The sequence below is a fragment of the Choloepus didactylus genome, chromosome 11 (assembly GCF_015220235.1).
Source record: "Choloepus didactylus isolate mChoDid1 chromosome 11, mChoDid1.pri, whole genome shotgun sequence".
Lineage (NCBI taxonomy): Eukaryota > Metazoa > Chordata > Mammalia > Pilosa > Megalonychidae > Choloepus > Choloepus didactylus.
In genome coordinates, this window is record NC_051317.1 from 63,407,653 (window position 1) to 63,551,831 (window position 144,179).

The window sequence follows — 144,179 nt, forward strand, 5'->3', positions numbered from 1 at the left end:
AATGAATGAGAGAGGCAACATTACTGCGGATCCTGAAGAAATTTTAAAAATTCTAAGAGGATACTATGAACAACTGTATGCCAACAAACTAGATAATTTAGAGGAAATGGACAATTTCCTGGAAACATATGAGCACCTAGACTGATCAGAGAAGAAACAGAAGACCTCAACCAACCAATCACAAGCAAAGACATCCAATCAGTCATCAAAAAACTTCCCACAAATAAATGCCCAGGGCCAGATGGCTTCACAGGGGAATTCTACCAAACTTTCCAAAAAGAACTCACACCAATCTTGCTTAAACTCTTTCAAAACATTGAAGAAAATGGAACACTACCTAATACATTTTCTGAAGCTAACATCACTCTAATACCAAAACCTGGTAAAGATGCTACAAGAAAGGAAAACTACAGGCCAATCTCCCTAATGAATATAGATGCAAAAATTCTCAATAAAATACTCGCAAATTGAATCCAAAGACACATTTAAAAAATTATACACCATGACCAACTGGGGTTCATTCCAGGCATGCAAGGATGGTTCATTATAAGAAAATCAATCAATGTAATACAAATGTAATAAAAATTAAAAGGGAAAAATCAAATGATCATCTCAATAGATGCTGAAGAGGCATTTGACAAAATCCAACATCCTTTTTTGATAAAAACACTTCAAAAGGTAGGAATTGAAGAAAACTTCCTCAATATGATAAAGGGCATATATGAAAAACCCACAACTAGCATAGTACTCAATGGTGAGAGACTAAAAGGCTTCCCTCTAAGATCAGGAATGAGACAAGGATGCCAGCTGTCACCACTGTTATTCAACATTGTGCTACAAGTGCTAGCCAGAGCAATCTAGCAAGACAAAGAAATAAAAGGCATCCAAATTGGAAAGAAAGAAATAAAACTGTCATTGTTTGCAGATGATGTGACCTTATATCTGGAAAACCCTGAGAAATCTATGACACAGCTACCTGAGCTAATAAATTTAGCAAAGTTGCGGGATACAAGATTAATGCACATAAGTCAGTAATGTTCCTATACACTAGACATGACTGAACTGAAGAGACACTCAAGAAAAAGATAACATTTTCAAAAATCAAGTACCTAGGAATAAACTTAACCAAAGATGTAAAAGACCTATACAAAGAATACTACATAACTTTACAAAAAGAAATAGAAGGGGACCTAAAAAGATTGAAAAATATTCTGTGTTCATGGATAGAAAGGCTAAATGTCATTAAGATGTCAATTCTACCCAAACTCATCTACAGATTCAATGCAATCCCTATCAAAATTCCAACAACCTACTTTGCAGACTTGGAAAAGCTAGTTATCAAATTTATCTGGAAGGGGAAGATGCCTTGAATTTCTAAAAACATTCTAAAAAAAGAAAAATGAAGTGGGAGGACTTACACTCCCTGACTTTGAAGCTTATTATAAGGCCACAGTAGTCAAAACAGCATTGTACTGGCACAAAGATAGACATACTGATCAATGGAATCGAATTGAAAATTCACTGATAAACCCTCAGATCTATAGTCGACTGATCTTTGATAAGGCCCCCAAAACCACTGAACTGGACATAACAGTCTTTACAACAAATGGGGCTGGGAGAGCTGGATATCCATATCCAGAAGAATGAAAGAGGACCTCTACCTCATACCCTACACAAAAATTAACTCAAAATGGATTAAAGACCTCAACATAAGAGACAGTACCATAAAACTCCTAGAAGATAATGTAGGGAAACATCTTTAGGACCTTGTATTAGGAGGTAACTTCCTAGACCTTACACCCAAAGCACAAGCAAAGGAAAAATAGATAAATGGAACCTCCTCAAACTTAAAACCTGTACCTCAAAGGAATTTGTCAAAAAGGTGAAGAGGCAGCCAACTCAATGGGAAAATATATTTGGAAACCATGTATCTGACAAAAGATTGATATCTTGCATATATAAAGAAATCCTACAACTCAACAATAGTACAGATAGCCCATTATAAAATGGGCAAAAGATATGAAAAGACAGTTCTCTGAAGAGGAAATACAAATGGCCAAAAAAACACATGAAAAAATGTTTAGCTTCACTAGCTATTAGGGAGATATCATCTCACACCAATTAGATTAGCTGCCATTAAACAAACAGGAAACTACAAATGCTGGAGAGGATGTGGAGAAATTGGAACTCTTATTCATTGTTGGTGGGGCTGTATAATGGTACAGCCACTCTGGAGGATAGTCTGGCGGTTCCTTAGAAAAGTAGATATAGATTTACCCTTCGATCTAGCAATTGTACTTTTTGGTATATACCCAGAAGATGTGAAAGCAGTGAAACAAACAGATATCTGCACGCCAATGTTCATAGCAGCAATATTCACAATTGTCAAGAGAAGGAAATACCCCAAATGTCCTTCAACAGATGAGAGGATAAATAAAATGTGGTATATACACACGACGGAATACTACGCAGCAGTAAGAAGGAATGAGGTAATGATACTTAAGACAACATGGATGAATCTTGAAGACATAATGCTGAGTGAAATAAGACAGGCACAAAAAGAGAAATATTATATTTTACCACCAATGTGAACACTGAAAAATGTAAAATGAATGGTTTATAATGTAGAATATAGGGGATATAGGTATAGACAGCAAATAGGGAAGGGGGAATGATACTCTGATAAGAACAGATAAGTTATCATGGGTAAACTTAATGTTCTGGGAATGCTCAGGAATGACTGTTTTGTTAATTTCTGGGGGAAATGGTAGGAACAAGTTCACAGAAATGTAGTTATTTTAGGTTACTTGTTTTTCTTATTCCTTTGCTGGGTTATAGTCTAAGTATTCTCTTGGGGAAGAGTAGGAACATGTTGGAAGTAATGTAGTCATAGATTATTAGTTTTTTCTTATTTCTTTATTTTGCTTTTGTTTGGAATTTTTTTTTATTGTCTGTTTCTTTAAATTTTCTGATAAATTTAATTGAAAAAAGAAAGTTCATGTTTCTGACTGGCATTTAGTGTTGACAATGCATGCAAGAACACAGGATCCACTCCAATTTAAAAGCAGGTAACAAAATTCATGCAGTGAGCTTCAGTTTACAAAGGGGATGCAGAATAGCTCAAAAAATTTACATAAGGAGAATCTAATAACCCACAGAAGTGTGCTACATTTCCTGTTGAAACAAAAAATTTCTCTAGTCACTCTCCTTTTGGTCAAAGACAACCTGAAAAAGATTATTCTTCATGATATAATAAGTCTGGTTTCGTTAAATTTGGCCTGATTATTTACACAGGTGCAGCAAGAATGGCAATGTACCATATAGACCTTTTTAAGTTTGCCTTGCTGGTAGTTTTCATAAGGAACCTCTCATTGGACTTTTCAAAGCCTTTCTAGGCTAGGAAGCCATGCCAAAAACTTGACACCTGGAGAACCTATAGATTAGGGTGAATTCCTCTTTCTCATGGTCTCCAAAGAATCATATGGTTCCTATACTTGCCAGAATGTAGCTTTTTTATTGATCTGCAAGGCTGGGAACCATGCAGCCTGGTACCAGACAGGTTTTCTAAGAGGCTTTTCTAAACATTGGCTTCATAAAGTCAACATTCATTCCATAAATCTCTGTGGCTACGTCTAATTAAATGAGCATCATCCTCAAATATGACATTCCAGTCAAAGCTTTGGTTATATAACCATTGTCTCCAATTGTGTCTTGTTAACAAGGAGGACACTTTCTGATTGACCTATGCAAATAATTATTTTACCATAAAAATAAGAATATTCAATAAGAGTTTCTAAATTTTGGAAGGTCCAGGCAGGGAGAAAAAGATGAATGATTTATGAATTATAGATAGGTTAATGGAAAAGAGTAAGGGATTTCTTGTATATAGAAAAATAGAATATTAAGACAACAGCAATAATCCAAACAGAACTATAATTCTTAACAGTTCATTCAGTACTAGGTAATTAGTCCTTGACCAATCAATCTTGTGTTAGCAATCTCATGAACTAGAATTCTAGTTCTAGAATTCATAAGAATTCTGGAATCTTGACTCAGTCTAGTGGTATAATCTCCAAGTTATTTAAGTAATGTCATCATAAACCCATGCCTCAAAGCACTTGGCATAGTACTTCCCATGGGTCTCTGAGACAGTCCCTTTTGTTGAACATGATGCAGTGTGGCCTGTAGCTGATTCCAAGTGTTTTCTGTGAATTATCGGGATAAAAATTGTCTGTAGATGGCAAAATAAAAAAAAAAAAAAGCCTAGCACAATTGAAATAACTGTAGAGTCTACCATAATAATGAAATTTTAGAAAAAGACTAATTTGACTACATATGGTATGTTTGTTTAAAAAAGTCTCTTTACAGCCACATTGAATAGAATATTAAAGACAACTTAATTACATAAATAAAGAATAACAAGTTAACATATTTGGCATTTTTTATACTTGCTATTTTGATACATAGGTAATGGCTTATATTTTTTTAATTCAACAACTGCTGGATGCAAGGTGCAATAGATAGAAGCCCAAGAACAGATATATTCTCTTTAAGGAATTCATACATGAATATATAAGCTTACAATATTAGGAAACCCAAATGTTTAATGAAAATACACATTTCCCAGAAGATAACATGATTTAATGAAATGTTATTATGCAGTTATAGTGTTTTTTAAAGAAATGATCTGGAAATTTTGTAAAATATTTATTTTACATCCAAACAATGTTTGACTGAAAAAATAAATATTTTAGTTATCTATTTATCAAATCCAGAAATGTATAATTTTAACTATTATATTCATCAATGTGATGAATTGTCCAAATTAATTATCAAATCCTAATTTAATACTGCTTCATAAATTATGAATTTTGAACTTCTGAAGTCCATGTATTTCTTAAATTCTGGCATTACTCCACAATAATCAAAATGTAAAACCTCAGAATTATTAGACTACATAAAGAGAAAAATTCAAATTACAACAAATAATATTTCTTAAACTTTTCCATAAAAACCCTTTAAGGAATGAACAGGATTTTCTCATTCAGTTAGGATGGTTTAATATTTTCAGTAAGGTGACCAATCTTTTTGTAGATGCTGTCATGTTTATAGTAGTTAGTGCTCATGAGCAGGCAATCGACTGTCTGTGGGTCCACCTAGAAGGATCTGTGATGTAAATTTAAAATATTTTACTATATGATATTATATTTAGATAACATTTAATAATGAACACAACTAAACATGAATATTCATGAATATGCTCATAGGTGAGGAAATGAAAGATACATAATCTATATTTTTATAAGTTACATTTGGAAATGTTGCTAATAATTTTAAACATGACATTTTCAGATAATTAAACCCTCCCTCAATTCATGGGCAACAAAGTCCAAAAAATTGAAATTCTAATTGCTTCCATAAGATGTCAGTATTTATATGCAATACCTTCTGGAGAAGATAATGATGAAGGAAAAAAGTGGGGGTGGGTTCCATATGATTGACCTTTGCTTTGTTTTATTTCCATTGTTGCTAATTTTGCATAAAGATAGTTGCATAACACCCTTTTCCTAAATATGAAGTATAACAGGACACATTAGCATGTGTCATTGGTCAATGAGAGAATTTTGTCATTTAATCCTTATGTCATATTAACATTTTTAATGGATACCAACTCTTATTTTTTAATAGACTATATTTTAGTGTTGACAGCATAAATGTGAAATATAATTTTTATTCATTTAATTATTCATTTAATAATTTTCAAATTTTTCAATTCTCATAAATTGTTTTTAAATAGATTTGTGTAAAGTAGCAAGAAAAATCATGTTCACTTAGTTCTCTGGCTTACTTAGACCAGCAGGTTATAATCCTGGTCTGCATGTTTTGCCTGTTTTTCTTCTTGTTTCTATTGGGCAAAGGAAGAGTCTGCATCAAGTTCTGCACATGTTCTTGGATAGATTCTTAAATTATGTATGATTAAAGCAGCTTTAAGAGATAAAATGATTAAAAGTTTAAAAATGCTTACTAATGTACTGTATTTGAAAGTATATTACTCAGTCCTTCCTCTATAGAACAGAATTCAGGACTAAGTGAACTATTACTGAAAATACTCGGATAACTTTATTAGAGTAGCTACATCTGTATAACAAAGTTGAACTTACTACTTTCTTTAACAATGTTTTTCTCCAAAATTGATGAAGAATATTAGTTTTAAATCTACACTTAGCAGGACAAACACTGAAAACTAAAAATCTCTTTACTGTTGGATCCACTTCATCCTTCAATTCAGGATTCATGAATCCTGACACAGTAAAAGAAGTAGTAGTGTTTGCCTATAGGCAAAGGAGGTCCTTGAAAACAACACTTGTACAATCTGGTTATTCTTCCAAAAAAAGGAATAAATAAGATTTTCAGGGTTTCAAGCCAGATTTGCCTGATGGCCCATTATATGTATTTATAATTTCTCTTACTCTAGCAAATAATAGGAAAAAGAGAACAAGTGAGGAGAAATATGAAAAACTGTAATATATTAAATTGTAAATATAGTCTTGTGCAATTTAATGTGCAAACAATATACAAGTATTACCGTGAGGCTGGCTTTTGATAAAATCCTTATGAAGGCCACTGATAAAAGACGGGAACTTTCAAAACCCACTCCTCAGTTTAAAACAGCGAGGGCTCCAACCACCACCACTTTATTTATTTATTAGTTTTTATTTTTATTTTCTTCACCACCCACTTTAAACAGATCAGTTCCACTTTTTTTCTATTTCATATTGTGCATAAGATTTCTTTTTTAAACTTCCTGACTTACAGAAAATTTATTTACCTGATCCATTTTTAGTGACTTGGATGAAATCATCCTCATCTTCATCCTCATCACAGCTATCACAGTTTAATTGTTGGAGATTTGTTTCTGACTGGCTTTCCGCTTGATTTACATCATTCTGCTTATTGACACTCCGAAGGGCAACGAGACGATGATGTATTGCTGCATACAGATATCCTGTATCCTTGGCACTGGCCTGCATGAGGAAAATTAAGTTATGAATATAATTAGCTTACTAACGTTAGCCACATTTTTCATATTTTTAATCATTCACTAATAATAAGCAAGTAAATTATGTGGCATAAACCTAGAATGTAAATAAGTGTTAAGAACTCTAAAAGCTAAGAGGTAAAATGCCAATTCATCTTGAACCAAATTGCATCTAAAGTGAATAATTTCATAAAAGGTCTCAATTTGTGCATTTTAGATTGATAAATGAAATTTTGTGATTTAAAAGTTTTTATTTGAATTTAGGTTTGTTTCTGTAGATGGTAGTATGACCATTCATAGAGTATAAAAATGCTCTGTCTTAATCCCACAGTCATGGATATGAACACTTATCTTCCCCTTCAATTTCCACCATAAACTATGAAGAATAAAGACCAAAAGAAAAGAGACAAAAAGCCAATGGGCAGGGAAACAAAAACTTAGGAAGAAAAAATTTGCTTAAGTATTTTTAGAATGTAAGCTCTTTGAGGAGTAGAGTTTCGGGGGCATGATAAAGTACTCTTAGTATGCACTGGAGAGAAAATCCATAATTGACTAATGGCATATTATATGGCCTGTAAGAGGAAGTCTCTTCAGTTTTACAACTTGCCATCCACAGGACATAAGATCAAAATCATTAATTAATCTTTGACCAGTACAAAATGCAATGTGGCAAAGAAAGACTGATTTTCACTGTAGAAAACTATAGAATAAGGGGTTAAAAGAATTCCATTTCCTTTGCCTAACTTTACTTAGACATACTCTCCAAGCTACATAGCTCTATGGGGAAGTGTTCTAGTTTTCTAGTTTTGCTAATGCTGCCAGAATGCAAAACACCAGAGATGGATTGGGTTTTATAAAAGGTGGTTTATTTGGTTACACAGTTACAGTCTTAAGGCCATAAAATGTCCAAGGTAACACATCAGCAATAGGGTACCTTCACTGGAGGATGGCCAGTAGTGTCCCTCTGTTAGCTGGGAAGGCAAGTGGCTGGCCTCTGCTCCAAAGTTCTGGTTTCAGAATGGCTTTCTCCCAGGATGTTCCTCTCTAGGCTGCAATTCCTCAAAAATGTCACTCTTAGTTGCACTTGGGATATTTGTCCTCTCTCAGCTTCTCTGGAGCAAGAATCTGCTTTCAACGGCTGTCTTCAAGAATCTGCAGCTCTGTGCTTTCTTCAAAGCATCCCTCTTGGCTGTAGCAGCTTGCTCCTTCTGTCTGAGCTTATATACTGCTTCAGTAATCAAGGCCCCCCCCCAATGGGTGGGGCCACTCCTCCATGGAAATTATCTCATCAGAGTCATCACCCACAGCTGGGTGGAGCGCATCTCCACAGAAACACTCAAAGAATTACAATCTAGTCAACACTGATAATGTCTGCCCACACAAGATTACATCAAAGATAATGGCGTTTGGGGGACACAATACATTCAAAGTGGCACAGGAAGCTAAGTTTATGAGAGAAGTCTATGATATTGCACTTTAAGCACATCAGACGTCCTTGCTTCTAATACTTTTCTATGCTATTTTTATGGTTGCTATTACATAGAAAAGATGGTAACAATAACTAACATTGATTGGTATAACATTTAGTTTTATCATATTCTTTTTTTTTATTTGATTCTTAAAATAAAAACAAGGGTTGATTATTCACTCCATTTACCTTAGCAAAAGCATGTAGCACAGGTATTCAATATATACTGGGTTCCCACCTTCCTTTATAGATGAGGAAATTATGGATTAGAGAAGTAAAATGACTTGCCTGAGTTTGCACAGCTAGTCAGCAAATTGGCTGGGACTTGAATCCCAGATTTTCTGTCATCAAGATCAGTGCTCCTGAGGTGATATACCAGTAGTTTACATTTTTGCATCTTTTCACAATTTCAACGCATATCTGGGAAAATTTTTTTCCTTGCCAACACTTGAGCTATCTTTCTATCAAACATTGCAAAGCCAAGAACTAAGGGTTGAATCAATTACCCGCCAACTAATTTTGGGAGTCGGGCCTTCCATTATATTTTTTCATTTGCATGTTAATGGGTTGCCTCAGTTACCTCTAACTATAAATTAAATAAAATATTTGGGCTTCTCATTTGTATTAGATAGTGCAGAGTACATGTTAGATGTCTGTTGACTTGACTAATAAATTTTTTTACATTATGTGCAACGGTGTAATTTTCATTAATAAGTTGTTTACATTAATAACAGTTATTGGAAGAGTTTTTATAATTGAAATATAAATACTATTATGCTATTTGACTTTCTAGCATTCAATTTTAAATATCCCTTTCACTGGTCAGTATGATTCCTTTTGCCAGACTTATTCAGATGTTTTCTGTCAAGAAATTCAGAACAAGATATTAAAAATAAAATTACCATGATATATTTTTTTGAACAACAAATTGAAGATGCTTAAATTACAATGTCTGGTAAATATCATAATAAAGTGCTGGTGAGAATGAAAGTTGGTCCAGTCTTTTTGGAGAGTAATTTCCCAAGACAAGTCAAAAGTTCTCCCAAGCACCCCTGAGGAACTGGGGAAAAATGCAGAAATGTTGGACCTCCCCACTCGGGTTATTACTGATAATCTCACAAACTTTGAGGACTAACAATTTAGTAGGATGAGCCCTCAATCTTGGGGCTTGCCCTTATGAAGCTTACTACTGCTAAAGGAGAGGTTGAGCCTATTTATAATTGTGCCTACGAGTCTCCCACAAAGAACCTCTTTGTTGCTCAGATGTGGCCTCTCTCTCTCTTTAAGCCCACGGGGCAGGTGAACTCACTGCCCTCCCCACTACATGTGACATGACTCCCAGGGATGGAAATTTCCCTGGCAACATGGGGCATGGCTCCCAGGGATGAGCCTGGACCTGGCATCGTGGGACTGAGAAAATCTTCTTGACCAAAAGGGGGAAGAGAAATGGAGTAAAATACAGTTTCAGTGGCTGAGAGATTTCAAATGGAATTGAGAGGTCACTCCGGAGGCATTCTTATGCGCTACATAGATACCCTCTTTAGTTTCTAGTGTATTGGAATAGCCAGAAGGAAATACCTGAAACTGTCAAACTGCAACTCAGTAGCCTTGTTCTTGAAGACGATTGTATAACTATGTAGCTTACGTGGTGTGACCGTATGATTGTGAAAACCTTGTGGCTCATACTCCCTTTATCCAGTGTATGGATGAATGAGTAGAAAAATGGGGACACAAACTAAAGAATGGGGTGGGATGGGGGGTTGGGATGTTTTAGGTGTTCTTTTTTACTTTTATTTTTATTTCTTTTGGAATAAGGAAAATGTTCAAAAATTGATTCTGGTGGTGAATACACAACTATATGATGGTACTATGAATAATTGATTGTGAATGGTTGTAGGGTGTGTGAATATATCTCAATAAAACTGTATTTAAAAAAAGTTTAACATGGGTATTCATAGAAAATTCCTTGCAGCTTGGTTTATAATAGTGAAACACAGTAAATTACCTAAACATATAACAAAGTGGGATTAACAGAACAAATTATGATACATAATCAAATTCTTTTCAACTTCTAAAATAATTTTTGAAGAATACAATACTATTAAATGTCATTAAAAGACTCATTTCCATTGATAAATGAAATAGAGGCTAACATATGTGTGTTTCACATTCAAATGGTAGCTATTTAATCTTTCCAACAGCCTTATAAGGTATAGTGTTATCATACGCATTTTGCAGATGAATAAAATGATGTAAGATAAGGGTAAGTAATTTGCTGAAGAATATACAGTATATACAGTATGGTACAAATACATGTGTATATATATTTATGCACATACATGTACAAACACATGCACACATACATAATATATATATATATATATATATAATATAGTAGGAGATGAAATGTTAATAGTGACCATCACTGGGGGTGAAATTTCGGGTTATATTTATTGCATTTGGTTTGCTTATCTCTATTTTATAAATATCCTACAATTTAAAAATACATATATTTTAAAAATCAGCATGGGTCAGAACTGAACAGAGTATATCATGGTTAACAGTCTCAGTCTCATTCTCTGGCACGTTGCTTTATTAACTCAAAACCAGTAGGGACCAAACCTGACAGCATATCAAGTAGTCTTCCTAAACGGTAAACAGGGCTTGGACATCATCTTACACTTAACATCTTAATACCCAATATCACTTACACCTAACAGTGCACTTACTGGTAATTAATAAAACATTTGGCTTTTCATCAATGGCCACTTCCCATCTTTACCATTATTATATGGGAACCAATTTACTTATATTGCACTTTCTGCCAGGGTCACTTGGGCACTCAGTCTTGTACCGTCTTAGAGTCCCAGACCTGGGGAAAACCCAATTTTGTTTTGTTTTGTTTTTTTCTTCCTTATTTCTGCCAGCTCTGTCTCTTGTTTTTGGGTCTTGTATTTGAGGTCAAGTATTCTTGCTGCTGAGAACAGCTAAAGCTGTGCTCCCATCTTGTTACCTTGGAGACTGATTCATGCCCAGAATTGGAATTTGCTGTTATCCCCTGGACTCTTTTTTTTAACTTGCCCGGTGTTTTTCCATTCCTTACTGGTTCCTTTCCAATGATCTCAAGCCTTCTCACTCTCAGCCTGTAGCATAACCATCAGGCTGTAGATTCTGCTGACCCTCCTCTTGGGAGCCATTCTTGACAAGTCACTTTGGTAACTTAGTAAAATTGTTGATATCATTTCAATAGTAAAGAAAATGGTAGTGGTTTAAGGTTATATATCATACAAATGTCTTGGGAGAGGTACCAATTGATTACTATAGACTTGGGATTAATCTTTGAATTTCATATAAAATGTAGGCCTTTATATTAGACTGTAAACAACCATAATGTATGGCTGGGTTACTGCAAATGTTACAGGTCCTTGTAATAAAATGGAAGAAAAAAATTAATAATTGCAGAGATCTAGAAATAAAGTAGGGTAATTCCCTATCACTGGGATTTTTTTTACTTACCTGAATTAAAAATACTTTGATGCTATAGCCTTCCAAATCAGTAGCTGTTATTAGTATATTTTTATGGTTTGCTCTTTGTATCTCCATTTGAGCCCAGAGTTTGCTATTGAGAATCAGCCTCAGGCTGCCTTGATTGCGCATAACTAAAATAGGAAGGTGAATTTATTAGAATTCAGAAAAGTTCGTTCTTTAAACTTCCAACAGAGTTTGCCATATTTGAAAGCATAGTAAATCTTATTTATCAGACAGTATTTTCCCTATTAAATTGTATTTTTGACTAGATTATAACTTGGTTTTCAAATTGTATTTGGACTTCATTATGTTGGGGACTTTTTTTTAGCTTAAATTTTTTACTATGACATTTTGAAATGGTTAAAATTTTAGAACTCCTTTTAAGACCTAGAGGTTGAAGAATATTTATGAAAGAATTGTTTACAATAGAGAAAACTGAAACCAAAGCCTTAAGTGAGCAAAAAAAAAAAAAAAGGAATTGGTTAAATGAATTTTGAAGCAGCCGTTCAAGAGAATATGCACCCTGGGAATTGTATATGTGAATTATAGTGTTTGTTCAAGGATGTGTGCAGCTAGTTCTCATATGTTCAGAAGACAGAGCAATAGACGATGGATGATAGATAGGGACGGAAAGAAATAGCTGTGTGACAGCATGTTAAAGTTGGTGGATTGCGGTATCATGGGAGGGGGGTCAGGGTATGCTGGAGTTCTGTGTATGGAGTTTGTATTGTTTTTGCAACTGTTCCTATAACTTTGAATTTATTTCAAAATTAAAAAAAAAAAGAGAATATGTACCCATTAAGAATATTGATATTTATTGATGTATAAAGATGCTCATGGTATAATAGGTTTTAAAAAATCAGATTACAGAGCAACATGAATACCATTAATCATAAATTTTATGATATATGTATATTTTTACATATACAGATGAAGTCCAGAAAAATATATTCTGTTAACAGAGGCTAACTCAGGAAAGTAGGAATATGAGTGATTTTAATTCTTTTTCTTTTTGCTGATCCATATTTTCTGTTTTCTACAATGAATGTGTATTATCTGTACAATAAAAAGAAAAGTTGTGTTTGTATTTTTGTTTTTAGTTTTTGGCAGCCAGGGGAGTGGAGTTAAACCGCAGCAGATAACAAGTAGCACCTGGGAATATTTGTTTGGATTATTTAGAAATCTGTTTGCCAGTTCCAAAACTGAAGACACTGTTCCTATTCTCCTAATTTGAATTCTATCCCTCACCTAGTTCTTGAGCTTGATATCTGAAACTCAGTATGCATATACCTGGATCCAACCTGTACCTTCAAAGCTTTGGGCTCCCAACATTTACTTATATGCCCATACATCCTGCCTAGATCTCTGCCTGTGCTCACTTTGAGTTTGGGTCTCTGAACAAACAAAAGTGTGTCTTTTTGGATGCCAAAAACTCCTGTATCTTTCTGTTTGACTGACTCCCTTTTCTGATCATCACTCTGCCTACAGGTTTCAGCAATTCCATGACTTTTTCCCTTTGAAACTGGTCTTTTATCCCAACCTCCACACAATGTTTAGAATGTTAAAAAATGTTCAGGTGCAAGTATTCTCTTTTACAAAACCTATTTACACTTTACAAAATTATTTGCATCATTTTCCTTTAAATACTGAGATTACAATTTAGGTGTGCATTGGTCTCTGTTATAGGTGTTTACATGCATTCTCTTGTTGAATTCTCACAGCCATTTAGTGAGCCATGGACTACTATTATCTCCATTTTAAGTTTGATGTAACTAGGGAAGAGAGAGATTAAGTTACTTGTCCAAGGTCAGCAGTTTAGTAAGTGGTGAAATCAGAACTGGAACCCATGCAGTCTGAGATCCCAGCCCGCTTTAAACGGGAAGCTTCTCTATTACATTAAAAACAATATTGTTTTCAAATATCTGATTTACTGGTCATTTTATAACACATCTCCAGAAAGTGATGTGTATACATATTGGAAATTTGACCCTGAGAAGTCATGGCTTGTTTTACAAAATAAGCGTAATTCTTACTTAGTCTTGATTGTAATGTCCCACAGTCTCTACTTGCTGTGTCGTTCAGTCTTAAAGTTCCTCTGCCCTTTTCAGTCCAAGATTGGGTTGTTTTGTTGAATATAAAAAGCTTGCAGTTGACCTAGATGACAATTTTTTTGAATATCAAATATATATAAATTTTTTCAAAGTAAATTATTCCCTATGCTATAATTTTATATATGTCTAAACTTTTATCCGAATAACCTTTGTTAATAATTTATAAACTAACCAACTTTTAACATTTGTTTTAAAAAAACATATAATTTTAAAATATTTCAACATTTTAAAGTAAAAAGATGTGGAAAATGAAAAGTCTTCCTTTTGCCCCTGATTCCCATCTGCCAATTTCCAACTCCCCCTAAACATTTAATCAATTATTAATAATTTGATTATCCTTCCAGAAATGTCTGTGTATGTATGTTCCCCTATTTTTTTCCTACAAATGGTAGGATAGCATACATATCTTCCACATCTTGCATTTTTCATTTAACGATATATCTTTATATACCAACTTTTAAATTAAACAATGTTATTTGAAAGTAAAGGACTCGAACTATTTGCATGTTTAAAAAATTTCAAAGAATACGGCATGAAAACTAGGATGTGAGACTGCAGAATACCCCACTATAGATTAACATCTGTGGTTCTCAAATATTATTGTATATAAGAATCACCTAGACAGCTTGTGAAAAATGTAGCGTCTGAGGGCCTCACCTGTATCAATTACTTCAATAAGGGTGGGATAAAGAAACCTGATCCAAGAATTATGCTTTGAGACACAATTATTTAGAATAAAAGTGTCAGCAGTTCTTGGGGGAAGTGAAAAGGAAGGAGAAAGTGTGGTAGAAAAGCACATGGAGAAGGACAAAGGGAAACAAATTCATGCCTTGTGAAAATAATTGTTTTAGAAATTACATTACATATGCCTAGGAATACTACTCAGTATTCAAATCCTGTGTATGATACTGTATACACATCTATGAAATTTTTGATTTATATAAAATTCCAAACTCTAATGAAAAGAACATTCTCTTTATTATCTTGAACTGAAATCAAGTCTTGTCAATATTTTTAAAAATTTCAGCATAAGTTGAATTTTTAAATCATGTGATAACAGCACTGTTTAAAAAAGCAGAAGTGAAAAATATAAAACATAGGTCTAAGTTATTTTAAGACAAGGCCCTTGGCTGTCTTCTTCCTAAGGACTAATTCACATGACTCTAAGCAACAACACATTTTCCTGCAAATTGCACATCCAAATCTAGGACTACAACAAAATGTTTGTTTAATTGGGAAGGTTCCAACATTCATATTTAAGCAACTTGGTCTTCATAAAAATTATACTTCTGTCTTCCTTTTTAGAAGTGTCCCTGCTGATGGTAACTTTAGTTCATGTATGTAAGTGCTACCAGAAAGAGCAATAACATGGTACACAGACCTTTAACACATTATGTTCTGCTTCCTCCCCTGTTATAATATCAATTTTCTCCAGCAAGTATTTTGGTGACAGTTTGGAAGAGAAAGCAGCAGCTGATTCAATTAGGGATGTATTTTTAAGAGAATCTGTTCCTAAAAGAAAATGGGAGAAAAAAACATGAGGACCCATTTTCTCTATTATGAACGTTGTCCATTGCCCCTGTTAACACTTATGTCTCCTTTGCCTTTTATAACAATAAATATTTCCGAAAAAAAATCAAACTGCTTGAGTTTAGGCAAAATCTCCTTATTGATTTCCCATTTCATTAAGTTAAAGTTTTTTCAAAGCTTATATTATGGAACTATCCTTATATGCTTAAATCTCTACCCCAAAATTTAAAACAGCAGGCTATTTTTTTTTTATTTTACAGATTTTAAACAAATGACATGAAAAACAGGAAACAAACAAATTGAATCAAATGTTTTTACTAATGAAATAATTCTTACTTGAATTTGGAGAGTTGTTAGGAAATTTCAGAGTAGATTTGAATGTTTTTTCCTTGGTATATGAATCATTCTCAGGTTGAGGCTGAGTGAAATTTTGAGTACGCTAAGTGGGGGAAAGAGATGCATTATTTAATTTTATACCTATATATTTTCATTAAGCCAAAATACACTTTTGTGCTTCTATTTGGTCACAGCAAACACAGCTGTTCTGTTTTTGTTTTGTGCTCCTTGTGGGCTGAAGAGGGAACTCTATTGTTAGAGGAGCTTTGTTCCAATCCTCAACAAGCAATCTAGTTACCACCAGCCTACTTCAGGTGGGATCCAGTCCCAGGGACAAGGGGAGAAGTTCTAGTGGCCCAAAAGAAGGTAGCTGCTGTTCCCTGCTACTGCTATACTAACCTGATGCCTAGAAGGAGGCATAGCTGTCATCTCTGTTTCAAGGTATTTCAGTATTCCTAGAAATTCACTCTTGCTATCACCTTCATGAAAAAAAAGTTACCTAGAGAACCCACTAGCTATCTTTTATTAGGATAAAAGAATCCTAATTTCCCCTCCAAGACAAATTCATGCCAACAATTACTCTGCATATGTGTTGCAATCAAAGTTTATAAGAAAAAAGAATGAGTAATTGCTGTGCCATTGGTGACGACATGTAGCCTCCTGCAGAACACGGAAAATGGAAAAGTGATATTTAAGCACTTATATCTTTTTCCTTATGAACTCAAAATTCTTCCACATTATTTAACTGGACACCAAGACATTCCATTAAAATTGGTAGAAATAGATATAATTATTTCCATTTTAAGGAAATAGAAACTAAAGCACAGAAAGTTTAATGACTTACCCTAAAGGCACATGGTCAGTGAGTGACCAAGCAAAGAGGGTATCCTGACCCCCAAATCATAAGGTTGGATTACAGGATTAACTAGTGCATGGTGTCTCCTTTAGCTTTTTATAACCACTTAGGTAGTTTTCAAGCCTGTACATATATTAGAATCACCTGAGGCCTAGATCTCAGCACAGAGATTCTGATCTAACTGGTCTGGGACGAGGACCAGGTATTAGAAGTCCTTTAATGGCTCACCAGATGATTTTAATATGCAGCCAAACTTGAGACCAATGTTTTACATACTGTAAGAACTCAATACATGTTTGGTAAATTGAGGTTAATGTTAAAGTTGACCTTGTGAGGGGAGGAAAGCATCTTATGTATATCTAACATCTTACAAAAGCTGTGGCCAATCTAATGCCAAATTAAGAAATAAATGATATGGAATACATATGCCTAAATATATTGTCTGGAATGCCTCCCTGGGGTTGATCCATTCTGATACAAATGCAAGCATGTGAGTCAACAGCTCTATATTGCTGGCATTGCCCTTCATCTTGGGAGTGACCAAAGGATGCTTCAAAACTAAAAAGTGATATGACTCTTGGAATTGGAGTCTAGCCTGAGGCAAGTCTGTAATAAAGTAGGTCTTTAAAATGACTGATTTGTGAAAGGCCTAAAAAATCTCAGAATATCTGGCCACATGAGTTGGGTTTTTTGTTAGCATGATCCCTAAAATAGGGTTTTAAATCTCTGCAGCCTCCTTGGGATTTTTCATATAACAAATAACCCTATAACAAGCTAGCTGCTTTGTACCTGTCTCAGTCATGAACCTGGTCCTGAGGCTCAGTGAAAGATGAAAAGGGTATGAAGAGGTGTTGGACCAGATGAAACCATATGTTTCCACAGCTTTCACGTTGCTGTATAATCCCCACTGTGGATTATAGCAACTGCCTCAGGCAGAAGGATGCTCAATATTAAATAAGGATGATAGTAGGAGAGAGAGGGTTTCCAATCAGCATGTATATCCTCCTGGGCAAGTCAAGCACTAGGATTTCCATCTTAAAACTAGTGCATACACCCAAAACTATAATAATGCTTTCAGTGTAGGAGAGTGGTGGTTAATGAGAATAAATTGGCAAATGATCAAAAGGCATCTTGCTAATGAAAAGTGCTTACTGAAAATTATATTAAAATATTGTTACTATTTGAATTTATGTAACTAATGCAGAGACTTCTGGGATTTCCTTGGGTATCTTTGGTTTAACACAAGTCAAAGTAATATTTAATATTTCACATCAGTAATAATGTTATAGTTATATGGTTCCTTTCCTGGATGGGTTCCTTGTCTCTTATATTCTAATAACTAGAACATGCTTCCTAGGGTAATATTTCCAGTCAAAGAAAGAAAATGTGCTTTTGAACCCAGGAGTTAAAAAGCAGACTGTAATTTATCATCATTTTAATTAATTTGCTTTCAAAATTGGAAATGACAACCCTCTATATAATAATAGAAGCATTTACCAAAATCTTACCAAAACTCTTTCTACCATGTTTTCTCCAAAAACAAAATCAGAACTGTAGCTTTTTAAAGAACATGTTTCTTCATTTGGTTGATATCTAAGGAAAAAAAAGAAGCATTCACTACTTAAAAATACTGATACTATCATTTTACACCCTAGGAGATGAAATAACCACATGATTTAATAGATTTGTATAAAACATAAAAACATCTGCTGCTAACTTTTGTTTATCTGAAATTAATGAAAAACAAAGGAAAAATGGAGAAAGGTGCTTCCAGGGATGATATTGTAGGTATTTAACAACTGTTACAGCATTGGCAGAGAACATTCCAAACAGGACTTGTGCCACTCACTGTACAGGCTGCATGCATGATTAGCCAAGGGTGCTGCTTGGCCTACCATTTTGTTTTTCCAGCAAGCCTCTCCAATTGCTATCTCCACTCTACGTTTTCCTATTGAGCCAATGTTTTTAGTAATCAGAAGACTCCAGGGCAAAAGCAAAGCCAACCTATGTCGTCAGTTATACTTGAATGTGCATTGGTTTAATTTGCATTTTTCTCCTAGAAACTTTTTTTTTTTAATGTTAAAAGTGGTTCACATAATGAGAAACTCAAAAGGCCTACATTGTAGGAAGATATGCTCAGCGTTCCCCATTGCATCCTGAATGTTCACAGTAGGCAAGGGCCACTTTGCCTGGGAAGGCCGTAGTTATGTAAATCAATTTATGTCCACAGCTAGCTTTAATATTCTTTCATGCCAAACATTTCTTTATCACTGGTAATACTAGTAAATATTAACACTTCACTTTGTGCATTTACAACACTTTCCATGTTGTCTCTCCAACCTAAGTCAATAAATAATGAACAATGCCGAAAATAGTTAAGAGGAAGAAAAAAAAAACCACAGAAAAGGAAGGAAAGGCTAATCTAATAAGCAGATGATTATTGCCTACTAAATAAAAGTTTAACCATACCTTTTGAAACATTCTTACTCAAGTCAAGGAAACAAGACACTCCAACATTAATACGATATTTAAATGTCAGAGATATTTTGAGAAGCATCTTAATTTTGTATTCTTTCTACAACCTCCTTTCAAACAGAAATCTTGGCAATTTATCTGTACAATGTCAGAAAATTATTTTCCATGAATGGTTAAAATGACAAAAGAAAACAAGAATGGAAAGACAAATCTTCCTTTTCCCACTATTAACTCACCCTACTGTTGAAGCACCTAAAAAATGCTGACCAGTAGGCAGCTGAACTGAGATTCTGGCACTTGGTAAATTCTCATTTAGCAAACAGGAACTCCCCTCAGAAACCTGGAGGAAAATAAATCCATCAAAAATTCATTTCAATTGCCTTACTATAACAGCATCAGACAAGGAAACAATAGTTACAGTTAAAGTGTCAAAAATTTCATTAATTTGATCAAAATTCTTACATAGCACGTCAAACGTCATCATTGAACAGACAAAATTCAGTGATAGGTATATCCGATTGGACTTTTCACCACTTGGGAAGAAGCATTTATTAACACTCTTAATAAGTTACTCAAGGAGAAATGTTTGCAAACAAGAGACTAAAATTTTCTCTTACTTCATTCTTTTAGGAAAAAAGTGCAAGGTATATATTAACAAATTTGACTTTTAAAATAGGAAAGGGAAGATTTCTAAATATTAGGCCAAGAAATATTAATCTACCTTGTGTCATCAAAATTTTAATCCACATTTTATAGTATATGCTGTCCTAAAATAAAATGTAATATTTTAACATTTTGGAAATTAGTCAGCATTTAAATTTTTTGTTTTAATTTAAAACAAATTAAACAGGCACTATTTTTTAAATGTATAAAAGTAAGAAATTTATCTTTATGTAATATAGTGATGATTACCAGATTATACTTAAATAAAAACCTTTAATAATATACTGATTTGAAATTTAAAACACTTTACTTTAAAAAAGCACTTATACCATGCAGAAATTATGAAATGATTTTTAAAATACAAACTGGGTCCCATGAAATCATATCTTACAAAGAAAAGTTTGGAATTATAAAAGTATTGGCAAATGGTGACAGAACTCATTCCTTCAGTTCACAGATAAAAAGAAAAGGTTGGGTGCTTTGTCCAAGGGTTCCAACATGGTAGCAGAGATAGGATTAGTACCAATCTGATTTTTTTTTTTAATGGAATCAATGAGATGTCTGGTATTTTTTACACTTCCATGAGCTACTATCCTTATGTTTAGTATGTGACCAACCCTCAACAGTTTAGCTGAAAACAAATGGCTGATGGAAAAATGACTCCCAAATTCAAGCCTACCCATACTATGTTCCATTCCTCCCAAGTGCCAGAAGACACAGAACTCTTAAAACTCTAACTACCTAGATACAACTAGGTTAGACACAGCTAGAACTATAACCAAACACATAACTACACGACCTGGCAAAATGAATGTCTCCTTTAAAAGGCCCACAATGAGTGATTCAGCCTCTAAATCACTGGAAGAGAGATTCTTACCTGTCTCCAGAGGTTTCCCACGCCCTGGAAATTACACTGGGTAGCTAGTGCCCTACTCCTTGTTATCCATGAAGATGGTTCTGGAGTGGATCCCTGGGGTGACCTAAGCCAGTGGGTGAAAACCCGGCGAAGCCACACTATGATATAGACAACCAGCTGGGGATGCAGAAAATCCCTGTCGGTTTTTTGCTATGGACTCCCGACACCTCCCCACCTCACTGCTTCGGGTATTCTGTGGGATCAGGGCACTGGAACAAGACACCCAGAGTTCACGACTGCATGGTGCTCAGCTTTACAACTTAGGAGAAACTATGGGATTTATTACAGGAAACAACTCTGCAATTAAAGAGGACATGTTTAATAAGAGGGCGGAGGAGGGGAGGAGGAGGAGGAGAGTTTGCTATCTAGTCCTGATGCTCCTCAAGCCCGCATCAGAACAGAACTGAGCTCCGGCAGACCCCGCAACAACCTAGGAAAAGAAGGATAGGGGATTGAGGTCAGTTCTACCATAGGGAGTTTTCTCACCTTATTTTTTGCATTATCTTTAGTCTTGCAGGATTCTAATACATTGTGTCCAAATGTTTCTTTTACTTTTTCACACCTTTGAGGTGGCTGCAAAATAGCAGGTCTTAAAACATGTTCAGAATGTTTCACAGGACCTTAAAAGAATAAAATAAGTCAATATGTTTTTTAGTGAAATGCTTATTCCACCTCATTTTTTTACTGTTACAATGCTTGTTTTCTAAAGTCATGATTAAAGAGGATCTGATGTAATTAAAGGCAAAATAGCCAATGAATTGCCACTTCCTGCCAAGCTTTTACCCAAGAATTACTCATTTTGACCAAGGGACCTGGCTTTCCAAGTATATTCCATCATGTTTTGTCATTCCGTCCCACCCGGAACACCCTCAACACACACATATGCATGGAGATTAAAGAATAGATGGTAAAATGTAAAATTTCTGAGGTTGCTGTGAAAGAGAAGCCACATACCTCGTTCTGCACTGCTCATATCACCATTCTTTTGCACAAGAGTTGATGTCATAAAAACATTGTTTTTCTTCACTGTAAGAAAAAAATATTAAAAAAAAATTTTTAAGTAGAGTAGAAACTGCGTCAGTTTCTACACCATTTGGGGTTTAACTGGTCTGTACTTAACTCACCAGTAGATGTCGCTATTGGAATTAACAGCTCAGTAGGCAGCGCACATTAGCGCACTGACTGTTTAAAACGCGTGACTGTCAGATGAGATTTGCTACATTTATAGTTGTGTTTTCTTTCAGAAATAGAAGTGAAAATTAGGTCACTAGCGGAAAAGGAAATCTGCTTTAGAATCATGAAATAGTGTACCAAGAGAAATTCTACAGATTATAAAATCTGAATTTATAATTAACCTGTGTGCATTAATGTGTTTTTTTTTTGTAGGCTATAAAATTGTTAGAAAATTCTGTTTTTTTCCACACACTGTAACCAGTATACCTGAAGAGAGATGTAGAGATGATCATTATGCTAGATTATTTTTCTCCGAAGTGTGTTGGTGGAGTATGACTATGGTTGTCACTGCAATTATAGGATTTCTTTATATTTCAAAGAAATTGCCTAGACTGCAAATTGCAGAAATAGTAACCTTTGAACATCCAGTTAATAGAAATGAGAAAAGAATAAGAATTGCTTCTATAAAGTAAATAACATATTTATAAATGTGGGGTTGGAATTGTTTCTCTAATTTGAATTTCAATTAAATGACTTTGTGATCTTTATTATAGAAAACCAACAAGGGGCTGTATCAATTTATACTATTTTTCTATCTTCCAGTAATACCAGCATTCTGCACAACATGGAAAGGTGCTTACTGACACCAATTTCTCCTTATTCTTTCTTTCCTCCTTTTTTTTTTTTCTTTTTTTGGTCCAAATTTTTAAATTAAAATGAATAGAAACAATTATCCAGATAACTTAAATCCATCCCTTTGGTTTATGCATAAATAAAACAGAGGACTCCTATCCCTCTTAATGTCTGTAAAGGCCTGTTGGGTTAGAAAGTGTCTCATCTGTGTCTGAAAGGTGCCTGTCACACTGTTGCTCAGTCTTGCTTAGAATTATGGATAAGAATATTGGTTTATTAATTTGGAAACTCAGTAGTTCCTTGGTAGATGGGGCCAATTAAAAAGGAAGTGAATATTTTGTATTTTTAATTTCTTACCGTCAAACTTAACTTATATCACGTACATTATCATGGAAAAGGTGTTGGTTGTTCAGTAGAAACAAAAACACATAAAAATACAAATCTTAATTTAATTTTAGAGGAAGTTCCAACCATTTCAAATATTTGATTATGATAAAATCATTTTATTTAGTGAAGTATTATGAATTTAAAATAAAAAGAAGTGATGTTTAATTAGTGAAAAGTTCAAATTGACTCATATCTAAACTTCTAAATCTAAAAATTTTAGAAAAAAAAATCTAAAGAATAGTTGTACTGTTTTGAATACTATAGAGATGGAAAATAAGTAAAATAAAGCAAGTTGTTTTACTTTATAGAGCTGCCCTGTACAAAATAATGCTATCATAAATATGAAGTCCCCCAAAATGTCAACAAGTTCAAACTTGCTACCAAGAATAAGCCAGATATACTGTCTGGATTTGTGTAGTTAGAATTAATACGGTGTGATTCCATGCCTACTTTGCTGAGGCTTCTATTTGATTTGTCACTAAAATCTCAGTATTTTATGATAGCTGAGAAAGAAAACTCATTACTAAGTATGGGTTTTGAAAAGTCGAAGTGTCAGGCTGGGATTCTAGAAGCTCTTCATTACCTAGCCCAGAAGGGGGGAAGGCCGGGTAGTCAGTGAAGGATGATGATCTCATTCGCTTCTGGTTCAAGGTTGATGCTGAAAGCAGATTGCAAACTAAAGTCAACAGAGAAGTGGGGTTTTTGTTGTTTGTTTTGATTTGGATTTTGCTGATTTTGAAAAATTTCTATGCCACTAAGAAAAATCTTTGTGTTTTTTTGTCAGAGAAAAAATCAAGTGTGTCTCTGGTGAGGATTATAAATTCATTTCCATTCAACTCAGTATTTCTTGAATGCTCGCCATATGTAAGACACTCTGACAGGCATGAAGATGACCTCAAAAAGCTCACATTGGAGGGGGCAGGTATACACATAAATATCTATGTCACAAGGTAGAGGGCAATATAACTCATTAAAAAAGGAATCACTTGGGTTCTTTGAATGTAGAAGCGAGGCAAACTAAGTCACTGATTTTACTCAGAGTACGGAGTATGACAAAGTATGATATGGAGTCTTTTTAACGGGCAGACATCCACTTATTTAAGTAGATGGTTACTTTCAAAATAGCATTTTCCCCTAATTATAAAGCCACTGCACATTCAATGTAGAAACTTTGGAAACATAGCAAAATACAAAGAAGGGGGAAAATTATTTGTAATCTCATTATCTAAGATAACTACTGTTAACATATTGGTGTATGTCCTTCCAGTCGTTTTTTCAATGCTGATAAATTGAATTTTGAAATAATGACTTAAATAGTGACTCACTGTACAACTCATTTCATAGCCTGCTGTTTTCACATAAAGATATATTATGAACACTATCCAACAGGTAGACGTTTAAACAGTACCCTTTTGAAAAATTTCTTAATAATTTCACACTCAGCGTAAACATTAACAGTGAACAGTCAACAGTCAAGGCTATACCTACCTCCTTGGGACTGAGAATCTGTAGTATGGAAAGTAAAAGATGAAGACCGAACACGCTTTCTTGAAAAACCATTACATTCTGCAAGAAATTCAACGTGAAGGGTAAAATTGCTTGCAATCATACATTATCCTCATCCCATGATATGGGAGGATATACAGAATTTCCTTTTGTCTATAGACATTTGTCTATCATCATTTGATAAAATGATAACTGGTGAAACACAATTTTAGATATGGGGATTGATAGCTTGGTGATTATAAACCAGTAAGCATATCACAATGGTAAGAAAAAAATTAGAAATGAGTGGCTTCAGCAAGAACTTGCCTACTAATCCTGAGGTTCAAAAGAGAATGTTTTTGGTAAGCTGTCTAAAGGACAGGGACTGCAAGATCATGGAATTTTAGAGTTGCTAATCTCAGTGTTCTCAGATATCTGGATGTCATCTTTCAAATCAAGAGCCAATCTACTTGCATGTTTAAAAGCAAGGAAAACTACTAAGTGTTGGTTTTATAGTCTGTGTGCCACACACCAAATGCTTGTGCCTACTTATTTTCTGTGCATAAAGATCGATTTTGAAATACAGAATGTAAATCATTACCATGGTCTGCTACTTCACACACTGAATCTTCTGCAGGTCTCTGAAAGGAAACAAAGCTGCCAATAAGAATGGACTGTTTCCTGTTTTTGTATCAGATTTCCACCCTGATATTTTGTAAGAGAATTTTTAGAAGTAGATCAGTTTACCCAGCCAGAACAAAACAGCTTGCCTTTACTCAATTGGGCAGGTAATTTAAAAAAAGAAAAAAGAGAAGTCTCCTACAGCAGTTTATGTTTCATTATGTTTCAGTGACTGCAAAATCACTTGGGGGTGCTTGTTTAAAATGCAGATTTTGAGGGATGACTCCCAGGGTTTTGAAGCAGTAGTCCCAGGATGGGGCCCAGGAATCTGCTTTTTTAACAAATGCTCAGAGGTGATTCAAATCCTACGTTTCTTAAGAATGATGAATTTTGGTTTTTCTTCAGTGTGTTTTGTGGGTAATAGGGTGAATTACCTGTACAGTAAGAATGAATATCAAGAACATAACCATTAAGCTAAAATGAGAATGCTACTAATCTTATTGAATGTCTTTCAAAGCAGATGATTTTGATATGATGCTGAGAAAGCAGATAGGGTTCTTAAGATCACTTTAAAAAAACAAAATATCTAAATTTGGAACTTTTACTAGTTTTATGCTAGGTCAGTGGTGGGGACCTCAAGGAGCTTTGGGTCTCCTGATTTCTTTCATCCCCTCCCCTTTACTTGTCATCCCAAATAAGCCCATAATTTCGTATAAACAGCATGTTATCCATAGCTCCAAGATAAGGCCTCTGCCTTCCTATCTTTGCCAGATTGCTGTCTCTAAATCTCTACTATATAAATATTCTGGAAGCACCACTCTGCTAAGTGAAGAACAAGACGAAAACACAAGCAGCCACGATAGCTTTTAGTATAGTCAGCTTCTTGAAATACAATTTTGTCAATGTGAAAACAAAGAAAAGTAGTATAATCTTACCTTAAAAGTTTGTCCTCTCTTTTCAAAAACAAATATTGGCTGAGCAATGACAGATTTTTCTATAAAAGAAAAAGAACAGAAAAGAGTGTATGTTTTGATACATTGACATTTCCAATATTTGAAGAAATTTTTGGTTTGTTTTTTTCCCCGCTTTTGGGTAAAATCCAAACTATTTTAGATGGATTCTATAAATTGCATGTTTACAAATAATTTTAACAGTTAATTATAGAAATACTTAGGGAAAGTGATAGTATGTTTCCATAAGTATTGAGATCATCCTTTTCAGTGCTTAAGAAAAACCAACTATAATTATCTACCTTTAGAATCTAGTCAAGACATTCTGATCCGTATCTTTACTTTTAGAATAAAAAGTTTCAAGGAAAGAAAAGTCTCATCTGAGATAGTGCCTCTACTCAGATTGGATCTCAAGATATAAATGGTACTGCATTTCATCTTTAGAATGATCCAGAGATAATTCCTATTTCATTGACTATAGCAGTAATATACCAAGCTATACTTTCAATATTTTTATTAAAAATCAGTCTTAAACAGTTTGTAAAGTTTGTCTTCAACCTGCCAGCCTTCTTAGTATTTTATATTTTTCTCTGAGGTAAGACAATAGAATGAAACTCTTTCATCATAACATGTAAATGAATGATTCGAGCTTTAAATATCCATGCTACAGAATTCTTAAGAACTATTATATTAGGAGCTTGTGCTCTGGAGTTAAATAGACATGTGTTCAAATACAAGTTCCACCACTAATTGGCCATCTAATTTAGACACACATGGTTTATGTGAAGATTTGAGATTCTGGGTATAATTACTTAGATTTTAAAAATTATTTTATTTATACACCCTCCATAGCTATGAAACATACATTTCCTTTTACCCTCTCTCTTGTCCGCTGGTAACCTCCAATCTACTATCTATCTCTCTGGACTTGCTGTTTCTAGAGGTCTCTTATAAGTGACATCATATAATATTTGTCTTTGTGCCTTACTTATTGCTTATTTTCTCAGATTTTAATGTCTTAGAACTAAATAAGACAAAAAAGCCTTAAAGACAGAGTATTAAATATGTGGCATACCATTAAGCCCTATTCCAAAACTCATAGCTGATATGGCTAACTGATGATAACACTATCTTGATGAACCCAAATATTACCTCATCACTATTCTCACTGTAGATTTCCAGCAGCTACTGCCAATATATTGCTATCATGCAAGCCTAGATAATTGGCTATCCCAGAGCTGAATAAATAAACCTCTAACTGAAGAATTTCAAGGAACTACCAGACAATTACATCTTTTAAATGCCAGTAAGTGTTTCCCCAATTATCTGCAATCTTATCCCATACAAGGGTGTCATAAACTCTGCCAGGCCAACCTTTGCCAAGCTCCAGGGGACATGCGAAGTTGTGTACCTTCCTCCAGTTCAGTGAGATAATGGAAATGTTCACCTTTTAATTCAAGTTTTTATTGCACTGTCTGCCCTTGGAACCAAGTGAGCTGAAGCAGAAAATGCTCAATAACATATTGATATTTCTTTCCATATTAAACTATACCTCAATTCTTTGTTCTTTCTCAGAACAAGCTCCTTTCCCAACAGTTAAATTAGGTCTAAGAAATGAGATCCTTATTGACTTTGAAAGGAAATGGTCTTTGTGAATGTGCAGTGGGATACTTATGAATTAGAATAATAAATGGGGCTCTTCTGAGCTGGGCTTGGGACAGTCATCCCTAAAAAAGCATGATTTGGCCTAAGCCTAGAGAGATTACACATTGTCCTCCACTCTGTCAAAATATGAGGCTAAAAATGGCAACATTAAGGAGGAAATCACAAAGAATACTTGCAGCTTGGAGGGCATGTAGTCAAGTAGGAAGGCCACTTTGATTGATTAATTCAGCAAATATTTATTGAGCATCTGTTTTGTGGCAGCCACTGTGCTAAGAGGTGGGTATACACTGTGTGATTGAATATATATTAGTGTCAGTACAGCTGTCATCTCTCCCTGACATTGCCCAGCACATTAGTGAGCAAGAGGATGCTCTCCTGCCTATCTCCTATTCAGCGTAGGTTCTCTTCCACTCCCCAAGCAATTCTCTCAGCTCCAAAGCCAAAAGCCAAAAGTATGCACTTATCAAACGATTGCATCCATAGCATGACTTTTACCTGACTCAGTAGGAGAATCTGAAAATAAAAACAAGATCCTTAAAATTATATTTAAAAAATTTAGCCCTTCCTTTTTCTGACATAGTCATTAATTAATCCATTCATTCAACAAAAATGTTTTGATGGGTGACTACATAAAAGCCATTTTGCAAGATATTATGAATAAAGCAGTAAATGAGACGGTAAATGAGGTGGTCCCTGGTCTCATTGAGCTTGTACTGAGGAAGGGAAACAGAACTAACCAATTAACTACACGATTGTTTAAATTCAGTTGGTATAAGAGTTACATAAGATAAGTGCCAAGTTCTATGCAAGTGATCAAAAGGGGAATTTGGTTTAAGGGGTCATGGTAGGGTTGAGTAGGAATTAGACAAACAAGGAGAGAGGGTATTCCAAGACAATGGAAAAGCAAGACAATGTCTCTGAGGAAGGATGGAGCATGGCAAATTCTAATAACAAAAGGAACCAATGTGGCTGATAGCCTAAGAGGAAGAGGACAAATGGTGCCAGATGAGGCTGAAGATGATGCTACAGCTTTGCAAGGCCTTGTTAAGACCTCGTAGACTGTGCCAAGGAGTTTAGATTTTATTCCAAAAGTGAGAAGCCAGGGATTTTAAACAGGGGAGTGATTTTCTCTAATATGCATTTTGTTTTTAAAGATCACTCTGCCTGCTGCGTGGAAAATAGATTAAGGAGAGAACTGGCTAAAGTAGAGGAAATAAGGATCATAATTAAGAAGCCAGTCTAAATTCTAGAAGAAATAGGACTAGGATGTCCTTAAAATACAGTCTTTATTAGGAAAAGAATGAAGATGAGGGGATGGGTAAGAAAACTTTAAAAGTTAAAGATGAATTTTGATGTTATTCCTATTTTAAGATTCAGATAGTATTTCATGAATTCCTATATTCATTGTTGTTTTCTGAAATATTTCATTAAGAGAAGACATTCGTTCATCTGACAAATATTTTGAGTGCCTACTATTTACAAGAAAGGGAATGAGGTACTATCTGTATAACTCAATCTCAGTTTACCTCTAAATTTGTAATTCTGCTCCACAATGGATGTACACTGTGGACCAAGTGCTATTATCCATCATCTTGTCTAATTTAATCATTTAAATTGTGTGGAGGGGGGAGTGGTTGAGGCACCACAAAATCAAGGAAAACTGAAGACCAATAATAATAATAAAATTTTGGGAGCTGGAAAGGAGAAAGATGAGTGGTGACTGACTTAGAAAATCAGAAAAACGGATCTGTAAGCCAGCAGTGGGGATGCTAAAAACAACCTGTTTTATCCACCCTCCCTCCCCCACAACAGAATCATTGAGAGTCTAGGAATTAGTGCCATTAAGTAATTCTGGAATCAGGGGTTAAGTTTAGCTGAAAATTGGAAGACGTCTTTGTCTATTCTGCAGCCAGGCAACTGCCCCTCTCCTACCCTAGCAAAATTCTGGAGGATTATTCTCTGGAAAAGATAAAGCAGTGAGCACAGTTTAAAGTAGAGATTCTATAATGAAAAGAGGAAGATGGGTGAAAGTATATATACTATATTAATTTCCTATTGCTGCTCTAACAAAATAACACAAACTTAATTACTTAAAAACAACACACATTTATTATCTTACAGTTCCAGGGACTAGGAGGTTAAAATGGGTAGCAGGGCTATGCTCCTTCTGGAGGCTCTAGGGAAGAATCTGTTTCCTTGCCTTTTCCAGCTTCTAGGGTTAGCTCTCATTCTTGGCTTATGGCCCTGCTTCACTCTGACCTTTTTGCCATCATCATATATCCTCTTCTGATTCCTATGCTCCTGCTTTAGAGGACCCTTACGATTATATTGGGCCCATTAGGATGGCCCAGGATAATCTCCTCATGTCAAAATCTTTAATTACATTTTAAAAGTCTGTTTTACAATATAAGGTAACATATTCATAAGTTCTGGGGATTAGACATGCACGTCTTTTGGGAGCCATTATTCTGCTCCACACATACAAAGTGTTGAGACTCCAAGCCCTCTCATCCCACCCAGCACACAGAAGGCTAGCAGCTAGTCTTATCAGGACATTGGAAGATTTTTCTCTGGACCAAACCCAAATGAAAAGACCTAAGGATATTGACAAAGGGATTCCCCCAAGAATGGTCAAGCTAGATGATGAGTAAAGTCCCCAATTCAGGTTCACTTAGCTGCCAACCAACTTTTCAGTGCCCCTCTTAAATATGCACAGGCAGTCAAGGATCAGCAGACATAAAAGACAGCAAATAAACAGGTATACAGAAGAGAAGTAACTTGGACGAAAAAGATGATGCAGAGAGATAAAAATATATATCATTACTATCTTCATAAGGATGAAAAGTTATTCCATCCATGTAACAGAAACAGAAATTTTTTAAAAAAGAAAATCAGATAACGAGAATAAACTATTAGGGACTCGGGCAAGATGGCGGCATAGAGAGGAGTGGAAGCTAAGTAGTCCCCCTGGAACAACTACAAAAAACCAGAAACAACTAGTAAATAATCCAGAATAACTGCGGGGGGACAAACGAGACCATCCACTCATCATACACCAACCTGAATTGGGAGGAATGCCCGAGAACACAGCATAAAATCTGTAAGTAAAACCTGTGGAACCAAGTCATGAGACCCCCCTCCCCCATAGCCCGAGCTGCAAAGCCTCATGGTGCCAGAGAGAAGCTCTCTCCCAGCAAGTGAATACAGCTCAGCTGAGCTCCAACTGGGGTTTTAAGCAGCGAGTGTAAACTGCTCACTACAGGTACGCATCCCCCAAAAACAGACAGAGGCTTTGGGTGACGACTGACCTGGGAGAGCCGGAGGGTCACCTTGGACTGGGTCTGAAGGGGACTATCTGTTTGTTTTTTGGCTCAGTGGAGAAAGCCCCAGTCATTTTCAGTTTCCAGGGCTGTGACTCAGGGAAGGGTGGAGACAGCACAAGCAGAGAGTGAGACCATTGAAATGCTAATGACCTCCACCTGAGGGGTCTGTCTTCTCTAGGAGGAAAGGGGTGGGGCCCTTTCCATTCAGAACCAGACCCCAGAGCCTGGGGGAACAGGGCCATACCTCCTCACACCAGTCAAGAATTATAGGCTAACAGGAATCACCTGCTGGGCAGAAAAGCACAGTGACCCCAGGCATCAAAGGGTGGAGCAATTTTCTAAGACACACCCTCAGGGAAACCAGATACTGAATATTTCTTCCCTCTGGGACCTGAGCCTGTTCTGGTCTGGGAAAACCTGATTTGGATAACCAAGGAAACCATGCCTAGACAACAGAAAATTACGACTTACACTAAGAAAAACAAAGTTATGGCCCAGTCAAAGGAACAAACATACACTTCAACTGAGATACAGGAATTTAAACAACTAATGCTAAATCAATTCAAAAAGTTTAGAGAAGATATTGCAAAAGAGATAGAGGCTGTAAAGGAAGCACTTGGCATGTATACAGCAGAAATCAAAAGTTCAAAAAAACAACTAGAAGAATCTACGGAAATGAAAGCACAACACAAGAGATGAAAGACACAATGGAAACATACAACAGCAGATCTAAAGAGGCAGAAGAAAACACTCAGGAACTGGAGAACAAAACACCTGAAAGCCTACACGCAAAGGAGCAGATGGAGAAAAGAATGAAAAAATATGAGCAACATCTTTGGGAACTCAAGGATGAAACAAAGTACAAAAATGTACGTATCATTGGTGTCCCAGAAGGAGAAGAGAAGGGAAAGGGGCAGAAGCAATAATAGAGGAAATAATTCATGAAAATTTCCCATCTCTTATGAAAGACATAAAATTACAGATCCAAGAAGCGCAGCATACTCCAAACAGAAGAGATATGAATAGGCCTACGCCAAGACACTTAATAATCAGATTATCAAATGTCAAAGACAAAGAGAGAATCCTGAAAGCAGCAAGAGAAAAGCAATCCATTACATACAAAGGAAGCTTAATAAGACTATGTGCAGATCTCTCAGCAGAAACCATGGAGGCAAGAAGGAAGTGGTGTGATATATTTAAGATACTGAAAGAGAAAAAACGCCAACCAAGAATCCTGTATCCAGCAAAGCTGTCCTTCAAATATGAGGGAGAGCTCAAAATATTTTCTGACAAACAGACAATGAGAGACTTTGTGAACAAGACACCTGCCCTACAGGAAATACTAAAGGGAGCACTACAGGGTGATAGAAGACAGGAGTGTGTGGTTTGGAACACAATTTTGGGAGATGGTAGCACAACAATGTAAGTAACTGAACAAAGATAACTATGAATACGATTGAGAGAGGAAGGTGGGGAGCATGTGAGACACCACAAGAAAGGAGGAAAGATAAAGACTAGGACTGTGTAACTTGGTGAAATCTAGAGTATTCAACAATTGTGATAAAATGTACAAATATGTTCTTTTATGAGGGAGAACAAGCAAATGTCAACCTTGCAAGGTGTTAAAAATGGGGAGGCATTGGGGGAGGGATGCAATCAGCATAAACTAGAGACTGTAACTAATAGAATCATTGTATTATGCTTCCTTTAATGTAACAAAGGTGATATACCAAGGTGAATGCAGATAAGAGGGGGGGATAGGGGAGGCATGTTAGACACTTGACATCGGTGGTATTGTCTGATTCTTTATTCTACTTTGATTTAAGGTTATTTTTCCTTTTGCTGCTTCCTAGCTGTCATCTTTTTTTTCCTCTTTCTTTTGCCTCTCTACCTTCTTTGACTCTCCCTCCTGCCTTGTGGAAGAAATGTAGATGCTCTTATATAGATAGTGGTGAAGGTGGTGAACACATAAATGTATGACCATGCAGAAAACCATCGATTATTTACTTGGGATGGAATGTATGGTGAGTGAACAAAACCATATTAAAAAAAAAAATGGGTTGATGACAAAACCTCGAGGGCAATATACTGAGTGAAATAAGCCAGACATATTAGCACTATTATTGCACGGTCTCACTGATAGGAACTAATTATAATATGTAAACTCATAGACATGAAATATAAGGTACCAAGATATAGGATGAGGCTTAAGAATGGGGAGTGGTTGCTTAGTATGAGCAGAATGTTCAATTAGGATGAACTTAAATGTTTGAAAATGAACAGGGGTGTTGGTAGCAAGATGTGAGAATAACTAACAGTGCCAAATGGTGTGTGAATGAGGTGGAAAGGGGAAGCTCAGAGTCATATATGTCACCAGAAGGAAAGTTGGAGGTCAAAAGATGGGAATGTATAAAACTGAATCCTGTGGTGGGCAATATCCATGATCAACTGTACAAATACTAGAAATCACTTCCATGAACCAGAACAAATGTATGACAATACAATTAGAAGTTAATAATAGAGGGGCATATAGGGAAGAACTATATACCTATTACAAACTATATACTACAGTTAGTAGTATTTCAACATTTTTTCATAAACAGTAACAAATATACTATATCAATACTACGAATCAACAATTGAGGGGGGTTGGTTAGGGATAGGGGAGGATTATAGTTTCCTTTTCTTTTTTTCTTTTTTCATCTTTCACTTTATTTCTTGTCTGGAGTAATGAAAAGTTTTCTAAAAATTGAACAAAAATTAAGTGTGATGGATGCACAGATGTATGAGGGTACCCAGGGGCAAGTGATTGTACACTTTGGATCTTTGGATAATTGTATGGTATCTGAACAATCTCAATAAAAATGAAAAAAAAAAAAGAATAAACCATTAGAAATTAGATTTTCAAATATGATAATAGTAAAGAAATCTCAAAAGAAGGTTTGGAAAATCAAGTTGAGTAAATATCCCTCAAAGCAGAGCATAAGAACAAAGAGATGGAAAATAGGAGAAAAATACAAGAAACTCCAATGATCATCTCAAGAGGTTAAACACCTGACTAATAGGAACTCTAGAAAGAGAGCATAGCAAAAACAGAGGGGATGAAATGAGCAACCAAAAAGATCATTAAAATCTCCCCCAAATTGAAGGGCGTGAGTTTGCAGATTGAAAGAGCTCATCCAATCAGTGCTCAGGACAAAACACAAAAATAGATCCACACAAGGCACATTATGAAATCTTAGAATACTGTGGACAAAGAAAAGTCCTAAAATAGCTTCCAGAAGAGAATAAAAAAGGCCACACACAAAGGATCAGGAATCAGAATGACTTTAGAGTTGTCAGCAACAGCACTGGAAATTAGAAATCAAAGGAGCAATGACTTCAAGACTCTAAGGGAAAATGATTTCCAGCTATACTGGTTTGTATATATTATGTCCCCCAGAAAAAGCCATGTTCTTTGATGCAATCTTATGGGGGCAGACATATTAGTGGGGATTAGTTGGAACGTTTGGATTCGGTTGTTTCCATGGAAATGTGCCCCACCCAACTGTGGGTGATAATGCTGACTAATAGGAACTCTAGAATGGAGGTGTGGCCCCACCCATTCAGCATGGGCCTTGAGTTTACTGGAGCACTATATAAGCTCAGACAGAAGGAGAAATCTTATGACAGCCAAGATGGACACTTTGAAGAAGGCACAGGAGCTGAGAGAGGAGCTGTGGTTTATAGACACATTTTGGAGATGGCCTTTGAAAGCAGACTTTTGCTCCAGAGAAGCTAAGAGAGGACAAATGTCCCAAGAACAACTGAGAGTGACATTTTGGAGAGAAGCTGAAGCCTAGAGAGGAACACCCTGGGAGAAAGCCACTTTGAAACCAGAACTCTGGAGCAGACGCCAGCCACGTGCCTTCCCAGCTAACAGAGGTTTTCCGGACACCATTGGCCATCCTCCAGTGAAGGTACCCAATTGTTGAAGACTTACCTTGGACACTTTATGGCCTTAAGACTGTAAATTTGTAACCAAATAAACCCTCTTTATAAAAGCCAATCCATTTCTGGTGTTTTGCATCCCAGCAGCATTAGCAAACTAGAACACCAGCCTAGAATTCTATATCAATATAAACCATCCATGAAGTATGAACATATGGTAAAACATTTCCAGACTGCAAGGTAAGGTCTCGTAAAATGTATCCCACATGCATTCATTCTCAGGAAGCTTCTGGAGAATGTGTTCCACCAAAAAGTGGGCATATTAGAGAGCCAAGAAATATGGGAACCAACTCAAGAGATACCGCAGGCCGTCCCCTGGATCATGGTGAAGGGAGATCCCAGGATGGCAGCGGCACAATGTAGAGATCAACAAGACCAGACTGGCGGAGGTTCCTGAGGAGGCTCCAAGAGAGAAGTATTTAAGAAGTTGGAACTGAAATTAGTTTAATATCTGAAGTGGTTGAATATTTTGAAAGGAAATTTAGACAATTGGAGGAGCATTTGGGGATCAACTAGTGATAAGTACATAAAAAACCAAGAAAGAAAAAAAATGATGCAATTATTAGTTCAAGAGAAAACAAAAAGTTGGACAAGACAGGAAAAGTAGTCATAGTATACTGTATGGCTCAGTTATCAATAGCATTTACATTGTCACAATGATGTCAATACTGAATATCAATCTAATCAAACTTATGATATAACCATATTGGGAAGATGGGGGAATAGAACGTATGCATGTGTGTGGTGGTAGTGCTTTCAGGTCCAGAGAAATCTGTGAAAGATAGGTAAATTTTCGTCTTCCATTGTGGCAAATCCATAGAGCCTGAACATGGACAAATGGCACTATATGCATAATATTTGGAGATACAAAGGTTAATTTAAAAAAAAAAAAGAAACTGTTATGAGAGTTGGATGCTATTGTCTCTGGGGAGCGGGAAATGAGAAAGCGGAGGAGATTGCTGTTTTTCCAGAAAAGTCTTGTAGAATCATTTAATTCTTTAAACCACATGCACATTTATAATTTAAAAAAAAAATAAATTTAAAAAGAATTCATTTTCTATCATAGAGCCACACACCCACAATTAAAGGATAAATCTCATATTCCGTGTTGTATTGAGTTGCAGTGCCTAGCAATTATCCAGTATCTTATTTTGGGGACTTAACTGTTCTTTGCATAAAAAAATATGTAAATAAAGGTGTGAGCAAGATGGATCTGCTGGGTCAAAAAGTAACTGAAATTTCCCCAGAAGTACTGAAGATCTGTTCTTGATAATGCCATCTAGACTCTTTCTAAAGCCATTTTATATTCTTTTCCTTTTCTTTTACTCAAAACACTCATTCTAGTCTTCAGGCAAGAACTCAGCTTAAACATTATGTGTACTGCATATATAATCACTTTGTTCTTCATGATCCCAAAGTACTATACTTGTGAGTGTTAACAATTAAGATAAACTTACTTTTCCCTATTTTAATATGTAGCGTAATCCCCCCCGCCCCTCCCCAAATATTGGGTAGGTTGTATGGTCTTGTCCCTACCCTTTTATTTCCATATATTAAATAGAATCTCGGTCTCTGACAAGCAAACTTATTTCATTTAGGAAAGAACCTGAATGTCTCTGGGATAGTAATCATCTCAGAGGAGGAGGTTTGAAAGGATCTACTAAGCTGAAAGCAGATCCGGAAAAGGGAAGAAGAGATAAAAGTGGAATGCCTTTGGCTCAGTGTCCCAGGCAACTTTTAGAGGCCTCCAAGTTTCCGTTAAACATTTCTGCTGCCCAGACCTCTGGACCTGGCAGCCCTCTTCTTGCAGTTTGGTAATTAGGGAAGGTGAAAACTGAGTTCTCCACACTGGATAGAATCAGGCTGCTCTTCCAAGGACAAAAAAGTTGTGGCAATAGTCCTGGCAAGAAAGAGGATGGCAACAACCCCCGCAGAGAACAGGCACTGCCCAATGGGTTGCCTCTAATTGCCAAGGGACTGGAATTGTCTGCTTGGACCATAGCCCTGGCAGTCTGTACCTTTTCCTCTCTCTTTCTTCCTGGACCTTTTCACGTGTCTCTGCCACATCCTCTTCTCTAATTTCTTTTCCTTGTGCATACTCCCACCCCAGTCCTGTCCCCTGTCCTTCTCACACTCTTTCATCTATGTCTGGCCCTCTGGCTGGTCAAAGCATGTACTTTGGAACTTTGAAGTCAGATAGTCCTGGGGCTGTGCTATTTTTTTAAAAAAGTACTCCAAGACTTAGCTTTTTCATCTCTCATTCTATACTTTAAAAGCATGGTTATGAGGACTAAAGCAATGTATTGCATGTGAGAGCACCTAGTTCAGCTCCCTCTTTAAACTTTTTTGGAACAAAGCAAAATATATATTCTTCCATCTCTCTATCTATACATATCTATGTATCTATATCTGTCTATCTAGATATGTATATATACATACACATACATATATAAATATATCAGACTATAGATTGCATTGAATACCCTCAATGAAAGTTGAATTCCTTTCCCTCCTTCTCTCCAGTCCAGTGTTATTTACAGTCAACTAGCTACCCCACTTTAGCCCTGAAGGAAATGCCTCATTGTCCCTCACAGGTCTTTCTCTTTCTTGTCACTCACTACCCAATTCTTACCTACAGTCTTTTTCTCACTTCTCCCTGTTGCTTTCCCAACTTTCTTATTATTCTAGTAATAAATGAAGGAACTCTGTAAATGCTCAAAAGGAATGAAATAAACAACAAATTACCCATCAAAATATAAACAGAGTGTATCTTCACAGAAGGAAGTGATAAGACCACAGAGTGACACTTTTAACTGACAGACACTCTTGGTTCTGTTTTATGACATGCTTTGTTGAAGGTAAAGAAACCAGGATCCTAGAGGAAAACAGAGATATTATGGGGACAGTTTGTGCAGTTTCCAGGCTGACTCACAAAGCACTAGTTCAACTTGAGACAAGATGAAAACCCTGCTGGAATGATTGCAACCTGGTCATACCTACTGAAGTTGTAACCAATTTTGTGTACTATACATGCAAGCTGGTCTCCCAGCTAGAAGACTGGTCATAAGAAATACAGACTATGAAGTAAAATGGGGAAACACCTCATCCCTGTCAATCTAATTCTGAATTTCTTGAACTATTTTGAATTGTATTGGAAATAAAGTTATAAACTGCCAACTCAAAGAAATCTAGCATTTCTTAGTTTGGATTCATTTATGAGAAGCAAACAGTAGAGAAAAAAGAAAGAGAAACAACACTACAACAAAATGAGGAAAGTTATTCCTCTTCTCAATAATGAAAGCACCCATTTCCAAAATGGGAATCATTTCAGAATAGGAAATTGGGGATGATGAGAAAACTCTCAATCTCATTGAATATAACCATCACCACCCAGAGCTTTGACTAATCCATCCCATTTTCTGAACTCATCTGCTTCTCATGCTGATAACCTTCAAGACTTCCATTCACTGTAAATTCCAGGGACTCTAGGCTCTTTTCTCTACCATTTTGTATGTTGATCTAGATCTAGACACAGTCCAATTTTGAGAAACCAAGGTGTAAAGAAAAAGAAAGCAGCTGATGTGAGCAAGAAGCAAGAAGAATCAGAGGTTGTGTCTAAAAAGGGACAAGACCTTGCTACCCTTCTGGAAGTAGAACCAAAATGCTAGACTTCATTCCTAGACCAACCCCCCAAAAAGGTCTATATCTGAGCCCAAGTTTCTTCATATGTGAAATAGGGATAATGAGACCTACCTCACAGAGTTGATGTAAGGATTAAGCAAGGCAATGTATATAAAAGGCTTGGCACAGTGCCTGGCACATAAGAAATTGCTCAATCAATAAGCTGCAACTTTTATTTCATGATAAGATCCACAAGAGATAAATTATTAAACCTTATTTACTCATGTAAGAACTAAGGCTCTAAAATTGCAGGACGTGCTCATGGTCCTGTAATTCTTGGAGGTCTGGGACTAACAACCATGACATCTGACTCCAAATCTCATGCTTTTATCCTCTAAGGAATGCTGCCTCCTGGCTTCCATTATGCATCCGATGACTGTTTTACAGCCTCTTTTCTGAAGGGTGATATGCAGTCTATCCTTGACTACAATGGCCTCTCTGGCTTCCACGGTTCTGTACAAACTTGGTTGAGATGTGATCCGTATTGTGTGAGTCTCCCTGCACTTTTGTTTCACCATCTGTAAACCCTACACGATGCTTTCCTTGTTCTTGCCATTCTCTATTCATATTCTGACCCTAAAGAGGTCTGTTCAAGATTGTCTACCAGCAAAATAGCATGGAGATTCTAGCCATTTAAAATCTCCATGTCCATGTTTATTTTTGGTTACTGACAAAAATAACTCAGAAGAATATGTTACTTCTGCCAGAATATACCAATTTCTCCATCATTTGAAGGTGTTATGTTGGCTATAAATAAAACCACTGTGTGTTTTTGTTATAAGTTTCTTGCAATCTTTGATTATTTGAATATGATAATCAGCAGCAAATGTGGGACATCTGAATCAATAATGCCAGAAAGCGCTGCTTGTGCTCTCTTAGGACTGTTCCCTTGTTTATACCTGTGGGGTAATAAAATGCAGAATGTGTCATAAGATGTGCTTGGTCAACCCAGTAGCATTTGGAAATACGTGTTTCATTTGACGGCATTTGTAAATCACATATTTTTCCCTCAGAATAACTTGCAGTGTGAAATTGCTTCCGTATGTTAGAAACGGTTCACTCTGTTTTGCTGAAGGAGGGGAGAATAGAAATATAGTAGGTTTCAAGGAACACTGAAGATAAATGTTGAGCAGGCTCATGTATAGGTCTAAAATGGTATCTTCCTAGAGTTCACTTTAATTAACTCTCCAGTCTTAGAGCATTTTCTTTGCTGCAAAAATTAAAGAGGTGATTTTGCCACAAAATGTCATATTAGAAAGAATTAATCATTATTCTCAAAGACTATTAATAAGTCAATACTGCTGAAATATGGTTGAAATGTATTGAATTCAGATGAATTTAAACTCTTCCTCTTCAGTAAAGACGCCCACTATTTTTAAATTCCTTCATGGATTCCAAGGACACAAGGCTGGTTGGAGAAGCTCAGTTGTAACTTCTTCCTATTCCAAAACCCTTTGCCTTTAAATTTATTCCTCTTCGTCCTGAGCTTTTGAGTGAGCAGAAGAAAAATTCCTTGTTCTCCCATTCCACAGGAATAAAATGGATGTTATTCCACGGAGAACAAGTCCTTTGAGTCCCAAGTGGGAAGAAAGGAGCGGAGCTACCAACCAAGCGCTCATAAGCCAAGAGGCCTTGGACTCATTTGCCTGTTGGAAAACAGCAGAAGTCCCAAGAGGCCAGAATTCATCTTTACCTTGTGTTTGATGACTGAACTGCCCTGGAGTACTCAGGGCACAGAATCGGAGCAGGAATAAATGTGATGCCAGCACAGATGGTTCTACAAAGATATTTTATTACATTGCATTGTGTCTTAGTTTGCTAATGCTGCAGAATGCAAAACACCAGAGATGGATAGGCTTTTATAAAACGGGGGTTTATTTCGCTACACAGTTACAGTCTTAAGGCCACAAAGCATCCAAGGTAACACCTCAGCAATCGGGTACCTTCACCAGAGGATGGCCAGTGGCGTCTGGAAAACCTCTGTTAGCTGGGAAGGCAGCTGGTGTCTGCTCCAAAGCTCCGGCCTCAAAACACCTTTCTCCCAGGACGTTCCTCTCTAGCAAGCTTGCTCCCCTTCAAAACATCACTCACAGCTGCACTCCGTTTCCTCTCTTTGAGTCAGCCCATTTATATAGCTCCACTGATCAAGGCCCACCCTGAATGGGCGGGGCCACACCTCCATGGGAACATCCCATCAGAATCATCACCCACAGCTGGGTGGGGCACATTCCAAGCAAATCTAACCAGCACCAAACGTCTGCCCCGACAAGACTACAAAGATAATGACATTTGGGGGACACAATACATTCAAACTGGCACACATTGCAACTAGTGTGGGAGAAGTAAAGGCCAGGGAGAAATTTGCAAAACTTACCAGAACATTTTACTCATCATGCTAAAGAAAATCGCATGAGAAAAACTTTCACTTTTAAAATTTATGTGACGTGAAAAAGTCTCAGAAAAAGTAAAAACAATTCTCCAAATTTATCCATTTTCCTTCTTTCAAACATTCATGATCACTGAAATATTATGACAAACAAGATTAAAGGATTAGAGAACATATAGTGATTATGTGATGTAGCTTTTTAAATCAACCTTCCTCTGTTTTCCTCCTCTTCCTTTCCTTACTTCTATTTAGCTTCTTATTTCTCTCTAGCACCCACCTCCCTTGCCACCCCACACATATTTCCCTCCCTCCACTCTCTCCATTTCTCTATCTTAGATACTCATCTGTTTCTCTCTATGCTTGATATTAGAATTATTACACACCAAGTAAACACTCTTTTTATGAATATTTTAAAAATAAGATTAACCCAAGTTAAAAATTTGTTTGTCTACTCTTCTTCCTTCTCCTTTGTTTTCAATTGCCTTATTGCGTTACCTAGAAACTCCACTACAGTGTTAAATAGAAGTGGCAAGAAGAGACATTCTTTCTTTGTTCTTGATTTTAGGAGTAGAAATTCAGTCTTTCTCCATTAAGTATGATGTTAGTTGTAAGCTGTTATTTCTTTTAAAACAATGTGATAATAAATATACGTATATAATATAAAATTTGCCATTTTGACTATTTTTAAGTATGCAATTCAGTGATATTAGTTTTACAATGTTGTGCTACCATTGCCATCATCCATTACTGAAATTTTTCATCACTCCAGATAGAAACTCTTTACCCATTAAGCCCTAACTCCTCATTGCCCCTCTCCCAGCACCTGTAACCTCTAATCTACTTTCTATCTCTATGAATTTGCTTATTCTAGATATTACATATAAGAAAAATCATACACCTCTCATTTTGTGTCTGATATTGCATTTAGCATGTTTTCAAGGTTAATACACATTGTGGCATGTATCAGAACTTTATTCCCCTGTATGGCTGAATAGTATTCCTGTGTATATATATATATATATACCATATTTTGTTTATCCATTCATTTGTCAATGGACATTTGGGTTGTCCCAATCTTTTGGCTATTGTGAATAATGCTGCTATGAACATTGGTGTACAAGTGTCTGATTCCTGCTTTCAATTCTTTTGAGTATATACCTAAAAGTGGAATTGCCAGGTTGTCTGGTAATTCTATGTTTAATTTCTTGAGGACCCACCAGAATGTTTTCCACAGTGACTGCACCATTTTATTTTCCCACCAGCAATTCATGAGAATTCCAATTTCTCCACATCTTCATCAACATTTGTTACTTTCTATTTTTTAAATAATAGCCATCCCAATGATTGAAAGGTAGTATCTCACTGTGGTTTTGATTTGCATTTCCCTAATAACTCACAATGTTGAACATCTTTTTGTGTGCTTATTGACCATCTGTATATCTTCTTTGGATAAATGTCTATTCAAATCATTTGCCCATTTTTAAATTAAGCTTTTTGTCTTTTTATTGTTGAGTTATAGGATTTCTTATATATTCTGTCTATTAAATTCTCATCAGATATATGATTTCCAAATATTTTCTCCCTTTCTATAGGTTGTCTTTCACTTTATTGATAATGTCATTTGGTGCACAGAAGTTTTCAGTTTTGATGAAGTCAAATTTATTTATTTTTTCCTCATGTTACTTGCACTTGGTGTAAAATCTAAGAATCCATCACCTTATATAAGGTCCTGAAGATATTTCCCCATTTTCTTGTAAGTATTTTATAGTATTAGCCCTTATATTTAGATCATTGATCTATTTTGAGTTAATTTTTGTATATGGTGTGAAGTAGGGGTCTTGTGAATCTATATTTATTTTTTTAATGGTTAAAATGTCACAACCAAAGCCCTAAACGCTGTAATTCTTGAGCTCATATCATCCCAATAATTAACAAATATACAAATATTCTAAGGACCATTCATGAATAATAGGAAGAAAAAATAACAACATACAACACAACATCTTTTGTGGATAGTGATATAATAGCATTTCTGGGGAAAGATTCTTTATAATAGACACCTTTGGCCCATTCACCCTTGTCTCTTACTTCTACCTTCCAATAATCCCTGCCAGATACAAATCCCTGAGAACTCAGGACAGCTGGAAAAAAGCAAAGTTCTTGAGGTTGTAAGGGAAGTTTGGTTTCATCTTTTTTAGCATCTTTATTCTGTCTTCCGAGATAATAAAATTGAGGTGTGCAGTTTTAATATTTTGTGTCAAATTTACCTTAAATATGATCATTTTCTGTAGGCTAAAATACTGTTGGTGAGGACTGATATGTTTTTTTTTTCTTTAATTCGTATGCTGGAGTGTTTAGATTTCCATATCTGTTGTAGATACTTTCAATACCTGTCAGTAACTCCACTTCTGACACTTTTCTGGTTTTCCAGGTGCTAGGAAGAGAGAGGCTGAAGGTGCCTTGGTCTTCATTCTCCTTCCCAAAACTCAACACCTAGGCAACTACAACACACAAGTGAGCCTCTGCCTCCTTCCCTTCAGTCCCAGAACACATTTCTGAGCAGTGCCACAGTGTACAGCAAACCAGAGATTTCCCTGGCACCTTCTCTTGTTTCTGGCCAGACACACTGAAATAAAGCCAAGTCACCACTTCTTTCCTGCAGATACTCTGCTGGGGTCATCCATTCCAAATGAATTTGATTATTGTCTTTTCCATTTCTGCAAAAAAGACTGCAGGAACTGTGTTTGGCAAATCGCTTTGGGTAGTTTTGACATTTTAATAGTGTTGTCTTCCGATCCATGACCACGGGATATCTTTCAATTTATTCAGGTCTTCTTTAATTTCTTCCAGCAGTATTTTGTAACTTTTAGTGTACAAGTCTTTCACCTCCTTGGTTAAATTAAGTCCTAGATATTTTATTGTAAATGGAATTTTCTTTTTGGGATTGTTCATTGCTGGTGTATAGAAACACAATGAGTTTTGTGTGCTGATCTAATACCCCACTCAAGTTTAAATTTGATAAACTCAAATTTATCTCATAATTTTTCTGCTCCTTTTAGGTATTTTTCTATTAGGATGGCCCTTATATCATAAAATTCTTAGGTAAATAATGATGCATATGGATATGTAATCCCAGTTTGTTGCACTAACCACTAACATTGAGCAGGTATTTCCTCTTTTCTGTTTTCAGTTTTCTAATATGTAAAATCAGTTGGACTAAGGATTTTTGAAGCCCTATCTTTCTAGGATTTATGAATATGGTCACTTGAATAAAACATTCAGAAAAAAAAAACTGATTCATTTAATAAACATTAATTTCCTCCTATGAGCAAGGTAATAGACAATAATCATTGTGGGTTTAAGGCTTAAAATGTGAGAAGTGTTCACAAAGAAAGAAAGAAGTTTAGCTTACTTATTATGGGTTTTTAAAGATTTTTTTTCCTTATGTTTATGTTTTTTCTCATCTTTAAATTTATATAGTTAAGGTTGGTTTCTACAAGTTCCTCCAAACCTATTTTGCTTCATTCCACCATAAAACCAATCACTCCCACAACTTAATTTTAGTTTATTCAATTTTCAAGAAGAAAAATGGTGAGAAATACCAAAATTTTAATGAAGTTCCTCATAACAAAGTTGCTCTTGTAAAACAAATAGAACCTCATTTTCTGTAGCACTGGTATGTGTCTAGCACTGGTATGTGTCTTGCCCATGCTCAGCTATATAAAAATAAACACACACACACACACACACACACACACATACACAGAGAAAACCCCTTTATTTCCAACTTCATTTCTCTGCAGACAACTAAAGGGTAAGACAGTCAACCCTAGTCCAAAATGGTCCACATTCAACAATCTCAGACTTTTCCTTACTTTACTCTTTTCTATCAAAATGTCAACAACTCCCTTTCTTATGAATCACCATATTTTATCAGAACAAGAAAGGAGATTTTGTACCAATTACTTAATTTGGCCATTATGCAGATCTGATGTATGTTTTTTCCATATAGATGGATCCCTACTCTAGAGGAACAATCAAATTACTGAGCCATAGTTGCTGGAAATCTGAGAAGGCAAAAAAATTGGTGTCTCACTAACATTGGGTTTTATCAGGACCTGTAGCCCATCCTGCCATGACACAGACCACACTTGAATCTCTTCCTTATTGCTCCTCTTTAAGAATACAGTCCCTTCTCAGTTTCAATTTGACCCCTCTTCTCCTACGGCTCAACTTACAGAGGCATATTTTATGCTCTCTTTTTTTAATGCAATTTTATTGAGTTATATTCACATACCAGATAATCATCCAAAGTGTACAATCAGTGGTTCACAGTATCATCATATAGTTGTGCATTCATCACCACAATCAAGTTTTGAACATTTTCATCACTCCAAATGATAGTAATAATAAAAATTAAAATAATAAAAACACCCCCAACATTCCATATCCCTTATCCCCCCTGTTGTTATTTATTTTTTGTCTTTATTTTCTTACTCATTTGTCCATACAATGGATAAAGGGAGTTTCAGTCATAAGTTTATGCTCTTTTGATGTGACTTTAATTAGTATCAAAAGATATCTTCAGACTATCATCCCTTGTTAAAAGTCTAGATCTTATCACTATGACCTCTTGCTCAATTTAATGCCATTCATGGGGGTGAGGAATCTGATCACTGGACAGAAGGAAAATGCAGCTTTTTACTGAATAGAGGTATTTACTGTATTTTACATTCTGGTATTCTGCTAGATTTGCTAACAGACTTCATGAAAAATCAACTCAGGTGTGAAACTTGCTTTGCCTAAATGTTGATGAAAATTTTAAGGAAATTAATGATTTAATGTAATTGAACCAACACTTTAAATGGAGTTCCTAGTTTAAATAAAGTGAAATATAACAATGCCCATTATTTAGTCCCTTTTTATTATGGAGTTTTGGATAATGCTTTTTTACTTTGTCAAAAACCCAAACCTCTCTCCAAGGCTATATCGGCTCAGTTCCAAAAATGATATGTTGCTATCTTTCATACTTCATGCAGTGTAAGAGATAATAAGAGCTTTGCAGTTATTTTATAAAGTTAGAGACAAGCTTTTAACCCACTGAGCTGGACACTTACTCTGGGCTAATGGGTTTGCATTGATAAATCTGCATTTTCTCACTTGTTTCTTTTAGACAAATACATGCTTTTGGGAGAAAGCTGGATGCAGTTAGTAGTTCATATGGAAATTAATCAAGAGACTTCATTAACACCACATTTAAAACAATTGTTCTATAAATGTCTTGTTGGTTGATAATGTCATTCAAGTCTTACATATCTTTACAGATTTTTTTCTTTTATTTGTTCTATCAATTACTTAAGAGGGATATTAAAATCCTCAATGTGTTTATAGATCTGCCTATTTCTCCATTAGTTCAGTCCATTTTTGCTTCATATATTTTGAAGTTATTAGATGCATACATATTTAGAATTTTTATATTTCTTGGCAAATTGACTTATCTATCAAATTATCCTCTATAGCTCTAAAAAATCTCCTTGCTTTGAAATATACTTTGTCTGATATTAACATAGCCATTCCAACCTTTTTATACTCACTGTTTGCATGATATATCTTTTTCCATCATTTCACTGTTGGCCTGACTTAATAACAGGAATGTGTCTTTATCAGGTAAGTTTCTTGCACAGAGTACAATGTCGGAACTTTCTTTTTTATGTGAAAATCTCTGCTTTTTAATTGGAGTGTTTAATTCATTTACATATAATTAATTCATGATATAGTTTGCTTTAAAGAAACTCTCCTGCTTTTTTGATTTCTATTTCTCCTCACTTTTTTGTTTCTTTGTTCCTCCTTCCCTTACTTCTTTTAGATAAATTGAGTAATTTAAAATTTTTTCCTCCCATATCCTCTATTGACTTTTTGCTATACCTCTTTATACTTTTTAAAAAGTGGTTTCTCCAACTCTGAATAAAAAAAAAAACCCCAAATCAGTATGAAGAAGAGATGCGGGGATGTATTTGAAAATACAGTCGTTTATATATATACTTTACACAATATTTGAGAAAAAACTGGCTTTTCTTTGATAACTCTCTAGAGATAAGCATCCCGTTTCAATTCTAAACATTAAAAGAGTAGGACTAATTTTCTTTGAGATAACAACTGAATGCATAACACTGTACTAGTTCGTGGGGGAAAGCCATAATATGGTTACATGATTCACTATAACACAGTTCACTATCTTAAGTAAAGTTCAAAATCCTTAGAGTAAGCATAGAAAAAAAAAGTGGTTTCTTTAGAGGTTACAATACATATTTTAAAAATATATATTTATTTTATTGTGGTAAATTATACATAACATAAAAATCATTTTAACCATTTTAAGTATACAATTCTGTGACATTAAGTATGTTGATGATGTGTGACTTTCACCACCATCTATTTCCAGAACATTTCATCATCCCAAACAGAAAGTGATACCCATTAAGTAATAACTCCCCAGTCACCTCTACCTCTAGCCCCTGCACTATTCTGCTTTCTGTCTCTATGAATTCACTTATTCAAAGTATTTCATATTTGAGAAATCATATACATTATCTATCCTTTTGTATCTGGCTTATTTTACTCAACATGCTGTCTTCAAATTTCATCCATGTGGTAGCATACATCAGAACGTCATACCATTTTATGGTGGAATAGTATTCCATTGTATGGATAAACTACCTTTTGTTTATTCATTCATTTGCCAATGGAAACTTGTGTTGTTCAAGCAATTATGAATAATGCTGTTATGAACATTAGTGTACCAATATCTGTTTGAGTCCCTGTTTTCAATTCTTTGGGGTATATACCTGGAAGTTGAATTGCTGGATCATATGGTAACTCTATGTTTAACTTTCTGAGGAACCGCCAAACTTTTCCACAGTGGCTGCAGCATTTTACATTCTTATTAACAATGCACGAGGGTTCCTTTTTTTTCCACAACCTTGCCAAATCTTTATTTTCTGTGTGTGTTTTTTTCAATAATAGCCATCTTAGTGAGTGTGAAGTGGTACCTCATTGTGGTTTTGATTTGCATTTCCCTAATGACTGATGATGCTAAGCATCATTTTATGTGCTTATTGGCCATTTGTATATCTTTGAAAAATGTCTATTCAAATCCTCTGCCCATTTTTAAATTTGGTTCTTTGCCTTTTTGTTGTTGAGTTGTCAGAGCTCTTTATATATTCTAGATAGTAAACTTATATTATACATATGATTTCCAAATATTTTCTCCCATCTTGTAGGTTGTCTTTCACTTTCTTGTTAATTTCCTTGATGCACAAAAATTTTTAATTTTTTTGCTTGTACTTTTGGTATCAAATCTAAGAATCCATTGGTTAGTACAAAGCCCTGAAAATATTTTCCTACATTTTCTTGTAAGAGTTTTGTAGTATTAGCTCTTATATTTACGTTGTTGATGGCATTTTAGTTTATTTTTGTATATGATGGGAAAATAGGGGTCCAAGTTCATTACTTTGCATATGGCTATCCCATTTTCCCAGCACCACTAGTTAAAGAGACTATTCTTTCTTTATTGAATGGCCTTGGCACCCTTGTTAAAGAATCAAATGGCCACAGACGTGTAGGTTTATTTCTGAGCTCTCCATTCTACTCCATTGGCCTATATATCTGTGTTTATGCCAGTAGCACACTGCTTTAATTACTGTAACTTTGCAGTAAGTTTTGAAATCAGGAAGTGTCACTCCTACAAAGCTGTTTTACTTTTTCAAGGTTGTTTTGAATATTCTTAGCCCCTTGTCATTCCTTATGAATTTGATGATTGGCTTTTCTATTTCTGCAAAGAAAAACAAAGAAAACAAAAGAAAAAGGATCCTTGAATTTTGATAGGGATTGTGCTGAATTTGTAGATCACTTTAGGTAGTATTAATATCTTAACAATATTGTCTTCCAATCCATGGATTTGGGGTGTCTTTTTATTTATTTAGGTCTTTTTAAATTTCTTTCAGCAATTTTTTGTAGCTTACAGTGTACAAGTCATTCACCTCCTTGGTTAAATTGATTCTTAGGTATTTTATTCTTTTAGATGCTATTGCAAATGGAAATGTTTCCTTAATTTCCCTTTCAGATTGCTCATTACTAGTATGTTTTAGTTATACTTATGCTGCTCAAGCAAATACCATGAAATGGGTAGGCTTAAATGATGGGAATTTATTCACTTGTGCTTTGAGGCTGGGAAAAAGTCCAAATCAAGGCATGAAAAAGGCAATACTTTCTTTCCGAAGACTGTGGGGTTCTGGGGCTGGCTATTGGCAATCCTTGGCACCTCCGTCATGTTACAAGGCAGACGGCAGTGTCTCCTGGTCTCTCCCTTCTCTTCCAGGTTCCACCCATATACCCAGGCTCTTGCTTCCTGTGGCTTTGTCTCTTTTATTTGAATTTCATTCTCTTATAAAAGACTCTAGTAATAGGATTAAGGCCCATCGAGACTGAGGTGGGACATATTTTAACCAAAGTAGTCTCATCAAAATATCCTACTTACAATGGGTTCACACCCACAGGAATGGATTAATTTTAAGAACAGCTTTTTGGGGGGCACGTATAATTTCAAACTACAGCGTGGTATATAGAAATACAACTGATTTTTGTGTGTTTTTCTTGTACCCTGTAACTTCACTGAATTTATTTACTAATTCTAGTAGCTTTCTATTTATTCTTTCAGATTTTCTTTATATATGATCATGTTACCAGTGAATAGGAATAGTTGTCTTTCTTCCTTTCAAATTTGGATGGCTTTTATTTCTTTTTCTTGCCTGATTTCTCTGGCTAGAACTCCCATTACAATATTGAATAACTGGTGACAGCAGGCATCCTTGTCTTGTTCCTGTTCTTAGGGGGAAGCTTTCAGTCTTTTACCATTGAGTATTTTTACTCTGGGTTCTTTTCTTGTTGAGGAAGTTTCCTTCTACTCCCTGTTTTCATGTTATCATGAAAAGATGTTGGATTTTGTCAAATGCCTTTTCTCATCAATTGTGCTTACTGTGTGGTTTTAGCCTTCACTCAATTAATGTGATGCACTATATTAATTGATTTTCTTATGTTTCACCACCCTTGCATTCCTGGAATAAATCCCGCTTGGTCATGGTGTATAACCCATTTAATATACTATTGGGTTCAGTTTTCCAGTATTTTTTGAGAATTTTTACATCTATATTCATAAGAGATATTGGTCTATAATTTTCTTTTCCTGTGCTAACTTTTTTCTGGCTTTGGTATAAGGGTAATGCTGAGTGCATGAGTTAGGAAGTGTTTCCTCCTCTTATTTTTTGGAAGAGTTTGAGAAGGATTAGTGTTAATTCTTCATTAAATGGTTGGAAGAATTCAGCAGTGAAGCCATCTGGTCCTGGACTTTTCTTCATTGGGAGGTTTTCGATTACTGACTCAATCTCTTGATTTGTTACATGTCTGTTAAGATCTTCTATTTCTTCTTGAAGTAGTTTAGTTAATTTGTATGTTTCTAGGAATTTGTACATTTCATCTAGTTTATCTAATTGTTGATATAAAGTTATTCATAGTATTCTCTTATAAGTCTTTTATTTTTGTAACGTCTGTAGTAATGTCCCCATTTCCATTCCTGATTTTAGTTGTTGGTGTTCTCTCTCTCCCTCTTTTATTTTGTCAGTCTGGCTAGGAGGTTTTATTTCATTTATCTTTTCAAAGAACCAACTTTTGGTTTCATTGATTCTCTCTATTGTTTCTCTATTTTCTATTTCATTTATCTTCACTCTAATATATTTCCTTCTTTCTGCTAAATTTGAGTTTAGTTTACTCTTTTTTTTCCTAGTTCCTCTATGTATGAAGTTAGGTTATTAACATGTGATATTTCTTCTTTTATAATGTAGGCATTTACAGTTATAAATTTCCTTCTGAGCACTGCCTTTGCTGCATTCTATAACTTTTGGTGTGCTTGGTTTCATTTTCATTTGCTTCTAAGTATTTTCTAATTTTCCCTGTGTTTTCTTTTTAACTTATTGGTTGTTTAAGTGTGTGTGGTTTAGTTCCACATGTTTGTAAATTTTTCAATTTTCCTTCTGCTATTGATTTCTAGCTTCATTCCTTTGTGGTCAGAAAAGATACTTTGTATGAATTCAATCTTCTAAAATTTATTAACACTTGATTTATGACCTAAGATATGAGCTATTCAGGGAAATATACATGTGCACTTGAGAATATGTATTCTGTAATTGTTGGGTAGAGTGTTCTACATATGTCTGTTAGGTGTAATTGGTTTATAGTATTGCTCAAGTCCTCTATGTATTTATTGATCCATTTTTGAACATGGTATACTGAAGTCTCCAACTATTATTGTAGAATGAATTATTTCTCCCTTTAATCCTGTGAATTTTTGCATTAAATGTTTTGAGGGCTCTGTTGTTAGGTGTGCATATAAGGTGTGTTTATAATTGTTATATCTTCTTGCTGTATTAAACCTTTTATAAATAAACAATGCCATTCTTTGTCCCTTGTAACCTTTCTAACAAAGTATATTTGTGTGACAATAATATAGCCGTGAAATAGACACCTTTGTGGTTACAATTTTCATGGAATATCTTTTCCTATCCTTTAACTTTCAATCTTTCTGTGTTTTTGATCTAAAGTGAATCTCCTGTAGACTGTATATAGATGGATCATGTTTTTCATCTAATTTTCCAATGTGATTTTTAACAGGAGAATTTAATCCATTTACATTAAGGTAATAATTGATAAGGGAAGATTTACTTCTGCCATTTAACTATTTATTTTTGGTAGGTCTTCTATGTTTTTGGTTCTTCAATTACTCTATTACTTCATTTTTTTTTTTTAATTTAGTTGATTTTTTTAGAGTATACCATTTTGATTCCCTTCTTCTTTCCTTTTGTCTATATATTTTTAGTTATTTTCCTAGTGGTTACTTTTGTGATTACAATGTGATAACAACCTTGTTTGAATAAGACCAACTTAATTTCAATAGTATGCAAACACTCTATTCCCTCCCCCTTTAAAATGTTATTGTCTCAGATTGCATCTTTATAGATTTTAATTCCTGTTTTATACATTTGCCTTTTAAGTCATATAGTAGGGGAAGGAGGAGGCTTTCTGCTTGAGTTCTGGTTGTCCTGCACTGTGTGAACAGGGATAGTTTCTTGTGGAAAAAGTCAGATAGATGTGGGGCTAACCTAGCTTGGTTCTCTTCTTTTAAGAGTTTAGTCTCTTATAGTTTCTGTTTGCTGTTGTTCACTCTCTCATGCCCTCAGAGTTATTTTTAGAATATTTTCTCTGGAGTTTGTAATTATTATATGAGGAAGGGTTAGTATGATGCAAGCTACTCCACTTTATTCACTATTATCCAATCTTAATGATTTTTATAAAATTCATTATTCTAGAAACTTCTATGCTCTCAATATGAGGTACCTGTGGTAGAATCCAGGAGTGAGGCAATCATTCTCTTCTAGATTTGGTTTTAGGAATATGAAAAATGATGTTTAAACCATTACATTTATTTTTCAAATCCTCAAAGGTGTGCCATCTTTTAGAGAGACTTATTATGAAAATGATTCCTATACTGGTTGGGAACTTGGATATGATAAAGTCTAATATTTTACAAATATGTGATTTCTCCCCTCTCTAATTATTTTTAAATGGTCTATACTTGTCTCTTTCAACTGGTGGCTTTAAAATGCCAGTAATGGCCTTGCAAATAGAAAAACACTCATTTGAGCCTCTTTTAATCCTAGTCCATTTTAACTATATAATACATAAAATATCATGTTTATATGCAGTATCACTACTTTAGAATCCTACGAAAAAGAAAGCTGACTCAAATCTATTTTAAGAATCATAACATATATAGATTTTCATGTTATCTTTTCATATATAGGCATTATTTAATTATATAACACTACTTAATTCCCTTTCTTGTGGATATATTTTCATTCCCCAGCACTTAAATTTTTAGGTGTTTTATATTAAATACATTCATGAACATCCACAGAAAATATTTAAGGGAAATAGTGTATTCACAAAAATCTAAATGTTATTTGTGTTATATGGTTTAGATTCAGAGCAAACTTGAAGGCATAGTAAATGGGTAATGTTTAGCCTTTACAAAGTTCTTAGCTGATTCAGTGCCTTCTAAAACCCTCAAGATACAAAGAGTGATGAATAATAAACAAAAATCACAGCATAAATATATCATGTACTGTAACAGCATTTTCTTCCACCCAAAGAGTTGAGAAAAGTATCATCAGCTTAGTTTCTATTACTGAATTCCTCAGAAAATAAAGGTTAGGGAAAAAACCTTCGGAGAAAACCATCTTTGTTTCCCCAGTGTGTCATATAGCATCCAGTACATGGTAGGTCTTCAGTAAAAATGCAAAGAAAAATGAACGGTTGAAGACATCAATCCCTGTTTCTTGACTTTCAGGAAACTGCCCTGACATTAAGAACAAAGCACATCCAGAAAATCACTGCTGAGGAAAATCAGGAGGAATCTCAAGCACCTTGGGTATTTGTGGAGAAGATTCTCTGATATGGATCAGTGGAAAAAAATAAACATCGTAAAACTAGGACTCATGGATTTTATGAGAGCTACATATAGCAGAAAGTGCATTGAAAGTAGCCTTCAATATCTATGTGAACTGGGAAAAACTACTTGACTTGAGGATTCCCAGTTTCTACATCTTTAAAAATTCTTACAACTTGGTCATTGTAAGAATTAAATGAGATAACTGTATGTGAAACTGCTGTGTAAATTTCTAAGTGCTAAAAAACATAAGAATGGTTAAATCTGCCTACTACATGTAATGTGTAATGGACTTTACTGAGCTTTATAGATATATAATGTTTACAAACATTCACAGGATCAATGTCAGACACAAATGGATTAAAAATATCCCAGGAGAAGCTGCAAGATGGCAAAAAGTAGGGAGAACGCTTTAGACTTCTTTTTTGGACTTCTATAGCATGTTTCCATAGAGTGTAAACTCCATGTGGGCAGGAAACCATGTTGGCTTACTTCAACTTATATACCCAGCTTCTGCCACAATACTTTGTTGCCCAAGATATTTGCTGAAGAATAAATGACTTTTATTTATGTGATAACCCAAAAAGTACATACATGTTAGTGCCTAGGTGCAAATAGCCAAATACCTCAGAGGTAACACAAAGCAATTTAGTATACAGCCTGAAGGGTTAGAAGAAATGTACGTGTTGAATCTGGTCATGCCCTAACAGAAGTTAAATGTCAATCAGTCATACTTTGTATGTTAAATAAGGTAGCTTGAACCTTAAGCTGGCTGGGGATGGGCCAAAGGCATGACCTCAGACTGTCCTGATGAATGAATCCACAATGAGGCCTCACTTCGTGAAACTAATGGGTTTGCTTCCTTGGACCTTTGCTGAACTTTGTATAATAACAAGATGCAAATATAGCTTGGAGGAAAAATCAGGCCCACTGTACTGACAGGATACTTTCAAATTCCAGGACAGTAACTTGAAAGGTATTTAACAACATAGCAAACACTTTACTCAGTGTCACGAGACAAGTCAAATATTTAGATGGCATTTCTTGCAGCAGTCAATGGCCAGTCTGCACTGCATTTTAGTGTGCTTCAAAACTTTATGGATAGTGGTTATTGTGGGCAGATATTTTGAGACTTGGCTGTGGAAGAAGATGGTTGCTTTTGAAAAATTCTAGGCAAAAGCTCAGTCTAAGAAAAGAGACTAGACTTCTAGTCTTGTTGGTATTTTGGGAAGTATGTCATCATAATGATATTTTCAGGCTGCTCTGGCCATGGCCAGGAAGGGAGAGACCCTCAAGACAGCCTATCTTGAATTAAAACAACAGTAGGATATTATTTTCTACATATACAGTTTCCAGTATTATTGAGACTATCCCTACCCTGCTTATTAGAGTGCTGATTGGAGGGCCATGTGGTAAAAAATGTCTTAAAAACACATATCCTTTACCTCAAAATTCTACCTCAGGATTTATTCTAAGAAAATAATCCTGCATGTGTGCAAAGTTTTATCCATTAGTTTTTGTTCAACGCCGTGTTGTATATAATAGTGAAAAATTAGAAATAAACCAAATATCTAACAATAGGAATTTGGCTAGAGGAATTTTGCTGTATCTGTATAAAGGAATAGTATGTAACTGTTAAAAATAAGGTTGGAGAACAATACACGATGGCATGGAAAATTGTTCATAATCTACTATTAAATTTAAAAGAAGCTTACAAAACACTAGATACAGAATAAGTCTATTTTTGTTTAAACATCAAATAAGAGAATAATCCATATAAGTACATAGAAAAAAAGGCTAGAAGATTATACATTAGAATGTTAATGGAAACTATCTTTGGGTGGTAGGATTACAGATGATTTTTGCCTTCTCCATTATGCTCCCCCAACCAAATTTTCTATAGTAAATATCAAATCAGCAGTAGGAAAAAAAAGTAACCTTAAACATTTCAAACAAAATGCATAGCAAACGTAAAACCCTAAGTGAATTAAAATTGTCTTCCTCTCAGCACTAAAACCTGGAACATTTCAGGAGTCTAGAGTTTAAGTCAATTGGTTCAAAATAATTTATTTAAGCCCTGGTGGTACAGAATGATCGTAAATGTTTACACTATGCTAAACCTTGTGGAGCATGAAATCACTTTGTACTGCTCCAGGAACTGATGCAGGGAGGTGGCCTGACAGTCATACAAATATCAACATGCAGGTGCCACCTTGGAAATGGACGGTTTCAGTCCTTTAGCCACTGAAATCTAAAACTGTGTCTATAGAAAAATAAAGAGCTCATAGATCCATATGTAGCCAGCTCCATCACAGGTTATTAAGGACAAGTTAGAAATGTCTGGGGTAAATCCTTAACCTCTGAGGAGGGGTGTGATAATATCAGCTAGGACAACACCCAGTCTTTTCCACAAGTGATCTCTGCTGTCCCTGACAGAATGGATTGGAGGGATCATCTTGTCTATTCATGTCAACCATCTGCGACTAATTGATGCAGCTGGCTGGGGAGTGGGTTTGAAATTTTAAAAAAACTGATGGTGAAAATGGCTGTAAGATAGATAACTTATGAGTGCCCATCATGTGAAATGTGATACTCTTTCCCTGTCTCCAGCTGTTCCTGGAATGTAAAAGGGAAAGAGCCTAGAATATATTTATTTTTCCCACAAATGAATGAGCCAGAGATCCAGACAAAATTAAGCTCAATTTTAAGTCCCAAAACGTACCACTAGTGGTAGGACACGGGAAACAGTTCCAAGCTAACTTTACGCTGTTCTCATCTGAATTCCCCTGTAGCCAATTCAGCCTTGCCCTGATGAGTATTTTGAATTACACAAAATCTAGAATACTCTGGAAAACTGGTGGTGGCTGTAAACTTCAGCATATGTTTCACAATGACAACTCCTAGGAATATGCATTCTTGATATAATCCTCTATAAATCCTTTATAAATCAATAGTAAACCCAAGTTAACCCATCATTAGGCATCACTATCGTGTCTATTCTCAAGGTTTAAAATGGGAAGATTGCAAAGTACTTCACAACCAGAGCTTCCCCAGGTACTTCAAAAGCCCATCATTCTTCCGAGAATGCAGATGGACAGAAGGTCACGAACACACGACTCATTAGCCCGACTGACTCACCTTGCTGTTGCTGGTCCTCCTGCAGCTTCAGTTTACTCGAGCGCCGACTGCAGAGCAGGTGGCTGCTGCCTTTCTTTTGCATAACAGACATGGTACCAGAAGTATGGCTTGTGGCTTGAGTATCACTGGGGTATTTCCTTCCCTTGCCAGCGAACTACAATGGTTTTCACAAGATACCCAGAACCTCACAGGGCCATGCAGATCCAGTTCCTGCATGTAAAATAATTACTTCTCTAAAAAACTTCCTGGTTGCTCTTTGTCATGATCCCTGAAATAAATATTTACCAAACATTATTCCTCTTATATATAAAGATGCCAATTCCTTTTGCTAAAACACCACTTAGAATTGGCTAAAACACTACTTAATTATTCTTTCATTCTAAAGCAAATTGAAACTTTTTTTCCCCTTGTAGAATAGCCTTGTAGGATAGTATAAAATCCTACAAGGTAACTGTTGGGCAATTTTTTGATACCTTTGGCTGACATGAAATCCAATGCCTCAAGCATTTAGAGAGGACTGCTAGAGTAATAAATACGTAAAGAAAAAAAGTGCTGCTGAGTTAAATCAAGTGATTTCTAAGCCCGGTATGAATCCCCCTCCGTGACAGCTGAAATTGTGTAGTCCTTATGGGAGGCTGCAAGGAGGAGGAGCGAAGCGGGCTCGGTTGATTAGCATAAAGAGGCAGGCAAAGAAATGACGTTGGAGTTGCTTTGAATAATAGTCACCAAAGCAGGCATTCTAAAGATGCTGCCCTATCATTATAGTAATCAAATATCTGACTTTTGCTGTTGTTTGTAATTAAAATAAAAGCTATAAACATGGGTCTATATTGCATGCATGGATATTCATATGTACGTGCAAAATCTAAAAGGCATAACTGGAACTGCTAATGAGCTCATGGAAATGTACTGCTGAAACTTTCAAATTCTGTAAAAACCTCTGAGTCTTCAGAAGGGGGCAGTTACAGGGCAGCCTGCTTGCCAAGGCAATTATTTGGAGTTCATGAAGAAAAATAAACACACAAGACATCTTTCCAGAAACCTATCTCTGTTTCCCCTTTGGTTCTCTAAGTCTTGCTACTCTTAGTTTACAAGACTAGATTATTCTTATTATTTTCTTGTGCTTGCTATTTCATTACTGTTTAAAAACACAAACCCCAAACACTTAACAGTTTAACTCAGGCTCCCATTATGACTGAAGTGGTAGTTAATGCTGGTAAATCCTGTCCTTCAAGATTCACAGCTCTTTGTGGATTCAGAGAGGGGGCAGGAGGCAAGGACGAAAGAGAAAGGCAGAACTGTTTAGCCTCAAAGGCTGGACATTGCAGCTTCCCACGTACATTTGGAAATTGGTGCTAAATTTAACACCATAACTAGAAGATTACTCCTGGCCAGCTCTGAGTTGGGTGCCCTCATTTTACTTTGATTTTAAGGTGTCCTTATTTAAGTAAATATAATTAGGACATTAAACAGTTCCCAGACAAATTCTGATTTATGAAAACTTTTATGAAATATTTGAATGCTTTTTAAAATAATTCCTATGATTTACTGAATTGCTTTTACTGTTCTAATAGTCTATCTATTGCAATTTTAGGTCTTTCATCATGTGACAGGTTTTATGGAAGGGTTTAGTTACTTTGAAAGAGACTCGTGTTATTAAAGAACCATAGTTTCTGCAATGGCTAGTATTTATCTCATCCTCCACAATGGCCATAGTGGAAAGCTGAGATGTTCTTTTCCTGAGTGACATAAAGCTATCAAGTTGTGGATCTTGACAATAAGCATATTATTATATAATAAATCAAATAACTTACAAAACTATAAGCCAACCCTTGAAAGGAATGAGTTTTTAATGAAATGTTTTATAATGAAAAGTTTCAAAAATTTGCATAAGTAAAGAGAATAGTATAATAAGCCCTGAGGTATTACATTGTCATCCAGGTTCAATAGTTATCAGATCATGAACAGTCTTGTTTCAAACCTGTGTGTTTCATCACGACCTCATCTCGCCTCTCACTCTACCACTGGATTTGAAGCATCCCAGACATCATGTCATGCATAAATATTTCAGTACGCATTTCTAAAATGCAAGAACTTTTAAAAGCATAACCCTAATAAAATTGTCGCACCTTCAAAACATATTAAACACGATTTCTTAATGTAGTTAAATATCCAGACTGTGCTCTTATTTCCCTGATATTCCCCATGCCCCTCTCAATCTCAACATTTTGTTCAAATCAGAATCCAAAGGTTCTCTATCAACACACTGTATTTGGTTGATAGCTTCCCCTCTGAGAGAAAATATTTGGTGACTAATAGCTACGTTTCCCCTCACTTGTGCCTAGAAGCTTAATATGCCTCCATTTTTCTTTCTCACACGTACATATAAAGCGAGAAAAACAGAGAGGAAAAGGAATGGCCAGCTGACTTTAGAGGATAAAACAGTCAGCTTTCCTCCCGGGGTGTTACCATTTGTTTATTGTGTAGCCATGAGCCAGGTACCTAACCTCTCTGGGTTAGTGTCTTCCTTTGCAAAATGGAACAAGTGTTTGCAAAGCAATGCAGCAAATAATTCAGTATTTATTCTGTGACCATTAAGGCCCTGGGAAAGAGAAGGGGTATCCTGCTTTGTCTTTGACTAGAGTCTGAAGAAAAAAGAAATAGATTTAAAACTAAGGATTTGTGTAGTGTTTGGGGTGTATTTGAAAATCCAAGCCCTCAATCTCAGATCTGGTTGAGTATCAGAATTGCCCTAGGCAATGTTATAAAGACATAGATTCCTGAGCCCCAGCTGCAGAGTCTGAGGTTTGGATGGGGTCTGGAATCTATACAGTTTTAAAAGTTCTCTGGTCCAGCTAAATAAGCATAACCTGCTTTAAAAAGATCTGATCTATGCCACTATTTCATTTGTTACATCTTTCCTGAGGTTCGATGAAGCATAACAACGACTCCGTTGAACAGTAGCTTCAAGTGCCAAAAAGTAAGGGGGTCGGGATGATACCGGGCAGTGCTTGCTGCCTGATTCCTCTTTCCTTGCACTATTGTGCATCACTCAGCCAGTCCTGGGCAGTGGACCTGCGACCGATCAAGTGGGTCAAAAGGACTCCTGGGTTCATGCACTGCATGTTGAGTTACACTCCTGCTCTTGAGTCTCTGTTTTCACTCACCAGTTTCCAGTGGAAATAAGCCAACATAGCTGAAAGCTGTGCTAAAGGAGTATGTAAAATAACATCAGGTGTAGCAGCCACAGTGGAATGGGTGACTGCTTTGCTTCTTTTTCCTTTCTTACTTTTTCAGAAGCACCAACAACTTAGTAATTCACAATAGGTATTTTGTACTTTAATTTTTGGCTCCTACTAGAAGCAAGAAGTGACAAAATGCAGAAGCCAAAGACTGATTGTATCAAGGAACAAGTGAATAATAGATGGCATTTTTACCTGCAATTTGATTAAAAAGGAATTACAATCCTATAAAAGTCAAGTTTCTTCCCATATCAACTCTCCGTGAACCAGAAGGATGTCATTTGTTTCATTTGCGTGGTTCTTCCTATGCTCCCATATTCTCTCTACAATTCCTGTGTCTTTGTATTCCCAGCAGTGCAAAGTGGAATGGCATGACAGTGATAAACAACTGATCATAACAACCTTTGGGGTTTGGTATTAGAAAAATGGATATTTTTATTAGAATTCATAGCTCAGAAAGCATAATGTTTGGTTGAATAGTCTAAATTGTATAAAGTTAGTAGGAGGATTTTCTTTTTTAGTTGAATTATATTAAAAAAGCAGAAACACATGCATTATACATTAGTCCTCAAATGAGTTACTTGTTTAATTAATAACCTGCCTTGTTTCAAAAGTATTTATGATGTCTAGTCTACAAGTATATCTACTCTTTGAAGGTCTTTGGACTGCCTTGAATGGCAGGTAGTATATAAATAAAAAATAATAGCACTGCACTTATCACTTTAATCCTCAAAGAAGAGAAGGCAAACGTGAACATTCTGAGTCCCTGGATTGAGCTTCACTATGATCCCCCCAACACTACAGGAATTATTCAATACTCACTATAATAGAATAAATTTAAGACTTTACTAAATAAAGTAAAATAGAATAAAGTTAAGATTTTAATAAATAAAGTAGAATAAAGTTAAGACTTTACTTTAGATGTTCTACTGATATTAAATAATAGATCATTTGATCCTTTATCTCCACCAGTGGTAGATATTTTCCATATCACTCTTCTTTAGTACATCTACCAAGGGTACTTGGATGAGCATGTTGAGTTCTGGATCTCACAATGTATGTGTAATACATACATTGTAAAGCACCATAAATGTGGGCTTTCATGGTTGTCCAGAGCTGTGTCACTCTAAGTTACTGTATGTTTTTAGCTCTAAGAATTTCTCAAGTAGCACAATTGGCTGGGTTCCTGCAATCGCCTTTTGTAAAAACATAGGAGACACAAATGGTTGTATTAGAGAAGGTTTTGCTTGAATACTTGTTCCTGTACACAGATTCAGGAAGCCATACTGGTGCAGCACCAAATTGCTTACTATTCTGAAATGCTACTGTTGATCTTTAATTCACTGAATGCCAAAATTTGGGTCCTGGTTATCAGAAATACTGCTTCACTCCAAAAACATTGCCTTGGCAATCCAAACTAATTTTGGCCCTTTCTCTGATGATCCTCAGATTTGGCTGCCACAGGGCTCCCTCTGGAGGTCAGCAGAACCCCAGGTCAGTTACTAACATAGCCTAGCATGGGAGAAACCCATGTTTTTCATCCAGCAGTTGCAAGAATAGGGTCCTGTATTTGTGTGATTATGAAATGATTATCTGTGTTCGAGGTTTTAGGAAAGTTACCCAATTATTCTCTGGTGTGTGAAATTCTATCCTTCCTGATTTCTTGCATGTAATCTCAGCAGCTTTGCATTTTTCTATGTTTATTGAAGACTTTAGTCAAAGCAAAAATGAAATAAAATAAAACCAAAGGTAGGAAAAGTGCTGAGTTTTATTTTGTTTCTTTCTTTTTTAAGTGACAAGGGAACTCAAGTAAGATTGTTCCATAATGTCCACTATCTGGGTAGGATCAAATGGACCCACAGAGTCTGAATTCCATCTAGAAGTGTTTACAATACACAGGTATGGGGATCAATTGGTTTGTGGCAGAACTGAACTCTTTGAAGCTAAATATTGAACTAACTGGGATCATTTCCAAAGAAAGTAAATTAACTTGCACTAGATCAAATTTTTGTTACATCATTTGGATTACATTTACAGGAATAAAATAATAACCAAACAATGCTCCTCTTTCTCTCTTTTCCTCCTTCCATCCTTCCTTCCCTTCCTCCCTCCTTCCCTCCTCTCTTTCTTCCTTCCTCCCTCCCTTCCTTCCCCTTCCTTCCTTCCTTCCTTCTTCCTTCCTGCCTTCTTGCCTTTCTGCCTTTTTCTCTCTATTTCTTCTCTCACTCATTTTTTCTGTTAATGAGGGGACGTATAATACAATTTTGATGCATTAAAATGCTATTATTCCATAGATGGGATTTGCTTAAAATAGTGTGGGAGAGGAAGAGATGGGCTGTATAGAAGAAATAAGATTGCCATAAATTGATAACTATTAAACCTGAATGAAGGGTACCTAGGGATCTATTATATTTTCAAGTCTACTTTTGTACATTTTTTTAATCTCCACAGTAAAAAGTTTTGAAATATAATTCCTCTTAATGAATCTGATTGAAAAACTACAAGGAACAGGCAAAGTACTAGATTTACTGGGTTACAGTGAGAAACCCTTCAAATTTCTTTTCCTATTTAATTTTTCACTCCATATCTTATAAAATATGCACAGACAGAATATTCTAACATTCATAATGTATAGAATGGTACATAAATAAATGAACAGACAAACTCACATTGGAGTGCATTCTCAATTGTTGTTAAGCAGGATACGTGGTCAATCAAGTTCAGAGACCCTCTGGAACAGAGGAAGAAGTCTGACTTTAGGAGGAGATGACACAATCATTTGAAGAGAACCAAACAATTATTTTGCTTATTACCACAGATTTTCCAATTTATGGTATTTTTTCTAGTTTTTATTACTTGTGTTAGCAATTAGGTTGCATTTTCAAGGGAGAGTTTTTAATCCAAATCCAGCTTCTAGGTAGAACATTGAAGAGAAAATATATATGAGCTTTTTGTATTCCCAAATACTTCACTTCAGAGGCCTGCCCACAAGGTTCAAGAAATACTGGCTAACTTCTTACTGTAACTACTTCTTGCCTCCCCACCTGCATATATACAATTGTGTGGGCATGCGTGCGCGCACACACACACACATTTCATAGCCTACATTCGAACCTGGCCTTCGAGGATCAGGTAATGTGGCTCAGACATTGGTCCTCAGCTTAAATAACAACAGCACTTAATGAGTTGCACGTGTGGAATCCTAGGACAGCTTGAGAGCCCCCAGAATGTTTGCATAGGTATAGGGCCATTGAAGCCATTTCCTTATTGCTCATTGAGGGCCCAGAGTGACTGGGCTTACAAAAGATGGAAGGATCAGAACATGAGATCCATCTCATTATCTCACAGGTCCAGTTGGGGTGACCATATGTGACAGTAAATCAAGAAAAAAATTGACCTTCTACTTCTGACCCTTTGAATTGCTCCTCAATTAGAGACAGCGTGAAACTCCCAGGAACTTTGAAACCTAGAATTAAGCACTAGTGAGATAAAGGCACTGGTGTGTTTGTCTGTTACCCTTTTTTGTACTTTACGAATATCAGCTACATCAGCAAACAAAGTTCTTCAGTGGCAGCTTTTCAAATCTGTGTAGATGTTTAACCCTAAACAATAATTATAAGTAAAGACAATGGAGAAAAGATATTTTAAAACTGTCTAGAAGAGAGTCTAATCAAAAGACTGGGCACATATTTCCAAATCCACTCAAATGACAGGAAAAGTTATACAGACAGATAAATTAAAATAGCTGAGTAGATAGATGGATGCAGTTTAGAAATCTATCTTAAAGTGTCTGCCATCATTGGATGAGAAATTATGAGGATTTACCATAGGAGTGGAATAAACCATGGTAAGAGAAGAAACTCAAAGTCAAGGTATATGAGTAACATAGGATTCTTAGTTTCCTTGGGCTGCTGTAACAAAGTACCACAAATGGGGTAGCTTAAAACAACTGAAATTTATGGCCTCACAGTTCTGGAGGCTAGAAGTCTGAAATCCAGGGGTGGGCAGAGCCATGCCTCCTCTTAAATCTGTAAAGGAGACTGTTTCATGGCTCTCTTTTGGCTTCTGGAAGTAGCTTGCAGGCAATCCACGCGCTCTCTGCCTCAGTTGTCTTGTGGAACTCTCCCCTCTGTTTCTCTGTCTGTGGCCAATTTCCTCTTCTTATAAGGAAACTAATCATGTCAGATTAGAGCCCACCCTAATCCAGTTTTGCTTCATCTTAACTAATAACATCTTCAAGGACCCTATTTCCAAAAAGATTATTTTCATAAGACCGGTGGTTAGGACTTTATATTTTTGGGACCCGGGGTTAGATCTTTTTAAGGGACACAATTAAATCCATAACAATGGGCAATCATCGGAAGGCTTTATCTTCAGGATAAATCCTGACAATTGCTCTTAAAGAATGTGAGTAATTGGCCTGGAAAAGGCTTTTAAATAGAGAGTTGAAAGAGAAGCAGAGCTGGAAGTGCCCCACATCCTCACAGATGGGAAGGGAGTCTGGAGAAAGACTGGAGAGGAAAGTAGATCTTCTTAGGAAAGAAATACAATCAAGTTTTCCACAGCCAAAGTTAAACTCTCCTTTTTGGTAACTGGAGAATGTCTTCAGGCTGTCTCTCTGCTCTATATCCTTGAACCCAAACATGAAGTCTGTCAGCCCACCAGTGCAATTACAGCAAGTTTGCCATCAACCTTTTGGAGAAGACTTCTGGGGAGAAAAACCCACAGAATTGCAGAGGAAAATCATGCTAACTCCTGTAACTAATCAACTCACGTTTTTACTTATAAATATGAATGGCCAAAAAAGGGTCATCAGGTATTTGAGAAAATCAGTAGCATAAACGAATAGGACCTGGATGCAGAAACAGAATAGATGGCCCTGGAGAAAATAGAAATAACACAGGAAACTGAAGAGAACTTAAAAAGAAAACAACATTAATTAGTGTCCTCAGAGAGAGAGAGAGACGGAGGATATTGCATCCTTAATATAAGAGCAGGCTGCCATGAAGAATGAGCTATCAGAAGACTAGACAGAATTCTTCAAAATCAAAACTATGATTGCCAAACTAAAAAAAACATAAAAAACTGAACTGGATAATGAACGTGACTAGAATTAGTCATAAAGAACATAGAATCAAGGAACTCTTAAAGAACACAGAGCAGAAAGGCAGAAGTAAATATTAGAAAACATCAAATTATGAAAGTTCAGTCTAGGAGGTCCACAAAATACTTCTCCACTTAATAGCTGTGATCTTGGGCAAGTTGCATAACAATAATATCCAACCTTAAATGTGTGTTTTCTGTTTGCCAGCCACTGTTATAAGCTCCTACACATATTAACTCATCTAATCCACTCAGTGGCCATCTATCTGTAGTATGTACTTCCAACTTGCCATGATCAACTATACCCTTGATTCAGGAGCTGAGTGCTCTGTAGTGCTTTCACCTAATAAATTAATGATTCTATAAAATACTAAGTGACATAAAGAGCCCACATCTTAACCCTCATCATTCCTTTCAAATGTTGTCCAGGGATTCTCTCTCTCCCTCCCTGCAAGTATTGCTGAAACTGTGGTGGGAGGGAAACAGAAGGCACAAACATAGAAGCATGTAGTCATACGACCAAGAAATGGCAACACCAAAGGGACAATGGTAATCCACCAACATGCCATACTTGGCTTAAACAGTGTTTCAGAAAATATTGAACAACTTGTCAACATTAAAAGAAAAGCTTGTAAATTTTACATAAAAACCTAAATTTCAGTTTTGGTGATAAATCAGGGAATTTGGCCCCCATTCCCAAAAAGCAACTAGTGTGATAGTTAAGATAAGCTACTTTGTGGCTCAAACAAGGTACACATTGATTTCTCTGCTACATAATAATCCATAAATGAGCAAATGGTCCAAAGTGGGTAGGTGGCTCTATTTGAGGAGGTCATCCAGGAACCCTAGTTGCTTCTATTTTGTCATTCCAAAATAAACATTTTTTACTTATAATTTTGGATTAAAAAATATTACTGCCTTCACTAGAAAACAAATTCTTTGTCTTTTGCAGGCACTTATATATTGTATGAAATAAGGCAAATTTAAATTTGCTACACCTTGTATGTGATGAATAGAAATCAAGAAGCATTAAAATATTCATTTGTACTCCTTCAAATCAGTGAACCATGGCTATCAATATTTCTAAAGCACTGTTTCAGATAATGCATTTTCAGAGACATGTAGATTATATATAGATACAGATACAGATGGGGTATACGCATAGATAGATATAGATACAGATATGATAAAACAAAAACTAAAAAAGTTCTCTGCAGAGCATTATATGTGACCTATAATAACATGTTTGGTGCAAAATAAAAGGGGAGAAACGTGGTGCTTCTTATTCATTATGTATCCAGATTCCTCATTTGTTCTTCATTTGTTCTATCTGCAAATGTGTATCAGATGATGGTAATGGTGGCACAACATTGTGAATGTAATTAACATCACTGAATATTATATCTGAAAGTGGATAAAATGGGAAATTACAGGTTGCATATGTTATACACAGAATAAAAATCTTCAAAATATCCATAGAACTGTAAAACACAAAGAATGAACTCTAATGTAAACTATGGACTATAGTTAACAGTATAATTATAATATTGTTTCATTGATTGTAACAAAGATACCACACTAATGCAAAGGTTAATAATAGAGAAAACTATGCATGTTAGTTGTGGGGTGGGGGCGGGGAGAGCGTATATGAGAACTCTCAACTTTCTGCATGATTTTTCTGTAAAACTACAACTTCTCTAATTAAAAAAAATGTCTATCAGATATTCCCTTCGTATTTTTCATTCTATAGCAGGCATTGTTGAATACCTACCCAATAGCCATTTCCTCTTTTTCCTTTGTTCCTAGATTTTTTTCAGCCATCTGCTTCAGGGGAGGTGGGTCCCACTGTCTATTTTCTCTTTTGTCATGTGGTCTTTCTTGGTATGCAAATCACTTGTTCCAACCAAAGAGCGAATTGACGTGAAATTGGGCTTCTGTTTTGTTGAGAGTTGGTCTATTTAGATTCAACTCTTCATTTAGAGTAGAGTACTTTGGGGTTATCAACCAAAATTCTGGCATGTTTTCCCAAGCCCCATCTTCCTGGTGATCCCTGAACTCCCAATTTTGTCCCTCCAGCCTCATGACTATTGGAAGTTCTGCTCAGTTTCTTAGCTGCTCACCTCACTGAAATTTGAGATCCCTCCTCTGGGCTTCCCTTCTCTCTGGAATCCTGGGCCCTCAAGTCCTCATTGCCTTGTTAGCTCTCTAACACCCTCCAAAGTATGTCTTGTACTGTATAGTTTCCTAGTCATTATCAGTAGAAGGATTTGTCTGCAACAAGTTAGTACACTATTACCAGAAGATTGAAATGATTATGGGTTAAAGAAAATACATGATATGTTCTGGATGTGTAGTCATTCATTTGCTATAACTTAGTAACTTGCCTACTTCAAAAATTGATTTGAAGTAGCCTATGCAAAGGAGACCTTGGTTTAAAAGAAACATAAAAGTATAAAATTATAAAAATAGTAAAACACTGACATAAGAGTAACTTTCATAATTTAGCTTGTACTGTCAGCTCCAACAAACTAAATACTTGAAAGTGAATACATACCCTACATTAAAGCCTTGCTCTAATTTGAACCATATTTGATGGATTTAATAATAAGTAGAAATGGTCCTGATAAAAATTAAGCATTTAGTATCACAATTTCCAGGGAAGATTCTGGAGACAGAAGTCATTCCACTGACATGGGCTAGGTTGGTGTCATCTCTGAAGCTACTTCACCTTTCATTGTAGCAATGCTTAGAGTAGCAGGATACTTGTATTTGGGAAAAGCACACACTTTGACAAAACTAATATTATATTTTTTCAGTTCTGACCTTTCTACGTCCCCACTCCTCTTTATAATATTGTATATAGTAGTCACTGTAAAGGAATTTGTCATCCCCAATGGAGTCACCTTTGGACTTTTCTCATTTGTGCTGCCTCTGTTCAAATATGTTTAAACCCATTGTAGAATGGTCTTTGTAGCTGTTTCTTGTGCTCACATAGAAAACTTGTCTCATTACTAGCTGTGACTATTGGTTTTTATTTTCTTGTGCTCCCAAATGGTATTACTCAACTTCACTGCCCATATTATTCAACACAACTGATTCTGAATTAACTTTAGTTATTTCCCCCCAAATCAAATATGTTTTTCTGGGGTATAGTTGTAGCACCATAATGCATTTTCAAAATGCTGCTCTGCTGTATAAGCAGCTTCAAAAGAGGCATTTCAAAAAACTTTTTGGCCAATGGGAGCATGAAGGTGTGGCATAGTGGAAAAGTCCAAGTGACTTTGAGTCAGAAAGATACAAATTACATCTTGATCCCTGTGTTACTGCCATCTAGTTACAGAACCTTACTATCCAGCTGTTGTGAGGATAAAATGATGTAGTATGCATTGGTCTGAACATGAGATATGCATTTAATAAATGGTAAGTGCAAAAGTATGTGGCCTTGCTTGACGATGACTTTGAAAGGGACAATACTCATAAATTAGCCACATTGATTTAAACTCGCATATCATATGTAGATGAGACTAGCCATCTGCTAAAGTCTTCTGAGTTAACCCATTTCAAGTTTGATTGGGAAAAGAGTTCCTGAGATAATCTGGGATTATGAAATGGCTACACATTCTTCTGAAGGTAAAGAATATAACGATAAGAGCACAAAGTTTGGTTGACTAATGAAGAGTATTTAAAAAGAAGAATTAATGAATATACAGGTAAGTGCTTCCCCAGCACTGCGCAATCCCAAGGATACCCTCACTGGCTGATAGAAGGATCCCTGTTTGCTGGGCCTAGAATTCACAACTCGGTAACACTCTCCATTAACTCTATGTCCTCTGCCTCTGTATTCACTACACTTCCTCCTCATCACACTGTTTTCTCCAGTATATTTGGCCTTTCTCAGTGGAAGAATGATGTACTGGCCAGCAGAGATTCTAATCTGGTTGGTAATTATAATTCTTACTATAAATGAATCCATTTCTTTTTGTCTCCTTTCTCTTCCCACCAAGTGTATACTGAGTATGAGAGTGTTCCAAGGGATCTGAGTAAGACTCCTGCTAGTCCAGACCACAAACTGCAGATCATGAATCCAAGAGTCATCTAAAGTCAGAGAGAAATTATAACTCCAAACTTGGTAGATAGCTCCAAGAGAGACATCCATGCAAGGAGCTGTGAAGGGCTATGATAGAAGTGGGGATACGTCACCTGAGTAAGATGAAATGGCCTGGATGGTGAATGGGGAAGGAATTGCATCAGCCCATACTCTGGTTTATAAATTAGTCTTTAGTGAAATTGTTTAAAATGAGTCAAATCTCCAGAAAGTGGACTTTCCTAAGTAAATTCGCAAAATTAGATCTCAACTAATTTGAGATCTGTGTATTGCAGGGGCCTTAACAAGAAGACATGAAGACTTTCTCAGGGCAGGGACCATGTCTAATTCATGCTTGTATCCCAAGTGTGGGACACAGAGAATAACTCACAGATTCCAATGAGTTTCATTGGAGTAATGAATTTATGAAATCACTGACCTTAGCCAAGCTGCTGAAATTTACATTAACAGCAAAGCCCAGAATACCAGGCAGCATTTTTCTTTGATGACATTTTTGAAGCCTAAACATCAAGTAGGAAAGGAGTAGGGTTTCACTCTTCTTGACTTTTTTCACATTACCATTTTCTCTCAGTCCAAGGAAGTCTTTTCAGTTCCATGGCTGAGAGATAGCCAGTCTTTTAGCTGTGGGAATTTTCCAGTTGCATGAGAGAATTTCTTTAGAAACCACCTCCACCCTTCCCACCAACCCTCCAAAAAGTAGGGGAAAAGAAAAAAAGAGAAGAATATTAAAAATGATGGGTCGTACAAAAAAAAAAAAAGATATTTTTGCCTACTCTATTTATTTATGGCTAGTCATTCTTATGATTTATACAGTTCAATTTATGATCACATGAAGCACAAAAGATATTGAATGAGTACAATGGAGAGATGGAGATAGCTGCCCAGTCTGAACTTAAAAGGAGAAATCCCAGTGGGAATTGACTGTGATGAATTTTAGTCAGCATTGGGCAGCCACAGCAAGTAACAAAGCTAGCAGACAACAAGCAGAATTATCTGTAATGCATTCCAGAAAATCAGCCATGCATGGTATGAGAAATAACATTTTTATTTAAGGGATTGTGAGTCATGATATAGAATTAAGTACTTAAGTGGGAACGATCTAAAACTATTAAATAGAAGTATATGCTTTTTCCCCCATAAAAGTGCATTTAAAACAAACTTCATGAATTTCATTCTGAGTTTAGAATTAGGCAAGCATTCGTATTTTAAAAGATGCTTATTTACTTAGATTCCAAAAGGCTGGCAGAAAATTAAGACACCCTAATTTTCTAGCAGAATATAGCAGAATATGGCAGAAATTCAATTTTATAATAGTTTCACGGGAGCTATCACATTCCAAAATGTTTAGTTTGGGGAGCTGGCTTACAGACCTTGAAGTCAACATGACATGCTCTAGGTCAAATCCCCAATGTAACTTGAAGCCTGGTCCACCACGTCCAGCCAGTGAACAGTTCTCGGATGGTTTAATTAATGGCCCATAAGGGCTCTTGTACAACCGAGAGGGGGCAGAAAGAACTAATCATACATACAGCCCTACAGCACTATAGAAGAGCCTGTCCAAATTCTTAAAGAGATTCAAGTTCTGCTGGATTAGATCTGAGGTTGAGAAACAGAATCAGGAGAGATACAGTTGTTTAGTGTCATCTCTCATTACCACGAGTCTTGCCCCATATTTCTCAATCTCGGCTGCACTTAGAATCACCTAGGAAGTTTTAAAGCATTCTGATGCCTATGCCCCAAACCCAGAAAATTTGAGTACATTGGTTTGGGGTAGAGCTTGGAAAAAGTGTTTTTTTTTAAAGTTCCTCCGAATGATTCTAATTAATATCTAGTACCAAAAAACATTGTACTGGGTTGTAAACTCCTTGAGGGCACATTTTACTCACCATTGCTCTCTCAGCACCTACTATGATACCTGGTACCTAGCACATGATAAATATTATTGGGGTAAAAGGAGTATAATAAAAACAAAGTGTTGTCTTCTAAACCAAGATCAGCAATGTTGCTGCCAGTCCCCCTTCGTGTTTGTCTATCCATCTTGATGCATATGTTCATGCACTAATGTAACTAGGTCCTATGGCAGTTAGCATAGTACCTCCCTTAGACCTGGGTGAGTGGAACCTGATGCTTTGGAGCACCTTCCTCAAAATTTTCTAATTCTCTTCCAGTGCCTGGGAACTGCTAGGGCTGGCCGTGGCTTCTGGGAGTGGCAATCTGAGCCCAGAGCAGAATCTCCATTTCTACACTCTCTGACCCTGTGAGCTCAACCAGCTTCCTCCAGGAACTGCAGGACTCAGGCCTATGTGGTCATTCCACAGCCCTGGATCCAGGAGGATGACCTGGCGAGCACGCTGCCTCACTAACCAACAGAGCATTTTTCTCCTGAGATCCTGCGAGACTGGGCTACCAGAATGGTGTTGACATGCTAATTTTGGGTGACTCAAATTATATACATGGACAGGGTCCATGCCAGAAATATTTGCCTGGGCCTTGCATACCATAAGGGAGACTCCGCTTTTAGAATATTGATTCTTAATTTCTTAGGGATGATTTTCTGCACTGTTCTACACTGAAAATATGAAAAAATTTCTAGGTGTCTAAAATGATATCCCCCCTCCCTCTGCTGGAAAACAGTGGAGGTCAAAAGAGCCCTTTCCATTCTTTTTCTCTCTGTCTTCTTAAGGCAAAATTATTTTCAACTTTTAGAAACCTAATAACAAATTTTTAAAAATACTTTTTTAAAGTTGGAGAGACGGGACATCATACCTCTTTAGAAAGTCAGAAGACTAGCTATCTGATTAATCTTTGCTGGGAAAATTAACCTCATTAATAATTTTTATACTGATTAAATGTTGAAATGATATTTTGGATATGTTGAGTTAAATAAAATATATTGTTAGAAGGCGTTTTACTTGCTTTGTTTTATTTTCTTAATGTGGCTACTAGAAAACGTCGAATTACATATGTGGTTTGTACTTGTGGTTCACATCATATTTCTTTTGGACAGTGCTGTGAGTTGTCAAAGTGATTCATGACCTTAAAAGTTCATGAACTACGAACATAGACATGGAAGCTTCCTAAAAACTGGCTAAAAAATTTCTGAAGAGGACGGCTACTGGCCAGAGGAATGGAAGGAATAGGAAGAATAACCTGAAATCTAGTAGAGGAAGATGGGAGAGAGGATTGCAGGGGATAAAAAAATGCTCACCTACACCAATGGTGAGGCTTTGGGGCAGGTCAGAGAAGTTGGTCTACCCAGGGGTGAGAATGTTTTATTCGCCAGCTCTTTACATTCTAGGTGAGGGAAAGATTCCTGTGTCCCATCCTAGGGTTATGGGGACGGATAAACACACCACATCTGACACTGGACAGACGAAATTGACATCAGTTTATTAATTGCATGTACTCACAGCCTGGGGGAGAAGGACACCACATGCCATGCAGGGCCGCACGAGGACTGTGCTCAGGATCAGTGTGAACAAACAGAGGCAGTGGGAGGCAGGCTTTGTGGTAACAAGAGGGTGAGGTGGCCTCTGGTTCCCAAGGGAAGTTGTATTGGCTTGTTTGAGTAATTCAGTGGGCTGGCAGGCAATTGAAGCTCACCACTCAGGAATAAGCAGGCACTGTCTGGTCCCCATGATAAGGAGGGTTGTTTGGCTAGGAGACCTTATCTGTGGGAGCAGAGGGGGAGGGAACTTGCATTTGGGCCATTTGAGATCCTTCTGATTTTTACCAGATGTCAAGGCAACACTTAAGATTGTTGAACCTTAATTTCAGGCCTTACACCACAGAGATGATGATCATCTAGCTATTCCATACACAGAAAGGTGAGTAAGAATATTCCAGGAAACCTGAGATAACATCCAAGCTGCCTCAACCTTTGGTTGAAATTTGAGTACATTGGCCTTGACTCCAATCCTTACAGGTTTAATTGGAGTTGATTTCTAGGATGTGGTACAAAACCCTGGGCTGAACTGCAATTGTGGGTGGGTGGGGGTAATGTTTAAAACCAACCTCTTGAGGAGCTAAGATGGTGGCATAGAGAGGAGTGGAAGCTAGTTTGTTCCCCTGGAATAATGAATAAATAACAGAAAAATTAGTAAATAACCTGGAATAACTGCAGGGGACAAACGTGACTGTCCACTCATACACCAACCTGAATTGGGAGGAATGCCCGAGATCACAGCATAAAATCTGTAAGGAAAAACTATGGATCCGAGCAGAGAGCCCCTTCCTCACAGAAGCCTCCCAGTCCTAGAGGGAAACACTCTCTGAACAAGCGACTATACCTCAGCCCAGCTCCAACTGGGGTTTTAATGTTAACTGCTCAATACAGACAGCGAATCCCCAATAAGCAGCAGAGGCTTTTGGTGACAACTGACCTTGGGAGAGTCAGGGGACATATCTGTTTCAGGATGGGGAGCCCAAAGGATCAGGTGCTGTCTCTGGCTGACAGATGAATCTGGGAGCTTTCTGTTCCTTTCTTTCTCTCTCAACCTGGGTGGCTCAGTGGAGAAAGCCTCAGCTGTTTTCAGCTCACAGTGCTTTGCAATAGAGAAAGCCTCAGCCATTTTAAACTCGCAGCACTCTGACCCAGACAAGGGTAGAGATAGCAGAGTCAGAGAAACAAAGAATCTATTTATATGCAAATGACTTCTCTGTAAGGGGCACAGTTTCCCAAGAGGAAAGAGGAGGGACCCAGCTCTACTACACACCTTAAATTCAGAACCAGACCCCAGAGCCTGGGGGAGGAGAGCTGCAGGCCAAACCCCCTTACATCAGCCTGTGACAGGCTGACAGGCATCACCTGCTGGGCAGAAAAGCACAGGGTGTGTCAATCCTCTATGACACACCATCAGGGAAACCAGATACTGAATATTTCCTCCTTCTGTGACCTGAGCTTGTTCTTATCTGGGAAAACCTGATTAGGGTGGCCTAGGAGGTCAGATGCGTAGACAACAAGACTACAACTTACAATAAGAAAAACGAAGTTATGGCCCAGTCAAAGGAACAAACCTACACTTCAACTGAGATACAGGAATTTAAACAACTAATGCAAAATCAATTCAAAAAGTTTAGAGAAGATATGGCAAGAGAGATAAAGGCTATAAAGAAAACACTGGGCATACATAAGGCAGAAATCAAAAGTTCAAAAAAACAACTGCCAGAATCTATGGAAATGAAAGGCACAACACAAGAGACAAAAGACACAATGGAAACATATAACAGCAGATCTCAAAAGGCAGAAGAAAACACTCAGGAACCGGAGAACAAAACACCTGAAAGCCTACACACAAAAGAACAGATGGAGAAAAAGAATGGAAAAATATGAGCAACGTCTCCGGGAACTTAAGGATGAAATGAAATACAAGAATGTACATATCACTGATGTCCCAGAAGGAGAAGAGAAGGGAAAAGGGGCTGAAGCAATAATAGAGGAAATAATCAATGAAAATTTCCCATTTCTTATGAAAGACGTAAAATTACAGATCCAAGAAGCGCAAAGTACTCCAAACAGAATAGATCTGAATAGACCTACGCCAAGACACTTAATAATCAGACTATCAAATGTCAAAGACAAAGAGAGAATCCTGTAAGCAGCAAGAGAAAAGCAATTCATCACATACAAAGGAAGTTTAATAAAACTATGTGTGGATTTCCCAGCAGAAACCATGGGGGCAAGAAGGAAGTGGTGTGATATATTTAAGATACTGAAAGACAAAAATCACCAACGAAGAATCCTATGTCCAGCAAAACTGTCCTTCAAATATGAGGGAAAGTTCAAAATATTATCTGACAAACAGACAATGAGAGACTTTGTGAACAAGATACCTGCTCTACAGGAAATACCAAAGGGAGCACTACAGACTGATAGGAGAAGACAGGAGTGGAGAGGTTTGGAACACAAATTTGGGTGATGGTAGCACAGCAATGTAGGTACACTGAACAAAGATAACTATGAATATGGTTGAAAAGGAAGGTCAGGAGCATGAGGGACACCAGAAGAAAAGAAGAAAGATAAAAACTGGGACTGAGTAACTCAGTGAAACCTAGAGTGTTCAACAATTGTGATAAAATGTACAAATATGTTTTTTTAAAAGGGAAAACAAGTGTCAACCTTGCAAGGTGTTAAAAATAGAGAGGCATTGGGGGAAAAATACAATCAACATAAACTAGAGACTATAATTAACAGAATCATTGTATTATGCTTCCTTTAATGTAACAAAGGCAATATATCAAGGTAAATGCAGATAAGAGTGGGGCATAGGGGAGGGGTGTGAGACACTTGGCATTGGTGGTGTTGTCTGACTCTCTATTCTACTTTAATTTAAGGTTATTTTTCCTTTTGCTGCTTCCTAGCTGTCATGTTTTTTTCCCTCTTTCTTTTTACTTTTTCTTTTGCCTCTCTACCTTCTTTGACTCTTCCTCCTGCTTTGTGGAATAAATGTAGATGTCCTTATATAGATAGTGGTGAGGGCGGTGAACACATAAATATGTGACTATACAGGGAACCATCGATTGTTTACTTAGGATGGAATGTATGGTGTGTGAACAAAACCATCTTAAAAAAAAATGGGTTGATGATGAAATCTTGAAGGCAATATACTGAGTGAAATAAGCCAGACACATAAAGACAAATATTGCAGACTCTCACTGATAGGAACTAATTATACTATGTAAATTCATAGACATGAAATATTAGTTACTGAGATATAGAACAAGGCTAAAGAATGGGGAGTGGTTGCATATTATGAGCAGAATGCTCAATTAGGTTGAACTTAAGTGTTTGGAAATGGACAGAGGTGATGGTAGCACATTGTGAGAATAACAGTGCTGAATGGTGCATGAATGAGGTGGAAAGGGGAAGCTCAGAGTAGTGTATGTCACCAGAAGGAAAGTTGGAAGTCAGATGGGAATGTATAAAACTGAATCCTGTGGTGGGCAATGTCCGTGATTAACTGTATAAATATTAGAAATCTCTTTCATGAACCAGAACAAATGTATGACACTACAACTAAAAGTTAATAATAGAGGGGCATATAAGGAGAAAATATATACCTATTGCAAACTATATACTACAGTTAGTAGTATTTCAGTGCTCTTTCATAAATAGTAACAAATGTACTATACCAATACTACGAGTCAACAATGGAGGGCGGGTGGTTAGGGGTATGGGAGGATTTGAGTTTCCTTTTCTTTTCTTTTTTTTTTCCTCTTCTTTGTCTTTATTTCTTGTCTGGAGTAATGAAAATGTTCTAAGAATAGAACAAAAATTAATTGTGGTGATGGATGTACAGCTGTCTGAGGGTACCAGGGCAATTGATTGTACACTTTGGATCTGTGGATAATTGTATGGTATATGAACAATCGCAATAAAATTAAAAAAAAAAAAAAGCCAACCTCTTGGGGCTCAAGCTATAGAAATTTAGGTACTAAAAGCAAAATGACTTTATTTTTTATCACAAGGAGTGATATGCAGGCATTTGGGTTTTATAGAGGAATTCTGCAGGGAGAAATTGATATGTCTAGGAGTTCAAAGTCCACGCAAGAGCTCTGGGAGATTTTTTTGATCATGTACAATGTGAATTATTTGTAAGTGTAAAAGATCTGTCATACATCCCACTCCAAGAGCCCTTGTTCTTCCTGCCGTTTGGTCTAACACCCTTCCAGACTCGGCTCTGTTGAAATGAGCTACTCCAAGTGAGCAGGGTGATGACAGTTTGGGAGTGGGAAAACTATCATGAAATAATACTCATAGCCCTGATTCATTTGGACACTGTAAGTTTATTTTCCTCGAATGTACAGGACCATATCTAGTGGTTTCTACATCAAAAAAAAAATAAAAATAGTAATAAATAAATAAATAAGAGGGATTTGACAGCCAGCAATTTCTGGTTTCCCCCAAGATGTTGAACTAGATGTTAATTTAAAAAGTGTGATTTCCCAATGTCCCATTTTAAAAAAAGAAATGAACTTACTGTCAATGATAAAAATTACATTCAGTTATTTTTATCTTCAATCTTGCCAAATAGAGGCTTGGGAAAAACAAAGATTCTTAACTGCTGACTTTTCTTAGCAGAATTTGTACTTAAATGAGGAAATGCCTTAATATGAGGGCTTCTCTTTCAATACTTTTAGTTTCTGAATTTCTTCACTTGTGGTTAATCTGGAGAAGATTCCCCAGAGTGGTGAGATTGCAAAATAGAGAACAGACATTCCCAGAGTTTGTTTTTTGTTTTTTTTGTTTTTTAGGGATACTCTGAACTAAAAAAATAAGGGCGAAGAAGAATTTAAAGAATCCTTCCAGAAGTTCTGTGGAAGGGTGCATGTTTCTTTTACAATATCAACGATACTACTTGTTGGTTCAAACTAGTTATCCAGGCATTCGTAATGACCTCCCAAAGCTATTTTAGAAAGCTAGAACTATCCATTTTTGCTTCCCCTCATTTTACTACCATAGAAATGTACTAGAAAAGTTGATCAGCTATTAATTGTGACAATAGCTTGAGACATCAAACTATGAGTCCTACTTTCTTCCCTTATTACCAATCCCTTCCTGGGTCAACAGAACAGATACCAGATATGGACATAAAGTCTCAATGAGGACCATGCCTGGTGTGAGACAAAACACCAGGGCAAATCAGAAGGGATTTGTCCTCCCCTACCTGCCAGAGGATGGCAGATGAAGCAGTTTGGGAGGACGACTGGTGAGTCTTCTTGAAGAGATCTTGGAGCGTTAGAATAGAGAACCTCATTCTTTTCACAACCCCATTTCATTATGAAAAGAGAGCAATTGCCATAGTTCCCCACAAAGAGGACCCCTAGAGAATCTTCTGTAAAACTCAGGGTTGTACCTGAACATAGAGACTGGCACAAGCTTCTCATTTGGAGTGTGCCAAATGGCAGAATCCACTGGCATGTCCAGTGCTGTCAGGGCGTAAGCAGAGGGCATCAGAGGGGGACAGGGGCCACATAAGTCAGGAGAGGGCATAAATACCCTCACCCCTAGTTTTACTGCAGTTGTAGTTATAACAAGGAGTCTAAGTTTTCTGTAGCCCTAGAGGTCCCATTAAATGGTCAAGAGCACAGATCAGCTTGTTAGCAAACTCCTACTCCCAGACACACAAGAAGCAAAGGGACCCAGTACCAGCGTTAGTCTTAGGCAAGAAGAGCTCCTGGACCCCATACTTTAAAGAGCCCTGCACATCGCCAACAAATACATTTATTAAAGAACATGTGGGTGGTGCTGTCAAACAGGGGCCGAAGTTCAGTGCTGGCACAGACCAACATCAATCTTAAACATTGGTGTCACAATTGACACTAATCAGGCCCCTGGGAATCTCCACTCACCCCAGATCTTCTCAACAAAAGGCAATTGTGTTCAAGCCCTGCCGGCTTGTGGGCTGTGCTGCTGCAAAGACTACTTTGGAGTGCCAGAGAGGATTTTAGCAGTGGAATTGGTGGAGTCACTTGGGGGAGAAAAAATGCAAATTAATTAACTTGTAAATCCTTCCGCTGGAACAGCATGAATGCAGAAAATTACTTAATAATGAATATAGGTTCCCTGATAGTGCCACATGTCCATTTTCATTTTTCCGTTTATGTTCTAATTTATACTTTCAGAGGTACTCATGATTTTTCCCATTTCCAACAGTTAACATGATAACTGAGGAATAATTGCTACATTTATCATTTTGCCCTTAAATGTATATATATGTAGGTCTAGTTGTATCACACATGGAATGTGACAACTGTCGTTTACATTAGCAATTGGATGAACATTGAATTCTAGAATTGCAAGTAGTTTTACTTCTATAAAAATATTAATGATGTAATTAATTTAAAAATACATTGAATTTTCTGTTTTAATTAAATAATTTTGATTTACAATTTGATGAAAACTGAATTGGTATTCATTATAATTCATAGTTTGTCTTTTAATTTTAGTTAATAATTTTGGGTATTTTAGAAGAAATCTTATTTGCTTTCTAATGCAGGAAAAATAATTTTATTTTTATTGGTTTACATTTACTTTAATTTAAATTTTCCTAAAAAATACATTCTGATTCTATACACTTTGAATACAAATATCTTTTCTTGTTCAATCTATTTGGTCATTATAGCATGGATGAACCTTGGAATCATTATGCTAAGTGAAGGAAGCCAGGCACAAGGGACCACATGTTGTATTATTCCATTTATATGAAAGTCCAGAATGAATAGAGACAGAAAGTAGATTAGTTGTGGCTTACTTAGGTCTGGTGGGGAAAGGATGGGAGAAATTGGGGGGGTGGGGAAGTGGGCGGTGAGAGCTAAAGGTTCAGGGTTTCTTTGGTTGATGAAAAGCTCTAAAATTGATTGTGGTGATGCTTGCACAACTCTGTAGATTTACTAAAAACCATTGAATTTACACTTTAAATGAGTGAATTGTATGGTATATGAATTATACTGTGCAATTTACTGATTTAAAGCTGATATTAAAAGAAGGGGGAAAATCCTCCCTCTGGTGATTCTAGTGAGTAGCCAACGTTGCCACTTGCTATGGACAGGTATCTGCCTTGTCAGTCCTTTGCCTAAACTCTCCAGGAGGTCAGATTTGTATCTTTGTTGCATCTTCTAGCAGAGTCACCTGCTGATGCCGCACCCTTTCTTCTCTCCTGAGTAGTTTTGTCATGATCCAAGACTCTGCCAGCTGATGAGGCCCTTTGCCTCAGGTGTTTTGTGCCACAGCCGGCTTATTGAGGGGTCTGTGACAGCCACCTTAGCAACCGGGGAAAATTAGCCTGTGTCAAAGCCAATTAGTCGCACACTTCTGCTTTCATGAAGCAGATCAATTAAGGGCTGGGCTGCACTGGAAAATTCCTGCGCCTGCCAGAACGGCAGGCTATTCTGTGATCAGGCACCAAATCCATTCATTCATTCAGCAAACATACATTGAACATGAACTATGTGCTGGACACTGGAAATAAAATGATGAATAAAGACACAATCCCTAACTTCAAAAAGCTCACAGATTTTTTACTTGTCACTTCAAAATAGAGGAGAAATCAATAATTTCTCAGCCACCTGGGGTCTGCCTGTTTTAAGCTCCAAAATTTGAATCACTCTTTTCCAGATTTTGGAATTTAAGATGCCAGTAATTTTTTTCTTTATTTGTAAGAGTCGCCAAGTTTTTAAAAAAATTTCATTTCTTTATGAGTATTTGAGAAAATTTCATGTTTATTGATTTTAATCTTGTTTTCTATGAACTGACGGTTAATGCCCTTTTCCCAGTTTTCTGTTAGATTCTTTTGTAAGAGCCCTTTGTATAGTAAGAAAATCATCCCTTTGTTTGTTACATGGGTTGCTAGTATTTTTATCAGCTTGCTGTTTGCTTTTTTACTGTTTGTTTGCAGAAATTTAAAAATTGTATGCAGACAGATTTGTCAATCTTGCTTTCGTGGCTTCTGAGTTTTATGTCATTTTTAGAAAGGTCTCTTCATCACTTCATAGATTATTTGAAATTCACCTGTTTTTCACTTATTGATCCCTTTAATTAATCAAAGTACAAAGATGCAAAGTGAAGTTCAGGACTTGAATCCTATCACCCATCAGCTACAGCCTTGATAGCATCCTTTTTTGTTGTTTGTTAAAGTGATCATATCTGAACATTTATTGTTTAAATTGTATATCATTTTATTATAAAATATATCTCTTTTATTTCTCCTTTAAATTATAGGTAGGTCATTACACTGAATTCTTGAACAATTTTTTATTAGAGAAGTTGTAGATGTATAGGAAAATCATACAGAAAATAGAGTTCCCATATACTTCTCCCGCCTTCACCCCCACCATGATCCCTGTCATTAGCACCTTGCATTAGTGTGGTACCTTTATAACAATTGATGAAAGAATATTATCATAATTGTACTATTAACTTTATATGTTATATTAGAGTTCACTGTGTTGTACAGTCTCATGGTTTTTAAAAAATTTATATTCTAGTTTAACGTATATACAAGCTAAAATTTCCACCTTTAACCACATTCAAATATGTAACTTAATTGGGTTAATTGCATTCACAATGTTGTACTACCATCACCACCATGCATTACCAAAACTTTTCCATCTCCCCAAACAGAAACTCAATCCCAATTAAGCATTAACTCTCATAGAAATCTTTCTGACACATAAAAATTAGCAAGTAGATAATCTCAGCATGAGGAACTATCATTTGAATAGAATAAACTAGCTTCATGAAAAACCCTGCATTTCCCTGTTTCAGTTTGCTGATGCTGATGAAATTTAATATACCAGAAATGGGTTGGCTTTTACAATGGGGATTTATTAATTTACAAGCTTACCACTCTTAGGCCATGAAAATGTCCAAATTAAGGCATCAACAGGCAATGCTTTCTCCCTGAAGACTGGTTACCGATGATCTTCAGCAACTCTGTCACACAGCAAGACACATGACTGGCACCTGCTGGATTTCATTGCTTTCAGCTTCTGGATACTTCTCTCTGTGCTTCTCTGGCTTTTTCTTTCTCAGCTTTTGTGTTTTCTCTTTTTGCTTCTCTGTCCTTTCTTTGTCTTTAATCCTCTTATAAAGGGCTCTAGGAAGAGGATTAAGACCCACCCTTAATGAGCTGGTAACATCTCAAGTTAAGGTCCTATTCATCAAAAGATCCTACTTATAATGGGTCCACAACTATGGAAATGGATTAGCTTTAAAAGCATGCTTTTCAGGGGTACATACTGCTTCAAACCATCACACTCCACTCTCTGGACAACAAAAAGACATGTTCTTTCCACATGCAAACTACATTCATTCCATCACAATCTCCCAAAAGCCTTAAATCATTTCAGTAACAATATTAAGTACAAAGTCTCATCAAAATCAGTTACAGGTATGATCTGTCCTGGAGCACAATTCCCCTCTGCTGTTGACCAGCGAAACTTAGAACATGCTATCTGCTTCTAATACACAAAGGAGGGACAGTCACAGAGTGAACATTCCCATTGCTATAGGGAGAAACTGGAAACAAAACAGAAATTAAAAGTCCTGAATAGTTTAAAAAATCTGCAGGGCAAACACCATTAGAATTTAAGGTCTTAGAGTCATCGATAGAACAGCATTTTGTCCTCAGGGCTTGCTAGAGTGGCAGCCCCACCCTTTCCCAGTGCTTGAGCAGTGGCCTTGCTCTTTCCAAACACTGTGGTGAGGGCTCCAACATCTTGAAGCATTGGAGGATGGTCATGCTGTTGGCTCCACCCTCATCAAGCAACATCTGGGTGGTGGCCTAACTTGAGGCCCCACCCTCCTCAATCAAGGTGGCAGCCAGACTTTGCAACATCCAGGACATAAGCTCAACCCCCTTGGAACAGTGCAGTGGTGGCCAGACTCTACCCGATGCCTGTGGAATGTGTACCACCCTCTCTGAAGCCTGGGGCACAACACTTTTCCTGAACACTGAAGCAAATGTTTACCCCCTGCAAGCTCCAGGCCATACTCTCCTTTTCCAGATACAAGGGTGAGTCCATTCTCTTCACTTGAGAAGATGTCTTCACTCTGTACCTCAGCTTCCATGGTTCTGCCTTTGAAATCATTTTTCTTTCAATCTGTCCCTTTACTGTCCCTTTTATTCTGGGCTGGCAGTGGTTCTGCTCATGCAGACCTTGTGAAAAAACTTGTTGGTTTTTCATACAGTACACAGGGGTCCCAAATGTCAGACAGTAAGCCTTCCACACTTCTTCCTGGTTAACTGCATTTCCAACCCTGACTTGCCTGAAATGGCGGACTGGTTCCATGTTCAGTTAAATTCTCACATGGAACACTATTCTCTGGGGACTTGCTTTCCAGAACTCAGAATTTTACAAATGGTCAATTTCTGGCTTCTTTGTACCCAAGAGTTCAGCTCTCAGCTTATCCCTTTCCTCTTGCTTTTTACTATAAGCTGCAAGGAGAAGCCAGGCTGCACTTTCTACATTTGATTTGGAAACCTCCTCAGCTAAATACAAAGCTTGTCAAATTCTGCCTTCCATCTGACATCAATACTCAATTTTTCCAAGTTCTCTGACACTTTAAAATAAAAATTGCCTTTCCCCCAGTTTGCAATGCAACATTCATCATTTCTGTTTAAGTTCTAATTGGAAGTACTTTTAGCATCTGTGCTGGTTTGGTTGTATTATGTCCCCCAAAACACCATGTTCTTTAATGAAATCTTGTGGGGGCAGTTGTATTAGTGTTGATTAGTTGGAATCTTTGGATTAGGTTGTTTCCATAGAGATGTGACCCAATCAACTGTGGGTGAAAAATTTGATTGGATTGTTTCCTTGGAGGTATAACCCCACCCATTCAGGGTGGGTCTTAATTAAATCACTGGAGCCCTATAAATGTGTTCACAAACAGAAGGAAGTGCTGCACCCTTTTATAAAAGCTCACAAACAGAAGTACCAGAAAGCTTCTGCAGCCAAAAGAGACACTTTGATGAATACACAGCTCCTGAGAGTGGAGCTGGAACACGACTTGGGATCAGTAGATGCCAGCTACATGCCTTCCCAACTAACAGAGGTTTTCTGGGTGCCATTGGCCTTCCTTTGTGAAGGTATATTTGTGATGATGCCTTAATTTGGACAGCTTCATGGCCTTCAGACTGTGACTTGTAACCAAATAAACCCCCTTTATAAAAGCCAATACATTTCTGGTGTTTTTCAAAATGGCAGCATTAGCAAACTGGAACAGTGTCCATATTTCTATGAACGGTCTTTTCAAAGCAATCTAAGTCCTTTCTATCAAGCACCTCACAATTGTCCCAGAATCTACTCTTATCCATTTATAAAGCTGTTTCAGCATTTTTGGTATTTGCAATCTCAGCACCTCACTCCTGCTACCAAACTGTTTTGGTTTGCTAAAGCTGACAAAATGCAACATACCAGAAATGGGTTGGCCTTTACAATGAGGATTTATTAACTTACAAGCTTACAGTTCTTAGGCCATGAATCAAAGAAGTTCAAACAAATCTCCTAGATCAATTCAAGGAGATGAAGGAAAATATGGATATAGAACTAATGGATATTAAGATGACTATGTGTGAGCATAAAGAAGAATTTGGCAGTATAAAAAGGAAATAACAGAAATTATGGGGATGAAAGTCACAATAATGGAGATTAAAAATACACTAGAAGCATACAAGGCAGATTTGAACAGGCAGAAAAAAGGATCAGTAAACCAGAAGACAGAACAATCACAATCATACAGTCAGAAGACAGAGAAAAGAATAGAAAACACTGAGCTGTGTCTCAGGGATTTCAGTGATAGCAGGCAGCATACAAATATATGCATCAGGGTGTCCCAGATGGAGAAGGGAAAAGTGGCACAAAAAATATTTGAAGAATTAATGGCCCCAAACTTCCCAACTCTTATGAAAGATATAAATATACATGTCCAAGAAGTAAATGTATGACAAACAGAATAAACCCAGATAGACCTACTCTAAGACACATACTATCAGAATGTCAAATGCCAAAGATAAAGAGAGAATTCTGAAAGCAGAAAGAGAGAAGTAATTTGTCACATACAAGGGATCTTCAATAAGACTAATTTCCAATATCTCATCAGGAACCATAGAGGCAAGAAGAGAGTGGTAGGATATGTTTAAGATACTGAAAAAGAAAAGCTGCCAGACAAAAATTCTTTATCCTGAAAAATTATCTTTCAAAAATGAGAGTTTAAAATATTCACAAATAATCAGAAACTGAGAGAGTTCATTAACAAAAGATCTGCTCTACAAGAATTACTAAAGGGAGTTCTGCAGGTTAAAAGGAAGAGAGGAGAAAATATCTTGGAGAAGTGTGAAGAAATGATGATCTTCAGTAAAGGTAAGTAAAAGAGTAGATGTATAACTCAATAGTACTGTATCCTCAATATACAACCCTGCTTTTTAACTCCTGTAAGAGTCAGAATACCATTGAACAAGAAAAAAGCATGTTTCCCAATAATGGATACACAAAATATAAAGAGGCAATATGGGACAAAAGCAACATAAAAAGGGTAAACAGAAGGATATGGGAACAGAGAACTTGTATGCTATTGAAGCTAAGTTGGTATCTGTTCTGGTTTGCTGACGCTGCTGTTACTCAAAATACCATAAATGAATTGGCTTTTATAAAGGGAATGTATTAGGCTACAAATTTACAGTTCTAAGGCCATAAAAGAGTCCAATCTAGGCATCAACAAGAGGATACTTCATTGAAGAATGGCCAATGGCATCCAGAACACCTCTGGGCTGGAAAGGCATGTAGTTGGTGCCTGCTGGAGCTTTCCTCCTGGGTAGTGTTTTAAAATGGTTTTCCCCAAAATGTCTTTCAGCCTCTATCTTAGTTCCTCTCTCTCTTCTCCTCTACATCCTTACTTTTTTCTCCCAGGATGTTTTCTCTAAGCATCTGGGAGTCCTCTGTTAGCTTCTCTGGGGAAAACTGGGCTTCATCTCTTCACTTAGCATCTCCAAACATCCTTCTCTCATCATCTCCAAGCCTCTCTAAGCATCAGCTCCTGTGTTTGCTCCTGAGCTCTCTTAAGTACTTCAGTGAACCAATCAAGAACCACCCTGAATGGGCAAGGTACACAACTCCATGGAAATAATCTAATCAAAAGGTCTTGCCACAGTTGAGTGAGTCACATCTCCATTGAAACACTCAGTCAAAAGTTTCCAACCTAATCAAAAGACTAAGTCTGCCCCCACAAGAATGCATTAAAGAACACGGCTTTTCTGGGGGATATAATATATCCAAACTGGCAAAGTGTATAATACATCCAAACTGGCAAAGTATCAAACTGGCTTATAAAGGTATAGGGTGTAATAAAAACCCCAGCGTAGCCACAAAGAAAAGTATTTTAAAAATATGCAGAAACAGAAATGAAAAAGGGATTAGCCAGACATGTCACAAAAGATTAACCATACAGAAAAGGAGATTGCAATAAAGGAAAAGGGAGAGAAAAATATATGACATGCAAAAACTAAGGACAAAATGGCTGAAGTAAGCACTGCCTTTACAGTAACAACACTGAATGCTAATGGATTAAACTCCTTAATCAAAAGACACATATTAGCAGAATGGATAAAAAGGCATGATCCAACTTTATGTTGCTAATAAGAGACAGCTTAGATGCAAAGACAAAGATAAGTTGAAAGTGAAAGTATAGAAAAAGATATTCCATGCAAATAGTAATCAAAATAAAGCCGGGGCTCCTGTACTATCGGACAAAATAGACTTTGAGTCAAAAGCTGTTAAAGAAACAAAAAAAGACACTACATATAAATAAAAGGGTAAGGCCACCAAGAAGAAATAACAATCATAAATATTTATGCACCTAACCACATGCCCCAAATACATGAGATAAGCACTGGCAAGGCTGAAGGGAGAAATGGACACTTCTACAATAATAGTTGGAGACTTCAATACACCACTCTCATCAATAACAGCTAGGCAGAGGATTGATAAGGAAACAGTATTTGAATAATATGATAAATGAACTAGATCTAACAGACATTTTCAGAACATTACACCCCCAAACAACAGGATGTACATTCTTCCCAAGTGCTCATAGATCTTTCTCCAGTGTAGACTACATGTTGGATCACAAACTAATCTCAATAAATTTTAAAAGACTGAAACTATAGAATGCACTTTCTATGACCATAAAGGAATGAAGCTGGAAATCAATAACAGGAAGAAAAATGGAAAAGTCAAAGATACATGGATGTTAAACAACAAATTTTTAAAAATCAGTGGGTCAAAGAAGAAACTATAAGAGAAACCAGTAAATATTTTGAGTTGAATGAAAATGAGAACACAATGTATCAAAAACTTATGAGATGTGGAGATGGAAGAAGATGGTGGCATAGAGAGGAGTGGAAGCTAGTTAGTCCCCCTGGAACAACTAATAAACAACCAGGAACAACTAGTAAATAATCTGAAATAACTGAGGGAGGGGGGGCAACAAACGTGGCTGTCCACTCATCGTACACCAACCTGAATTGGGAGGATTGGGAGGAATGCTGGAGATTGCAGCATAAAATCTGTAAGTAAGAACTGCAGATCCAAGCTGAGAGCCCCCTCCCACCATTGGCAGCCCAAACAGCAAAGCCTCACTGTGCTAGAGAGCAGCACTCTCTCAGCAAGTGAATATAGTTCAGCACTGAGGTTTTAATTACCAAACATGGGCTGCTCAATACAAGCTATGAATCCCCAATAAGCAGAGGCTTTTGGTGACAACTGATCTGAGAGAGCTGGAGGACCTCTCTGGGAGGGAGGGGGTGCCCAGAGGACCTAGTGCTATCTCTAGCCAGTGGGTGAAACTGAGGGTGGCTACAGACAAGCCCTGAAGGGGGGCTTTCTGTCCCTTTTTCAGCTCAGTGGAGAAAGCCTCAGCCATTTTCAGTTCCCAGTGCTCTGACCCAGACAAGGGTGGAGAGAGCAGAGTCAGAGAGACTATTCAAATGCAAATGATATCTCCCCAGGGGGTATATCTTCCCTAAGAGGAAGAAGGTGGTGCCAAGCTCTTCTACCCACCTTCCATTCAGAACCAGACCCCAGAGCCTGGGGGAAAGCAGCCATGGGCCACACCTCCTTACACCAGTCTGGAGGCACCACCTGCTGGGCAGAAAAGCACAGTGACTTGAGACATCACAGGGTGTATCAATCTTCTAAGACACCCTCAGGGAAACAGGATACTATTGCCTCCTTGCAAGACCTGAGCCCATTCTGGTCTGAGAAAACCTGATTGGGGTAACCAAGGAAACAAGATGCCTAGACAACAGGAAACTTCAATCTACACTAAGAAAAATGAAGTTATGGACCAGTCAAAGGAACAAATTTACACTTCAACTAAGATGTGGGAAATGAAACAGCTAATGCTTAATCAATTCAAAAAGTTTAGGGAAGATATGGCAAAAGAGATGAAGTGTATAATGAAAACACTGGGTGTACATAATGTAGAAATCAAAACTTCAAAAAAACAACTGGCAGAATCTATGGAAATGAAAGGCACAACACAAGAGATGAAAGACACAATGAAGACATATGACAGCAGATCTCAAAAGTCAGAAGAAAACACTCAGGAACTGAAGAAGAAGACACCTGAAAACTTACACACAAAAGAACAGATAGGGAAAGAACAGAAAAATATGAGCAACATCTCTGGGAATTGAATGACAACACAAAACACACAAATGTATGTGTCATGTGTGTCCCAGAAGGGGAAGAGAAGGGAAAAGGGGCAGAAGCAATAATAGAGGAAATAGTCAATGAAAATTTCCCATCTCTTATGAAAGACATAAAATTTCAGATCCTAGAAGCGCAGCCCACCCTAAACAGAATAGATCTGAATAGGCTTACACCAAGACAATTAATCATCAGATTATCAAACGTCAAAGATAAAGAGAATTCTGAAAGCAGCAAGAGAAAAGTGATCCATCACATACAAAAGAAGCTGGATAAGATTATGTGCAGATTTCTCAACAGAAACCATGGAAGCAAGAAGGAAGTGGGGTGATATATTTACGATACTAAAAGAGAAAAACCACCAACCAATAATCCTATATCTGGCAAAACTGTCCTTCAAATATGAGGGAGAGCTTAAAATATTCTCAGACAAACAATTTGTGAATAAGATACCTGCTCTACAGGAAACACAAAAGGGAGCACTGCAGACTGAAAGGAAAAGACAGGAGTGAGAGGTTTGGAAAACAATTTTGGGAGATAGTAGCTCAGCAATGTAAGTACACTGAACAAAGATGACTGTGAGTATGGTTAGAAGAAGGTTAGGATCATGTAGGACACCAGAAGGAAAGAGGAAAGATAAAGACTGGGACTGTATAATTCAGTGAAACCTAGGGTACTCAACAATTGTGATAAAAGGTACAATTATGTTTTTACATGAGGAAGAACAAATGAATGTCAACATTACAAGGTGTTTAAAATAGGGTGGGATGGGGAAAAATATAATCAATGCAAACTAGAGACTATAGTTAACAGAAACATTGCATTATGCTTCCTTTAATGTAACAAAAGCAGTGTACCAAAGCTAAATGCATATGGGGGGGGGAATAGGGGAAGGGTATGGGACTCCTGGCATTGGTGATGTTGTCTGACTCTTTATTTTACTTTAGTTTAATGCTGTCTTTCCTTTTGTTGCTTCCTAGCTGTCATGTTTTGTTTTGTTTTTTTCTCTCTTTCTTTTTTCTTTTTCTTTTGTCTCTCTGCCTTCTTTGACTCCTCCTCCTTCTTTGTGGAAGAAATGGAGATGTCCTTATATAGATAGTGGTGATGGTGGTGAATACATAAATACATGACTATATAGGGAACCAATGATTGTTTACTTAGGACGGAATGTATGGTGTGTGAACAAAATTGTCTTATAAAAAATGGGTTGATGGAGAAAACTTGAGGGCACTATATTGAGTGAAATAAGACAGACACATTAGGACAAATATTGCAGGGTCTCACTGATATGAACTAATTATAATATGGAAACTCATAGACATGAAATACAAGTTACCAGGACATAGAATGAGGCTAAAGAATGGGGAGCAGTTGCTTATTATGAACAGAATGTTCAATGAGGGTGAACTTAAAATTTTGGAAGTGGACAGAGGTGTTGATTGTGAGAATAACTAACAGTGCTGAAAGGTGTGTGAAGGTGTGGAAAGGGTAAGCTCATAGTCATGTATGCCACCAGAAGGAAAGTTGGAGGTTAAAAGATGGGAATGCATGTAACAGTGAATCTTGTGGTGGACAATGTCCATGATTAACTGTACAAATATTAGAAATCCCTCTCATGAACTAGAACAAATGTATGACAATATAACTAGAAGTTAATAATAGTGGGGCCTATAGGAAAAAAATATACCAATGCAAACTATATACTATAGTTTGTAGTATTTTAACATCCTTTCATCAACAGTAACAAATGTACTATACCGAAACTATGAATCAATAATGGAGTGGGGCTGGTTAGAGGTATGGGAGGATTTGAGTTTCCTTTTTTTGTCTTTATTTCTTTTCTGGAGTGATGAAAATATTCTAAAAATTGAAAAAAAATTAAGGGTGATGGAAGCACAGCTGTATGATGGTATCATGGGCAATAGATTGTTCAGTTTGGATCTTCGGATAGTTGTATGGTTTGTGAACAATCTCCATTAAAAAAAGAAACTTCTGGGATGCAGTGAGGGAAGTGCAGAGAAAGAAATTTATATCCCTAAACACTACATTTAAAAAGAAGAAAGAATGAAAATGAAAGACCTAACTGCACATCTGGAGGAACTAGAAAAAGAATGGCAAACTAATCCCAAAGCAAGCAGAGGGAAAGAAATAACAATGATTAGGCAGTAATAACTGAAATAGAGAATAAAAAACAATGGAGAGCATTAACAAAACCAAAATTTGGTTCTTTGAAAAGAGATTGATAAAATTGGCAAATGCTTAGCTGGTGTTCTGGTTTGCTAATGCTGCCATTATGCAAATTACCAGAAATAGATTGGCTTTTATAAAGAGGGTTTAATTGGTTACAAATTTGTAGCCCTAAGGCCATGAAAGTGCAAATTAAGGCATCAACAAGAGGATACCCTCACTGAAGAATGACCCATGGTGTCCGGAACACCTCTGCCAGCTGGGAAGGCAGGTGGCTGGTGTCTGCAGGTCCCTTGCTCCTGGATTCTGTTTCAGCTCCTGTTTCACAGTTCCTGTGCATCCTTGCTTCTTTCTCTCAGGGCATTTCTCTCTAAGCTTCTGGTGGTCCCCTTTTAGCTTCTCTGGTGCAAACTCTGGGCTTCATCTCTTAGCTTAGCATCTCTAAACATACTTCTGTCCACATCTCCAAGCACCTCTCAGCATCACTGTCAGCTTCCTCATATCTCTTAAAGGACTCCAGCCATCTAATTAAGACCCACCCTGAATAGGTGGGGTAACACCTCCATGGAAATAATCTAATCAAAACTCTCACCTACAGTTGGGTGAGTCACATCTCCATGAAAACAACCTAATCCAAATATCCCACAGTACTGGATTAAAAGAACATGGCTTTTTGTGGGGGACATAATATATCCAAACCATCCCAGCTAGACTAACAGAGAGAAAAGGAGAGAAGATACAAATAAATAAAATCAGAAATAAAAGAGGTCATTACTACTGACCCCAAAGAAATAAAAAGGATCGTAAGAGGATACTATGAACAAATGTATTCCAACTAATTAGACAACCTACATGAAATGGACAAATCCCTAGAAACACACAGACAACTTACACCAACTCTAGATGAAATAGAATATCTGAGTAGAATAATGATAGGCAAAGAAATTGAATAAGTCATCAAAAACCTCCCAAAACTAAAAACCCATGACCAGATGGCTTCACAGGTAAATTCTATCATACATTCCAAGAAGAATTAATGCCAATCCTGCTCAAACTATTCTAAAGAATTCAACAGGAGGGAACACTACCTAACTCATTCTAGGAGGCCAACATCACCCTAATACCATGGCTAGCTTAAGATAATACAAGAGCAGAAAATTACAGACCAATTTCTCTTATGAATATAGATGCAAAGTCCTCAACAAAATATGAGCAAATTGACTCCCACAGCACATAAAATAATTATACACATGACCCAGGGCATTTTATCCAAGGTGTGCAGGGGTGGTTCAATATAAGAATATCAATTAATGATGTAATAGACCACATTAATATAATGAAGCGGAAAAATATACATCTGATCATTTCAATTGATGCAGAAAAAGCACTGGCAAAAATACAGCATCCTTTCTGGATAAAAACACTTAGAAAAATGGAATTGAAGTTAAGCTCCCTTAACATTATAAAGGACATATATGAAAAACCCACAATTAACATCATACTCAATAGTGAAGACTGGAAGCTTTCCCTCTAAAGATATGGAACAAGGCAAGGATGCCCACTGTCACCACTGTTATTCATTATTGGGCTGGGAATTCTAACCAGTACAGTTAGGCAATGTTCTGGCCCATGAGGGCTTTGCCAGCCCAGAGGCCAAAGAAGACACTGGGCATTTTCTGATACATGGACTTTTATGCAGGGCTTACCAACAGGATAGGAAGAAGGTGTAGAGATCATGCTGTCTGTCTAATGCCAGGTGGGTACGGCATTTTCAGGGAAGTTGACCATGTGCTTACAGAAGTGGCCCAGCAGGTTATAAGGGCTTAAGACAAAGACATTTCTAAGGGTGGGAGAGCATAGACATGGGAACAGGTTTCTGTGACATGGGGGAGGGGGAGTGTCGATGCAGGAAGAAGAGGAGGATCATAAGATGGGGTTTTGTAGATAACCACAAGAGCGATAAGATTTGGGAGACAGGAAGTGGGTAAATTAGATTAACATTTGACAGCAGGAAGTCTGGGGTACATTTACATCTTGGTCTTTTGTGGGACCAAGAGTTTCTCACCTCCTGCTTACTTCCCATTTTAGTTACATTTTAAGGTTAATTTACCATTTTCTTTTTTAATGGTTTACAAAGATGATAGGGTAAACATTAGCTGCCCAGGTCATGCAAACTGCTGTGCAGCAATAAGTTCCACAGGCCTGTTTTGCTCAGTCCAGGGGCTGCCACAGGCAAGAAAAAGAAATAAAAGGCATCCAAATTGGAAAGGAAGATGTAAAACTTTCACTATTTGCAGATGACATGATCCTATATATAGAAAGTTTTGGAAAATCTACAACAAAGCTACTAGAGCTAATAAATGAATTCAGTAAAGTGGTGGGGTACAAGATCAATATGCAAAAATCAGTATTGTTTCTATACCCTAGTAATAAGCAATTTGAGGAGGAAATAAAGAAAAAAAATTCCATTTACAATGAAAACTAAAAGAATCAAATGTCTAGGAATAGATTAAACCAAAGATATAAAGAACTTGTAGATGGAAAACTACAAAATGTTGTTTAAAGTAATCAGAGAAGATCTAAATAAATGGAAAGAGTCCGTGTTCACAGATTGGAAGACTAGATAGTGTTAACACATCACTTCTACTCAAAATGATTTACAGATTCAATGCAATCACAATCAAAATACCAACAGCCAACTTTGGAGAAATGGAAATGCCAATTATCAAATTTATTTGGAAGGGTAAGGGGTGCCAAGTAGCCAAAACTATCTGACAAAGAAGAATGAACTCAGAGGACTCACACTTCCTGACTTTAAGCTACAGTATTAAAAAGAAAAAAAAAAAGCATAGTACTGGCACAAAGATAGATATATAGACCAATGGAATTGAATTGAGAATTCAGAAATAGACCCTTACATCTATGGCCATTTGAGTTTTGATAATCCTGTCAAATCCACTCAAATAGGAAAGAATAGTATCTTCAACAAATGGTGCTGGGAGAACTAAAGATCCACATGCAAAAGAATGAAAGAGGACCCCTATCTCACACCATATACAAAAATTAAGTCAAAAAGGATCAAACATCTAAATATAAGACCCTGGACTATAAAACTTCTGGAAGAAAATGTAGGGAAGCATCTTCAGGATCTTGTGTTAGGCAATGGTTTCCTAGATTTTACACCCAAGGCACAAGTAACAAATGAAAAAAATAGATAAATGGGACCTCATCAAAATGGAAAACTTTTGTGCATGAAAGGACTTTATCATGAAAGTGAAAATACAACATACATAATGGGAGAAAATATTTGGAAACCGATATGGAGAAATAGGAAAATTCATTCATCACTAGTAACAATGTAAAATGGTACAGCTGCTGTGGAAGACAGTTTGGCAGTTCCTCAGAAAGCTAAGTATAGAATTCCCATATAACCTGGCTCTCCCTTTACTTGATATATATCTATAAGAATTGACAGCAGGGACTCAAGCAGATATTGTACACTGGTGTTCTGTCGGAAATAAAGCGGTACCTGTAAGGGAATAAACGCTCACTTGGTTTTGGAGGAGAAAAGAATTTATTTACAATCTTGCAAGATAGGGTGTCCAGCCAAACATGTGGCAGGCTGGCGTGCCAGAGGAAGAGAATGGCGATCTTTAAATCTCCTACTCCTAATTCTCAAGTCCCTCCCTGTTTCCCCATTGACTGGGTACTACAGAGGTTACAGCCTATCCGAAAACACTAACTAATTCATCTTTTGAGATTTTAATTTGTACAGCCAATCCCAGAGAGCCAACTAGCTCATTATTGAGATTTTGAACTGATCAGCCTATCCCAGACAGTTCATTCAGTTTAAAAAAATTTTTTCTTTTTGCTGTGAGTTCCCGCTTCTGATTTTACCTCATATTTCTTTACATTCCAGTAACCATGGTTACTTTTTCATATAAGGGGCTGGCAGATTCTTTCTTCTCTTCATCATGGGGCTTGTTTAAACTGGTTTTGCCTCCATTTCCCTTATTCCATGCTGTCTCTATGTGAAAACTAAACTTATTTCTTTCTTACATGTTCTTAGTGACATTATTCACAATTACCAAAAGATAGAAGCAACCCAAGTGGCCATCAGCTGATTAAATTGATAAATCAAAAGGTGATTTATACATACAATGGAATATGATTCAACATTAAAAAGGAATTAAGTTCTGACTCATGTGACAACATGGTTGAACCTTGAAGACATGTTGAGTGAAATAAGCCAGACACAAAATGATAAATATTGTATGAACTCACTGATATGAAATAATTAGAATAAGCAAACTCACAGTGTTAGTATCTAGAATATAGGTTACCAGGGCCTGGATTGGGATTCAGAATTGGGAGTTAATGCTTAAATTGTACAGAATTTCTATTTGGGCTGACTGTAAAGTTTTGTAAATGTATGGTGTTCATGGTAGCACAAAATTGTGAGTGAAATTTACAGTACTGAATTATATATGTGAATGTGGTTAAAAGGGGAAATTTTAGGTTGTATATATGTGACTAGAATAAGAGTTAAAAGATGAAACATCAGACTGTACAACAAAATGAACCCAACTGTAAATGATGGACCAAAGCTAACAGTTCAATTTAAAAAATGTTCTTTCATGAATTGTAAAAAAAAGTACTACACTAGTGTAGGATGTTAATTATAAGGTTATATATTGGAAAAAATATATACCCTAATGTAAATATGGACAACAGTTAATTGTACACTTATAATATGATTTCATCAATTGTAAAAAAGGCACCACACTAATGCAAAGGGTTAATAATGTGGAGGAGTGGAAGTTTATGGGAAAACCATATTTTTACATGATTTTTCTGTAAACCTACAGCTTCTCTAATTTAAAAAAAAAATTAAATAAAAAATGAAAAAGATATACAATGCAACACTAATCAAAAGAAAGCTTGAGTGGCAATATTACAATCAGACAAAGTAGATTTCAGATAAAAGGTATAACCAAGGATAAGAAGAGCATTTCATAATGATAAAGTGACCACTTCATAAGAAGAACATAACCATTCTTGATGTTCATGCAACTAATAATAAAGCTTCAAATACATGAAGCAAAACCTAACACAATTGCAAGGAGAAATAGAAAATCATAGCCAGAGATTTCAATACCTCTCTTCAATAACAGACATTACAAGCAGACAGAAAATCTATATGGGTATAGAAGACTTGGTCAATAATATCAAACAACTTGTCCTGATTCATTTATAGACTAGTCCACCCAACAATACAGAATGGACATTCAAGTGTACTCAGAACATTTACCAAGAATGACCATATTCTAAGTCATAAAATAAGTCTCCATACATTTAAAAGGACTCAAGTTATACAAAGTATGTTCTCAAACCACAATGGAATTAAAATAGAAATCAATAACAGAAAGAAATCTGGAAATTCCCAAATATTTGGAAACTAAATAACACACTTTAAAATAATCCATGGGTCAAGAAGAAATCAAAAGGGAAATTAGATAGAGTTCTGAACTAAATGCAAATGAAAACATAACTTTTCAAACATTTTGGGATGTCACTAAAGTCATATTTGGGAGAAATGTATAGCATTTGATGCATATATTAAAAAGGAAGGAAGGTCTCAAACCAATGATCTCTAATGCCACCTGAAGATACTAGGAAAAAAAAGAGAAAATTAAATCCTAAGTAGAAGAAAGGAAATAATAAAAATCAGAGCAGAAATCAATAAAGTAGAAAACAAAACAAAATAATGAGTATCAATGAAACCAAATGCTTGTTATTTGGGAATACTAGTAATATTTATAAACTGTTAGGCAGACTGACCAGGAAAAAGGAGATAAAAGAGAAATTACCAATATTGGGAATGAGAGAGGTGATATCACTACAGGTCTTGTAGCTATTAAAGGTATAATATGGAAATATTATGAACAACTTTATGCCAACAAATTCACACCTTACATGTAGTGAACAAATTCCTTGGCAGATACAAACTGCCTAAGTTTACTTAAGAAAAAATAGACAACCTGAATAGCCCTACACCTATTAAAGAAATTGAAGCTAGAGTTAAAAACTTTTCCAGAAAGAAATGTCCTAGATGCTTAACTGGTGAATTCTACCAAATATCCAGGGAAGAAATAATACCAATTCTAGACAAACTTCTCCAGAAAATTGAAAAGGAAGGACTACTTTCAAACTCATTCTATGAAATCAGCATTACTTTGATTCCAAAACTAAACAAAAACATCACAAGAAAGAAAATGATAGACCAATATCCTTCATGAACATTGATGCAAAAAATCAAAAAACCCCAGCAAGTCAAAGCCAAAAATATGTTTAAAAGGATGATATATATGGCCTCATTCGGTTTATCCCAGGAAAGCAAAGTTGGTTTATCATTTGAAAATCAGTCATTATAATGCATGATATTAACCAGCTAAAAGGGAAAACCATATGATCACCTCAATAGACACATAAAAAGCATTTGACAAAATCCAACTTACATTTCTGATGATAAAAAAATCTTCAGTAAATTAGAAATAGAAGGAAAATTCCTCAACCAAATAAAGGGCATTGATGTAAAACCTACATCTAACATCATTCTTAATGCTGAAAGAGTGAATGTTTTCCCCCGAAGATCAGGAAAGATCTACTCTCAACACTTCTATTCAACTGAGTATCCGAGTTAGTGCAATAAAGCAAGAAAAAGGAATAAAAGTTATCTGGATTGAAAAAGTGGAAGTAAAACAAAATTTTTTTTTCCGATGACATAACTATCTATGTAGAAAATCTGATGGAGTCTACAATTAATGAATGAATTCAATCTATAATTGAATGAATGTTTATTTATCAAGGTGGCAGAATATAAGATTGACATATAAATTAAATTGTGTTTCTATATAGTAGAAATAACAATTAGAAATTGAAATAAGATAACAGTATACCTTACAGTAACATCAAGAACAGTGAAATAGTCAGTGATAAATCTGACAAAGGGTGTGAAAACTACAAAAACTACAAAACATTAAAGACCTAAGTCAGTGGTGATTGTTTAATACAAGTTGAAAGACTCAATAATTTTTAATATCTCAATTCTATCCATATTAATATATAGATTCAATGTTAAACCAATCAAAATTTCAGCAGTCTTTTTAGCAGAAATTGACAAACTCTTCTAAATTCATATAGAAATACAAAGGACCTAGAGCAGCCAAAACAATTTTGAGAAAGAAGAGAACATTTATAGGACTAATACTACTTGGTATAAGACATATTGAATAATCAAGAGGAGGAGATATTGGTGTCAGAAAAGACAAAATATTTCAGTGGAATATAATAGTGAGATCAGAAATGTGCCAACACATATATACACAACTTATTTTAAACAAAGGTGCAAAGTCAATTTAGTGGGGAAGGAATAGTCTTTTCAACCAATGGTACTGGAACATTTGGATATTCATAGGCAAAAATGTTGAACTTGGATCTATATCTCACATCATTTACAAAATTTTACTAAAAAACTAAACATAGAAAGAAACCTTTTTTACTGTGAGTTAGGAAAATATTTGATAGATATGATTGGTAGTATGACATATAAAAGAAAAATGTGATATATTGAACTTTATCAAAATTTTAAAATGTCTCTTCAAAAGACACTGTAAAGAGAATAAAAAGACAAACTACAGACTGAGAGAAAATATTTACAAGTCATGTATCTGACAAAGAACTTGTATCCAGAATATAAGAACTCTTAAAACTGAATAATAAGAAAACCAAAAAAATTATTGTTTTAGGATTAATTTAAATTTTATGAAATGTGTCTTTTTAAATATAAATCATTAGGAAAATACATAATATAGACCAGAATTTTTGTCAAATGAGTGGTATATCAATTTTCAAACCATTGCAGCTATGAGAAGATAGATGAATAACAAAACCAAAATTGGGATAAAAACTAAATAAACAGGAGGACAGGGCAAGATGGCAAAGTGGTGAGGAGTGGAATTTAGTCTCTCCTCTATGGCAGCTGGTAATTAGTCCGGAACTGTAGGAAACACTGTTTTCAGGGTCTCCAGTGATCAGTCACACTTAGTACACAAGTCTGGAACATGTGGAAAAGCTGAGATTGCAGAGAAATCTCTCTTTTCAAATATCTGCAGCTGGCCTCTGAACCCAGGAAACAGAGAGATGAAATAGGTCTGACAGACAAAGCAGTGAGCCTGGTGGGGAAGAGAATTCCTTGAAGGGTATATAACGTCTCCAAGAAGAGGCAGGCATGATCCAGCTCAAATGGCAGCTCTCCTTTGAGGAGCTCAGACCTCAGGGGCTGTAAATCAGAAACCAGCTTTAGTCAGCCATGCCCCAAGAGAGGGGCAGAGTCAGCAGAAGAACTGAAGACACTGCACCTCCTCACACTGGTAAGGGAGCTGTGGGCTGGCAAGTACCACCTGCTGGACGGGATAGGAAAAGCACAGAATCTAAAGGACTCGTGGGGGGGTCTCATTCTCAGGGAAATTCCATATCCACCTCCTGAGAACTGGGCCTCTCTGGACTGGGAAAACCTGACTGGGGTTGACCATATCCAAGGAGACCTTCACACAAAAAAGCTACATATAGGCAAGGCAAGAAATAGAAAAACAAGAGGTGAAAAATTCTGATCAACTAAGTAGAACCTAAGTTAGAGGTTTAAAATAAGTTGACCAGGACACCAAAGGATAAAGAACAAACCCAAACAACAAGGAAACCCTACGTAAAAGAGTAAAAATGAGCTCCAGAATAAACTAATCAAGAAAATCAGATGCCTAGACAGTTTAACATAATGAACCATACTAAGAAATACGAAAATATGGACCAACAAAAGGAACACACTAACACTTCAACTGAGATACAGGAACTGAAACAAATAATTAATAATCAAAGAGCTCTCCTAAATCAATTCAAAAATCATCTGAGGGGGGAATCCCGGTCTCCGGGATGAGGAGAGCGGTGGAAGGGCCCTGCATAGAGAACCCGGAGGTGTGGTGAAGGGGCTGGAGAAGGAGCTGTTGGGGAGACTGGTAGCAGCTCCCACACCCGGAATCTCCCTCCTGTGGTGGCCCCTCTTCCCGTCTCAGCGATTTATCACCGGGCGGCCTGCTCTAGCTTCCATCCACTGCGCTCCCATTCTGTCTTGATCTCTGGCTATTTCCTGCCAGAGATCAATCTTACTCCGCATCTGTGTGTGGGATCTGCGTCTCAGTCTCCTTCTGCCTGCCTGGGGCCCTCACCTCTGACAATATATCTGCTTCCCTCTTGTCTCTGAGTCTCTCTGCGGTTATCCTTTCCGCCATCCCGCGTGGACGCGCCCTCCGCTCCCTCCTCCCCTTCTGAGGCTGTCCAGCCCCTGGGGTGGGGTTAGGGGAGAGACCGCCTTGCCCCCAAGAGGCGGCAGGGGGTGGTCCCAACCCTCTCTCCATATTTGCATATGCAAGGTCGCCTGGGCCAGCGCGGGGGGCCGGGCTTCTGGGGGTGGGAAGGGGCCGGGCACCCCCAGAGTTGCTGAGTATAAAGACCGCGCTCCACGGTGGTCAGCTCTGCACTGCTGAGGAGCGGAGCCTCCGCTTGGGGGGCCCCCATCCCTAGCAGTCCCCCAACTGCGCGTGCCGCCCCACCCCCGTGGCTGAGTCACCCCTGGTGTGGCGGTTTCCGCCCACCGGAGCAGCCATGAGCGGTCACCCGTACAGCCTCCTTGCATCTCGGCTTTCAGGGCGGCCCCCTCCGCCACCTTTCCCCTTTCCCCGCCTCTTTGCACCCAACTTTTTTCTGCATTTTGCTCGGGTTTTGTAGCCGTCTATTTTTGCACTTCTTTTCGTTTTGCCTCTAGGCGGTTTGGGGGTGAAGCTGCATTCTCACCCTATCCTCTTTTTATCCTCCCTTGCTGTGACAGTCCCCTCTTCATCACAGTCGGGGGGGCCTAGGATCGGAGCATCTTCCGCCGCACTGTCAGCACTCCGCAGCTCTTGCCTGTGCGCTCTGGAATTTGTGGCAGCTGCATATCTGGGGTGGGGGGAGGGTCTGCCTTGTCCCCGTTGCCATTTGCACCCCAGTCGTTCTGGTGCATGGGGGTCTTCGACATGTGGCGTCAGTTTCTCCGCAGCCCCTCACCCAGGGCGGGGAGTAGCCCCACTCCTCCAAGGTGGTCATCCAGAAAGAGAAGAAAAGCTGTGGGCAGGTGGTTGAAGAGTGGAAGAAGATCATGTGGAACCAGAGAATGTACCAGTTCATGGGCCGCACCAGGACGAGCTGGGCCTTCATCCTCCTCTTCTACCTCGTCTTCTATGGCTGCCTCATGGCCATGTTCACACTCACTATGTGGGTGATGCTGCAGGCCGTCTCCGACCACACCCCCAAGTACCAGGACCGACTGGCCATGCCCAGCTTGATGATTCACCACAAGATCAAGAACCTTGATGTCACTGTCAACGTCAGACAACTTAGATGAAATGGACAACTTCCTAGAAAAGCATAAACAACCACACTGACCTGAGAAGAAGTAGATAACCACAACAAACCAATCACAGGTAAAGAGATTGAGTCAGTCATAAAAAATTCCCAAAAAAAGAAAAGCCTAGGACCAGATGGCTTCACATGTGAATTCTACCAAGCATTCAAAAAAAAAAAAAAAAAAAAAAAAAAATTAGTGCCAATCCTTTTCAAACTCTTAAAAAAAATTGAAGAGGAGGGAAAGCTACCCAACTCATTCTATGAAGCCAACATCACCCTCATACCAAAATCAGACAAAAATACTACAAAAAAAGAAAACTATAGACCAATCTCTTTAATGAATATAGATGTAAAAATCCTCAACAAAATACTTGCAAATCAAATCCAGCAGCACATTAAAAGAATTATACACCTTGACCAAGTGGGATTTCTTCCAGTCATGCAAGGCTGGTTCAACACAAGAAAATCAATTAATGTAATACACCACATTAATAAATCAAAGCAGAAGAACCACATGATCATCTTGATCAATGCAGAAAAGGCATTTGACAAAATTCAACATCCTTTCTTGATGAAAACAGTTCAAAGGATAGGAATAGAAGGGAATTTTCTCAATGTGATAAAGGAAACATATGAAAAACCCACAGCTAAGATCATAATCAATGGGGAAAGACTAAAAGCTTTTCCTCTAAAATCAGGAACAAGACAGGGATGCCCAGTGTCACCTTTGTTATTCAAGATTGTGCTGGAAGTTCTAGCTAGAGCAATTAGGCAAGAAAAAGAAATAAAAGGCACCCAAATTGGAGAGAAAGAAGTAAAACTTTCACTGTTTGCAGATGACATGATTCTATATGTAGAAAATCCAGAAAAATCTACAGCAAAGCTATTAGAGCTAATCAATGAGTACAGCAAAGTGGCAGTCTACAAGATCAATGTGCAAAAATCTGTAGTGTACCTATACACATGCAGTGTGCAACAAGAGAAGGAAATCAAGAAAAAATTCCATTGACAATAGCAACCAAAAGAATCAAGTATTTAGGAATAAACTTAACCAAGGCCACAAAAGACCTATACAGAGAAAACTATAAGAAACTGCTAAAATAAATCAAACAGGACCTAAAAAAAAAAAAAAAAAAAAAAAGGGAAGAACATACTGTGTTTATGGATTGGAAGACTAAATATAGTAAAGATGGTAATTCTACCTAAACTTATCTATAGATTCAATACAATACCAATTAAAATCCTAACAAGTTACTTTGCAGAAATAGAAAAACCAACAACCAAATTTATTTGGAAGGGCAAGTTGCCCTGAATAGCCAAAAATATCTTGAAAAAGAGGAACAAAGTGGAAGGTCTCACACTACCTGACTTTGAAACATTTTACAAAGCTACAGTGCTCAAAACAGCATGGAAATGGCATAAAGATAGATATACCAACCAATGGAATCAAATTGAGTGTTCAGAAATAGACCCTAGCATCTACAGACAATTGATCTTTGATAAGGCAGTCAAGCCAAAACAACTGGGACGGAGCATCTTCTTCAATATATGGTGTTTGGAGAACTGAATATACATTTCCAAAAGAATGAAAGAGGACTCCTATCTCACACCTTGTACAAAAATTAACTCAAAATGGATCAAAGACCTAAACATTAGTGCTAAGACCAAAAGACTCTTAGAAGAAAATGTAGGTCAATATCTTAAAGATCTTGTGATAGGAGGTAGTTTCCTAGACCTTATACTCAAAGCATAAGCAACCAAAGAACAAATAGACAAATGGGATATTCTCAAAATTAAACGCTTTTGTACATCAAAGGACTTTGTCAGAAAAGTAAAAAGGCAGCCTACACAATGGGAGACAATATTTGGAAACCACATATCAGATAAGGGTTTAATATACCAAATATATAAAGTCATCCTACAACTCAACAACAGAAAGACAAACAACCTAATTTAAAAATGGGCAAAAGACATGGACAGACACTTTTCTGAAGAGGAAATACAAATGGCTCAAAAACATATAAAAAAAATGCTCAACTTCACTGGCTACTAGGGAAATGCAAATCAAAACCACAATGAGATATCATCTCAGACCTACGAGAATGACCATTATCCAAAAAACAGAAAATTACAAATGCTGGAGAGGATGTGGAGAAAGAGGCAGACTTGTTCACTTTCGGTGGGAATGTAGAATGGTGCAGCCACTCTGGAAGACAGTGTGGTGGTTCCTCAGGAAGCTAAGCATAGATATGCCATATGACCTAGCTATTCCATTACTAGGTATATACTCAGAGGAACTGAAAGTTAAGACACGAATGGACATTTGTAAACTGATGTTTATTGTGGCATTATTCATGATTGCCAAGAGACGAAAACAGCCCAAATGTCCATCAATGGATGAGTGAATAAACAAACTGTGGTACATACACATGATGGAATATTGTGCAGCTGTAAGACAGAACAAAGACACGGAACATATAACAATGTGTATGAACCTTGAGGACATTATATTGAGCAATGTTAGCCAGAAAGAAAAGGACAAATACTGTATGGCCTTACTAATATGAACTAACATTAATGAGCAAACTTTGAGAGTCAAAAGCTGATAACACAGGCTATCAGGAGAGAGAAAGAGGGTAGAGTTTGGGCATTTGATACTGAAGGACTATATAATGTTCATCAGGATTGATTGTATAGATCCAGAAATGGTAGCACAATATTGTAAGTATACTGAACTAAGATGTCTGTGAATAAAGCTGAAAGAGGTGAGATAGGGTCATGTATAACACCAGAGGTAAAGATAGATGATAAAGACTGGGACTGCAAAACTTAGCAAAAGCTGTAGTGGTCAATGACTGTGACTAAATGTACAAGTATAAATTTGTTTTTACATGTGGAAAATAAATGAATGTCAACCATGCAAAGTGTTGAAAAAGGGAGGGTATTGGGGAAAAAATATAATCAAAGCAAAATGGAGTCTATGGTCAACAGTAACATTGTAATATGCTTCCAGTAAATGTAACAAAGGCAATATTCCAAAGCTAAATGTGTATGAGAGGGGATATAGGGAGAGATATTGGATTCTTGGTAGTGGTGTTATTGTCTGATCTTCGTATTATATTGTATTGCATGATATTTTATTTTTCTTTTTATTATCTTTTTTATTATTCACTAAAAAAAATACCTTTTTTGTAGTAATATGTTCAAGTGCTGACTGTGGTGATAAATGCACAACTATATGATGATACCATGAACAACTGATTGTACACTGTGGATAATTGCATGGTATGTGAATATATCTCTGTAAAACTGTAGGAAAAATATAAATAAGGATAAAAGTGCTGGAGAAAACATGGAGAGAGGGATGTACCTATTTACTGTTGAAGAGGAGGCAGAATGGTGTAGCCTTTCTGGAGGACAGTGTGGTGCTTGAAAATATATAAAGTGATCCTACAACTCAACAACAGAAAGACAAACAACCCAATTAAAAAAATGGGCAAAAGATATGGACAGACACTTTTCTGAAGAGGAAGTACAAATGGCTCAAAAACATATGAAAAGGAGAGAAACTAAGATGGCGGCTAGAAGAGACAGGCCAAAAAAAACACCTCCATGAAAAACACTAGATAAAAACCAGAAAGAGACCCAGAATACCGGTTACAGTGATGCGCCAGCTGGACGAGGTCTGCTAGTTCCCAGGGGCCATATACTTGGTGAAACTGGGAGTCTGCATTCTGAAACAGGTGAGTAAGCTGGCTGGAAGACCCGCAGCTGCATGGCAGTCTGGGGAAGCCAGGGTTTGGCGTTTGGAGACCAATGGGCTCTTTTAAAAAAAAAAAAAAAAGGGAAAAACCCAGGAGTGGCTGCAGGTGCGATAGTGGGAACCACGCAGTAAAACACAGCAAGAGGGGGCTGGGCCAGCCTCTCGGTGTCTGGCCTGGAAGATAGCCCCTGCAGATACCCTTGGGGCTGGGGGAACAGAGGGGAGAGCCGGAAGCAGAAAGAAACCCCACAGCTAGCAGCTGGCTCCCCGGAGGGCTGGATAAACTCCTGCCTGGGGCTGTGCCCACAGCCCAGAGCCCGCCAGTTGTCCTGGAGCTGGGAAGGAAGAACTGTGCGAGGAGGGGGTGTTGAGACACCCCGTTCAGCCATTTTTGCATCAGGCTGAAAGCACCTCTGCATGGCCCGGCAGCCCGGGGCTTCCCTTGAGGGATGGCATGCACTGGTGACGTAGCATGGCATTCCCTCGGCAGAGGTCCTGGAGGATCAGGGCTAGGCGGGGGGACCCACTTGGAGAACTCCGGGACACTACGCCAAGTCCGGTGGTTTGTGGGACAGCGAGAGAGAGGGTCTGGGGCTGAAATGAAATGAAGGCTTAGACTCTTGCGGCAGCCTTGAATCTCTGGGAACCTGGGGGATTTGAATATTAAAGCTGTCCTTCCACCCTGGCCACCTGTACACACGCCCCACATTCAGGGTGGAGGGCTCCAGCAACACACCCAAACTGAGTTCTCCAACCGAACCCCACAAGGATCATTTCCCCACACACCATGGGGACAAGGTGGAGAACTGACTTGAGGGGTATAGGTGACTCACAGACGCAATCTGCTGGTTAGTTAGAGAAAGTGTATGCCACCAAACTGTGTTTCTGAAAAATTAGATAGGTATTTTTTTTTTTTTACAACTTGAAAGAACCCTATCAAGCAAAGCAAATGCCAACAGGCCAGAAACAACAGAAAATCTCAATGCATATGATAAAACCAGATGATATGGAGACTCCAACTCCAAACACACAAATCAAGTTATCAGAAGAGACACAGTACCTGGCAAAATTAATCAAAGAACTACAACTGAGGAACAAAAACATGGCAAAGTATTTAAAGGACATCAAGAAGACCATGGCCCAGGATATAAGTGACATAAAGAAGACCCTAGAAGAGCATAAAGAAGACATTGCAAGAGTAAATAAAAAAATAGAAGATCTTATGGAAATAAAAGAAACTGTTGGCCAAATTAAAAAGACTCGATATTCACAATACAAGACTAGAGGAAGCTGAACAACATCCCAGTATCCTAGAAGTCCACAGAACAGAAAATGAAAGAACAAAAGAAAGAATGGAGAAAAAAAATTGAAAAAATCGAAATGGATCTCAGGGATGCGATAGATAAAATAAAACGTCCAAACTTAAGACTCATTGGTGTCCCAGAAGGGGAAGAGAAGGGTAAAGGTCTAGAAAGAGTATTCAAAGAAATTGTTGGGGAAAACTTCCCCAACCTTCTACACAACATAAATACACAAAGCATAAATGCCCAGTGAACTCCAAATAGAATAAATCCAAATAAACCCACTCTGAGACATATTCTGATCAGACTGTCAAATACTAAAGAGAAGGAGCAAGTTCTGAAAGCAGCAAGAGAAAAGCAATTTGCCACATACAAAGGAAACAACATAAGACTAAGTAGTGACTACTCAGCGGCCACCATGGAGGCGAGAAGGCAGTGGCATAACGTATTTAAAATTCTGAGAGAGAAAAATTTCCAACCAAGAATACTTTATCCAGCAAAACTCTCCTTCAAATTCAAGGGAGAGCTTAAATTTTTCAGAGACAAACAAATGCTGAGAGACTTTGCCGATAAAAGACCTGCCCTACTTCAGATTCTAAAGGGAATCCTACCAACAGAGAAACAAAGAAAGGAGAAAGAGATATAGAGAATTTTAACAGGCATACATAGTACCTTACATCCCAAATCACCAGGACACTCATTTTTCTCTAGTGATCATGGATCTTTCTCCAGAAGGAACCATAAGCTGGGACATAAAACAAGCCTCAAGAAATTTTAAAAAAATTGAATATACTCAAAGCACATTCTCCAACCACAATGGAATACAAATAGAAGTCAATAATTTTTGAACTGTAACTCCACTATTTACTTCCTACATGATGTAAAATACACAAACTCTAATGACAAATCAGTGGTTTTGAACTCAATGTAAAATATGTAATTTTAGACAAGTATATAAAGGTGGGGGAATGAAGGAGTATAGGAGCATAGTTTATGTGTCCTATTGAAGTGAAGGTGGTATCAAAGAAAAACAAGATTGATATGGATTTAAGAGGTTAATTTTAAGGTCCACAGTAAACACAAAGAAATTATCAGAGAATATAACCATAGAGATGAAAAGTAGAGTTTGGGTTAAGAGAAATGGGGGAAGGGGCAATGGAGAGTTAAGAAATGAGTGTAGAGTTGCTGTTTTAGGTGAAGGGAAATTTCTAGTAATGGATAGTAGGAAAGAGCATTACAACATTCTAAATGTGATTAATCCCACTAATGGAAGGCTAGGGAGGGGGTGGAATGGGAAGATTTAGGCTGTATATATGTTTCCACAACTGAAAAAAAAAAAAAAGACAGTCTAAATAGATAACAATTGAATGGGATTGGAGGACAGAGGACAGGTGGCTCAAAGGGACACAGTTGAGACATAAGGTAAAGGAAATATAGAATGTTAGCTTTGTATCATTGTTGAATCTCTTATACTTAGCTGCGCTTAATGGGATTGCATAAAAGAATGTTCTCGTTCATGGGAAGTGTATACGTGAATTGTAGTGTATGTTCAAGGATGTGTGCAGCTAGCTCTCATACGTTCAGAAGACAGAGCAATAGACGATGGATGATAGACAGGAAGGGAGTGAGGGAGGGAGGGAAAGAAATAGCGATGTGACAGCATGTTAAAGTTGGTGGATTGAGCTATCGGGGGAGGGGGGTCAGGGTATGATGGAATTCTGTGTATGGGGTTAGTATTGTTTTTGCAACTGTTCCTATAACTTTGAATTTATTTCAAAATAAAAAAATATGAAAAAATGCTCAACTTCACTGGCTACTAGGGAAATGCAAATCAAAACCACAATGAGGTATCATCTCAGACCTACATACTCAGAAGCTAAGTACGTGGATGCCGTAAGGTCCTGCAAGCTCATTATGGGGTATATACTTGGAAGATCTGAGAGCAGAGACATGAATGGACATTCGCACACTGGTGTTTATAGAGGCAGCAGGTGGAGGTGGCTTAAGGGTACACCGACTTAGGAACAGAATGGTGAACTGGTGCATGCATACAATGGAATACTGAGCAACTATGAGAAGGAGTGAAGCTGTGAGACACGCAACGAGGTGAATAGATCCTGTAGACAGCATTTTGAGTGATGTACACCAGAAACAAAGGCACACGCTGTAATGCCTCACCAATATGGACTAACTACATTGTGCAAACTCAGAATTGAATCATAGAGCACAGCCTATTGGGGAATGATTACTGTAATGGTCCCTAGACTGTAAGCTCTTACAGCAGTCATGTCTATTCATGAATTGTAATGGCTATCTCCAAACTCTGAGATCTGATCCCCTTGTGTATAACCTGATCAGTCTCTGGAACATTGGGTATCTTTGTGACACCTGAAAGTCAGAGCTAGAACTCAGAAGATATGATTATCAGTATTAGCACATACAGCAACTGTTAAAAAAAAAAAACAGCCTGAAAGAGCCCAGACTTCAATTAGAGATATGAATGAAACAGATCTGGTTAAGACTAGGGCAAATTGGGCCAAAGGGTAAAGGTCGAAACTGACTGTTTTTTGAAACTTCAACTTCCATGTGAGACCAAGGGAAGAGATGTTTATTTGGTGCAGGATCTATATTTTCTAAACAACATAACTTCTACAGTCAGTTTGTTCAAACACCATAATTACACGGAATTTTGACTAGGAAGTGAGTTCTGGTAGTTTTGCATAGGTTAGTGTGAAATAGCAACACATCCCAAAAAAGTTTTGGCAGAGAATAAAAATATATATGCAGGGCCTCCCTGAGAAGCTGGAGGAAAATGCAGAGGTATTGGACTTCCTCACCTGGATTGTTGCTGATGTTGTCACAAACCTTGATGACTGGTGGTTTGATGTGTCCAGCCCTCTATCTTGGGGCTTGCCATTGTGAAGCTCATTACTGCAAAGAAGAGGCTGAACCTGCTTATAATTGTGCCTAAGTGTCTACCCCGAGTACCTCTTTGTTGCTCAGATGTGGCCCTCTCTCTCTAGCTAAGCCAACTCGGCAGGTGATCACACTGCCCTCCCCCATATGTGGGACCTGAGTCCCAGGGGTGTAAATCTCTCTGGCAATGCAGGATTTGACTCCCACAGATAAATCTGGACCCAGCACCATCGGATTGAGAACATCTTCTAGGTTAAAAGGGGGATGCAAAATGAAATGAAATCAAGTTTCACTGACTGAGAGATTTCAAATGGAGTTGAGAGGTCACTATGGTGGACATTCTTACACACTATATAGATAACCCTTTTTAGTTTTAATATATTGTAATAGCTAGAGGTAAATACCTGAAACTAACAAACTCCAACCTAGTAGCCTTGACTGTTGAAGACAGTTGTATAACAATGTAGCTTACAAGGGGTGACAGTGTGATTCTGAAAACCTTGTGGATCGCACTCCTTTTATCCAGTGTATACATGGATGAGTAGAAAAATGGGGACAAAAACTAAATGAAAATTAGGGTGGGATGGGGGGATGATTTGGATGTTCTTTTCTACTTTTATATATGATGGTACTCTGAACAGTTGATTGTACACCCTGGATGATTGTATGGTATGTGAATATATCTCAATAAAACTGAATTTAATTAAAAAAACTAAGCAAATATTTACTCACTAAAATCAAAATTTTAACCAAATTGTGAAGAGATATGTAGACTATAGAATGAATTGGATCTTGAGACACATTCAACAGTGTCTTATGTTCTACTGATTACTTAATTTCAGATGAAAACATATTGAAGAGTAAAGGAAGGCAGATGGGCAGCACATGCAGAGCATCTCTAATAAGCAGGAAGACTTCAAGTTCCTCTACTGAGATTTGGGGGAGGGGTGGGAGTCATCATTCATAGGGCTGTGGAAAAGGTAAAGGCTGGAGTCATTGTATGCATAGTATATATTATAAAATACATTCTGCAACTGCCAGTAAGTCCAAATAAGAAATATTTTAACCCAGCCTTTTAAACCAATGAAAATGTTCTTAAAAATCCCATTGTTTTGACATTTAAACTGTGTCTTCCAATTGTCTCTTGAGCTCTGAAATGAGGTTAAAATCCTTGTTGAACTAGTTTTCTCTCTCACACACTAAAAAATTCTTGAGATAGTAAAGTATAATTGACAAGCTAAAATCAATTGCTTCAAGCATGGAGCTATACTGAGAATATGTTTGGCCTAATTGCCTCCACCCTGCAGTTCTGCATTGCTTTATGGTGATCACAGATTTAAGAATAAAAACCCTAAGCCAATGTAAAAACATAAATTATGAACCAAGCCCCAGATCTGATTGTCTAGCCAGAAAGTGACGACTGCTTAGGGCAGCCCAAATGGGCAGCGGTCTTCAGCTAGTGGACTAAGTGGTCTACATGGTCTTGTTTGTTCTGTTCTTAAATGACATTCTGCTTTTTAAAACCTTCTAGCAAACATTTTATTGATGAAGATTTTGGGAATTCACATATATCACACTTGTAGATCTCAAAGGGAGATACCTGGGTCTAGCCAGCTATTAGAGTCAGGCTAGAAGCAGTATTGGCTGAACCAATTAGGATTTACCCCTAATAAAAGGGATGGGAATAAAAAGAGTTTCAGAAGCAAAGTCTAGGGCAAATTTTAAATGGCTGGTTTGGATGACAAAATAACAAATCCACAAAGACAGGGAATCTACATTGTTGAGTCTACAAGAAAGAATAAATTTAAAAAAAATGTTAAATACTTTCAGTCTTTTTATGAAGCACCAAGTGTATGTATTTATACCTTAATGTTACCTGCTCTATTTTGATGACCAAAAACTTTTATTTAATGCCGTTCCATTACATCTTTAAGTACACTTTTCCGACATATTTTCTTTTCCTGAAAATAATAAGCACAATCTTTGCCTTTGTCTTTTTGATAATAAGATCAACTGCAAGCCCATGTAATACACCAGTTTGGCGGTTGTTGAGCTTTCAGCAAATTGCAGTGAATTGGATTCTAGAATAATAAACTAAGGAAGACTGTAAGGCAAAGTGTGAATTTTGCACAGCTTCAAATATACGCTGTCCTCTACTTAGGGTGAGACCACACATTTTCTCTTTCTCTGGCTGCTAACAAGAACCAGGAAGAACAAAGATGTATGAAAAATCTTGAAACAATTTTTTATTGCTGAGGGAAAATGGCTACATAGTTGATATCTTTGGCCTTAAATTTTTTATTGATCAAATAAATTCTTATTTCACCTGAAAAGGTTTCCCACACAACTTCTCAAATAAGTCTTAAAAACCCATTCTAGGATAGGTAAGGTCAACATATTCAATTAAAATAAACCCTGAAGATGAAGCATTTGGATGAATCTTCACATGCGTTTGTTTTATGCAGTGCACTTTTTAATAATACTATTAATTTTATGTTACCTTGTCCACATTCAAAGGCATGAAGTTATAGTAATAAAGCTATTTTCCTTTGCCCTTAGCAACAACTTTTGTCCCTTTAAGCTTGTACTTTCATTCATATAATTTATGTATAGTAGTGGGAATTCAGTTTTATCAAATTAAATGTCTTTTTAAAAAATTAAGTTAAAAAAAACTTATGAGAAAATCAGGCTCTTTTTCATATTTTTTCAGCTGTCCCTCTTAGAAGTTACTACCTGTTGCTTGCAACAACATCTTCCTTCCTGGCTGTGAGATCCTGAGACATTGGATTTGGTGTTTTTGTTTATATAACCTTTTATTAAAAACATCAATAAATAAATCTTTGGGAAATTGAGAAACTTGAGGACACAGTAGTGGGTAGAACAGAGTTCCTGCTCTTTGGAGCTCCCATCAGATGAGGAGTGTGAAGTGAACGGACAAATAATGAACTCCTAGGTTGAGAAGTTGTCTTCGTACACTCATTTCCTATCTTAAGAAGCCTTGTAAAGTGGAAGGCCCCAGGTCTTTTAGGAAGCATTTGCTCCTGCAGAGTTGAACTTGAGCTGGTGCCTCAGTTTCCTCTACTTTGGAGAACATGGTCTCCTGTTCTCTTGAATTGATCCTAGGCAGACTCTCTTTAACTGAGTTTCACCTTACTTCTTACCAACCCTTGCCAACTTACTGAAGGAAATCTTCTCTCCTTTCTGTTCTATTCTTCTCTCTTCCATTTTGCTTAATTTCATTAAACTTCTTGATGACTTCTCTACATAAGAGTATTATGAATAAAGTATTTACTAACCAAGTGTAACCCTGTATTTTGAAATTAAATGAGCTATAATTAATAAACAATGACAGCAACGTCTCTAGAAAGCCCTTCTGGGTACTGGGACTCCTCTTTAAGAAGTCTCCATCTGCTTCTTCCTATTTAATGAACTCTGCTTCTCTGTAGCCCCCTTTTTCCTAAGCTGGGGTCATCTAGACCATCCTGCGGACCCAGCACATGGCCAATTCAGGCTATAGGCAGACAGAACATAAAGAATTCCAGCCACATTCCCCTAGGAGTCAGCATCAAGCCATGTGTTGCTGGTAAGAATAATCCTCACTAGGCTGGAGTCTAGGAATGTGTAATAATAATTACTGTTACCATTATTACTTTTAGAAAACTCTCTGAACAGCTCCAAGGCATTTTCAGTTTATGAGCCATTGTATCAAAGAAGGTTTCTCAAAATGGGGCTCCAGACCAACTGCCTCAGAATCATCTGCTACATTTCTTTAAATGCCAATTTCTGGACCTCATACCAGATTGTTCAAAATCGCTGGGGTTGGGGGCCAGAACTCTTTATTTTATTAGCTTCTCATGCATTTCTGATACACTCTCAGGTTTGAGATCCCTACAAGTCCCAAATACAGTCAAAACACATTTCTGTCTATATGTGGATTATTTACTTATTTATTTAAATTAAATTCATATTTATTGAAATATGTTCACACACCATACAATCATCCATGGTTTACAATCAACTGTTCATAGTACCATCGTATAGTTACACATTCATCGCCGCAATCTATTTCTGACCGTTTTCCTTACATCAGAAAGAATCAGAATAAGAATAAAAAATAAAAGTAAAAAAGAACACCCAAAACATCCCCCCCATCCCACCCTATTTTTCATTTAGTTTTTGTCCCCATTTTTCTACTCATCCATCCATACACTGGATAAAGAGAGTGTGATCCACAAGGTTTTCACAATCATACTGTCACCCCTTGTAACCTACATTGTTATACAGTCATCTTCAGGAGTCCAGACTACTGAGTTGGAGTTTGTTAGTTTCAGGTATTTACTTCTAGCGATTCCAACACATTAAAACCTAAGAGGTGTTATCTATAAAGTGTGTAAGAATATCCACCAGAGTGACCTCTCGACTCCATTTGAAATCTCTCAGCCACTGAAACTTTATTTTGTTTCATTTTGCATCCCCCTTTTGGTCAAGAAGATATTCTCAATCCCCTGATGCCAGGTCCAGATTCATTCCTGGGGGGTATATCCTGCGTTGCCAGGGAGATTTATGCCCCTGGAAGTCGGGTCCCACGTAGGGGGGAGGGCAGTGAGTTCACCCGCTGAGGTGGCTTAATTAGAGACAGAGAGGGCCACATCTGAGCAACAAAGAGGTACTCAGGAGGAGACTCTTAGGCACAATTATATGAAGTTTAGCCTCTCCTTTGCAGTAGCAAGCTTCATAAGGGCAAGTCCCAAGACAGAGGGCTCAGCACATCAAACCATCAGTCCTAATGTTTGTGACAACATCAGCAACAGTCCAGGTGAGGAAGTCCAACACTTCTGCACTTTCCCCCAGCTCCTCAGAGGGGCCCTGTAAATATATTTTTATTCTCTGTCCAAATTATTTTGGGATTATATGTGGATTTTTTAAATTGCCATTTATGTTTCTCTGAGTAAATGAGACCAAAGTAAATGAATTAAAAGGAAACCCCTTTTAAAAAGAAGTTATTATCTAACAGAATTAGTATTGTGAAACTTGTTCTTGTGACTGAAACTTTTGGTAAGGTTTCTTTTTCACATTTGCATAATTAATCCCAGCTGCTCTTTTTACCTCAATCTTAACTTGGGCTACATTCTTCCCTTTTTACCTGATTCTATTGGGGATTCAGACATGTACTCAGCAAGCAGTTGTTGGAGGTCCTCTAAGGGCCATGCACTGTGCTGGGATTGGGGATGCCCTCAAGGACCTTACAAATCAAATGAATAACTAAGAAATTACAATATAATAGGGGTTGCGATGGGTTGTATGCAGCACCCAAGTGAAATATCTACAAAGAAGAACCATTTTCTAACCACAACACAAATTCCCTGACTTCTGCAGCTGCCTAGCCACTCAGTCATGGGCATGGTCTGTGGTTTTCTGTCTTCTGTAATCTTACTCAATTCAGTTTCTCCACCAGCAAGCATTCAGAAAAAGGAATGTTTACATTTACACAAAAGAAAACCAGCTTTGATATAACTGTAGCTGATATAAAATATCTCCAACATTTTGAGACTTACTCTGAGCACAGCAAGAACAAATGTGTCTACCGCTCCTTTTACTTGACAAAATTTGGTAGGAGAGAAAACTTTGCTCAAGAATCAACCCAGGAAATGCTAAGGAGGGTGGGTGCTTGGACCCGCCCAACGTCGAGTCAGGGGGCACCAAGAGAGCCAGCCCGGTGAGCTCTGAAGGAGTTATTGTGGAAGATAGGGCATTTCTTCTCATCTGGAGTCCTCTGGAGGGTGGGTTATTCACAGAGGTGCCCCCATGTCAGCTGGTGCAGCTGAGAGAAAGAGAAAGTCTGGGGACAGCCCAGGTCCCCACTTTGGTATGGCAAAGGTGTGTGGGCTTTTCATGGGCTTGGTGTGAGCTACAAGTCAGTGGGGCACAGAAGCTGCTTGCTCCCCATATGGCTGGATGAAGGATCATTGGCATGGGACAACCAGGTTCCTGGGATGAAAGGAAGAAAGTGCATTTCCTGTGGGGGCATCCACGCTTGAAAGCATGGGTCCACACCAGCTGTGCCACACCTTAGAGCTCATGGCAGCTGAGGACACAAGCAGCTAGAGCCACCAAGGAAGGACCACAGACCAGATGCAAAGCCTCCCCATTGCCAACATTCAATCAGGCACATCAGGCTTCTCCCTTCCCTTCCTGAGGCTGAGGCTGCCAGGAAAGGTGAGAGTGAGGGACCCTGGGAGCTTAAGGGTGAGGCAGGATGAGGGCTGAGCAGCAGCTTGGAAGAGTATTGAACTGAATGGAAATTATAATGATTAATAATGGTGATGATGATGATGATGACGACGATGATGGTGCCTGGATTTGAATGAATATATACTGGAGAGAGACTGAAAGTTTTCAATTCAAGGGGGCGAAGAAAAAACGACAGGGCTGCTTTGGGTCTTCTAAGTTGTCATAAATTTAGTTTTCTTGTTACCAGGCAGATATGGGAGATAGTCAAAGGAATGTGCATGCAGTTATAAAAAATAGAATGCGTTTCATATTTGCACATTGCTACTTGGTGACTTTCCAATTCTTAGTTGTTGTGTGGAAAGTCAAGAATGATTCATTTAAACCTAGTGTTATCTTTTAAAGTACATATTTAAGCATGGCAAGTGTTTGTCAGATCTGTTTATACCACGTGGTTTTAAATGGGTTTGTTTAATCCTGCCTGAATTCAGTCGTGTTCTACTTAGTTTGATAACCTTCCCCATGGAGAGGAAAGCTAAGATGATTGGAGAGAGTTTGGAAAGAAAGGGAGGACAGAGTGGTCATTATTAATTCTGTCTTCACACTGCTGGCTGCTACTTCTTAAATGGACAATTTGAACAAGACTGTATTGGGCTCATTATTTTTTCAGCATATATATAAATTGCCTAGCACACAGTGGGTAGCCTGTAAGTGGCAATTATCTCTACTATTTGCAAATGCATAACCTTTCATTGCCGCATTGTCACTGCAAAGAGACTTCTTTTAAGATGGCTCAGCAGACATCAGACCTGTTTCTGGAAGAAGTCAGGAAGCCGTGGAGCTATGTGACATTCCAGCATGCAGAACATTGCTCTGGGCATCTGGGTAGAACCACATGATTCTGATTCATTGTCTGTGTTTGGGGGTGTCCAGTTGTGCTGCCTGCATTATTTCCCCTAGGAAATTCCTGGTGTATGCTAGTAGCTGGGCAGTTTACTCTCCAGCACTTTCACTCCACAAAGCTTTATTCTTCTTTATTGGCTTTTGGCTCCTGATTTCAGAACCTCTGTACCAAGTAGCCATGGCTAGTTAATGGTTTTATGTGTTTCCCATAACAGATGACCTACCTCATGCAGGTCACTGGACTTTCCTTTCCTTGATCAGTCAGTGTATCAAAAGCCCAGCTGGAAAGAGTTCATGGGTTTTTGAATATGTTAGCTTGGTTCCCAGAGCTGTATTCTCTAAGCCTATTTAGCAGTGATTGAGTATAACTGAAAGATAAGTCATACTGCAGATAATAAACGTACCAACAACTGCCATTAATTAAACACATGTGTAGTCTCTAATGCCACCAACAGTCTCTGGGATGAGGTTATTTTCCCCCATTTTTCCCCCCAAAGGTTGGAGAAGTGATATAACTTGCTTGAGGCCACACAGATGGTAAGTGGGTTTGAACTAAGTTCCATTCAACCTCAGACCCCTCTTTCTTGCCTTTGTACCAACTGCTTTAGAAGTGTCCTTGATCAAAGGAATAATATACGTTGATTCAAAGGAGGATTTTTGTCAACTCAAGCAATTTACTTTCTTTTATTCAAGAAAGAAAGAGAGCTGACACAGTTGGAGAGGGCACAAGAGGGGATCCTTGAGAAGAGTAGGTGTTAACTAGGTGAAGAGTTCCCCAGAAGACCACCCAGGCTGAGGACACCACATGCACAAAGCCCTGGGGTGGAGTGGGGAGAACATGGTATACAAAAGACTGAAAGAAAGCTGCTATGATTGGAGTGAAAAGGACCAGGAGCTGAAAGACTCCACAAACTCTTACATCTCCAAAAAGAACTAGTATCTCTATCCCCTGCCCCTTTCTATGTATTCCTGTAGTGCAGGTCACAGATCAGATCTTCTGGAATACTCAAATCAATTTTGTCCAATACCTGGAAGATCTCTACTGAGCCTGGCTGTTGATAGTTTAGCCTGGACCCCTTGAGAGCAGCACCATTATCTTGTGACATGCAGGACTTTCAAGTTACTACTGGGGTAACAATTTAGTAATCTGGCTTACTGGAGGGGGAGGCCTGTCTGAATGACAGACATGTATGAACTAGGTTATCTCTGAAAGCTGCTGCCTGAAAATCACATAATGATAATTATAGTTAACATTTGATGAATGCTTACTTTGTGCTGTATTAAACATTTTCTGTTGATTATCACATTTGACCCTCATAACAATATTGTGAGACTTTGTTCTTGACTAAATGACAACATTACAACTGCATTTTATAGGTAAGGAAACTGAGACCTAGGTGGGTTAAGCAACTTGCCTCAAATCACATAATTAACAAATGGTAGAACCAGGTGGGAATTGAGTTCTCTATTCCTTGGCCTCAGCTTTTGTCACTATGTTATACATAAATATATCCCCATCTAGATTATTGTTTAGTGTGGACATAACAAAACTAAAATTTATCTTAGAGTAGGGGATATCCAAAGTGAGTAAGAGAACTCACTGATAATATTTGAAAATCTATTTATTTTTTAGCTCATCACCTTCCTTAGTTTCTCTTTTGTCTGTTTTATAATGTACATGATGTAATTAGGACAGTAGCACATGTGCATGATTTTATAAAGAAATTAAAATACAGATATTTGGAGTAAATGTTCAACGTTTTTTTCAGGTAAGGGTGAGCAGTCAAAAGGTTTAGAAAGCAGGGTCTTAGAGAAGGAAACCAAAGCTGGCCTGGAATAGAAGGCAGTTGAGGGAAAGAAGGCAGAAGATGGCATGTCGTGGCAGAAAGACAGGAAAGGGGTTGTGTTGCTTCAAACGGTAGAGTTAGAATCACTGGATGAAGCCAAACAGGTAGACTTCAGCTCAACATAAGTTAAGGCTTTCTAACAGCTGAAGGTGGCCCCCCAAAATGGGATAAGCTGCCTGGTGAGCCAGTGAGCTCCTGGCGTTGGAGAGTGGAGGGATCCATGCGGAGTCTGGACAACTGGGGATCAGGGACGTTGTGCTGAACTTTCCTGCTTTGGCTGGCGGGCTGGGCTGCATGGCTCTTCAGGCTCTCCCAACTTTAAAAGTCTCTGGTTCCATGACTTTTAGAGGATATGCTGCAGTTGGTGTAATAGATGGCTTCTGTTCCTCAAACATGCCAGGCCTCTCTCAGGAACCGTTCTAGGCCCACTCTTGTCTAAAAGGCCTCTGCAATGGCTCTACCTTCTGCTGCAGTGCTCTTCCCCACCAAGTTACCCCTTTGGCTAACTTCTCCACCTCATTCAAGTCTTTTCACCGAGGCCTACCCTGACCACCCTATCTAGAATTGCACGCTGTCCTCACACCTGCCAGCACTCCCAATTCCTCTTCCTCTGCTCTACTTTCCACTTTTTAAGGCACTTATCACCACCTAACATACTATGTAGTTTGCTTGGTTAATACATTAATTGTTTATTATCTCTCTTTATACTGACTCCATGGGGGCAAGAATTTTTGGCTGTTTTGTTTCTGATATAGCTCAGACACTCAATAAATATTTGTTGGCTAAATGAGGGTCAGGCAGCCTGGGCTCTGGCTCTGCTGGAACCCGGATGAGCAAACTGGGGCAAATGACCTAATCACTCTGGGTCCCTATTTCATCCTGGGGGATGTATATCTATCAGAATAATTATATTATTTTAAAATTCAAATGTGTGGTTTGTGGTTTGCCTCTTGAAAATATATGAAGTAATTTCAAATGAACACCAATCCAAATATAAGAAGAAAATAACAGCAATTGTCTCCTTTGGATCCCACTTTGTTCTACATGCATCTGGGCTGCCAGCCTGAGCCTTTTCACTCTCGGCTTCCTTGTTGTTCTGAGAGTCATTTATAATTGGAAATACACCACTGAAAGATAAATCTAGTGACCAGTACATGTTTACCACAATTCCTCTATGAACCTTCATGCTGGGGATTTTCCACTGCTAGTTTGCTACTTAGGGGAAAATTTTAGAGCAGCTGGAAAAATCATTGATGGTGTGAATCTGTTACTGGTATAAGTCCTTTCTCTAAGCCCACTGGGGATATATCAGCTCATACTAATTGTTTGATTTTTTTATTTGTTTTATCCATACACATTTTGCGGATTTTAATATTTTTTTCAGGTGTCCTTAGATGACTTTACATGAATATGAGGTAAGCACATTATATGTGCTACATGAAAGTGCATAACGATTAAATAATCGTATTTAATATATATAGTGCATTTAATGAAACACAAGCACATATGATAAACTGATGCAGTGTCTTTCCCATGGAATAAAAAGACTCAGCCAAGAGCAAGGAATATACTGGTAGAATTTAAATATTTTGTAATAGACAGGCTACAGCTCTCTGAGTATTATTATGCCCACTCCCCACTTTGAATAACACAACCAGATGTTCTTTATGCCTTGTTACCAGGCTTTAAGCTGGACAATCTGGCACACTGATTGATGTATAAGCTGTCTTACCAGGGGAGCTCTAAGTTGGATGATGACTGGCCAGCTGTATCTATTGGAATAATTTTAGCTGCAAATAAACAAATACTCAACTAAAAATGGCTTAAACCATGAGAATTTTATTATCTCTCACAACAAGAAGTGCAGGGGCAGGACAGTTTCAGGATTAAGTCAGAGGTCCAATGATGCCATCAAGGAGCCAGGTGTTTTCCATGTTTCCATAGTGCCATTCTCTACAAACAGCACTCATGTCCACAACACGGGTGCAAAAACTCTAGGCATCATGTGATAGGACAACCAAGTTCAAAGGGGAGGATGTTTCCTTCAAATGCATTTATTTTTATTACGAAGCAAAAACTTGCCCAGAAGCCCTTGAGAAGAATTCCACTCAGGTTATATTGGCCAAGATTGGATAAAACATCCCTTCTCTAGTTGCAAGAGAAGGTGGGGGAAGTAATCATCTGAAATTTTAAGCATTTACAGTGGGAGGTAGGAAGAAGTAAAAAAGGCAAGGAAACAAGTCCATGTGCCATTACCAACCTCTTTCAGGGAGTTTGAATATGAGCCATAGAGAGAAAATCAGACAGAAACCAAAGGAGAATTAGAAATAAAGACCAAAAGTAGCTGAACAGTTGTAAGTGGAGAAATCTAGCTGGAAAAGGCAACTTGTAGGAGTCTTTGGCCTAAACAAAAGAGCCTGTGAGGGTTTTGCGCACAGCAGCCTGCATGACCTGGGTCCATTAATGTCTAACCTACCATCTTTGTAAACTGGCAGAAACATGCAGCTAGACAGTGTACATAGAGAAACCAGACCTCTTACATCAAACGTTAATCTATAGCTTACCTCCTTCCTGAGTTCTCTAAAGATGCTTATAATTCCCCTCTCCTTCTTGCACAACATAATCGATCACCCTTATGTCACAAGACCTGGTTTCCACAATTATACTCTCATACTCTTAGGAATGTCTTTGTCTAGAAACCCTTATAACCAGCTTGACCAGTTAGTTTAATTGCATGCTCTACTTCCCCACTGAATGCTCTACCGATCCAGTGAGAGAAAAGCCATTTTGATTTCTGCTAATTTTCTGCTTCCTGAAAGTAAGCCCTGAATAGAAGTTCATGACTCAGAAAATGCCTTGTGTCTTCTTTGGTCTTTCAACTGGCAAGGCCCCCATGGGCTGTAACAATTGGTGAGCCAGTCAGGAGACCAAAGGGACTCCCACTTCTGCAGACATGAACCCTGGGAGGGGAGAAAGCCCAGGAGGGATACTGGGGTGGCCTGGGACTTTGATGTGGGGAGGGGTGGCTACCATCCTGGATGAATGGGGGCCACCAAAAGAGTACGGAGGTGCTTGCACCTCCATGGTGGTACTAATAGACATCCTGCAGCAGGCCACAGGAGCCTTGGAAATTCAGAAAGGGAAAAAGAGCCACAAGATTGCAGCTGCAATAAGCTGGCCATTATTGGGGCTGTGTGCCACCACAGAAGAAGCTTTAACGGTGAAGGTGGCTGTATGGCACCTGGAAGATGAGTTTATGTTAGGAAAGGACATGAGGCTGGCACAGGCAGAATTAAAGGATGCTTATAATGAGAGACTAAAGCAAGTAGATGAGAATTTAGCAACACTTGTATGCTGTTACGCTAGAGTGAAAGGATGCAAGCTGCATAAAGTGTAAGTCAGATACATCTTAACCTCACCTGACTGGGATCCCAAAGTATGGAATCCCGTGGATTTCTTTTCAGAAAAAGAGTTACAGTCATATTGGGACAGAGAGGAGGACTGTAAGCTTGTCCACCCTCTAGTCTGATGAAAGGTTAAACCATAGTAAGTCGCAGTCCCCATCGATGGAAGGGGGGTTGAGGCAGAGGCAGCACCCACTGAGCAGAAGGTGCTTATCTCATCATGGGAATTTTCCCCAGCTGAGTTAAGAGACTTTGGAAACCAGTACTGACAAAAGTCTAGGGAACCATTAGTGAACTGGTTGCTGCGGCTGTGGGATAGTGGTGCAGATGGCACCTTGCTCACCAGAAATCAGATGAGCAAAGTGGCCACAATTTCCACTCACCCTTCTCTGCACCAGCACTTGTACTCACTGGGAACTAAGCTAGAAACCCATTCACTTTTTATTGGCTAGACAAGCAATGCAAAATTATGTGGCCTCGGGAGGGGGATTTACCCCATTCACCACCACAGTGGAAAAGCAGAGAAGAGCTCCAGGATGTATGGCAGGGGCTAAGTATGAAGCACTCTATTTATGCAGATAAGGCTGTGGGACCAGACAATGTATCTTTTACCTGGGGATTGTGTGGAACAATTTTACACACAGCCCCTAACCAATGGTATGGAACGTTAATGCTCCTTCTTAAGCGACTACTAGGAAGGCATCTTGCAGAAGCAGCCCAGGAAATTGCTGAACTAGGGGAGACAGACCAATTGTGGTAGAATAAAGTCAGAGTCAGAACTGCAGGGCATGTCCCCAAAGACACAATGGGCCAAACAGGGTGTCACATAAGTAAATGTGGGCAGATCTAGTAGCAGCTGGAACAAAAGTAGAAGAGATTAATGGACAACCAAATGCCATATTGGTTACCTTGTGGAGCAAACTGCCTAAGGAACAAAGGTTTACTAAGTTAGGAATTAGAGCTCTGGAAGAAAATGCCCAAGGTTTGTTATGATGTGAACCCCGGGCCGCCACATACCCCAGGAAACTATATGTGTTACTTTATGGACTCTCATTATAACCAAGTTAACTATGAATCTAACACCTGAAGGTTTTGCACAACCTCAAGGGGGAAAAGTATGGTATTTAATCCCCCCCTGCCATAATACCCCTATACCAAGGGCACTATTGTCTACATATGGGAATGTAGCCTGTGTATTGCTAGATCATCAAGACTTGTCTCTTATTGCATCCCATAAACATCTTTCTTTCCACCCATAGCACTGTAGGAAATACATTTCTACAGTGGGTTTCTGCTGTAACCTCCACTCACTACAGGTCTCAGTACCGGCTATGCACTGAGTTGCTGTCATCTAGTGCCACCAGCCTCCTGTGGACCATTGCCCCTGCCAACCAAAGAACTTGGGATGCCATGTTCATGTGGAAGAGCATCCACCCACAACAAACGTGGAAAGACTTTTTCTCATTCTCAATGTCACCTGGCATTTTGCCTTCAAAAACTGAGTCCTCTGCTTATATATATTCCCTAGTTCATGAACAGGTAAACAAGTCATGGCCTATATTTGAGTATTCAGTGTATGATGGTTTAGGATGGCTTATGGCTAAAACTGTGACCATAGATAAGGTGGCCCCTGTCTATATGGCATGCACTGAAGGGTATAAAGACACGAGGTGGCTGACACTTGAACTTTGTGGCTTGACCATACACTTACAGAAAGACAGCCATTTCCAGTGGCAAAATATTGACATTAACCATGGAAATTATCCATCCCATAAGGGATGGTTGTGGATCTGTGGGCAAAATGGTTGGCCCTAACTACCCTATGAATGAACTGGATGATGCACCTGAGGACAGCCCTATGTGCCTACCACTCTTTATGACACTTTGCCACAAAATCCCAGTAACTGCATAATTGGTAAAGACTAGATATAGAATAAAGCAAACTGCCTGGTGGTTTTACCCCTTAGCTATTTTAGCCCTGGGTGGCACCGCCATAGTAACTGTAAAACATGTAACTGCTTTAGCTAACCACACAGCACAAGCACTTAAGGAATAAAAACTAGCTATAGCACTACTTAATGATGAAACTACACAACTTAGAAAAGTAGCCTTACAAAATAGAATGGCCCTAGATATTCTGACCACTGCCCAGGGCAGTACCTGTGCTGTAATCAATATTCAGTATTGCGTATATGTACCTGAAAATCCACAAAATGTAACCCAAGCTTTCAATCATATGCAAAATCATATACAAAGTATTGATCTGTTATCTGATGATCCTTCCTCTAATAGGCATACTATCTCTCTGTACTGGCATACTAGCATTATGCTGTTTATTATGTTGTTGTTGTGGATTATGGATGCAGTGCCTGTCCTATAGTCAATGCAAGTTGCTGCATGGGGGTGGATTGTAGGAGCCTCTGGCCTAAACAAAAGGGACTGTGGGGGTTTTGCACACAGCATCCTGTATGACCTGGGTCCATTAATGTTTAACCTACCATCTTTGTAAACTCGGAGAAATGTGCAGCTGCTCCATGTACATATAGAAACCACACCTCTTGAGTCAAACATTAATCTATAGCTTACCTTCTTCCTGAGTTCCCTAAATATAATTCCCCTCTCCTTCCTGCACAACATAATTAATCACCTTATATCACAAGACCCTGGTTCCTGTGCTTACGCTTTCATACTCTTAGGAATGTCTTTGTCTAGAAACTCTTACAACCAGCTTGACCAGTTAGTTTAATTGTGCAGCCTAACTTCCCTGATGAATGCTGCACCTGCCCAAAAAGTCATTTTGATATCTGCTAATTTTCTGCTTCTTGTAAGCCCTGAATAAGTTCATAACTCAGAAAATGCCTGGTGTCTTCTTTGGTCTTTTGACTGGCAAGTCCCCCATGGGCTGTGACACAACTAATTAAAGGAAAAAGATGGCCTTGTGGGTATCCTAGACTTCCACCAGGTAATGAGGTGCTCTACCCCAATCTGCCAGGGTGGTGTCAGAGAAGGTCAAATAGAGTCGGGATTTCATCCCCATGGGGTAGTAATGAAGCCCCCTTCATCCTCACTTAGGTGTGAGTGGGAGGCCACAAAAGGAGCCCAGTGGTAATGAAGCTCCCCCTTCCTTGAGGTTGGGGTGTCATCAGAGAAAGCCTAATGTAGAGTCAGGGGTTGGACAACTGCCCAGCAGGAAGAAAGCCACTTCACATCTGGGAGTGTAACTGGAGGCCCTGTGGGGATCAGTAACAAGGCACCCATGCCTTTCCCAGCCAGGGTGGCATTCATGAAGGCCTAATGGGGAGCTGGAACTCCTACCTCCATCCAGCCATAATAAGGAACACCTCTACACCTCAGTGTCAATGTACGCAGTGTGGGGAACTTCAACTTCCACTCCTAGCTGGCAGTAAAGAGGCAGAATACTACCCCTTTGCCTGCCAAAACGGTGTCAGAGGAGGTCAGCTAAAGCAGAAAATTTAAATAAGATCTAGCTTCTCATAGTACACAAAATGTTCAGGTTTCAGTAGAAGATCACACCATATCAAGAATCAGGAAAATCTCAACGTGAATAAGAATAGACAATAGACAGCCATCACTGAGATGACAGAGCTATTAGAATTATCTGTCAAGAAGTTGAAAGTAGCCATCATAAAAAATGTTTCAATAAACAATTATGATCACACTTAAAGCAAATGAAAAAAGAAAAGAAAATCTCAGCAAAGAAATAGAAGATATGAAGAAGAACCAAAAGGAAATTTTAGAACCAAAAAATATAAAAACTAAAATTAAAGAAAACCTCAGTAGATGGGCTGAACAGTGGAATGGAAAGGACAGAGAAAAGAATCGATGAACTCATAGGTTATGTCTTCCCCATGGCAACATAACATATCCTCTGGAAAAGTCTCTTCTCAGAATCAACAAATAAAAGGACAAATGCCACTTGATTAGAACTCCAGAGGATGACAGAACTGGAGAAGGACTCCACAAACTCTGAATCAAAGAAAAAGAAAAATAATCTCCTAGATCAGGCAGGGGATATTCTTCCTGAACCTGCCAGTCCAGAAGCCTCCCCTGACTTGGTCCCACACAGCTTGGGAGTTGTGTAGAGGCAATGGTCTGGTCCTTCTTTGTGCAGGTGCAGATTATGGAGCCCCTCACAGCAGTGAGTTAGAACCTCACACATATCCAGGCACAAAGACCCAAGTCAGCAGAGACCCAGCATGGAACACAAGCCTCTGAGAAGTGCCACATGCAAAAGGAACTAAGTCTTTTTCTTATAATCATATTAACTCCTATTTTACTTTTGTTGTCACTTTGGTTAAATAAGAAACCAAATACTGTTTCATCCATTTTCCTGTTTAACATAATGTTCAAAATTAATAACTTTTGACATTTTGTCCTCCCCAAATTGAACCCTAAAGGATATCTTTTTTAAATTCAGTTATACTGAGATATATTCACATAACCTACAATCATCCACAGTGCATAATCAATTGTTCACAGTATCATCATATAGTTGTGCATTCATCACCACAATCAACCTTTGAACATTTTCATTACTCCAAAAAAAAAATTAAAAATAGAGACAAGAACAAAAATACAAGTAAAGAAGAACACACAAAATATCCTGTTCCCCCATCCCCTCTATTGTTCATTTAATTTTTGTTCCCATTTTTCTACTCATCTGCCACACACTGGATAAAGGGAGTGTGAGTCAAAAGGTTTTCACAATTGCAAAGTCATACCCTGTAAGCTACATGTTATACAATTTTCTTCAAAATTCAAGGCTATTCAACAGTTTCAGGTATTTCCTTCTAGCTATTCCAATACACTAAAAACTAAAAAGGGATATCCATATAACACATAAGAATAAGCTCTAGAATGACCTCTAGACCCTATTTGAAATCTCTCAGCCACTGAAACTTTGTTTTGTTTAATTTCTCTTCTCTCTTTTGGTCAAGAAGACTTTCTCAATCCCATGATGCCAGGTCCAGGTTCATCCCAAGGAGTCATGTCCCCTATTGCCAGGGAAATTTACACCCCTGGGAGTCATGTCCCATGTAGGAGAGGAGGGTAGTGTGTTCACCTGCAGAGTTGGCTTAAAGAGAGAGGTCACACCTGAGAAACAAAAGAGGTTCTCTGGGGGTGACTCTTAGGCACAAATATAAGTAGGCTTAGCCTCTACTTTGCAGTAACAAGCTTCATAAGGGCAAGCCCCAAGATCAAGGGCACAGCCTTCTAAATTGGTAGTCCCCAATGCTTGTGAGAATATCAGTAATTCCCCAGATGGGGAAGTTTAATATTTCTGCATTTTCCCACAGTTACTCAAGGTGGCTTTGCAAATACATTTTTATTCTCTGCCCAAATTACTTTGGGATGTGTCAGGGTTTCACACTAACCTGTACAGACCAATAAGATCTCACTGCCTATTCAAAGCTCCATATAATTATGGTGTTCAAGTAAACTGACTGTACAAGTTAAATTATCTGGTGTGATACAGAAAATTTCGATTTTGCACCAAATAAACATATCTTCCTTTGGTCTCACACAGAATTTGAAGTTTTAAAACACAGTCAATATCATCCTTTACCCTTTAGTCTGGCCCGCCTCAATCCTAACCAGACCCACATCATTAGTATCTCCAATTGAATTCTGCACTCTCTTTCAGCATTTTAAATAGTTGCTGTGTGGGATAATACTGACATTTGTAGCTTCTAAACTCTAGCTCCTAGTCTCAGGTGTCACACAGTTACTCAAAATTCTAGGGACAGACCAGGTTATACACTGAGAGCTCAACATATCAGAATTTAGAGATAACCATTGCTACTCAGGAAGAGATGTGATTGCTGTAAGAGCTTACAATCCAGGGTCCTTTAAAATAAGCCTTCCCCCAATAACCTGTGCTTTAAGATTCAATTCTCAGAGTTTGCATATTATAGTTAGTCCATGTTAGTGAGACATATTTGTCTTTTCATTTGTGGCTTATTTCACTACAAATTTTGTCCTCAAAATCCATTCACCCAGTTGCATGTCTCACAACCTCATTCCTTCTTGTAGCCACTCAATAATCCATTGTATGCGTACACCACAGTTCACCATTCTGTTCAGCAGTCAGTGTACCCTTAGGCTACCTTCATCCACTGCAAATTGTGAATATTGGTGCCATAAATACCATGTGCAAATGTCCATTGGTACCTCTGCTCTCAATTCCTTCAAGCACATACCCAATAATGAGGTTGCAGGATTCTATGGCAACTCCACACCTAGCTTCCTTTGGAACCACCACACTGCCCTTCTAATGGGCTGCACCATTCTACTTCTCCACCAACAGCGAATAGGTACATCCCTCTCTCCATGTTTTCTTCAGCACTTGTATCCCTGTTTATTCCCCCCCCCACAATTTTATAGAGATATATTCACATACAATACAATCATCTACAGTGTACAATCAATTGTCCACAGTATCATCATATAGTTGTGCATTCATATAGACATTTAGTTTTGGTATATTGTCTTTGTTACAATTAATGGAAGCATATTACAATGTTACTGTTGACTATAAACTCTAGTTTTCCTTGATTATATTTTTCCCCAATACCATCCCATTCTCAACACCTGCAAAGTTGACATTCATTTGTTCTTCCACATATAAAAATATTTTTATATTTGTACATTTAATCACCATCATTGACCACTCTAGATTTCACTAAGTTATACAGTCCAAGTCTTTATCATCTATCTTTACTTCTTGTGTCATACATGTCCCTAACCTTCCTCTTTCAACTTTGTTCCCAGTTTATTTGTTCATTGTACTTAAAATATTGTGCTACCACCATACAGTATTGTGCTATCCATTTCTGGATCTATACAATCAATCCTGTTGAACATTCTATACTCCTTCAGCATTAAATGCCTGATCTCTACACTCCTTCTATCTCCTGATAACTTGTGTTCTCAGCTTTAACTATCAAAGTTTGCTCATTAATATTAATTCATACTAGTGAGACCATACAGTATTTCTCCTTTTGTTTTTGGCTAATTTCACTCAACATAATGTCCTCAAGGTTCATTCATGTTGTTATATGCTCTGTGACTTTAGGCAAAAGACATAGACAGATACTTTTCTGAAGAGGAAATAAAAATGATTTAAAAACATATGAAAAGAAGCTCAGCTTCACTGGCTATTAGGGAAATGCAAATCAAAACCTCAATGAGATATCATCTCACAACTACTAGAATGGCTATTATCGAAAAAAAAAAAAAACAGAAAATTACAAGTGCTGGAGAGGATGTGGAGAAAGAGGAAAATTATTCACTGTTGATGGGAATGTAGAACGGTGCAGCCACTCTGGAAGGCAGTGTGGTGGTTCCTCAGGAATCTGAGTATAGATTTGCCATATGACCCAGCTATTTCATTACTAGGTACACAGAGGAACTGAAAGCTAAGACACATATGAACATTTGTAAACTGATGTTTATTGCAGCATTATTCATGTTTGCCAAGAGATGGAAACAGCCCAAATAAACATTAATGGATGAGTGGATAAAGAAACTGGTATATACATATGATGAAGTATTATGCGGTTGTAAGACAGGATATCTTTTTTAATTCAAACTGTTGCAAAGGATTTGCTCTTCCATCTTGTAAAAGTGAAGCATTAAAATAGTTTAATATATTACACAAGAAGAGTTTGGGTAGTGTTATCAAAATTAAAAGGGGTTTTCTAACCTTCTGTTGGTTAAATTTGTATGGATGATATGTTATTCATATATTTAGAGATTGTATAAAATTCCTAAAAACTTGACAATGTTCTTACTGCCCATATTATGTCCTGATACTGATCTGCATGATGTTAGACAACAGCAGGATGTTTTTTTGGTCAGGGTTTTGGTTATCCTTAGAAGAATGTTACATGCCATGGAAAAAAGCAAATTTACTTGTCAGTGACACTACTTTGCTCTAATCCTTCTCTAAAAGTACATGTGGTCAGCTATAAGTCAGAACTTCATCTTCAACAAAAAAGGAATTTAAAAGAAAAGCAAGACAAGTATATGAATTATGTTCTACCTTTTAATGAACATAACCCTGGTAAATGTGTAAAGGTGGGACAGGAGCTATGGTTTGTGGTTAATGACCTCAATAGAAGTCAACTGTCAAATGTTTTCATTTCTGAAAATAGCTTTATTTAGAAATACTTATAAGAAAATTAGGGCCTAGATTGTAAGCTCTTATAGCAGTCACCTTTATTCCTGAGCTTCAAAGATTATTTCTAAATTCTGAGAGGCTTTGCTGTTTCTGTATGATGGTAGTTCTGTGGAACTTTGGGTATCTGTGTGACACTTGAGAGTCAGACCCAGAGTTCTTCAGCTCCAGAAGTACTACAGGAGCAATGTTAATCCCATGCAACAACTGTTAAAGAGCTGGAAAAGATCAGACTTCAATTAGGGATGTGAATGAGGCTGGTTTGGTTAGGACTAAGGTAAATCAGAATACAGGGTAAAAGGTGATATTGTCTGTATTTTAAGACTTTAATTTCTTGAGAGAACAAAGGAGAGATTTACTTTGTCCAAAATTTAAATTTTCTGTGGTACACTATCTGATTTAACCCATCTGGTCAGTTTATTTAAGGTGAAACCTAGACTAGGGAATGTGATCTTAAGTGTTCTGTATGAGTTAATGTAATACTCTGATGTATTTCAGAGTGTTAGGGACATAAAATGAAAAAGTATTTGCAAGGTCCCTTGAGGGACTGGGGAATTCCTCTGATTCTCTCAATAAATAGGAATTTCTAATTTGCTCTTAAATATATGAGCCCTGCCTAATAAAAGAAAACTTATTTCTAATTCAATTTATTTATTAAGTTTGTTTTTCAGGGACTTAAAGCCTTCAGATTGTTCATATGCCAGTTAAGCCCTGAAACCCAGAGGTACCAGTCTCTCAAAGAACAACAACCAGTTTCATTCCTGTGCCCCATAATGTCAACTCCCCTTTTCAGTATGAAGACATTAGAATGGTTGTTGGTCAGATATCCTTAAGACTGAGGAATGAACAAAAGCGAAAGAAGGAGCTGTAGCTGAGAAACTAAGAATTAACAAATGATTATGATTACTGAATAATTATATAGATTTTTTTTTTCTTTTTGTATTGTAGAATAACCAAAAGTTAATACCTGGAATTACTGAAACTCAGTCAGGCTCATCCATGTTTTTACTTACTATTGTAATGGTTATTCTAGCCTAGTCTCAGCCCTATTTATATTTGATATTGTAATGGTGACAACTGAATCTCTCCTTGTTTGAATCTATAAAAACACTGAACTCCTTAGACTCTGGGAGACAGATTTTTAGGCCAATAGGCCATCTGGTCTACTTCTTCATACTTAGCAATAAACTCTTTCTCTCTTTGAAAAAAAAATAGACTTTAAGTCAAAAGATGTTATATGAGACAAAGAAGGACAGTAAATATTAATAAAAGGGTCAATCCACCAAGAAGGAATGACAATTGTAAATGTTTGTGCACCTAAACATAGTGCCCCAAAATATATGAGGCAAACCCTGGCTAAACTGAAGGGAGAAATAAACACCTGTACAATAATTGTTGGAGACTTCAGTACACCACTCTTCTCAATAAATAGAATATCTGGACAGAGAACAAGAAGGAAACAGATAATTTGAATAATAGGATAAATGAAGTAGACCTAACAGGCATATACAGAGCATTGTACCCCCAAACAGCAGTATATACATTATTCTTAAGTGCACATGGATCATTCTCCAGGATAGACCACATGTTGGGTCACAAAACAATTCTCAATAAATTTAAAAAGATTGAAATTATACAAAGCGTCTTGTCTGACCATAAGGGAATGAAGTTGGAAATCAATAACAGCCAGAGAACTGGAAAATCCAGGCATATATGGAAGTTAAATAACACATTCTTAAACATTCACTGGGTAAAAACAAGTTACAAAGGAAATCAGTGAGTATCTCCAGATGAGTGAAAATGAGAACACAACATATGAAAATATATGGGATGCAGTGAAGGCAGTGCTGAGAGGGAAATTTACAGCCATAAATGCTTACATTAAAAAAGAAGAAAGAGCTAAAATCAAAGCCCTAACTGCACACCGGAAGTAACTAGTAAAAAAATAGCAAATAAAATCCAAAGCAAGCAGAAGGAAAGAAATAAGATCAGAGCTGAAATAAATAAATAAAGAATAAAAAACCAATAGAGAACATTAACAAAACCAAAAATTTGTTCTTTGAAAACATCAATAAAATTGACAAATCCTTAACTAGACTGACAAAGAAAAAAAAGAGAAGATGCAAAGTCAGAAATGAGAGGTGGGACGTTACTGACTTCACAAATGAGAAGAATCATAGGAAGCTACTATTAACAACCACATGCCAACAAATTAGACAACCTACATGAAATGGACAAATTGAACAACCTACACCGACCCAAGAAGAAATAGAAGATCTCAAGACTGATTACAAGTAAATAGATTGAATCAATGATCAAAAACCTCCCAACAAAGAAAGCCCAGGACTGGATAGTTTCAAAGGTGAATTCTATCAAACATTTCAAGAAGAATTAATGTCAATTCTGCTCAAAGTATTCCAAACAATTGAAGAGGATGGAACATTACCTAACTCATTCCATGAGGCCAATATCACTCTAATACCAAAGTCAGATAAAGATCTTAAAAAAAATAATATTGCAGATCTATTTCTCTTATAAATGTAGATGTGAAAATCCTCAACAAAATACTTGCATATCAACTCCAACAGCACATTAAAAGAATAATACATCAAGATCAAGTGTGTTTTATTCCAGGTATGCAAAGTTAGTTCAACATAAGAAAATCAATTAGTGGTTTAATAGACTACATTAGTAGAATGAAGGGAAAAAAATCCCACATGATCACCTCAAGTGACACAGAAAAGGCATTGGACAAAATCCAGCATCCTTTTTTGATAAAAGCACTTAGAAAACTAGGAATACCTGGAAACTTCCTCAACATGATAAAGGACATATATAAAAAAACCCACACCTAACATGCCACTTAATGGTGAAAGACTGGAAGCTTTCCCTTTAAGATATGGAACAAGACAATGATAACCACTGTCTCTTCTATTATTCAACATTGTGCTGGAAGTTCTAGCCAGAGCAGTTAGACAAGAAAAAGAAATAAAAGTCATCCAAATTGGAAAGGAAGATGTAAAACTTTCACCATTGGCAGATACATGATCTTATATATAGAAAGTCCCAAAAAAACTACAACAAAGTTACTAGAGCTAATAAACAGATTCAGCAAAGAGGTGATGTGCAAGATCAATTCACAAAAGTCAGTAGCATTTCTATACACTAGTAATGAGTAATCTGAGGATGAAATCAATAAAAAATTCCATTTACAATATCACCTAAAGAATCAAATATCTAGGAATAAATTTAATCAAGGATATAAAGAACTTATACATGGAAAAATATGAAACTTTGCTAAAAGAAATTAGAGAAGATCCAAATAAATGGAAGGACATACATACTCATGGATTGAAAGACTAGATATTAAGATATCAATTCTACCCCCAAATTTACAGATTCAATGCAATCCTAATCAAGATTTCAATAGTAAATTTGGAGAAATGGAAAAGCCAATTATCAAATTTATTTGGAAGAGTAAGGCCCACCAAATAGTCAAAACTACCTTGAAAAGAGGAATGAATTTGGAGGACTCACACTTCCTGATTTTGAATCTTATTACAAAGCAACAGTGGTAAAATAGTGCACTGGCATAAATAAAGACATAATGTGCAATGGAATTGAATTGAGAGTTCAGAAATAGTCTCTGACATCTATGGCCGCTTGATTTTTGACAAGGCTGCCAAGTCCACTCAGTTAGGGAAGAATCGTGTCTTCAACAAATGGTACTGGGAGAACTGGATATCCACATGCAAAAGAATGAGGGAACCTCTTCAAATTAAAAACTTTTGTGCATCAAAGCACTTTATCACAAAAGCAAAGAGACAACCTATTCAATGGGAGAAAACATTTGGAAACCAGATATCTGATAAGTGTTTAATCCAGAATATATAAAGAAATCTTACAACTCAACAACAAAAAACCAGACAACGAAATTCAAAAAATGGGCAAAGGCGTGAATAGACATTTCTCCAAAAAGGATACAGAAATGGCTAAAAAACACATGAAACAATGCTCAACATCATTAGCTATTAGGGAAATGCAAATCAAAATCACAATTAGATACCATTTCACACCCACAAGAATAGCTACTATTTTAAAAAATGGAAACTATCAAGTGCTGGAGAGAATGTGGAGAAATAGGAATGCTCATTTATCATTGACGGGCAGTTACTGTGGAAAATATTTTGGTAGTTCCTCAGAATGTTAATTATAGAATTACCACATGACCCAGTAATCCCACTTCTAGATGTATACCCAGAAGAATTTCAAGCAAAGACTCAAAAAGATATTTGCACACCAATGTTCATAGTGTCATTATTCACAAATGTCAAAATAAGGGAGAAACCCAAATGCCCATTAACTGATGAAGGGATAAATAATATAGAGTATATACATAAAATAGAATATTGTTCAGCTATAGAAAGGAATGAAGTTCTGATTCATGTGACAGCATGGTTAAATCTCTAAGACATAATGTTGTATGAAATAAGCCAGACACAAAAGGACAAATACTGTATAATCTCAGTGATATGAAATAATTAGAATAAGCAAGCTCATACTAAAGGTTATCAGGGACTGGGTTGGGGTAGGGAATGGAGAGTTAATACTTTTTTGCACAGAATTTCTATTTGGTTGATGATAAAGTTTTCTAAATGGATAGTGGTAATAGTAGCACAACATTGTGAGTGTAACTAACAGCACTGAATTCTACATGTGAATGTGGTTAAAAGAGGAAATTTTAAGTCATATATATTTTACTAGAACAAAAATTAAAAGATAAAACATAGGACTATACAACACAGTGAGCCCTACTGTAAATGAAAGACTGTAACTAATATTACAATTATAAAAATTTTCTTTCATGAATTGTAAAAAAATGTACCACACCAGTGCAGGGTGTTAATTATAGGGTGATATACTGGGGAAAAAAATACACCTTAATGTAAACCATGGACTACAGTTAATAGTATAATTATAATACTCTTTCATCAATTGCAACAAGGGTGCCACACTAATGCAGAATGTTGATAATGAGGTGGGGTAAATGGGAATTCTATATTTTCTGCACGGTATTTCTGTAAACCAACAACTTCTCTAATTAAAATATTTTTACAAAAAATATCTCTAAGGAAGAGAGAGAAAATAAAGAGCATTAGCATGGATACATAATAAATGAAATTCAAAATGAGGTAAAATAATCTATTGTACTGAAGTCATAGTAGCAGTTACCTTTTGGGGGATCCTGACTGAACAAGAGCACAATGGAAATGTCTGGGGTGCTGAAAATGTTCTATATATTAATCTTGTGGTGGTTATGGGGTCATGTACATATGCTAATAAACATAGAGCTATAAACTTTTTAAAAATTGCAGAAAAATAGAAAATAAATTCAAATTCATCATCAGCCAATGAAGTAAATAACTGACTCTAATTCTAAGTATTTTTTGTTACTATAAATTAGTTTCTCTCCACTCCCACGAAATAAAAGTTAAATAATTATTTAAAGAATATCAGTTTGAAGAGGTGTTGCATCCCTCGCTTGCTTGGAGTGCTTATGTAAGAGTCTTGAGCCAATGTCAGAACCACTCAAATTTTTTCAATAAAAAGAAAGAAAGGAAAGAAGGAAGGGAAGGAGGGTGGGAGAGGGGGAGGGAGGGAGGAAATTTGCCTCTGCCTCTTTGAAAAACAGTTCAGCAGTTTATTTAAAAGTTAAACATATACTGACCATATGAACTGGCCATTCCATTCCTAGGTATTGACCCAAAAGATTTGTACACAAATGTTCATGGCAGCATTGTTTGTAAGTCAGAAACCAGAAACAGCCCAAACATCCATCAGTAGGTGAATGTAGTATAAAGAAATTGTGCTACATCCATACAATGCAGTGATAAAATGGAACGAACTTTTGAGACACACAACAACATGGATGAATTTCAAAACAGTTATGCCAAGTTGAAAGAAGCCAAACATAAAAGTACAAAATGTATGATTTCATTTATATAAAATTCTAGAAAATGCAAAATGATTTACAGAGACAGGAAGCTGATCAGTGGTTGTTTCAGGATGGAGTGGATAGGAAGGGATGTATTCCAGTTTTCTAACGCTGTCAGAATGCAAAACACCAGAAATGGATTGGCTTTTATAAAGGGGATTTATTTGGCTACACAGTTACAATCTTAGGCCATAAAGTGTCCATGAACAAAGGGTACCTTCACTGGAGAAAGGCCATTGCATCCGGAAAACCTCTGTTAGCTGGGAAGGCACATGGCTGAAGTCTGCTTGCTCCCAGGTTGCATTTCAAAATGGCGTTTTCCAAAATGTCTGCATCAGCTTCCAACGGCTGTCTTCAAAATGTCCGTCTCAGATACAGCTAGCTGTGAGCTCCTTCTGTCTGAGCTTATATAAGGCTCTAGTAAACTAATCAAGGCCCACACTGAATGGGCGTGGCCACACCTCCATGGAAATACTGAACCAATAGGTTCCAACTTAATCCACACTGATACATCAGCCCCCTCAAGATTGCATTAAAGAATATGGCCTTTTCTAGGGGACATAATATATACAAACCAGCACAGGATGGAAGGGAAGAATTAGTAAGGGGCACAAGAAAAATTGGGGGAATGATGGATATGCTCACTATTCTGATTGTGATGATGGTTTCAGGGGTGTGTACACACACACGCACACACACACACACATATATCAAAACTTAGCAAATTTTACATTTTGTGTGTAGCTTATTGTATGTCAATTATACCTCCATAAACCTATTTTTAATTATTTTATATCAAAACTTAGCAAATTTTACATTTTGTGTGTAGCTTATTGTATGTCAATTATACCTCCATAAACCTATTTTTAATTATTTTTTATTTTTTATAAAAGGTATCAATGAACTAAAAGACATAATGATAGAAATTACCTAGTCTGTAACATAATGAGCATAGCTTCAGAGACCTATGGTACTATAACGCAAGATCCAACATTCATAATGTTAGAGTCCCAAGAGGAGAGGAAAAAAATGTTCTTAATCTTAATTTGCATTCCTATGGGTGTGAACCTATTTGTTAATAGGGCCTTTTGAAGATGTTATTATCAGTTAAGGAGTGGCCAAATTAAATTGGGGTGGATCTTAATCTGTATTACTGGAGGCCTCATAAAGAGAGGGAATTCAGTCACCGTCAGTCAGGAGAAACCAGACATCAGAAGAAGACAGAAGATGTAGAAGCCAGAAGTCAAAGAAAGCCAGGGGAGAAGACCAAGGACATCACCATATGACAGAGGCAGAGATGTAAGTCAAGGAACCCCAAGGATTGAGAAAAGACATCCCCAGAATGCTACAGACTCAAGAGGAGGCACAGTTTTAGTGACGCCTTGATTTGTAACTTCTGGCTTCTAAAACTGTGAACTAATAAATTCCTGCTGTTTAAGCCAAGGTATTGAGTAGTATTTATCACAGTAGCCCTGGCAAACCAAGACACATATCCATAATGACATTAAATGTAAATGGTCTCAATATACCAATTAAAAGACAGACCCGACTGTATGCTAGCTTCAAGAAACTCACTTCAAATTAGTGATAAGGGTAGGCTGAAAGTTCAAGGATGGGAAAAGATATACCATGCAAACTTGAATCAAAAGAAAGCAGAAGGGACTATATGAATATCAGATAAAGTAATTCAGAGCAAAGAAAATTGCTAGGGACAGAGAAGAGTATTACATAATGGTAAAAGGGTGAATCCACCAAGAACACAATGAATGGATGCACCCAAAAATTCCTTGAAGACTGTATTTCCATTCATGTTAAACTTGTCAACCTCATTAACTAAGATATTTGATTAACCAACAATACAGTATCCCTAACTTTTGATTTGACAGAAATTTTACCATAAATAGGATCATCTTTAGTAAAAACGGAGCTTCTCATAAATAGAGTCTTCTTCTAGGGCAGCAGTTTTTAACCCTCACTGCAAAATAGAATCATATGAGGTGCTTTTAAACAATACCATTCTGGAACACTTCCACCCTAGATTAATTAAATCACAATCCCTAAAAGCATTAATATTTTTCCTTAGGTAATGCTAATGTGCATCCAGGGTTGTGAGCCACTTCTCTAGGGTTAAGGCTTTTATACTGTGTCTTGTAATCCACGGAGGTTAACTTTGATCCTACTACACCCAACTTCAACCACAACAGCTCAGCTTTTTTCTATCAGCTTAGCTTGCAAAAAGGATTTCATAAGATAAAATTTGAAAACAAAAAGATGTTATGATAGCCTAGGTCTCCTGGCTTTGTTAAATAGAACAAGTAATCATTGAAATATTTTTCTTGGCATTTTTATGGCTGATCTACACGAACAACTTTAAGTTGATTATTTAATAAGAGGCAGGAGGTGGCCTTACAACCCCTCCAGAGTTTTACTCTGTGTAAAGCCTTCTTCTGACCACACTGTGCACTGAAGCTCTTTGATCACCTTCTGTATTTCCCAAAGTTTAAAAATGTCCTATAATATGACTCCCGGGGAGGAATGTAGACCCGGCATCGTGGGATGGAGAACATCTTCTTGACCAAAAGGGGGATGTGAATGGAAATGAAATAAACTTCAGTGGCAGAGAGATTCCAAAAGGAGCCGAGAGGTCACTCTGGTGGGCACTCTTATGCACAATATAGACAACCCTTTTTAGGTTCTAATGAATTGGGGTAGCTGGTGGTGGATACCTGAAACTATCAAACTACAACCCAGAACCCATGAATCTTGAAGACAATTGTATAAAAACGTAGCCTATGAGGGGTGACAATGGGATTGGGAAAGCCATAAGGACCACACTCCCCTTTGTCTAGTTTATCGATGGATGAGTAGTAAAATAGGGGAAGGAAACAAACAGACAAAGGTACCCAGTGTTCTTTTTTACTTCAATTGCTCTTTTTCACTCTAATTATTATTCTTGTTATTTTTGTGTGTGTGCTAATGAAGGTGTCAGGGATTGATTTAGGTGATGAATGTACAACTATGTAATGGTACTGTGAACAATTGAATGTACGATTTGTTTTGTTTGACTGCGTGGTATGTGAATATATCTCAATAAAATGAATATTAAAAAAAATAAAAAGGTCCTATTGTCTGTGTATGGCAGATCAAGAGACTTTCTCTTTGCCTCTATAATGGGTTCTTTGCAGGGCTCAATGCCTGACTAGCCCCTAAAGACTACTTTGCAATGGAAGAGATGCCGACTCATTTTCTTTGAACTCCACAGAGCTAATTCTTATGGGAAAATTTTAGACTACAGAGAAGGGCAAGAATTGCTGCAATGGAGAAAGCTTCAAAAGCATTTTTTTCTCTAATGACTAAACAATGTTTTTAATAATCAAAGAAGCATCAAGCTTAGAATACTTTGTTATTTGGACACTTAGAAAAGTGTCAGATGTGATTATTTTCCATTCTTGTAGCCTGGGCAGGTCAGTTCTGAAGATAAACCTCTATGATTCAGCAAGCTAGGACTTCAGTAATAAAAGCTTATTAACAACATCCACATGGGGCTTCATTTTAGGAATCTCACAAAGCCATTACATCTCAGCTGTATTTGACCAGACATCTCTTGTCTAAATTCTTTACGTCCTTGCGTTCTGTAACAAAAACTCTTGACACTTATTCTCTATCCCTTTAATGGGTTCCTTATCTTCTGTCTTGCCATTACCCATTGGGGATAGGCAAGTGTTCATATTTGGTCCCCACTCTTCTCATGTTATACATGCCCTGTAATTTCATTCATGCTCTTTGTTTTAACTATTAAAAACTACTGATGATTCCTAACTCTTTTTCTTTAGTCTTATCTGTACCCTGAGTCTCAAATTCCTACCATTTTCACTCTGGATATCCCCACATGGACAGTTCACAAACACCTCAAACTCAAGATATCCAGACAAAACTCATCATCTCCTCCATTCATAATCCCTATTTGTTTCTCCCCTAAATCAGTACATAATGAACACAACTCTTGTTTTGTTTTTGTTTTTTCAATTAATTGCTCAATGCCCCACCTGCCCTATTAGCAGGACATGTACTATTGTTCTCCTGAGAGCAATATCCTACTCTCCAATTGTCCAAAGCTCCAGTGAATTGTTCAGTCTAAAATGGTCATACTAGCTGTTAAATCAGCCAACTGCATAGAGAACTCAAGCCTTATCACTCCCCTGCTGCTACTGAAGCTCACTATCACATGGTATAGCTGTTGAAAACACATCCTGCACAGTTCAAAGGGCAATGCTTGTCCAACTGCTGCTGGATATTCTCAGTGGGCAAGATTTCTGCCAGTCCACAGGGTGCTACACATTTGGGGTCAAACTTTACTTACTTTTGTAGTTCACAAATATTTTCCAAAACGCAACAACTGTGCCATTGCTTCTTGGTCTGGAGAAGTAACTAGCAAAATCCACATGCTGAGCTGGAAACTTCCACCACTTTTCCTTATGTTGATTTCTTACTATCGTGCTATACTCTTCTTGTCCTCAAATAACTATTTCAAGAGGGCTTTATGTGCCCTTTCCTTCTTCCCCTGTCCCTGAACCTCAATCAAACATCATTAAAGCATCTCAGTGTGAAATCTGGACATTTTTACCATAAAAGAACAGAGATTTAGAGCAAGATTTTCTAGTCAATCCTTTCTGGCCAACTAGACATGCTCTGCAGGGCATCATCTGAGTCTCTGTTTCTTAGAATTAGCATCCAAATTTGGATTCCTCCTTTTACTCATATGAAAAAAGAAACTTGAAGAAGACATTTTTTTTCTTTTGGTCTGTAGCAAATCAAACATCTGCCAAGCCTGAGATAGGACATTCCCCCCAACACACAACTGAATGGTTATAAATGGCTTTGGCTTGATAAATTTTGGCTTTAGGTTCGTAGTTTGATGACTCCTATCTGTTTCATGTTGCTACACATTTTCCAGGTTCTCTCCAGCAACTGTAGTCTTGCTTATTTGAGCAAACTTGACCTTACATCATGCCCTTTAATTGATGTTCTGGTAGATCTTCCCAGTTCCATGTTACCCTAAGGAGATACGAGAAAGGGCGAAGTACATTACAGGTCTTGGCAGTTTACTACACAGGACCAGTTTGCATGGTGATTAATGTCCCTTGCAGGCCTCTATTACAGAAACATTCTGTCTTTTTCCTCTTGCACAGATCTAAAAGACACTTAGGGCTCTATTGAGAAGCTTAAATTGATATAAAACACAATTATACTTTCGGTATCTTTCCTACTTCAGACATATAGGAAATGTTTTTTTTTGTTTTGTTTTGTTTTGTTTTTTTAATATTTACTGCACATTAGAGGCTCTCTTGACTCCTACCTATAAAAGACCTTTGGGTGTCAGATCATTTTTTGTTATTTATAACTATTCTTATCTCTGATAACATTGCTGCTATAATAGTTTGAAGTGACACCCTGTGAAGGCAGTATCCAAGTCCATCTTTTTCACTGCTCTATACCAGTACCCAGCACATAGTAGATGCATACTAAACAGTTATTGAAAAATACATATGAATGACTATATCTTTATACTTCTTGGATTATAACCTAGGTCCCCCTTACTCGTGATGGCTGAGACAGATGTAACACATTCCTTAGGCAATCAGGAGTGTGGTTTTCGGGGTCCATTTTGGCACCAGACAAATTTTGATGATTATAGAGAAAGTTTAGCTGGTTACATCTTGTTCTGTTCTGTCAAAGGTGACGTAGTCCCTAAGTCTCTTAAGGAAGGGTTTGGCCCAGTTGCTGAGTATGACCTCCTGGACTGGTTACATAATAGATTTGCTTTAGCATTATGTTATACTGTTATCCATCAAGGGAGAGTCATCCAAGAACAGACCCCTAAAGGCCTTTAATGGGGACAGGAATTACAGAAATAGAGCATCTGATTCCAGACAATCCTATGGAAAATTCCTATAGAGAGGTGGATCATAGGAGTGTCCCCAAATACTGGCATATCATGGGCATCTCACCCAGTCTTTTCACATTGCTTTGTAAAAGGTCTCAGGTGGCTAAACGCAGTTTTCAGCCTCTGCAGATATAAAATTTCAAGGACACATTCCTTCAATAACCTCCCTCCCAAGGACATTGGTAAACATACCAAGGTCTTCTCTCTGTGGAAAGTCAATACCACTGCCTTTGGATCACAAAAAACCCAAACAGTTACTCTTTTCCAACCTTTGTCTGCATCAATATAACTTCAACACCTGTGAAATTCTGTTTTCATGTTCAAATGTTTAAAATCTATACATTCTACACCAGCCCTTTCCAATGGAACTTTCTGCATTAGGAAATGTTCTGATATCTGTGCTGTCCAAAATTGTAGCCACCAGCCACATGTGGCTACTGAGCACTTAAAGTGTGGCAAATGTGAATGAGGAACTGAATTTTATTCTATTCTAATTATTTAAATTTAAATATTTGCATGTAGTTAATGGCTACTGTTTGGACAGCACAGCTCTGTACAACTGAAATACATATAGGCATATATATATGTGAAATAATATTTTTCAATAGTCTTCTAAAATTATAAAAGTGATACATTTTTGATAAAGATAAGTTTAAAATACACAAATTTAGGGGAAAGAAAATACTCATAGTTCCCACATTTATGTGTAAGTGCTGTTAACAGAGCAGTGTATGCCCTTTCAGTTATTTCTCTTCCATTTGATATGAGAAGGGAACTAGTAAAAGCTAAGTGACATGTGGTTAGAGTGGTTAGGAGAATAGCATTAAAATCCCAGACAAACCTGATTTTAACCAATTGTATTGTAATAGCTATGCCAGAATCTGTCTCCTGTGTAGACCACGGACAAAGTGGCAGCCCCTGTGGGGTGAAAGGTTATTCCTGCCCTCACATAAATCTCTTTCCCAGAAACCAACTATAGTGTCCTAAATTCATGCAATATTTAGAATGATGCATATCTGTTAAAAGCTAAATATTATACACAGTGCCTCGCAAGATTTCAGCTTTTGGCATCCTAAGGGAGTACTGTCTAGACTGTCAGATTGGGGGCTGGGGCATTTAAGGAAGCCTGGACAGCTAAAGGGCAGTGCTTCACCCCTGGACAAGTGAGGAGAGGAAAGAGAAAAAAAGAAAGAGGGTGGACAGAAGAGGGATGGAAAGCACCATTTTCATATTTTAATCTAGGACAGATTAAAGCGGATGTTAAAGAACTTCATTCATCCATGTATTCATTCAAGAAGCAGTTTGTAAGTACCTTCTCTATGTGACGGTCTTTGCAAGGGGTATAGATATATTGGGAAAAACACAGCCACATTCCCTCTCTCGTGGAATCTGGAGTCAAATATAGAGACAGACAATAAACAGGGCAACAAATTTTTTTAAAAGTATTCAATTACAAGTTGAGAAACATTCTATGAAGGAAACAAGATATAGAGATTAGAGTAAAGGAGAAAGGACCTCTATCGAGGTGGTCACAGAAGGCTTTGTTGAAGAAATGACCCTTAACTGAGGCATAAAGGTTGAGAAGGAACCAAGCCTGTGAAGTGTGTTTGTGTGTGTGTGCGTATGTCCGGTAGTAAGTGAAGATAAAGTGGCTTGACATGAAGTTGGAGAAGTAAGCTGGGGTATATCACACCTGTCTATAGGCGGTGAAAGGACTTGAGCTTTTATTCAAAGGGTAAACAAAAGGCATTGAAGCATTGTAATCAGAGGTTCCCTGATCTCACGTATTTTCTAGATGGGTCACTCTTGCCTGTTTGTGGAAAATGGATTATAAGGAAGCAAGAGGGGAGAAGAAAGACTTTTTGGGAGACTTGTGGAGTGGTCAAAGAAATGACACCTGGGAGCTGGTTGGACAAGGTGAGATGTGGGCAGATTCTAGTAGAATCAACAGTACTGGTGACAGAGCTGAAGTGAAGTGTGAGGAAGAGGAAGGAGTAAGGATGACGTTAAGTTTTCAATCTGAATATCCAGGGTAATGCTGTGTACTTTAAGAAAATTAAGACACATTTGGGAAGAAACAGGTTAGATGAAGTGAGGGGGTGAGGTGGAAATCAAGTTTTAAACATAAAATTATCTGAGTAATGCAGTATTCTCCAAGCAATGTAAAAATAATCCAGTAGTCAGTATTCGTGAAACCACTCCAGATGTGAAGTCAGCTGGCCTCGTTTTTAGGTAATTCACTTTTTACACTTACTGTGGTGTGTACAGTGGCTAGAAGCACAGACTCGAGCCTGACTAAGTAGATTTAGATCCCTGCTTTGTCAACCACCAGCAGCATGACTTTGAAAAAATTATTTAACCACACAATGCCTCCATGTTCTCAATCACAGCCACCTCAAAGAGTTACTGCAAGGATTAAATGAGATTA

At 37.3% G+C, this 144,179-nt stretch overlaps 1 protein-coding gene and 1 long non-coding RNA gene across 3 annotated transcripts in view; both read right to left on the reverse strand.

Moving 5' to 3' along the window:
* Positions 1-2,930: 2,930 nt before the first annotated feature.
* RANBP3L (RAN binding protein 3 like) lies at positions 2,931-57,519 on the reverse strand. Of its 2 annotated transcripts, none has more exons than XM_037799444.1 (16): positions 57,384-57,519; positions 56,911-57,178; positions 26,157-26,215; positions 25,202-25,241; positions 24,604-24,681; positions 23,699-23,773; positions 21,877-21,948; positions 21,409-21,542; positions 19,580-19,683; positions 18,377-18,461; positions 16,013-16,115; positions 15,528-15,658; positions 14,069-14,189; positions 12,024-12,166; positions 6,830-7,025; positions 2,931-5,166 (listed from the first exon to the last, which is right to left on the reverse strand). In XM_037799444.1, the coding sequence occupies exons 2-16, from the start codon at positions 56,999-57,001 to the stop codon at positions 5,123-5,125; spliced, it is 1,476 nt and encodes a 491-aa protein (XP_037655372.1). In that variant the 5' UTR covers positions 57,002-57,178; positions 57,384-57,519; the 3' UTR covers positions 2,931-5,122. The 2 variants fall into 2 exon arrangements, with proteins under 2 accessions (XP_037655372.1, XP_037655371.1); XM_037799443.1 differs by having other exon boundaries at positions 23,699-23,791.
* An 82,665-nt stretch (positions 57,520-140,184) lies between these two features.
* Positions 140,185-144,179, reverse strand: part of LOC119505882 — a 7,138-nt gene continuing 3,143 nt past the window's right edge. Inside the window, exon 4 of the long non-coding RNA XR_005210893.1 lies at positions 140,185-140,862. This is a non-coding gene — a long non-coding RNA (uncharacterized LOC119505882). The remainder of the gene's footprint in view (positions 140,863-144,179) is intronic.

Coding starts and splice junctions, on each gene's coding strand:
- RANBP3L (XM_037799443.1), bottom strand. CDS start 57,001: ATGTCTGTTATGCAAAAGAAAGGCAGCAGCCACCTGCTCTGCAGTCGG. Junction 24,682..25,201: donor GTGTGAAGTAGCAGACCATG/GTAATGATTTAC, acceptor AATTTCTTGCAG/AATGTAATGGTTTTTCAAGA. Junction 19,684..21,408: donor AAGATAATGCAAAAAATAAG/GTGAGAAAACTC, acceptor ATTTTCCTCCAG/GTTTCTGAGGGGAGTTCCTG.